This window comes from Anomalospiza imberbis, chromosome Z (assembly GCF_031753505.1).
Source record: "Anomalospiza imberbis isolate Cuckoo-Finch-1a 21T00152 chromosome Z, ASM3175350v1, whole genome shotgun sequence".
Taxonomy (NCBI): domain Eukaryota; kingdom Metazoa; phylum Chordata; class Aves; order Passeriformes; family Viduidae; genus Anomalospiza; species Anomalospiza imberbis.
In genome coordinates, this window is record NC_089721.1 from 3,934,299 (window position 1) to 4,078,477 (window position 144,179).

General features: G+C 39.9%; 1 protein-coding gene and 1 pseudogene across 6 annotated transcripts; one reads left to right on the top strand and one right to left on the bottom strand.

Moving 5' to 3' along the window:
• Positions 1–2,327, top strand: part of LOC137464847 (tyrosyl-DNA phosphodiesterase 2-like) — a 3,524-nt pseudogene extending 1,197 nt beyond the window's left edge.
• A 48,137-nt stretch (positions 2,328–50,464) lies between these two features.
• PIK3C3 (phosphatidylinositol 3-kinase catalytic subunit type 3) lies at positions 50,465–117,877 on the bottom strand. 6 transcript variants are annotated; one of them, XM_068176515.1, is made up of 26 exons: positions 117,711–117,877; positions 115,478–115,666; positions 114,833–114,976; positions 112,404–112,533; positions 108,415–108,501; positions 106,342–106,437; positions 100,383–100,454; positions 99,861–99,950; positions 99,183–99,287; positions 98,626–98,718; positions 98,254–98,439; positions 96,414–96,568; positions 95,088–95,175; positions 93,804–93,871; positions 90,656–90,761; positions 89,634–89,750; positions 87,990–88,121; positions 85,830–85,958; positions 85,426–85,495; positions 84,757–84,821; positions 82,479–82,563; positions 81,323–81,403; positions 73,404–73,566; positions 67,809–67,899; positions 55,115–55,240; positions 50,465–51,195 (listed from the first exon to the last, which is right to left on the bottom strand). In XM_068176515.1, exons 1-26 carry the CDS (start codon positions 117,776–117,778, stop codon positions 51,181–51,183), a joined length of 2,751 nt encoding a protein of 916 aa, XP_068032616.1. In that variant the 5' UTR covers positions 117,779–117,877; the 3' UTR covers positions 50,465–51,180. The 6 variants fall into 6 exon arrangements, 3 of the variants coding, with proteins under 3 accessions (XP_068032616.1, XP_068032615.1, XP_068032617.1); XM_068176514.1 differs by having other exon boundaries at positions 73,404–73,572; positions 81,329–81,403; positions 117,711–117,875; XR_010994490.1 differs by lacking the exons at positions 50,465–51,195; positions 55,115–55,240; positions 67,809–67,899 and adding exons at positions 74,361–74,502; positions 77,180–78,091; positions 80,745–80,917 and having other exon boundaries at positions 73,434–73,572; positions 81,329–81,403.
• Positions 117,878–144,179: the final 26,302 nt, after the last annotated feature.

Genomic DNA, 144,179 nt, shown 5'->3' on the forward strand with positions numbered 1-144,179 from the left:
TCACCTGGAATATTGATGGGCTGGATCTAGGAAGTATGAAAGAGCAAGTTAGAGGAATCTGTACATACCCAGCATTATACAGCCCAGATGTTGTGTTTTTACAGGAGGTCATCCCACCACATTTCTCTCTTCTCCAGATGAAATCAGGCAATTACACTATTATTCCAGGTAACAAAGATGAGTATTTCACTGTCATCATGTTAAAGAAATGAAGAGTGAAATTACTGAAACATGAAATAATACGTTTTCCAAGAACTACTGTGTGGAGAAACCTTTTAGTTTCACATGTGAGCATATCTGGTATTAAACTTTGCCTTATGACCTCTCATCTGGAGAGTACTAAAAACACTCTAAGGAACATATAAAGCAGCTGCAAATAGTGTTAAACTAAATGCAGAAGGAGTCTGAGTCCACCACTCTCATATTTTGAGGGGAAATGTGGTGATTTTAAATAGCTTGTTTTTTGATGAGGACAGAAAAAGCCAGCCATAGAAGTGATTTTTGCTGTGAGGAGCTGCTAGCAGCTTCTTCCATCTTCCATGCCTGGCAAAACCAATCACCGGCTAGTTTTGAGAATAGGCACAACGCTAAGACAATTAGAAAAGCTGCTAACGCCTCTATGAGAACATATTTAAGATAGAGAGAAACCTCGGGAACCTCTCTTTCCTCACTGCCCTTGGAGTGGTGGTGTGGTGGTAGTGGTGGGGGCTGTTGGGCCCTTTCCAGTGCGGCCAGCCAGGCCCCCTTCTCGGAGGTGGCTGCTGGACCCCATGCTGTCACGGCCGCCGGGCCATGCCACTGGGGGCCATCCTGGCGCCACAAGCAACCATGTGGCTGCCACCATCCCAGTCCAGGAGCAGCCACGTGGCCAGGACTATGCAGCTGAAATCGGTGCGACCAGGGTGGTGCCGTGCAGCCACACCTATCTCAGCATGGTTCGCAATGGACTTTATTTGCTTGGCCGCTTTTAGCCAGCTATGTTGCAGACAGCAAGACAAAAGTGGTGGCAGCAGCTTTTCTTTTTTGGCACCCCACATGAAGAAAAGGCGCGGAGTGAAGCCAACAACCGGTGTGCTTTGCTCAGTGCCAGCTGGGACAATGTGATCAACAGCGAGAGGCACAGCGAGCGATTCTCCAATCCGGAGCCTGGATGAGATGAACTTTTCAGTGCTACCAAACTCTAGGAAACCTTTTCAACTGATAGAATTTGAGAGCAGACGAACCTACAGCCGCCAATTCTCTCCCGAATCAGAGAGAAAGAAAAGGTAAAATGTCAACACTAGTATCAGTGCAAAGGAGTGAGGGGGGAAGAAGTGGTCCAAGCCTCAGAGCTGAGATTTTTCTGCAAGCTGTAGTGAGGACTGTAATACAACAAACTATTTCCCTGTAATTCATGAAGTGTGTGAAGGGATGCAGAATTCACCCACAGCCTGTGAGAAAAGGGCGCTCATGCTGGAACATGTGGATGGTGAGAAGCTGTGATTTGGTGAGAGGCTTGAACAGAGAGAAAGAGAACTCTTGCTTTCAGAGATAGAGGAAAAGGACCCTTGCTTTTATACTAGAATAGCTCATCCTTAAAAATTGCACCCCATGAACTAATGGCCCATGGAAAAACAGTTGTGGAGTTGTGGGAACACTGTTTTTTGCCCATGGGGCCTCACATTGCAGCATGTCAGGCGAGGCTGCCATTTGTGAAAATTAAACCACGTTGGAAAAGTTCACAAAGTGCTGTCTCTTGTGGGAAAGACCCCATGGCAGAAGAGAGTCCTCTCCCAGAGCGAACTGAACAAAAATCTTTAGAAGTACCAAACTGACTAAAAATCCCACGTTTTGTTTCCCTGCACTGCCAGTGGGAAGGAAAGAAGGGCTGGGGTGGGGGGAAATGTGTTCTAAAGGTTTATTCTAGTTCTCATTATTCTTTTGTAATTATGTTAATATTTTTCTTTATACCTTTCAAAGTTTTAAGCCTGTTTTGCCCTTAAATTGTTTTCTCCTAATCCTTATCTCACCCCATGAGTTTCCTTCCCCCCTCCTTTGCTTAACTATAGCAGAGGAGAATGAGTGAGTGATTTTTCATGGGTGCACTGGTGTTGGACCAGCATCAACCCCCTACAGGATACAAATCTCAGAGACAGCAAGGTTACTAAACTTGGTGATTTACCTGACAGTATGAAGAAACCTGAACACTGATGCTACACTTGAGACACCCAGTCCAACACCAACCTGCACGCAGCCTACAAGTGCCAGATGAGGTTTGAAGTGTTTACTTTCAGCCTGCAGTAGAAGGGAAGCATTTTGCCCTTTTTCTGTGTGCTGTTTGTGTCTGAGGTTTGCTCTTCTGAGGAGTGCTTTTTCAGGGTCCCTGAGGGTTGGTTTGAAGGTGTGACCGTCCTCGGGAGACTGTTTTGCCCCTTCTCTTTTGCAGTGTCTGTTTTAAAGAAAATCTTTTGTGTACTTTTGGGGGGTGTTTAGTTCAGGCACTTAAAGAATATAAGATTTACGGTGTGACCCTCTCCAAAAATTTTCTGCCTGAGAACAACTAGGAAACGGTAGCAATGAGTGCTTGTGCTGTGACAGGGGAGCGCTACAGAGACCTATCTGCCCCCTTATTGTATTTCTTAGAAGCTTTCAGAGCACGACTCTCTGTGTCTGGAATGGAGTGGGCAAAGGACCATTGGCACAGAGTACTAAGTGTCACAGACTGGGTCTCAGCCCTGTGGGTAAAAACCAAGTCCAAGCCAGGAAAGGAGAAATCTTCCATTTGTGTGGTGTTGGGTGCTGCTCTATCTGCCCCTGTACAAGAGAGGCCTGCTTGGCATTGCCAGGAGACAGTGGCAATCAAGTCCCTGAAAGCACTAGTGCAGGTTGCACAGGTCCGTGTTGCGGACCTGCAGGGGAAGCTGGAGGACAAAAGGGCGCACAATGATAACCTGCAGTGCATTTTAGGGGACATGCTAATGACAGGAGCTGACATGCTGGTCCTGCCGTGATCACACCAAGCCCTACCACAACACTCACTTAAGAGCTCCTATTAGTGAGTTAATATACTACATTGATACTGGAAGAAATAAAGACTGAACAATGCAATGGTCAAGTTGAGGTCATAATTAATATTAAATCAGTGAATCACTAGACGTTATTATTACAATACATAATGAAATCAAATTATGGGCTTGACAGCAGATTGAATTACTAGTCTTTGGCTTCTGCTGAATTTAAGAGAGGTGTTTTCCTTCCAGGAAGGCCCCACTGTGTTATACCGAGTGTTGGCCCAACAGCTAAAGAAAGCAAATATCCTCATATATGGTTCTGGTAGTCTCTTGGTAGATTTCCCTGGGAGAAATCTAACACACACCAATGGAGGCTTAAATTACAAAAAATATAGCTCTTGTTTGATTTTAACAGTCCCTCCCTGTGGGAGTCCGCCAGCCTGAGGTAACAATACACTTAAGGCAATGGGAAAAACCTTAGGGTGAAGAGAAATGGCTGCTAGGAGCTCTTATGTTAATATAATTATTCCATACAAGGTTGTAATTCAAGCTACAATTAATGACTGGTTGATCACGTTTGACATATAAGGTTATGTTTCTAGTTCTCTTTTATGATTGGATCCCTACCCTCAGATGTACCTTATATATCGTTGTGCATTCCCCATTTTCAGGTCCTTTGGAGTTGACCCCAAGCCTTCTGTGCCTTCTACCATTGTTATTTTATCCATTAAAATTCTTTTGTTCTCGGGCAACCCAACCGATCCATCCCTTTTTTTGCCACACTACTCCTGGCTGGCCCAGTTCCGAGGTTGTGGCATCTGAACAGTGACACCTCCTCAGTTCTCACTGCTGTTAACACTTTGCTGCAGTTATTCTTAATTACCACTCTCTGTTTCAGCAATGTAACACAGAATCTCCCTTAGGAATCCACCAGCATTGAATATTTAGACATAGGTAAGTGAAGCTTTTGGGTAACTGCTGTAGTGTGTTTTGGTTAAATTCATGTTTGCCCCCTGTTACCTTCCCTAATCCCTCCTCTCCCCAGTTGTCAATCGTCCAAAGCCCATCCCTAACCACCTCCCTTCCAAGTTGTCAATCCTCCCCATCCCTGCCCCTTTTTCCAGAATTCTCCCTGCCAATCCTCCTTGTCCCAGCCCCTTCTTCCAGAGTGTTCCCTGTCTATTTTGTTATACTCAACACCTATTTGTTACTTTGTGTTATTCCACTCCCTTATTTCACCTGATAGGTTTACAATAGCTTAGTCCCACCTTAGAACCCTCTCCAGCTTTACCCTCACTGGTTAATGTTCCTACACCCCTCCTCCTGGGTTACTGTATAAAGTTTCTGTTCACCCCCCGAGCTTGGTCCTTGGGGTCCTTGGGGCCTTGAGCTTTATCTTGTCCATCCATTAAATACACTCTAGTTTGCCCCAAGACCTGTGTTGTCTTCATCTGTCCCTGCGCCAAACCTACTGATAACTGGGATAGCAGAGCTCGCAGGGGGACGGTGGCATCCCTGCATTCGCTGCCCAGCACGCCCCGATGGTGCATTGCAACAGGTAAGTCTTTCTCTAACACAGAAGAATCCACTCAATAAAGCACTAAAGTTTCTTTTTATTTAGAGAATTATTGAGGCGTCATCAATACTACTTATATTGTGTTATTTTAAACACCTGTGAGTACAGCCCTTCTTTAAATGAATTAAAAATGAGGAATCTAATTTCAGTCATTTGCAATATGAAAGATTACAAGAATTGTGCTGCTTCTGCAAAATACTGCATTTTATAAGGGCTATTTTTGCTTGCTTTGCGTTTGGAGTCAACAGGTGCACAAACTCAAGTGCACTGAATATTCAACACGGTTGAGAACTTCAGTCAATACGTGTTCATTTTAAAGGTTTTGTGCCATAGAAAAAAACTCTCAAGAATCAATTTGTCCATTTCTGTTTGCCACATTAGCTGCAGCAAAGGTAATTGTCCTGAAGAAATGAAAGGTGTTTGATAGAAAGGTTTGGTGACAATATTTCAGCCAACAAGGCAGGCGTGAGATCTTGGAAAGTAAGTAAATAAACATACATTACTCAGACCTATATATTATTTTTCTTAGATAAATATTCAGGAGCAGAAATTAATGGCTGATTCTAAGGGCTTTTGATCTCAAAAAAAAACTTGCAGAAGTTTTTTTATTTTTACCAGCATATGCTCTATATATGATTACAACATTTGGTGTGTTTTCTCTTTGTCCCCAGTTCAATGGACTCTCTACAATACTAATGAAAAAAAAGACAGCGTGTTCCAAACTCAGCACTACTTATCTCATTGTTTCCCTGAGGGCACCTATCTCCATGGACTACAGGAAGATGACTACACTCTAACTTGGCTTTCCCTATTAGTAACCCAAAATTACCACTTAAAATGACATGGTCAAACTGAATCTAAGCTGAGAGGCTTGATGGGCTGTGGTCCTAACTACCATAAATCCTTGACCAGGTAATTTTCTCTCTGTAACCAGTGACAAGGTTTTCACAAGGAATTAAATAGTGCCAAACTGCCATTCCAACATTTGACTGAAGAGATTTACCCTATTTTTAAAAAAGACTTAAGAAAATCTTTTGGTAAAAACACTTAAAAGTATTTAAAATATTATTTTTCTAAGTTATTGATCCCATTAGTTACCCATTTCATCTGCTCTAATAGGTATTTCCTCTTAAAACACTCTCAGAAAATAAACATAATACATTTTTATAAAAATAATAGAGTAATAAATATAAAAATAAAAACTATAGCAAATAAAGAGTATCTTAACACCAGAGGATTAGTGCTCAGATACTATTTCATCAGTTAAGCTACAGGCTTGGTAGCCAATTGTTTAAAGAGAGGAAACATACATTTCTTTGCCTTGTGGTATTACTGAATAGAGCAGATGACTGTGGTCTAGAAATGGGAGCACTGACAATGTCACATTATGGAGCACTGGTTTGGTGCTTTGTTCTGTCTCTAGCAGCACCATGTCCCTTTGCTATATTCATTTAAGAGAAGAAAACTGGATTATCAAGTTTTGTTTTTCAGTGACTGCAATTGTTTGTATTAGAGCAGTTGCATGATTTTGGGATAGATTCCCAGAGAGTCTCCATTTACTGTTATAAACAGGTGGTATGGTACAGATGTGTGTTATAATATTAAAAGAAGCTTTGTTAAGATCTGGAGTTTTTCTAATATGATTATTGTGTTAATGTTAGTTGTAATGCTGATCTCTGACCATTGTGGGGAGTCGAAGCAAGAAGGACTGCACAAGCTCTGGGAAGGTGGGATGGAGGAGCTGTGTTGGAAGAGTGGAATATGTATGAATGTGGGGGTTGGCTTACCAAGAATATATAAAACTTGTTACTGTTGCGGGCAGGGTGCCTTTGGCTGTGCCTCTGCCTGCGGCTAAGCACCCAGCGCTGTTCCTTTTATCTTATTTTGTCCCTTGTTGTAGTTTAATAAACTTTTAAAAATTTTAAGAAGTGAGGTTGTTTCTCATAACTTGGGACTCGTCAAGGATGAAAACCTTGTGTCTGTGGCCCTAGGAGATCTCGGGTGAGAGGCACGCCCCGCCAATTTTAGTGGTTTGATCAACTTCTTCTGTGTCACCAATGATTTGCAGTTGACACCCTGGGGACTAGATGGGATCAAATAAGGCAAAAGAAGAGGGGGAAGAAGGATAGAGGCCCCATGAAAAAAGCATGGAAATAAACCTCTCACCTCTTTGTGCACAAAGATCTGGAGTATTGTGAGTATTCTGCATGGCGGAGGCAAGCAGGCTATGGGGTTATAATTATTAAAGTGGTTAAGGCTTGTGCTCACCAGAAGGCGCTATGGGAAAGGCACAGCTACAGGCTGGATGGTTGGAAGTCACTTGAGGGGTGAGAGGCAGTTAAGAGTGAGGAGAAAGTCAATTGGAAGTGAGATTGTGATTGGCTGGAGGAACGTGCAGACAGTGTATGAGAAGGACGCGGATTGGATGGTAGGACGTGTGGAAGGCAGCATGGCACCTGAACCAGGCAGTGGGTGCCTTCTTTCTATTAAACTCTGTTGAGTCTCAGTTTGGTTTCAATTATTTCAGGTTGAGATTAAAGGCATAAAAAGGGATCAATTTTTACAATAAAGCGATCTCTTTTGGATGCATAAGAGGATCCCTGTTGCAGTGCTCCCCACTTCCACAGAGATAGAAGCAGAATCCAGGAGTGCGACTGGTGTGTGAGTGAGATGCAGACTGGACAGTCCAGATCTGTATGGAGTGTGGAGTCTTTTTAGGCACTGTTCTGTATCTCCATGAGGAGACCAGCCACAGTGAAGAAATAAAATAAAGACAGAGATGAGTAAGCCCTGAAATAGCCTGAGTTAAGTTAGATTGGGTTAGGCTAGGCTAGGACTGAAAGTGGGACTAAGTTGGGAAGAAACTAGAAGGAGTGTGGTAGTTGGTTTCTTACAGTTTGATCTGTTGGTTTATTTTAGGCATTTTAATTTTAAGTTTATAATGGCATGTTCCATTTACCCTGTTCTGTTCCTCAGATGGTTTGTCCCTGCAGTTGTTTACCCCAGTTTTTCCCACCAGTTGAAGTGTCAATCCCCTAGCCAATCTCCCGGTTCCTCCCCTTGTTCCCCTACATGGTTATGTCAATCCCAGTTACACTGCCCACTACCCATGTCAATCAGAGTTTCTACACCCCTTTCTTTCCAGAATATTCCCTGCCAATTGTCCCCTCCTGGGTGGAAGATTGCTTTATGAGGTTTCATCCCTCCCCTGAGTAAACCCTATTGATTGCATTAAGTGGTATACTCCTCCTCTGAGATCCCCTCATTGGTTGTAAATTGTATCCTCTCCTTAATCCTCCCCTCCTTAAAAGCAGCTGTTCTCCCATGAAACCCCTGCCATTTGTCCCTGGATCCTCCTGGAAAATAAAGCCTCTTGGAACCCACACAAATGGCTCCTCTCGCTTCCTTCGTCTCAATCCTTGGTGCGGGATCTTTTCTGCCCCTTTGCACGGAACCCACTGCTGCCACAGGGGGCTGTGGACCCCTGTGTGTACTGCCACCCAGAGAAATCTCAGAAGAGATTTGGGGGCGGCCACTCCTGGTGCGATCCTGAAGTGTGGTGGTTTGATGTTTTATAATTGTTCTTTGTTAGTCAGTTTATAATGGTTTGTTCCATGTACCCCATTCTGTTCCCCTAATGGTTTAGCCCTAAGTTGTTTACTCCAATATTTTCCTGCCAAGTACCTGTCAGTCTCCCCAGTACCTCCTCTGCCTCCTTGTAAGTCCCTGCCAATCCCCAGTGCACTGTCCCCTACCCCTGCCTGCCAAGTTGAACACTCCCTGTCTGTTCTAGAATGTTCCCTCTCTGTCGCCCCTTCCCCAGTATCTTATTGGACTGTTAAACCTGCTCCCTCCCCTGGATTGTCTCCATTGGACTATCCCAGTTGTGTTCTCCTCTCCTAATGCCTCCCCTTATACCCTCCCCTCTTCAAAATTTGCTGCGACCCTCAGTCCTGTGCCTACATGTGTCTGAACCCTCTTTAGCAATAAACTGCCTTGGAATTCATACAAGTGGCCTCTGTTTCTTTGCTTTGGTCCTTCGTACTGTTTGGGAGCTGTGTTACCCATGCCAAAGCCTGCTGCAGGGAGCTGCAACTCCCTGTGTGCCCTGACACCCAAGGAGGTCTCGGAAGAGACCTGGGGTGTTGTATTTTTATGATTCTGTAATTGTTCTGTAATGGTCTGTCCCTTTACCCTCCATTTTTTTCCAATGGTTCTACCCTGAGTTTTCCTGCCTTTTACCTCAATGTCAATCTCTCTGAAAATGCCTAGTCATCCCCCTGTCCCCCCCAGTACCTTGTCCACCACTTGGCACCCCATCCCACACTTACCAGTTTGCGGGCCCCACGTCAGGCATCTCCCTGAGGCTCCCCTGGCAGGGGGAAACCCTCTTGAAGCAGTTCTTTGTTAGGAAAAGCAGACACACAGGACTTTCTCAGTCTTCGGGTTCTTGTTTTATTGTTATCTTATCAAGACTTCAGCACACTCTCTGCACTCAGACCTTACATGCGTGAAAACAGCACAAAATGGCTAACAAACTCATGTTGCAAGGTCTTTTTAAGTGTAACCTAAAAGTAAACTATCCAATTAAGGAGTGACACTTAGATTATTTCTCTTTCTAACCCAATAACTGACCCCTAAAGGTTCGCAATGCGGATTTTTTTTCCCAATTACGAGATACCACCCAAACCCAAGAAGAAGAAGGAAGAAAAATTAAAAAGAAAGGAACTTGAGACAACACCGTGCATCCTCCATATTGTACCTATCTACAATATGTGAAAAATCCTAAAATCTAAATTTCTCACCATGTGACATACTAAATACTCTCTACAATCTATACAAACTATTTTACACTTTTGTGGTCTCTGGTTTACTTTGAGGCTTAGGAGGCCTTCTCCATGAATGAGGGTCAAAGTCAGTGTTTTCCTGGGAGTCAGAGCACCCCAGGGTAGACAGAGGGGTATCCCTCTTCCCGGGGTTTCCACAACACTTCCAGAATCTTCTATCCTGGGAGTTGAGTGATTGGGCGAGGGCCAGGAGTCCCTCCCTTAAACTTCCCGTATTGGTTTTTGTACCCGTCTATCCCTTCACCTCCCACTCCCTCGAATCCCCTCATGGGTTATTGGGCGTTCCCTTCCCCCCATTACCACTCCTGTATTTAAACTGTTGCCGGAGTGTAGAGAGCGCTCTCATCTGCTGGATCCTCTGGTGTTCGGAGCTCCTCAGAGCCTGGATTAAACCTGAGCTTGTTTTCCCAGCCTTGAGTTGGCTCCTTTGTTACCTCCTTGGACGCTGCGTCTCCTCCTTACTAGGCTGACAGCGAAGCGCTCAGTCTAAACCGCTCCCCAACTCTCCTCAAGACACAGGGGAGTGCCCCCTGCAGCTGTCTGTGCCACAGCTGGGCAGGTGAAGCCAGGGGGCTTCAGGTGGGCACGGCACCACTGTGGGGCAGCCACTCCTGTAGTGCCTTCCGGCAACAGGGAGCATGCTAGCCGGGAGACCTCCACACTTTGGTTGCAACTGGGCAGCGACAGTTAGCACAACCAATGTGGGCATCTTCTTTACTGTGAGGGACACTGCACCTGCTTCACATCACTCCTGAAGGAAGGAGCCCACGGAAAGACTGGACTGCTAGGCAACCCTGCCTCGGATTTTATACTCTTGCAGGCCCAACACCTCTGTGTGATTACACCAAGTTTTATTTGGTGGTGCTCCTGGAGGAAGAAAACACAACCTTCCCCCTGGTGTCCGGGAAGATGTCTTTAAGACTAAGGACCTCCTCTGCAGCTTTCATTTCAGGACCCGATGGTTTGGTGAGTGCCCTGGTGGCTGGGGTGGACCTAGCCAGGGACTCGGGTAGTGGGCAGCTACTTGAGAGAGGAGACATGCTGTGCGTGAGTGGTCTGCCCCTGTCGGTTTCCTGGGCCCTTTTTCTTTTACGTTTCTCATTTTCCTGCAGAGGGTGGGTGAAATTAGGCTGAGTGGCCAGGATAAGCACTAAGCTGTTCACTCAGCAAAGAGAGGTTTACGTCCATGTTGGGGATACTCTAAGGGAGGTGGGTGTTTTTCTATGGGAAGTCTTGAAAGGTTTATTAGATGGTTGTTTTTTAGCTTTCCAAACGTTATGCCATCAGAGGTACAAAAAAATTGGATTCTGGAAATTAGTGGGAGTCAAATTAAAGGATGCCACCAAGAGGGGTGACCCTTCAAAGATGGCTTTATGAAATTATTTTTACTAATTTGGGATGTCATCAAAGAAAAAGATCAAGGAGCTAAAAAACCCCAGTGCCCTTGTTGTCGGGGACACCAAGTACACTCCCCCTGACATTGAGATCACTCCAGGGATCCTGTCACTCGATCCTTGGCGATTCAATCTCATGGCACGCTGTGTCCACCACCACCTCTTCCTGCCGAAAGGCCAGGTCATTGCGCTAGCCATTCTAGTGCCTTATGCCATCAGCGATGACCTGGACCTTTCCATTTATTTTACAGAAATGCTGGGAGAGGACAAGCCCCTCGTATGGTGTGGCCTTAAGAGCGGGGGGCATTCCATCCACTTCCAGGGGATTATGGACATGGGGGCAGACATGACAGTCATTCCTCCACACAAATGGCTGTCACAATGGGAGCTGCAAAGCGTGAGCAGCAAGGTTCTCAGTGTTGGGGGTTCCCAATTGGCAAGACGCTCAAAGAGCATTGTACAAACTGAGGGACCAAATGGGCAATTTGCTTCAGTGCATCCATTCATTTTAAATTTCAAGTTCACTCTCTGGAGGAGAGATGCCATGTCTCAATGGCAGGCCAAATTGGAACTTCTGGTCCCTCAGGATTTTTAATGGTGGCCACTGAAGAGCACCCTACCCAAAAGATGAATTGGCTCACAGATACACCAATAGTGGGTAGAACAGTGGCCGCTGAACAAACAAAAATTGAGTGCACTCACTCAAATTGTGGAGGAAGAGTTGGCCGAAGGCCACATTTTTGAGACCAACAGCCCCTGGAACTCCCCAGTATTTGTCATCAAAAAGCCAGGGGAGGACAGGTGGTGTCTCGTCCATGATTTGAGAAAAATCAATGATGTCACTGAGGACATGGGGTCTCTCCAGCCAGGGATGCCGTCCCCTTCAATGCTCCCCCAAAATTGCTCACTGGCACTTACTGACATCAAAGAGTGCTTCTTCCAAATTTCCCTCCACCCAGCTTTGCCTTCTCTGTGCCTTCCATCAACAGAAAATCTCCCATGAAGCGCTACCGCTGGCGAGTTCTCTCACAAGGGATGAAGAACAGTCCCACAGTCTGCCAGTGGTATGTCGCCAGAGTTCTGTCCCTGGTGCGCACCAAAGCGTGAGATTGCATCATATATCATTACATGGACGATGTTCTTGTTTGTGTGCCCGATGACAATGTACTTGCAGGAGTGCTTGAAGACACTATCACTGCCTTGTTGGGGGCTGGATTTGAGTTACAAGAAGATAAAGTACAGAAGCTGCCGCCTTGGAGGTATCTGAGCCTTGAAATTGCAAGTAAGACCATAACACCTCAAAGAGTCCTCATCAATGAGAACACTAAAACCCTATGGGATCTTCAACAACTGTGTGGGTCATTGAACTGGGTCAGGCCCTGGCCGGGGCTCACCATGGGGGATCTATCCCGTCTTCAACTTGTTGATATGGGGAGAGGAGCTGGATTCCCCAGGGGCCTTGACCAGGAGGCCAAGGCTGCGCTCGAGAAGTTACAGTCCACTTTAGCAAACCAGCAAGCCCATCGGTGCTGTAAGGGTCTGCCCTTCTGCTTTATCATCTTGGGTAAGTTGCTACACCTCCATGCGCTCACTTTTCAGTGGGACATGGACCAACAGAACACCTTCTTAATCATAGAGTGGGTGTTCCTTGGTCATCAGTTGTCCAAAACTATCACAAGGCCACAAGAGCCCAGCTGATCGTAAGGGCTAGCGTCCATCTGCGACTATTGGCGGGGTGCGATTTCACATGCATTCGTGTCCCCGTCAAAACATCTACAGGGAAGATGACCATAGAGACCTTGGTGCATTTGCTCCGTGAAAATGAGTGTTTGCAGTTTGGTCTGGACAGCTGTCCAGGCCAAATTTCCATCCACATCTGGCACACAAATTATTTAATGCTGAATTTAATCTGGTACCAAAAGATATCCAAAGTGAGCGTCCACTGAAAGCTCTGACAGTTTTTATATACGTACCTGGAGGGTCCCACAAGTCAGTGATGACTTGGAAGGATCCTCAAACTCAGCACTGGGAAGCTGATGTTAAGATTATAGAGGGCTCTCCTCAAGTCGCTGAGTTGGATGCAGTTGTCAGAGCTTTAGAGAAATTCTCAGGACCAATTAATATTGTTACAGATTCAGCCTATGTAGCTGGAGTGGTGTTCAGGGCAGAACACACGGTTTTGAAAGACGTCTTTAATCCCGTCATCTTTGGCTGGTTCTTGCGACTTGTTTATTTAGTTTCCCACTGAGAGCAACCCTTTTTCATGATGCATGTGAGGTCGCATACTGACCTCCCTGGCTTCATTTCCGAGGGAAACAGTAAAGCAGATGACCTAGCCGCCCCTCTACAGCTGGCTGGCCAGCCTAACATCTTCCAACAGGCCAAGCTCAGCCATCAGCAGTTCCACCAAAATGTTCCTGGTCTGGTCCGCCAGTTCCACCTAAGGCAGGACCAGGCCAAGGCAATAGTGTCCACGTGCCTGAACTGCCAGGAGTCTGCCCTGCCATTGCTGGGTTCTAGGGTGAACCCAAGAGGGCTCTGCCATTGTGAGGTGTGGCAAATGGATGTAATGCATATACCCGAATTTGGAAGGCAAAAATACATTCAAGTATCAATAAACACCTTCTTGGAGGCAGTCTTTGCCTCAGCCCACACAGGAGAAAAAGCCACCGATATCCAAAAACACCTGGTACAGGCTTTCACAACTTTGGGGGTCCCAAGTACCATCAAGACAGAAAATGGCCCAATCTATACCTCCAAGGTGTTTGGTGAGTTCTTGCAAGAATGGGGGTTCAACACTGGACAGGGAAACCTCACTCCCCCACTGGCCAGGCAGTGATAGAAAGGACATATCAAACCCTCAAGAAGATCCTCACACGCCAACGAGGAGATGTCCAGCTGACAACACTGCAGCAGAGGTTGTGCAAAGCCCTTTTTACCCTTAATTTCCTCAACTGTTCCTTTGACAACCTGTCATGGGGTTTGACGCTGGCACCATGCCAGCGCCCCCATGAAAATGCACTTTTCCAAATAATTGCTGTGAGATGTGATCAGGAACAGAGCAGAGTAGGCCCAAGGTTAATAACAAAGAAAAAACCATTAAACTATTACTACTATAAAAACTACAAACATTAAATCCAGGATGAAGACCTCCCAAAACACCCCTCCTCCTCCCACCTAATTTCCAAACAAACCCACAATGAGACACCACCCAGGATCCTGATCAAGTTACCACCCTTCAGATAATCAATACTCAGTCTATCAAGGGAGACAGGAGTCTCTCCTGTGCCACAGACTCCCCAGGAAACACAATTGCCACCCTTGTGTCTCCATGTCACACATGGCAATCACCCGGAGAAAATCTGCCATGGTGACATTCTCCTTTCCATGTCACAGTGCTCTCACCACCGTGCATGGACAGACTGCTCATAGGGCTCCTTTAAGGACGCTTTGCCAAGGAACAAAAGAAACAACAGTTCAGCATTTCATCTTGGGACTACAGTCCCCCCCCTTTCCCCCTGGGGCTGAGGGTCCAAGAACAGAGATCTTCTTCTCTTCTTCTTCTCTGAAGACAGAGGGCCTCTCCACACCCTCCTCAACTTTCCTCTGTTCTCTCCATTCCTCTGTTGGTAGTCACTGACACAGGTCTCTTGGCACACCACTGCATCCCCCTAAGTGCAGCCTCTGTCAGGAGAATTTGGTTCAGTCTATGGCTAACAAGAAAAGTCCAGCCACAAGCCACTCCATCATCTCCTCCCAACTCAAAAATTTCCTCTTCCATCATCTCGGATCCCAGACTGTCTCTCTTCTACTTCAAATCAAGGAGTAATATTTTACAAAGCCTTAGTTTCTCAGGAAAGGGTTAAAAGCTCAGACTCCCTGGACGGCTGAAATCTGCCCAGCAGCTGATTCCCAAGGCCAAGGCTGAGCACCTTCCCCCCACCCCCCACCCCGTCCTTCTCCTCCGCTGGCAAAGTTATAGCTGTCGTCCGGACTGTCTCTTCCCTCTGGGGTGGGGGGGACGACAAAGACATCTCCGCTTCTCTCCACCCTTCCATCCACAGGAGCTGGCTCGGTTCCAGTCCTTCTACCCCTCGGCTCACCTCGACCAGGCCTCATGGCTTCCCCTCCCCACCCAGCCCCATGGCTGGGCAGGGGAGATCTGCACAGCACCCTGACTGGAACCAAAGAGAGCGAGCTCTTGGGAGTTCGTGCTTTTAACCCCCTGTGTTCTCAGAGGCGTATCCATACCTTCAGTGGTCACTCCAGGTGCCAATATCCAAACTTGACCACTGATTGATTTGACCCAACTTCCTGAAAAAATTCACTTCCATGTCAAACGACGACACAACCCTAACCCACCAGTCCTAAGACACTTTCACCGTTTCCTAAGACACCTCCGTTTCCAGCCAGAGGAAAGACCTCCAGTCTTAATACAAGATCAAGACTCTAAGGAGGTTCAGGGCCCCTTTAAGTTAGTGACTTAGGGGCATGGGTACTTGTGTGTGTCCACGCCCTCCAGAGTAAAATGGGTGCCCAGAAAGTGGGTCAAGCAGAAAAAGAACCAGAGCCAGAATATGTTGCCACGAGCCCCCAGAAGGACCTAGCAAACAAGGCGGTGGCATCCAACAGGAGGTGCCACAAAGGAAGAGGGAGACCCTAACCCCTTACCCTAGCATTTGGCACTTTGCTTGTTCTTCAAGAAATGTTACCATTTATTTTAGGACATCCACCTGACCAGACATGGATATGGTACTTCTCTTGCTGACGGCCCTCACCTTCCAACCCGTGGACGCATGGATTGTGCCCCAACCGTGAAAGAACGAGTGGGGGACCCTTGCCCATGCCCTCAATCAGGACCACCTCTCTACCAGTGCAGCAGAAGATCCCATTTCCACCTGCCTGGTGGGGATTCCGTCTAAGTTAGAGGTGTATCCCACCTCACTGTGCACCATTCAGGCTGAGATTAACAGTAAGAAACCCCCAATCAATGGGTGGAAATATACAGGTACTGGGGGCTTGTTAACACCACCAGAACACCCATTGTCAACCCCCTCGTACTCTGGTGCAAATGGGTATATGACCTGTCCTATGCAGACACAGAGCCCCAGGAATTTGAACTACTGGGCTCTGCGAAAGCAGACTTTTGTGTCCAGTTTGAGTATGAACCCAGTTCCCGTTCCAACCTGTGTCAAAATGTCAAACAGCACAAAATCAAATTCCAGGACAAACAACAGTGCCAGTACATCACCAATTTGAGTGCTCCTTCAACTGATGACTTGTATGCCCAAAAATCAGAGAAAGGGATGTTTTTGCTGCTTTGGGTATCCTCCATAACATCAAAACAGAAAACAGCCCTGCATGTGACAGCTTCAGCTGGCTGTAAGCTGCACAGATAATTTTGCCATGACAGACACTTACTTGACCAGCCTAACTTGTTAGAGAATTGAAGTAAACAAGCCCCCAAGCATGTTAAGGATAGGTAGGTTGGCGAAGCCCTTTGAACCAAGAATGCACCTGTATCATTGGTCAATGACCTAGGTGGAATTAAGATTTCTATCCAATCACATACGTAATTGTGGGAAATTTGACACCCCTATAAAAGCGGCGACCCAGTAATAAACTCCAGCTGTGGCTGCATGATCTCAGTGGGTTATTGTTGCATTTCTGTCTTCATCATCAGTGACAACTGGTGACCTGTCAATGTGATCCAACAAGCCACCCAGAGCAGAGCAGGGAGACAGAGGGGTGGAAGGGAATAGCTGCCTGCAGTGTGGAGAGCTGTGAAGAGCAGCATGGAGACCTGTGAGGCAGCATGGTGAGCTGCCTACAGGAGTGGCATGCAGACCCTCAGAACCCCGGTGGGGCAGTGTGAAGAGCTACGAGCAGCATGTAGAGTACCCAGAACAGCATGGAGAGCCGTGCTGTGTTGCATCTCAGTTTGGGGTTTAGGTTAGGGGTTCTGATCTGTCAGCTAGCCATGTTCTGTTTACCCCCATGCACTCTCCGTGTTTCTCTTCCCCCCAGCGGCGGTTCACTCCGGGTCCCTGACTATTAGAGCTTCCGCCATCATGCCCGTGACCACTCCCCGCCCTGCCCAGAGGGTTCGGTGCCCGTCACTGCGATCTCCCAACCCTGTTCGCCCCAGAGCCCGGGGTCTGCCCCGGTCGCGTCCCTGTTGAGCGCTGTGGTCCACGTCATGGCCATGGCGCCTGCCCCCATTGGGCGGGAGGGCCCCTGCTCTCCTCGCCCCATCCCCAGTATAATCCCACGCCTCGGAGTGCCCGCTGCCGTTTTTCTCATGTGCCAGCTGGAAGCGGGTCATGGCACCTCTGTGCAGCTCCCTGTGACAATAAAGGACTTTCAGCCTTCCACGCATGGGGAATAGACGTTCCTTCACTCTTTACTGGTGTCTCTTGCTCATGGTGGCAAGAATCCGTGGCCAACCCTGCCCGGACAGCAGCAGGGAGCCAAGTCCGGAAACATGTGGCAATCCCAGGTCCTGGAGAGAGGCGGTACCGCTCTAGGTGTTGGAGCTGCCCAGGGACCGGGAAAACACCATGAGACACCGCGGTGCTGTGGTCTGGACCCCTTATTAACAGAAGAGGCCGTTGGGAGAAATGGGAGCATGGGCTTGGACACAGGACAACCCCATCCTACAGGTATGGACTCTTTTTTTAAAGAAAAGATGGGAAACACATGATGAATGGGCTTTACTAGCCCTGATAACATGGTGTGACCGCCACAGACTGGACGTTTTCAAAGGGGCTGCCCTGGACTTAGAAATGTAGGAGCAGGCTGGCCAATATATGCTTACAGCAGCCTCTAGAGGTGACAAGACTGCTACTGACAATATAAAATCTTGGAAGCTTGTTATATGTGAGAATGGAACTGGCTGGGATGGAAAGTGGGCCAGCCTTGACTGCTTATGAAGAAGCCATTAATCTTAGGCTGTGTAAAACATCTTTTTAAGTAACAGTAGTAAGAACGGAATCATGAGAGTTATTACTTTAATGTTGTAGTTCCATATTAAGTAACGTCTCTAGTTCTCATAGTTGGTACTAAGCATTTAACATATTTTTTAGTGTTCTTAATTCACATTTGTGATTGGATCCTGTGCCCTCAACCATACCCTATATATTGTCGTGTTTGTGCCATTGTTGGGTTTTTGAGGATCGTCCCCTACCGTATGCAGCTTTGCTTCTTTTGTATTTTCACTCACCATTAAAGTTCTTATTTTTTCAGATATCCTCATCGTTCCTGTCCTTATTTCTTTTGCCACACAACCACCATCTCGTCTGGTCCTGAGGTCGCATCCACCAATGCAACAGTTTTGGACCTGCTGAAACAGCTAAAAAATGAGTGAGATGCAAGGACAGTGGAGGGGACGCAGTGGGCACTGCCCGCTGATGTGCACTGCAAAGATAGGGTGCCAGCAAAGTGGTGGAAAGTGTGTACGCCATGCCGGATGAGCGAGGGGGGAAGATGGGTGGAGCAGTCACACTGAGCCATGAAACCACCCAGGATGGTATCACTGCCCCCTGCAGGGACATCTCCATAGTGGAACATCCTGCAGCTCCCTGGTACCACACTGCCACACCTTGCAGGAACTTCTCAGTGGAATGTACCCTGGTAGCCTGGGACCATGCACAGCCTGGGGTAGGAACATGCTGTCGGCAGAGCATGCTGCCACCGAACCAAATGGCAGAAATACCCTGCATGACTGCACTACAGTAAATGAAGATTTTTGCAGCCCCCCAATGTTCTGCCACGTCTGCCGAGACCATTGAAATCACAACTGGCAGCTTTGCCGCTCTGTGCTCTGCTGCTCTGTGTTCTGCCATGCTGGCTGAAACCCCTGTGACCGCCCAAGACCATACCCCCACCCCAGGAGGGGGTGAACTCTTTGCAGAGTGCCCTGCGGCCTTCCCCGAGCCACAAGGTGTTTCTGCCATGGGACCTTTTATTTGCTGGTGGGGATTAAGAATTCCAGGAGGCTGCATTGGTGAGCGGGGGTCTCTCCAAGGTAATTTCTCAGAGAACAACCTGTAAATAGAATACATCTACAAGAAAAAAATTGTGATAGACTGCAAAATTTAGTATTTGCAAATTTCAATTCACAGATTTATTGCTTCTAGAGTACACAGAGAGACAAATTGTATTTAGTTACATATTCTTTTAGTAAGGATGTTAGAGGGTTTTACTGCTCTCCTTTTCAATTACTTTAAAGACTCGTTATTCTGCAGAGAAAATTACTTGGATCTTTTAACGACCATTATAAAAAGAAGACACAATTGTGTGGTGTTATATTTTAGTTACATGGTATACTCTGTCTCACCCTCAAAAATGTATGGTTTATGCCAAGCCTGTGATCCTGTCCTGAAGTATTATGTATCTCTAATCCCATTGGCCCAATTTGTTCTGTGCCCACTTTGAATCTCCCTGTTAAGTGTGCCAGGGGGGAAGTTTCTCTCACTCTTAGCTGGCTCTCCTGGCAGGGGCTCCCCCAGCCCCTCTCTCCCCCTCCCCTTTCCCCCTGCATTCCCCTTTCCCCCCCTTTCCCTCAGAAACCCTGCTGCCTTCCGGGGATAGGACCCCCAATAAACCCTCATTTAATCAGCTCCCTGAGAAGCCAATAAGCCCCCTGAGAAGCCGTGTGGAGACTCCTTGCCTGCCTGTTGTCAGTAAACTCACAGCCTAGGGGCCCTCCCAGGGACACCTCCAGGGGATCCACGCCCAAAACGCACTGCTACAGTGGGGGAAGGGCAGCGGCAGGAGCGGTCAGCGGCAGGAGGGGATCTGCCATGGAGCGCGATGCGGCGGTGCAGGAGTGGCTCTGGTGCAGCAACGTCTGCTTTGTGGCCTCCTCGCCTCCTGGAACAGTATAACCAACCTTTTGAAGATGACATATTTTTGCCCATGGATACTCTCACTTAAGATACACCAGACGGACCAAAGCAATGGGAGCGAGTGTGAAGGAAGGATGTTACAAAATGGAAAAAAAAAATTTAAGCATAGTAGACAATATCAAAGAATACAGAAATATCAGAGCAAGAGAGCAGTGATTTTTTTTTAATTAAGATGTCTTGCGAGTGTTTGAGCAATTGAACATTGCCATATATCTTTACACTAAATTCACACACATAGAACGAAGACTCTTATTTGTGTGCAAAGGTGAGGGGCGGCCAGCAGCAAGAGCGGTCAGCGGCAGGAGGGGATCTGTGCCATGGAGTGCGATGCAGCGGTGCAGGAGTGGCTTTGGTACAGCAACGTCTGCTTTGTGGCCTCCTCGCCTCCTGGAACAGTATAACCAACCTTTTGAAGGTGACATATTTTTGTCCATAGATACTCTCACTTAAGATACACCAGACGGACCAAAGCAATGGGAGCGAGTGTGAAGGAAGGATGTTACAAAATGGAAAAAAAAAATTTAAGCATAGTAGACAATATCAAAGAATACAGAAATATCAGAGCAAGAGAGCAGTGATTTTTTTTTAATTAAGATGTCTTGCGAGTGTTTGAGCAATTGAACATTGCTATATATCTTTACACTCAATTCACACACACACAGAAAGACAAAGAGTCTTATTTGTGTGCAAAGGTGAGGGGCGGCCGGCAGCAGGAGCGGTCGGCGGCAGGAGTGGCTCTGCCATGGAGCGCGATGCGGCGGTGCAGGAGGGGCTTTGGTACAGCAACGTCCGCTTTGTGGCCTCCATTAGCAGCATCCTGGCGCAGCATAATCAACCCTTTGAAGGTGACGTGTTTTTGTCCATGGATACTCTCACTTAGGATACACCAGACGGACCAAAGCAACGGGAGCAAGTGTGAAGGAAGGATGTTGAAAAATGGAAAAAAAAATATTTAAGCATAGCAGATGAAGTCAAAGGAATACAGAAATATCAGAGCAACAGAGCACTGATTTTTTTCATATGACTTGCACATGTTTGAGCAGTTGAACATTGCTATATATCTTTACACTCAATTCACACACACACAGAACAAAGAGTCTTATTTGTGTGCAAAGGTGAGGGGCGGCTGGCAGCAGGAGCAGTCAGCGGCAGGAGTGGCTCTGTGCCATGGAGCGTGATGCGGCAGTGCAGGAGTGGCTTTGGTACAGCAACATCTACAACCAACCTTTTGAAGATGACATATTTTTGCCCATGGATAGTCTCACTTAGGATACACCAGACAGACCAAAGCGATGGGAGCGAGTGTGAAGGAAGGATGTTACAAAATGGAAAAAAAAAAAAAAAATTAAGCATAGTAGACGACATCAAAGAATACAGAAATATCAGAGCAACAGAGCAGTGATTTTTTTTTTAATTAAGATGTCTTGCGAGTGTTTGAGCAATTGAACATTGCCATATATCTTTACACTCAATTCACACACACACAGAACGAAGAGTCTTATTTGTGTGCAAAGGTGGGGGGCGGCTGGCAGCAGGAGCGGTCGGCGGCAGGAGTGGCTCTGCCATGGAGCGCGATGCGGCGGTGCAGGAGGGGCTTTGGTACAGCAACGTCCGCTTTGTGGCCTCCATTAGCAGCATCCTGGCGCAGCATAATCAACCCTTTGAAGGTGACGTGTTTTTGTCCATGGATACTCTCACTTAGGATACACCAGACGGACCAAAGCGATGGGAGCGAGTGTGAAGGAAGGATGTTGAAAAATGGAGAAAAAAAAAAAATATTTAAGCATAGCAGACGAAGTCAAAGGAATACAGAAATATCAGAGCAACAGAGCAGTGATTTTTTTTTAATTAAGATGTCTTGCGAGCATTTGAGCAATTGAACATTGCTAAATAATTTTACACTCAATTCACACACACACAGAACGAAGAGTCTTATTTGTGTGCAAAGGTGGGGGGTGGCTGGCAGCAGGAGTGGTCGGCGGCAGGAGGGGATCTGTGCCATGGAGCGCGATGCGGCGGTGCAGGAGTGGCTTTGGTACAGCAATGTCTGCTTTGTGGCCTCCTCGCCTCCTAGAACAGTATAACCAACCTTTTGAAGGTGACATATTTTTGTCCATAGATACTCTCACTTAAGATACACCAGACGGACCAAAGCAATGGGAGCGAGTGTGAAGGAAGGATGTTACAAAATGGAAAAAAAAAATTTAAGCATAGTAGACAATATCAAAGAATACAGAAATATCAGAGCAACAGAGCAGTGATTTTTTTTTTAATTAAGATGTCTTGCGAGTGTTTGAGCAATTGAACATTGCCATATATCTTTACACTAAATTCACACACATAGAACGAAGACTCTTATTTGTGTGCAAAGGTGAGGGGCGGCCAGCAGCAAGAGCGGTCAGCGGCAGGAGGGGATCTGTGCCATGGAGTGTGATGCAGCGGTGCAGGAGTGGCTTTGGTACAGCAATGTCTGCTTTGTGGCCTCCTCGCCTCCTAGAACAGTATAACCAACCTTTTGAAGGTGACATATTTTTGCCCATAGATACTCTCACTTAGGATACACCAGACGGACCAAAGCAATGGGAGCGAGTGTGAAGGAAGGATGTTACAAAATGGAAAAAAAAAATTTAAGCATAGTAGACAATATCAAAGGATACAGAAATATCAGAGCAAGAGAGCAGTGATTTTTTTTTAATTAAGATGTCTTGCGAGTGTTTGAGCAATTGAACATTGCTATATATCTTTACACTCAATTCACACACACAGAAAGACAAAGAGTCTTATTTGTGTGCAAAGGTGAGGGGCGGCCGGCAGCAGGAGCGGTCGGCGGCAGGAGTGGCTCTGCCATGGAGCGCGATGCGGCGGTGCAGGAGGGGCTTTGGTACAGCAACGTCCGCTTTGTGGCCTCCATTAGCAGCATCCTGGCACAGCATAATCAACCCTTTGAAGGTGACGTGTTTTTGTCCATGGATACTCTCACTTAGGATACACCAGACGGACCAAAGCAACGGGAGCAAGTGTGAAGGAAGGATGTTGAAAAATGGAAAAAAAAAAATATTTAAGAATAGCAGATGAAGTCAAAGGAATACAGAAATATCAGAGCAACAGAGCACTGATTTTTTTCATATGACTTGCACGTGTTTGAGCAGTTGAACATTGCTATATATCTTTACACTCAATTCACACACACACAGAACAAAGAGTCTTATTTGTGTGCAAAGGTGAGGGGCGGCTGGCAGCAGGAGCGGTCGGCGGCAGGAGTGGCCCTGTGCCATGGAGCGTGATGCGGCAGTGCAGGAGTGGCTTTGGTACAGCAACATCTACAACCAACCTTTTGAAGATGACATATTTTTGCCCATGGATAGTCTCACTTAGGATACACCAGACAGACCAAAGCGATGGGAGCGAGTGTGAAGGAAGGATGTTACAAAATGGAAAAAAAAAAAAAAAATTAAGCATAGTAGACGACATCAAAGAATACAGAAATATCAGAGCAACAGAGCAGTGATTTTTTTTTTTAATTAAGATGTCTTGAGAGCGTTTGAGCAATTGAACATTGCCATATATCTTTACACTCAATTCACACACACACAGAACGAAGAGTCTTATTTGTGTGCAAAGGTGGGGGGCGGCTGGCAGCAGGAGCGGTCGGCGGCAGGAGTGGCTCTGCCATGGAGCGCGATGCGGCGGTGCAGGAGGGGCTTCGGTACAGCTACGTCGGCTTTGTGGCCTCCATTAGCAGCATCCTGGCGCAGCATAATCAACCCTTTGAAGGTGACGTATTTTTGTCCATGGATACTCTCACTTAAGATACACCAGACGGACCAAAGCGATGGGAGCGAGTGTGAAGGAAGGATGTTACAAAATGGAAAAAAAAAATATTTAAGCATAGCAGACGAAGTCAAAGGAATACAGAAATAACAGAGCAAGAGAGCAGTGATTTTTTTTTAATCAGATGACTTGCGTGCGTTTGAGCAGTTGAACATTGCTATATATCTTTACACTCAATTCACACATTTAGAACAAAGAGTCTTTTTCGTGTGCAAAGGTGAGGGGCGGCCGGCAGCAGGAGCGGTCGGCGGCAGGAGTGGCTCTGCCATGGAGCGCGATGCGGCGGTGCAGGAGGGGCTTTGGTGCAGCAACGTCTGCTTAGTGGCCTCCTTGCCTCCTAGAACAGTATAACCAACCTTTTGAAGGTGACATATTTTTGTCCATAGATACTCTCACTTAAGATACACCAGACGGACCAAAGCAATGGGAGCGAGTGTGAAGGAAGGATGTTACAAAATGGAAAAAAAAAAATTAAGCATAGTAGACGACATCAAAGAATACAGAAATATCATCAGAGCAACAGAGCAGTGATTTTTTTTTTAATTAAGATGTCTTGCGAGTGTTTGAGCAATTGAACATTGCCATATATCTTTACACTAAATTCACACACATAGAACGAAGACTCTTATTTGTGTGCAAAGGTGAGGGGCGGCCAGCAGCAAGAGCGGTCAGCGGCAGGAGGGGATCTGTGCCATGGAGTGCGATGTAGCGGTGCAGGAGTGGCTTTGGTACAGCAACGTCTGCTTTGTGGCCTCCTCGCCTCCTAGAACAGTATAACCAACCTTTTGAAGGTGACATATTTTTGTCCATAGATACTCTCACTTAAGATACACCAGACAGACCAAAGCAATGGGAGCGAGTGTGAAGGAAGGATGTTACAAAATGGAAAAAAAAAATTTAAGCATAGTAGACAATATCAAAGAATACAGAAATATCAGAGCAAGAGAGCAGTGATTTTTTTTTAATTAAGATGTCTTGAGAGCGTTTGAGCAATTGAACATTGCTATATATCTTTACACTCAATTCACACACACAGAAAGACAAAGAGTCTTATTTGTGTGCAAAGGTGGGGGGCGGCTGGCAGCAGGAGCGGTCGGCGGCAGGAGTGGCTCTGCCATGGAGCGCGATGCGGCGGTGCAGGAGGGGCTTTGGTACAGCAACGTCCGCTTTGTGGCCTCCATTAGCAGCATCCTGGCGCAGCATAATCAACCCTTTGAAGGTGACGTGTTTTTGTCCATGGATACTCTCACTTAGGATACACCAGACGGACCAAAGCGATGGGAGCGAGTGTGAAGGAAGGATGTTGAAAAATGGAGAAAAAAAAAAAAATATTTAAGCATAGCAGACGAAGTCAAAGGAATACAGAAATATCAGAGCAACAGAGCAGTGATTTTTTTTTTTAATCAGATGACTTGCGTGCGTTTCAGCAGTTGAACATTGCTATATATCTTTACACTAAATTCACACATACAGAATAAAGAGTCTTATTTGTTTTCAAAGATGGGTGGCGGCTGGCAGCACAAGCGGTCAGCGGCAGGAGTGGCTCTGTGCCATGGAGTGCGATGCTGTGGTGCAGGAGTGGCATTGGTACAGCCACGTCCGCTTTGTGGCCTCAACGTGCAGCATCTTGTGTAGAGCAATTTCTGAGAGAACGAGGTCACGATCTGTATGTTCATGATTTATGTGTTTAGAGCAAAGATTGAGCTACCCCAGCCTAGGCCTCAGATGTGGGCCTTGCAGGCCTGAATGCCTGAGGCGCAGTTAAGAATAAGTTTTTGGCGCAGTCAGAAATTATGTTAAGGTATAACCAAATATACTGAGCTATCTAGGTGTGAATTAGTATAGGTGTGTTTTCCCTGCTGCTGGTAGTGTCCTCCCTGGTTCATGATCGTCACTGCAGCCACACCCTGCTTCAGCTGTGATCCCATGGAAAGTCTGAACAGAGAAAGAGAGTAGAGTATTCCTGTGCTTCCCAGAGAAAAAGAAGATTTCTGTTCCCAGGAATGAAGATGGTTTTAGAGATGATAACGAGAACTTTTGCCTTTGAAAAGCTCCTCTTTAAAATAATACCCTGTAAGTCAACATGGCCCATTGACAAGCTGTGGGAAGGCTTGTGGAAATGGGCAGGATTTCACGATGGCAGGGCTCCCCAGGCGGCTGCTATTCGTGACGAAATTGAGAGCCATGAGAGAACTGTTTTTTCCTCTTGTGGAGAAGTCTCCATAACCTTAACAAAAGGGACTTCCCTCCCCAAGTGAACTGAAGGAAAACTATATGAGGGATGGTAAACTGACTGGGAATCTCAGATTTGGTTTTTACATTGTCAGTGAGAAAGAAAAAGTTGTAAGGGGATGAGAAATGTTCTGAAGGGTTTGTTTTGATTCTCACTACCTTTTTCCTTCTAATTACTTTTAATAAAATTTCATTTGTACCCTTTCAAAGGTTTGAGCCTGCTTTGCCTTTCTTCTAATCCTATCTCACCGCAGGCAGTGAGTGTATTAGTGATTAGCCAGCACTGAACCTGCCACATTCTTTGGTGCACTGGCCAGGAAAATTTCAAAATTGGGGAAATCTTAAATTGGCAAACCTAAACCACTACACGAAACTGGTGGTTCCAGCCGGTTTCGAACCGAAACCACCACAGTTGTAAACAATAAATTTTGCTGTTGCCCCATGAACCTTGGAATGTCATGTTGTGTCCGTCTCAACGACACACTCCGTGAACTTGGACCACCTCATTCCACCCCCTGCTATGGGCAGGGACACCTTCCAGTAGACCTGCAAGCTGCTCACAGCCCTATCTAATATCTAGTCCAAGCCACTCAAACAAACTCCTAGTGCTCCTGTCTGGCATGTATTTCAGGACCACAGGCCTGCTTGTCCTCTAAATGACTAACTTTGACTAAATTTCTACCTTGTAAGGTAGGTAGCACGCAGCTGGTTTCCTACCTGAAAAGCAGCCCTGTCTTTTCATGGGCAGTTACACTCCAGACTTGCTCTGGGTAAAAAAAGTCCAGAGGAATTTTTCTCCAGGGAAGAAAAACCACAGTCCAGCAAACACACAGAGAGAACCATTCCCAGACCCAAATATGCATCATGTGACAGAATCGCTACAGCCCTGATGTGTCTCACAGTATCTGTGCAAACCTGTTGAAGAGATTCACTTTTATCTCTACCAGGAGATTAAAAAAAAAAAAAAAAAAAACAAAAAAAAACCAGCAAACTGGGCTGAAGGGGCAGGACAAGCTTAGTTTAATTCCAAACGTAACAAGCACTTTGGATGGCCACCACAGCTGTGACCAGGCAGTTTGAACCCGCAGTTCCTAAACTCTGCATGGCTTCATCAGATGCCAGGAGGGAGATAACAGCTCATGAAGTTCCAAAACAAACATCAAAACAGATTTGAAGGCAAGAAGGCCTTTGCTGCTGTCAAGTGATTAAATTCAGTAAGAACATTGAAGACAGGGAACAAGGAAAATGGATGAGATGCTACTCCTGTGGCAGAGAAAGCAATAGGGGATTTCGCCCACATTAGAACTGCAGCCCTGTGCTCAGAGCTGCCATAACACATTGTAATTGAATTGTATTGCCTTCACATAATTTTGACAAGTAGCAAAACTCACTTTTCTCTGAAACAGCAGGGAATAGCAGGAAATAGAGGCATTTGAGAGAGGTTGGATAATGTTACTGGTCTGGCCTTTCCCACCCCAAAAATGGTGAGATCAAGTTTAATAATCATACCATTTAAGAAAGAAAATCCCTGTGTTGCAATTTGGAGCCTCAGTTTCCTCTTAGGTGGAAACTGTGAATTCTTTGCACTTGAGAGAGAGCAATTTTAACCTTTAAAAAAATAAGCCAAAGATCATTACATATTGCCGCTAAATCCCCATGTCAAGGATTTATATACAAAGGGACATGGGAGCTCATAACACTTCACTCACTTCTGGGGATCCTCCAGGGTCACGAATACTTATAGGAAGATGTCAGAGAGAGAGAGAAAGAGGAATGCTGTCCCTGGGTTAGCATTTCTTTTCATGGACCAGTGAACCTTGGGGTAACAGGAAAAGACCAGCTTTGCAGACCGAAGAACATCTGAACTCCGATTCCAACTTCATACTGAAGTTGGACTTCATATTGAACTTCAGGAAGACCACAGACTTCACTTAAGACTGAAGATCATGGGTGTGTTGACTTTGTGGGGGGTTTTTTTGTGCATATGTGTCTTTTGGTTTGGTTGATTGGTTAGGTTCATAATGGGGATTGTTGTGGAATTTCTTGGCTTTCTCTCATCTGGGGTATTTTTGGGGGATGCAGAGGGTATAGCTTTGCCAGCCAGGCAAGGAGGGGATTGTCCCATTCTGCTCTGCACCGGGGCAGTGTCACCTCGAGGCCTGGGAGCAGTGCTGGATGTTACAATATGAGAAGGCTATTAAGCTATTAGACAGTGCAAAGAAGGGACACGAGGGTGGTGAAGATCCGTGAAAGGAAGCCATGTGAGGAGTGGCTGAGGGCTCCGGGTCTGTTCAGCTAGAAAAGACTGAGGGGAGAACCCCAGTGCAGGTACAACTTCCTCGTGAGGGGTAGAGGAGGGGCAGGCTCTGATCTCTGCTCTGCCGTGACAGGGACAGGTCCCCAGGGAACGGCCTGAAGTTGTGTTTAGGTTGGGTATCAGGAAAAGTTCCTCATAAACTTAGCGGGCAAAGCGCGTGTGCTGCGAACCACGGTGCGTCCGCGTAGCTGCCGTGGCGGGCTGAGCGATTTCCAAGCACCAGCAGGCTGCGTGCCCCTGCCGTCGGCGGGCAACAGGCTGCCGTGCCCACGGGCGCAGTCCTGGAGCAGCTGGAGGTTCCCGGGGGTCGGGGCGCCGCGGCTGCGGGCACGACCGAATGCAGGCGGCGGCGACAGGCTGGTCGCTACGGCAGGCTGGTGCGGCGAGCGGGCTCGGCTGCCTGCAGGCTGGCGGCAGGGATGGCCGTGCCCGGGAAGCACGGCGGGGATGGCCGGCTGCAGCGGCGCCCGCTCCATAGGGGATGCCGCGGAGCGATCGTGGCGATGAGAGGATGGTTGGCGGGAATGATGAAGCAGGAAAAGCCGGACAACAGGGAGAAAAAGTACGGGGGGTGCGGGGGGCGGAAGGAACGGCGGAGCGGATCCTGCAGGCGAGCCGCCGCGTCCTCCGAGACACTCAAACAAAAAGTGCCCTGCGCCGCCGCAGACAGCTGCTTTTCCCTGCTAAGGCTCCTCCCACAGCCCGACTTTTGGCGGGCAGTTTTGGCGGGCAGTTTTGGCGGGCAGTTTTGGCGGGCAGTTTTGGCGGGCAGTTTTGGCGGGCAGTTTGCTGCACCAGCGGGTGGCGGGGTTCACTCGCAGTCCGGTCGTGGAGGCTGTCTCTGCCCTGACCGGCTGCCAGGAGAACTCCTCCCGGGGACAGGGCTGCAAGCACATGTACAGCCCCTGTAAGGATATGCTGAGGCATAAATGAAAATCAGAGTGGTGTCTCTCACTCTGGAACAGGCTCCCCAGGGAATGGTCAGAGCACCAAGGCTGATGGAGTTCCAGACAATGTGCTCAGGCACGTGGTGGAATCCTTGGGCTGCCCTGTGCAGGGCCAGGAGTTGGACTTGGTGGTCCTTGTGAGTCTGTTCCAACTCAGGATATTGAGTGATTCTATGATGCCTAGTGCTCTGGATAAACTCCACCAGCTTAGCCAGGTGGAGTTTGAACTCTCATTCCTGAGTGGCATAACACAGAGTAACAGGTAGAAGAGTAGAAAATTTCATCTCATAAGTTAAAAAAAAAAAAAAAAAAAAAAAATCCCAGAGTTGGATATTTCATGGATGTACAGGCCCACTGCTTTCAGACACATCTCACTTACTGTGGCTTCTCTGCTGCATTTCCTCAGTCAGTGGATTCTCCCAGATGGGAATCCAGGCTACTTAGTACTGAGGGTCCAAAACTCATTTGGACGATAGGGTACAAAATTTGAAAGTATACAATCACCACTTCCTTCTTATAAACAGGATTTAAACTTTCAATACTGTTACACAAATTCTGAGTCTTCAGCAACGTGGGAGTGCCTAGATGACACTGCAGTCTGTCACTGTTTGTATTGACATGTATGTTTTTAAAGGCCTGAGAGCTTTTGAGAGATTACTACAGCTGCAACCAATTTCACATACAGAGGTCTGGGACTTCCCTTCACGTATTCAGTAAAACACAGAGCAAATGGAAACCCAAAACAACTACCAGCAGAGATTCATAGATCTCAAAGGAGAATTGATCATATCCCTCTGCAAGCATGACCTTCTGTTTAACACAGGCCATAGGATTTCACCTGCTGTGGCATAGGGAATTATTTTTTCTTTCTCCTTAACTAAACACTGTCAAGCCCAAAACTTGATGGTGGCTGAACTATTGCTTATCATTAATTAAGACATCCAGTCTTAGTGTAGATGTTCCATTGTGAATTTATTGCCTTCTTTGCCAAGCTTACAAAGTGCTTAAACACCTTGACTGAATTAATTCTTTTCCATTTGAATTTATTTGAACTAACCTTCCTGCTATCCTATTTTATTATGCTTGAGTGGACTGGACTGAATACTCCTCAATATCATTTCCCTGGTTAAGACTGTTAAACAAACTAGTGCACACCAGGGACCAAAGTGGCCACTTTCAGGGTAAAAATCTGCTGTATCAACAGTCTGAGGTAGTTCAAAGGTTTTGCTCCATGGCAGGATAAATTGAACTGGGACTGCCACAGAGAGATACCCTGTCCCACTTGCACCACCCCTGGTGTTCCTGAGCTCTCTGAGTAAATCAGTTCAGTGAGTTCAGCCCTTAGAAATCCAATACTGTAAAAGTGATGGATAAGGATTTTGTTGGTTTGCTGTCTGAACTCTGTGGGCATGGGCCTTACCCAGTGCTGGGACAGGGAATGGCAGCTCTGACAGACTGGGTTAGGCTGTGAAGAATTCTCAGTTTTGGGGAACCACGGTAGATTTGCACCATCTGTGCAGAATGTCCACAAAACACACAGTAGCCAATAGGACAAAGCTGATCTCAGGTTCTGAGAATACAATCATGAACTTAATGTAAAAAAAAAAAAAAAAAAAAAAAAAAAAAAAAAAAAAAAAAAAAATATCAAAACTAAACCAACCCAACTCAAACCTCCTTGTTTCAACTAGTGATTCCTGAATTGATCTTTTAGTGTTGGTCAGGGAATTCAGCAACATGTGTGGGCTTCTGGTAACAAAAGAGTATGAGAGGAGTGACAATTTATAAATAGAGTTTGAAAACCAAGATGGATGATCAATCCCAGAATGCATCTCTCAGGCACTATATCCTGAATAAATGCCACAAAGAGCTGCTGTGTATGAAGTGAACAAATGCAAGACAGATTATTGAACTGACCTGAATAAAGGGAATCCATTTGTCATATTCTTTTAAAATATTATCTTTTCCCCTTTCTAAATAAGCAACTGGAATGTTAAATCAGTTAAGTGCATCAATTTGATAAAAACTATGCAAATCTTTAAATATATAAAGGCACCATCTATAACATTGACAGTTCAGATAAACAGTTTAGTTTTAGTGGAAAATAAAACTTTCCAGTATGGAATGCAAATGCAAACATTTGTTTTATTTTTTTTTTAAGTACTTTGTATTTTATTCTCTGACAGTTACAAATTGCATGGGTAATTTGTTGAAGTTTTCTCTCGTCACAAACACAGTCCTCCCCTCATGAAAAGGCTTGCTAATATTGTAGGAGGCTGGATAGAAATGCAGAATTTGAGGGACAGTGGGAAGGAAGATAATAACCACAGAGAAATGACACAGATTAAAGTAAAACAAATAGCAGGCAGCAGTTCAAATTACAAAATGCTGGGGGTATTAAAAAGAAATTTATCATGTGTGCCAGGAAAATGCATTCACTACACAGCATTCCTCTGCTTCCTTCCTAACTTGGGCCTCACTGTCCACCTTTTTTTCCCCTTGAAAGGTAACTGGCTATTAATGATGTGCCGAGCTAAAACCCTTGCCTATCAAGAAAGAAGAGAGCACTGCAAAAAAGGATGGAGGAAAAGACACTCCTTCAGTTTTCTTCTCTAAAGAAATCTTCCCCTTCCCTTTCCCCTTCCTTTTCCACCCTTCCCCTTCACCTTCCTCTCCCATCTGCTGTACCAGCACAACACAGTCTACAGTGATGTTGAACAAGGCAAAAACATAAAAATGATGCAGTAAATAAGGTTTTGCTGTTTGTTTTAACCCAAATAATTCCACAGACCTGGTTTAAACTGCAGCTGTATCAAGAGGGCTGAAGGGATGGCAGGGAACTTCATGTGCTGTAGAAGAAGAAGTAGGATATAACTACTCCCAGAGGAGCCATTCAGACAAATGGTTTGCTGTGCCCATTCTGCCTGGGGAGAACAAATTCTAGGACAGATTCAGCTCAATGACATTTCGTGGCAGTTAGGACCTTGCTCAGTGCCAAAGTGTTGTGTGGTGGGGTTTTATTTCCCTGAGTTAATGTACATAAGTGGTCTTTTAAAACTAGAGAGTTTAATCTAATTTTGACCTTGCAGAATCTGAATGAGGATAAGAAGAACTTATACAGGTGATGTGGAAATCTGAAGAGTCACCTAAAGACACAAGGCAAGGTGCTATGAAAATTACTGTGAATTAGATAAAAGCTCAGTCAGTTTATTACTGGAAACACTTTTGTGCCTCCCCAAACAACAGAGTAAAGGCAGGCTAGAAATCCTATCCTCTGAAGTCCACTCCTGTATAAAACAGCATAAAACTCACCTTTACAGAGTCTTCTGTAAAAATACGGAGCCCAGCCCAGAGCACTTCATATGTCTGTAATCAGGCAAGCGCCATTTGTGCATATGATGAATGAGAAGCTGGATGTATTTCTTGATATTTAGGTGTTAGAAATAATGTAAAAGGTCCAATTAAAAAAGGCAGTGCCATCATATTCTTTGCAGAACTTTTTTTTTTTTTTAAAGAAATGACTGCTTTTTGAAAACCTCTTCTCCCTGACTTTGGCTATATTTTGTTTTGAAATTTTTCCTTTAAAGAACATAAAGAGCCATAAAAAACCCAGTGCACTGAGGTCTAAACCACTTCATTAGCTTTTTCTAGGGCATTACAGAATAGTTATTACTAAGAAACACATAATCATTAGGCTGGAAAGACCTCTAACACCATCAAATCCAACCATTAACCCACCACTGGAAGGTTCACCATGAAAACACCTCCCCAGGTGTCACATCTAAACAATTTTTGAACATTTCCCAAGACATTCTACCATTGCGCCAGGGCAGCCTGTTCCAGTACTTGACCACCTTTTTGGAGAAGATTTTTTTTTCCTTATTATACAGATTAAACCTTCCCTGTCTGAGCTTCATTTATTTAGGGCTGATTTTCTGCCTCTAAAACAAGACTAAGATTCAACACACATTTTCATCAGTCTGTCAGAAAGCCGAACATCAGAATCGTGGCTTGATAAACTATCAGTCTTTATCTCCTACAGTTTTGAAAGTCAGTAATGTAGACAGATGGTGGCAAAACAATCCAAATTCTATGGAATGCTCAGAACTGACACTGTTTTCACATCATTGTTAAGTTACATCAGAAAACAGAACCACTAAAACAGCTTAATATGCACAAAGCATTTGCTCAGTCTAAAAACAGCTCAAAGATTATAGCTGATAACTCCACGGACCAAAAAAAGTCTCCAGGCAGATGTTGCAACATTCTACAGCAACAGGAGCCTGATCCAGCAAAGCTTTCGGGTGGTTAAATTTTATTTGATTAGAAAGAGATACTACCCCCTGGGTGGGTTGTAGCTCATTTTAAGCTGGTGTCAGAGGTGGGAAGGGCCCAGCTCTCGCAGTGCCCAGCTCTCCACATCCTCCTGGATGGAGGACAAGTGTGTTCTCCAGCAGCAGCTCAGATTAGCCTTCAGTCTGTCTCTAAAATGGAGGAAATGTTAAAATGCCTCAAAACTGGCATGAAAAGAGTTCTTTAGACATCTGCCTCTATCAGAAAGGCAGGACCCATATCCTTGTGCTCAAGGAAGGTTTCAGCTCAGTGCTGGGTCAGTGGTTGGACTCGATGATTTTAGAGGTCTTTGCTAACTTCAGTGACTCAGCAGCAGGGATTGTGGAGCACACACATCCCTGGAGCACCCCAGTCTGTTCCTCCCCTGCCAGACTGCACGCTGGGCTCACATGGAAGGAAGCAAATGCTGCAGCTGAGCACCTGCTGAAGCAGCACCATCATCATCATCAGGAGCAGCAGCAGGAGCACCAGGGAGTCTGGGCAAGGAACAGCTCTCCCTATACGTCATCAGCGGGTTTCCAGCAAATCCCACTGAGTGCCCTCAAAGCCCTGCTCTGAGCCACATACTGCATTTTTTTCAGCACTACCCCCACTCCTTGCTGTACCAAACTCCTTGATTTAATTATTCTTTTCTTTTGCCTTTCCTCCCTCCCAAGCCTGCTGCCTTCCCTGTCAGAGCCTCGTCTTTCCTTCGGTCCCTGATCCAATTTGTTCCCAAAGCACACCTGGGTTCCCCCTGGGTGCCGGGCTGGTGATTTCTGTGATGCTCTGATATCCCACTCAATTGCCTCAATTAGCTCCCACTGTACACCTGGGTTTGGCACTGATGTGGCATCTGTGCAGCTCAGGGAATGTCTGCTCCATTATGGAGCTTTTCCATCACTTCTAGGAGAGCAGGATTACTGTGCCCTTAACTGTATCACTGCCTTAGCTGGAAGGATCATCCTCTGCCTCCTTGGCTTACCTACAGCCACTCAAGCTTCTCTGTAGATGTTGAAACTTGGGGAAAATGGTTTCTCTGTGAGGGAGGTGAAATCAAAGACCATCAAGGCTGTAAAAAGAGTAATTTATTGTAAAGTTTGAAGTGCGAATCACAGAGCTGCACAAGGATGTATAACTGCTGTGCCTTGATTGAACTTTGTGTAATCCCAGCCAAGTGCAGCTCTTTGCCCTCTTTGAGCGGTCTGTAAAGCTGAGGAGCTCTTCAGGCTGCAGGGCAGGACTGTAAAACCCTCATCAGGCTCAGACTGCTCAAGCTGCTTGCAATAAAATGCAGACAGGGATTATCTTGAAGGGGATAGGTCTAGACTTTATCATGGATATTTTCCATTTGAACCCATGAAAGTTCTGCCCAAAGACTGAAGGACAATGGGAAGGGCACACTCAGAAGACAGAAGTACAGACAATGTGCTTTGTTTAAAATATAATAGTAGCAGTAAAGTGTTTAAAAAGTAGGTTATTCAGTAGAGGTGATGAGAAGAGAGGGCTAATGCTTTCTATCAAAGGTGATGGTTTTGCCCCTGGATCTAAGGTGATAAAACAGCATTTTTCAATAAGACACCATGTTGGGTTCAGAATTTTTTTTTAATATAAAATTCAAGCACCTAATATCCCTTATTCTGAGGATTGTTAGAGGAGAAATTGGCTAGCATAATTTTATTTGACAGACATCAAAGATGAGGAGAACATTTTCAGTGCTGGAAGGTGTATGTTATCACTTTTCATCCATCTGAGCTTCCTCACAGTATAACTGCTGGAGCTGCCAGCTGGCTTCAACTACATCTGCTGGACTGGGGAGGTCACAAAGAGATCTTATGAATGTATGTTTTATGGAAATGAATTTATAATCAAGAAAGGAGACCATATTAATTTCTTTGCTGATTAAAACAGCTGCAGTGTGAGAGCAAGAATCATTAAAAAGAGGAGTATCAGAAATTTTTGTAACCCTTCTAGCTTCAAGAGACAAAAACCCAAAACTAAAACAAGAAATGCTGTCACCATTTGAAAATCCGGCTGAATGACCACCCTGTAGCAGACCAGTCTCTTCCATTCTTCGAACTTCGAATGTTCAAAAACCAGTTGTTCCAATGCAGTATTTTGGGTGTCCAGGAGATGCCCCCTTGGATTTGATCTGTACCTAGAAGGAAGCAAAGCCAATGCTGTTTTTTTTTCTCCTTTTGTAACTGATTCTGATTTTGCCTACTTCCCTTCACATGTGCATGTTTTCTAGAAGACAGCTTCAGTTCACCTAATTCAAACTCCACAGCAGTCTCCAATAACTTTGCTGGTGTGCCTGAGGCAAATAAAAAAGCTTGATGACTTTTAATGGCTATTAAACAACTTGTTTCCAAGAATTTTAATCCATCTCATTAAATGTTTGTCTGCCATTCATTTGTCTGCTGATGAATTTTTGCCACTCATTTATCCCACTAGATTATTTGATGATTTAAGGACTAGGTATCAAGATGAACGGGCACCAGACTTCTAAACCACCCCCAGACCACAATGAAATTTTTCCAAAGCATTTCAACCCTTCACAGAAAGCCTTAGAAGGCAGTAAGATCATGGAGACAGAACTGGACTTTGAAAGCTCAGCTGTCTTTCGTCTTTCCAAAATATAGAGATATTCCCCAAGGGCTGGGAAAGAGGGAGCTCTGTGGTCTCTCTTTCCTTCCGTAGTACTGCCCAGCAGGTGCATGCATTCATCAACATGTAGGGAACTTTTTTTCACTCACAGCACAGTTTTTGGGGGTTCTAAGCAGTGCACAGGAATTGATTTATCTTCATTTAAGTGTTAACAAGGCGTATCTTTTTTTGAACTGGAAGTGCTTTAACTACATTGATCACTTCTCTCAATTAAACTTCTTTCATCCAATTTCTTCATTCAGGAGAGCCCTGTATTTGTCACTGTGTTTCATGTTAATTTGTACGATTTCATTGCACACAGTGTCACAGTGTAACACGGAGGCAAGAATGTGCCGTGGAACAATAGAAAGAAAAGTCTGTCCTAAAGTGGGTTTGCTACTAGAGACAATCTCCTGTGGAAACTCACTACGAAAAAGATCTGAAATAGGTATCCTGAGCCACAGCACAGTTGTTCTCTCCTCATCTTTTATGAAGAAACAAAATTAGAGAAGCCCTTTTTCTAAGGGACCTGTGCTGAGCCAGTAAATCATTCCCCACAGAAGCAGCACATCATTTTTCGTGTCTCTTGGATCGTGTCATCTGCAGGCAGTAATTCCCTTTTGATTGGGGTCTTTTTTTACATACTGAGAGACCACAGCACGTGATTAAAGTGGAATCCTAAAATGAGCTCTACTGCCTTCAGGGGAAAACTATTTCTTCCAGAGCAGCCTCTCATGTCCTGCTGTGTCACTCTGAGTCTTTTCCTGTGGCAGACATAATTTCCTTATACTATAGTTAATTCCAGCTAATCAAACAGCTCCACCAGTTGAAAACATTGTGCTGAAAACAAACCTTAACAAAATACACATGTAAAATACATATCTGTAGTTTTTGACTTCTTTTGGGAAAGGGAGAAAAGCTCAATATGCTCAGTTCTGTTTGCCAGCAATGCCAGGGTTTGCATTCATAGTAGGTCCCTCTGTGGAAAACTGATTAAAGAGAACAAAATCAGTGTGTGCTAAGTTTCATAAAAATCTGTCCAAATCATCTGAGAAGCAGTTGACTCACTGGAGTGTAGGCTTGTCTTGACTACTTTGGACTAAAAGTGGTTTTACAAAGCTCTTTGTGTTCATAAATGCTGTCTATAACATCTTTCATGTTGCCTTTTCTGCAAGGTACAATATGAGCTCACACACAGTGAATAATTAACAGCCAATGGGTTAAGAATAGTGGATATGGAAGCAGTTTCCAAGAGGGATTTTTTCCTCTTTTTCTCACTTGACTTTTCAGAAGAGTATTTAAATAGTCAGAGACAGGAGGGCTTATATCCTAGAGGTAATTAATATCAATCAGTCATCAAAACTAGCTTCTTTTATGATCTCTAATGAAAGAGGAGTCCAACAGCTTGGAGGATTATGCTACAGAGAGAAGTTCTGGCCGTGTCCTTGCTCTGGTCCCTGGAGTATGGTGGAACTTTCACTCAGTACATAGATTTCTGAGGGAAATCACAGCCCATAGGAAGAAGCAGTACTCAGAGAAATGATGTCAGCCTGGAGCCCAGGAAGGACACAGGCTTTGGCTCTCCTTCTTCTGGAAAACTTTCCTCAGTAACCGACAACTGTTGTAATATGGCTGGTGAAAATCTGCATGGTCTGATTCTCGAGTTTGTTTAGTATTTCTTCAGATCAAACCCATCAGATTGAGGCTGCCACAAACTGAGAGGCTCACGTGCTCTCAGAGCCCTGATTTAAGTGCTGGTAGTGTTTAAACCCAGCAAAACAGGCATAATACCATGTTCAACCTGAGGCACAAACTTTAAGGTCAGAGAGAGTGACTGAGAGATTTGTCAAAGTGATCTGTCTCAGTGGGTGGTGTCAGCACCACAGACACTCACATTCTGCTTAAAAGCTGTTTTAAGCATGTGGGTTCCTCCTTTTTCTTTTCCTACGATCTCAGCATTTAAATAAAGGAAATTTTTATCCCACTTCCAGCACAGTTACATGTTTCTTTTTTGTACAATGCTTTAAATGTACTTTAATTATCATCACACATAATTGAAGAATATTATCAAAGCAATCAAAGTACAGACAAAGGGACTTGGAACACTTACAGCTGTATTCAGCTCTCCAGATGAAGCTCACAACAGCTTCACGACACAGCATGTATCAGGCTCAGGTGCTGGCCACAGAAGTCAGTACTCACCCAGGGCAGATATGGGAGGGGGGGAAAAAAAGTAAAGAAAGAAAATAAAACCAAAACTCCAAAACCTAAAGCTGGAATATTTGAAACTAATTTAGAGGAAGAAGGAGAAAGGCTATTCCATGGGATTCTTCCTACCCAAACAAAACTATCAGCCTTCCTGAGTTAGTAACTTGAGTTCCTCCTTTTCTACCATCTCATTCCAAAGTGGAGTGAAAGCAACAGCAGGAAAAAAATGCAGCCTTAACGAATACCAAAGCATAATTGATCTGGTTCATAATCACTGCTCCACAGGGACCAGCAGTGCTTTAAAAACAAGATGTATTTAATCACAGTGTCCCACTGACATCAGTTCAAAGGCAGCTTCAGCTGCTCTCATCTTCAAGAGAAAACTTGCTTGCCCAGACTTCAATTAATCCCCACACTGTCCAATTTCTCAACATTTTCAACCTTGTTCAGAATCTTTGCACAAAATCCTGTCACATCCACTTATTCTTCCCTGTTTGAGCTCACAGGTCTTCAGCCAGAAAGGAAATATGAAAACTCTTACCCAGACTTTTTCTTCCCTGCACTGCAAGCCAGTGGTGTAGCTGCTTATTAACTTGGTTTTTTTTGACATAATCAAAGCTAAAGATAAACCCTAGGGTTCAGTCTCCTCAGTTGTAGTCCGTTACAGAGATAGCCAGTCTTCTGGCTTATGCAAATCAAATTCTTCCCTATTTTGCCTAAAAATCAATTATGATAAAACATTTATTCATCATATGCTTCAGATTTTCTTAAAACTGTAAGATTTGCTTTTTTAAACAGGAAAATCTTCAGTCTCCTAATATACTGTTGTGTTTTGCAAAAATCACAGACTTCCTAATTCCCATCGGACATTGTCATTTAAGTATTTTTTTTTAAACTTCTATAATTTAGAAGTAGACCAAGCCTCTGAAAAGCATATTAAATATTCACGTATGCTTGAATAGTTTTCAGTATGGAATTTCCTGTATTATATATGAAATATCAATTTTTAAAATAGCCTTGGCAGTCACCAAAAGCAGATATGAGAATGGAACTGTCTTGCTGAACAAACCTGATCTCTATGCAAATAATTTATTTCTCTTCTTAAGGCACATTTTCTTCTTCTTAGACAAACTGGTGGGGTTTTTTTTTGGGTTTTTGTTTGTTTGTTTTTTTTTCCCCCCAGAGCATTTGCAGTGAAATTTATTACAAAATGCACATGCATTGTACTTCTACACATAGAACCAGCTATGCAAGGTCAGCTGTATCATGTCATGTCCTCAACTGTGACAGGTAACAAAAGTCAACAGAAGAGTGAGATTACGTTGGTAAGAATATATTAATATTTTTCTGTTTATTCTTGGCTTCCAATAACTTGTAGATTTAGGAAATCCATGAATCGTGGGTAATACTGTATTTAACTGACCTTGATGAATGTTTCTTCCATGCATTTATCTAATTGCTAGTTAGCATCCACAAACTCTATGATAAAGAGCTCCATAGTTCATTATGGACTGTGTAAAAAGCTTTTTTATTTGTTTCCAACCTTTGTTTTGTTAATTTCCTTTTGATACCATCTGTTCACTAAGAAAAGTACAGCAATTTCTTCTTTACTGCTTACTTACAACTCAGGATTTTCAGGGTAGTTTATGATAGAGGGACCTTCTTGAGACCACCTGGTCCAACTCTTTTGCTCAAACAGAGCCACTTGGAGCAGATGTCCAGTTGGGTTTTGTGCACATCCACTGATGGAGATTTCAACACTTCTCTGGGCAGCCTGTCCCCAAATTTGACCACCTCCACACCTCTTATCATGCTGCTGGGCACTATGTGGAGCAGTCTGAGCCTCCTCTTCATTCCTTCCCACTGGCCATTTATACACATGGATAAGATAACCCTGTGTAGTCTCTTCTCTAGGCTGAGCAGCCCCAGCTCTCTCAGCCTCTCCTTACAGTGAAGTCCCTTCCTCAGCAAGTTTTAATTTTTCTTGTACTGGACACGGCACTGCAGATTTTAAAGATCTCTTTCATATCATTCTTCATTCATCTCCTTCCTAGACTGAAGCTTCCTGGTCCAGCTATTGGTCCTGTGTTAGGAGGCATTTTCTTCCCTTGCTTATGTTTTTTTACTCATCTTCCTATTCTCTAGGCCCAATCCATTTTGGAATCCATTTTGGAATCTATTTTGGAATGGGACACCCATTTTTCTTTCCTTGCATTCAGTGTGTGGAAGCACGTGCTGACATGCAGCCGCTTGACAAGGTTCTCTGTACATTCTCTAATTCTAACAAATCCTAATGTTGAACTGCTCTGTGAAAAGATTTTTCCTTAAAATGTTATGGGTATTTGAAATCTCTGAATAAGCATTTCAACAGCTGGACCTGCATAATGCCAGTTTTTCCTTGTGGTGCTGGTGGTGCTCCACTGAGCAGACTTTCAAAACTTACAGAGTGCTTGTAGGAAATATGGGGGCAGACTTTTTATTAGACCTCTAGCAAATAGAAAAGGGACTGTGCTTTTAAGCTAAAAGAAGGTAAATTTAGACTCAATATTAGGAAGAAATTTTTTACAATGAGAGTGGTGAGGCCCTGGCACAGGTCAACCAGAGCAGCTGTGGCTGCCCCATCCCTGGGAGTGTCCCAGGCCAGGCTGGATGGGGCTCTGAGCAACCTGATCTGGTGGAAGGTGTCCCTGCCCACGGCAGGGGATGTGGAACTGGATGGTCTGTAAAAATCCATTTAAACACAAATTATTCTATCATTCTATCATTTTGTTACAAATAAACCTTGGAAAACTGTTTTTGCAATCCAGCACATGCCTTCATGGTGAGGAGTCAGTCAAAAGGAGGGCATTATTGCCCCCTTAACAATAACATTTTTCAGGCTTAACTTTTGGATGTCTCTTTCTGGCTCTATCTTGTGTAATCCTAAGCTCTCTGAATATATTACCTGTTTTGTTCTCCACCAGAAGTCATTCAGCACAGTGTAGAAATCTGACTAAAAAGATTTTACTGTGTGCTTACACATTTTGGTTTAAAACCAATAGTTGACAGTTCCTCTCACTGCGAATTAGAAAACAAGACCTTAATTTCTGTTTTTTGGTATTCTCAGGATGATAAAAATGAAAATGTGCAAGTACACATTTTCTTCACAGGCTTTTGTGCAGCTCTCCAGTGTTCCTTCTAATTTTGCAGTTAATTTAACTATCAGGATCTAGCCATGCTATTTACAAATGCCTTGTCATTTGGGCTTAGATTGTTAGTTTCTTCCATAACTATTATATTATGGGAACACTCATTGATTCCAGACCTTTGGCAATAATCACTATGCAAAATCCTTGCTCAGAAGAGATTGCAGATTTAAAAGGTCAAGAGAAGACAACACAGATGGATGCAACAGATGAAATAAGAACCACTTGGATACTTGATACCTGATGCCAGATATATAAGATTTAAAGGAGACTGGCAAAACTCTTCATATATGTGAAATGGAAAACAGCTGGGGTGATAGTGTGATAGCTGTGGAGCACTGGGATGAAGTCTGTCCTTTCTTGTGCCAGCAGGAATTCACCGAAATTATTTCAAATTCAAGTAAACCTCATTTCTTCAATTATTCAAATAAATATTAATAAGGAAAAAAATCCTCCTTCTTATCCTCAGTCATGCTGGATTTTATAGAATTAAAGAAAATACGAAGGGAATAACCAATAAAATCCTCAAGAGACATTTGAAAACTGCAGTATGAGTAGAAATTCATGTTTAATTTCACATAATTAATGCAAATCTCTACCTTAGAAAAGTTAATCATTTATGCCTCGTCTGGCATCTTTCCACTACCAGGAACTGAACATATTTGCTATTTTAAACTTCACAAAACACCTGAAAGCAGGTAAATAAGAGAGATCAGAGAAAGCCCATCTGAAGCCTAGCTATCATGGCAACTGCATGCAATGGGAAGATTCAGAGCCCAAGCTGGGTGTAAGAGAACAGCTGCTTGATTTTCTGGGGCCATGTAATTATCTCCTCTGTGATTTAAGCTTGGTTGATGTGCCCACTTGTGTGAAGTACACTTGACTCTACTCCCGCTTCTGAGAATTTGGCATTTCTAGAATGTGGTGCTCTCTGCTGCAACATCATCCATTAATAAATCTAGGGGAAAGCAGCCTGTCTTCTTGGGACACCACCATCTACTATGATTCTGGGGGAAGACTGCTCATTATAGCTCTCACAGAATCACAGAATGCTTTGGGTTGGAAGGAATCTTAAGGACCATCTCTTTTCAAACCCCTGCCATGGGCAGGGACATCTTTCACTAGCCCAAGTTGCTCCAAGCCCTCCATGGGCATTTGAGTATGGGAAGAGTATCACAGTGCTCAGTGATGGGGCTTGTACTCCTTATACTTTATTGTATGTGAACGTCTCAGTTTCTGGTGAAGATGGGCCCATGGAGAGATCTTTCAGGCTCATGGAAACACAGGTAACAAGCTGGATAAAAATGTGATAAGGATTAACCCTTTCCCTGAACATTCCTGTACCTATGACTCCTCTTGGAAAGCACGTGTGTGACTACAGAGTCAAACAAATTAAAGCCTGGATGCACACCTAATCCACACCTCACAGTGAATTCCCCTGCTCAGAGTCTGCGTGCCCACGGCTATGACCTCCTTTAGAGATGGAGATGGCCCAGTGCCTTGAACCTCTCTGCTGACAACTAGGAGGACCTGACTCTTAAAATTGTCGAAACCTGCCATGGCTGGGACATCCAGTTAGGAATACCCTCCTTTTGGCTCTTGAAATGAAGATGCCAGTACTGGAAAGCAGAACTGTCACGTGTATTTCGGCTTCATACAAATACCTGCATCAAGTTCCCCGCATGGTCCACGTAAATCTATTCAGCATTGTCTGTGGAATTTAGTAATTTCAGGATCAGCCCATATTAAGCAGGCATATGGGCCTTGATCCAATTTGGCTAAAATGAAGAACACAGTGCCATTTGTAATGGCGTGAGGTAGCCAAGACTGCCATGGCAGGGTGACAAAGACAAAATGGAAAACATGGGTATATCCATGCTCCCATAGAGCAATACCTAGAGTCCAGGAAGGATAGTGGTTAAATTGAGGATGTACCTTGAATAAATCTCCTTTAGAAATCCTAATCCATGATCCAAATGAAAAGTTAAGGATGGTGATCCTTAGATCCTTACCTGCTAGTCTGGCAAGGCAAATGGAAGATGAGATTCTTGAGCAGCTATCCAAGGGTAGTAAAGAATTGAACAGGATCCTGTAGATACTGGAACATACAGGATCACAACATGCATGCAGCTGGCAGCTTTAATCTAGTATAATTAAAATAGGGGTAATTGCTCCAAATCTGTGTCAATGTGGTAGCAACTGCAATGGCCCCAGATTCCTCCTCAATGGTCCTCCATTTCAGTATTTTGTGCAACTGAATTCAAGCATTCAGTGACTGCATCTTCAGAGAGAGTCTAATTCAAGACTGACACTGCAGTCACAAAACTCAGGACAGCTGGTAACCTGACCACCACAGCTGTGCCTGCCTTTGCCCCAGTACCAACCCCAGGGCTAAAAAATGGCAATGGCTACAACAGAACTTAGTATGAGCAACAAAACCAACAACCTTTATGACTGAACAGAAGGCTCAACACTAAAACTGTTGAGGAACGTTAGTAGGTACATGACCAGGGACATAAACATGGACAACCAAATAATGAAATAGTGGAAAAGCATATGCTAAGCAAGCCTTTTGTATACACATAATAGAGATGTAAGACTGAGCTGTAGGCATCCTGATTTATGCTGATTTCTGAGTTTGAAATGAGTTGTTCTTGCTCATTTATACATCTGAAACTGTAAACAAGAAAATAATCCTTGGGACGTGTAATTCTCAGTTGTTCTTGTATAGCCCCATTTGCATTCCATGTAGTGATAAATGAGGAAAAAAATCATACAGCTTTTAGCTGTCCTTCTGGCTGTATCTCTTCACTGAATGAAATAATTTATCTGTTACAACATGTAACATCAGTATCAGGTACACACTAAGCTGGACAACATGCATGCAGGAAACATGGACACTGATAAAAAGGCCTAACAATGTGTCTTGTAGCTATTGCTTGCTTAAGCTGAAAACCTGCTGTATTTCAGTTCAGTTTTGCTTGTGTATGTACAGAACTGTAGGATTGACTAATTATTTAATGAAAGCACAGAAACATATCCATTTTCCTTATTTTTTCTAGAGCTTTCTAAGGCAGAAGGGTGACGAGAACTGCCAGAACAGTGTTTGACAGGATCAGGAATTCCAGCAAATTTCTTCAGGCACCTTTGAGCTTTAAGGTATGGAACAAACAAAAGCCAATGAACCAAGTCTGATCACAAAGTGCAATCAAAACACACTGCTATTTGGCAAGTTATAATGGCACTGCTTTTGGCAAGTTATAATGGCACTTCCCAGATCCATCTCAAATTAAAGCCCCAAGCTGTGGTACTTTCTGTGTGAGACAAGTTAAAAATGGGTTCTGCACCACTGAGTTTACAGAGCTGGGAGGGAAATGGAAGTTCAAGAAGCGAAAAATCTTCAAGGCAAATGGACAACATGCCATACTTGTAGCACAGAGCCTGTCAGCTTGGGTTTCAAAAGTAGCATTTGTCAAGTTAGAAGGAGAACAGGAGCTGAGACCTGTTATCTCCTGTTTGGAGTAAGTTGCCATAGAGCACCTTGTTACTGGCATGCTGCAACTTGGAAAAGATAAATGCAATATTGCCCAATATCCTTGAAAATGTACCACCTACAGGTTTTAGTAAATTTTGTGGATTAACTATGCAAAACATCTCTGAACTATATAACCACATTCCCCCATATTCAGGATTTCAACAAGTACAGGTCTTACAGGTCTCCACAGCCAGGTTTCTACCATGCAGTTTGCTTTTAAGACTTCATTCACTGGTCCAAGATTTGCAGCTGTGCTCTCCCTTGGAAAAGTAGAACCTGACCAGAGACCTCAGCTGAATCATTCATTCAAAGAATGAGTTTCCTGCCATGCCAGGGATGTCCTCATCCCTGAGGTTAGTGAATAACTCAGACAACCATAACTGCACCAACATCTCCCCTTCACCACCCTGGGGTCAGAAAAGTCAGCATCTGAGTATGTCACTGCAGGATCAGGGAAGTTATCTACATAAGAATGGCTCCCAGCAGGGACAGACAAAGAGGGAAAAATTCCAAGTTTAAGCTGAAATGGAAGCTGCCTACTTCAGGGAATAGAGATTGCTACTAGACCAGCTGCGCTTTCATCAGAAATCTCTCACTTGTATGTCAGTTAGTGAAAATACAGCATTAGAAAAATGATAGGACAGCTGAAAGCATTGAATGAGTATAACTAGTGTCACTAGGTAAAGAGAAAAAAAAAAAACAATCCAGTATTTACTAGAAAATAAAAAAAGCTCTGTCCTTGCCCTGAGGACACAGGACAAGATGCTACACCACCAGGTAGGCAAGATGCACAGCCATCTCTCTATACATGCACCCAGACATGGGACTTAGGTTACCCCACCTGAAGTTCAATGGGAAGAAATTTGTGGATGATTTGTTAAAAGCAGAGATTCCACCGAATTAAACTGCTCATATACATCTGTGCAAGAAAATAAACTTATTTAAAAAAGAAAAAACACACATTTTTTTGTGAGTTTTTCAGTCTGTAATCAGTGAGGGATGTTAAATTAGATTTGAGAAAGAAAACCCTTTGATGCCCAGTGAAAGAAGACACACCAAAAAAAGGGCTGTGGCAAATTATCTTGCCACTAATAGATGAAGTAAAGACAAAGTAGTTTGTTTGTCACTTTGGGATATGTATCTGTATGATTTGATTTACCTGTTAGATAATCCAGTCAATAGTGAAACACAGAGCAAGAGAAGGAAAGTGGAATTATCTGTCACTGTGAGAACAGCAGGCTGGACCAGAGTGAATTGCCTGACCATGGAAGAAAGGATTCCAAAGCTACCCAGACTGCCCACACTGGTTCAGCCACACCTTCACATATTTTCCTACACTGCAGGTTATGAACATTGACCTTTGTGATCAAACTGCCACCTTGTGATCCCTCACCACTGATGAAGATGACACTCTTCTATCACGGGAAGGAATTCCATATGGTTGAGTTTTGCACAGCTTCTAATTGCAGAGATGTTTTATTTGGAATTGAAGTACCTCCCTGGGGTATAGCTTAATTCTCTTTGGAAAGGACTGTCCCACATGCAGCTGAAGTGATTAATGCCTGTGTGTAGATGAGCTATGAATTCTTCCCCAAGCAGTGTTCTCCCTGTTTCAGGTTTAAACCCAGGCAGGTGAACCACTTCACTGTTAATACCCAGGAAGCAATAGGAGTTGGGCATTTTATCCTCCAAAATGAAATTTCTTTCCCCCTTGAAGGGTCCAATCTAAATGACAGAAGGACAGGAGGGCACCAATATCACACTTTGAGTAGCCTCACGATTACGAAGAATCATCACATCAGCTGAAGAGGTTACAAAAATCTATTTTAACACAGTCCACCTTCAATCTGTTTTCAATGACTCCCTTAAGACTCCTTAAATGTAGGCGCTTCAGATACCTCATAATAACCACAGTATTTTACCATCTGCTGATGATACCAGGTCTTGTGAGTAAAACCTCTCCTGACTACAAAAGGCAGGCCATTTAGACTATCTCTCTTTCTGCTATCCCCACTCTGCAAGGGGGTGTTATAATTCCCATTCGCTGTTCTTTCTTCCCTTTTCCAAAGTCATTATTCTTGTAAAGCCTTCCAAAAGGCTTTTCACTTTAAATTGCACACAAGAACAACAAAACCAGGTAACTGCCTGTAAGAACAGGGATGTTTCTTGCCAAAAGTAGAGGCCTTTTATATTAAAAACACAGAGCACATTCACATCTTTCTCATTCCCCTACCCTGCCTTCCCCAAAAATCCTACTTTGGCAATAATTGCTTCTTCGGCCCCAAAAGAAAAGCCTACTGTGGCACTTTTTGCTCCTGAGGCACTGGCAGTTGAAAACAACAAAGGACAGTCTACAGTAGGGAAGGAAAAATCAAATTATTTCATTTGCTTCTCCCACCCTCAATCCCAAAGAACCTCTACAGATTCTGTAAGAAAAAAGACCAGTATGAGACCAAGATGAATGCTGAAAGGCAAACAAAGCACCTACAAGGCAGTTTTATTGTACTTTTTATCTCAAGTTATATGAAATACAACTGCTGGTCAAAATAAGTCCATGGCAAAATCACTGATTGTTTTATTTCCTTTGTTCTGTAATGCTTCCTGGAGAGACTTAAGAGGGTGACTTTTGACAGGTTACTCTGTGGCACTGTCTTGGTTTGGAAAGACACGTGTCTGCTAAGGCAGGCAGGAGCCTCCCCTGAAATGGGGGAAAAAAAAAAAAAAAAGTAGACCCTCTCCCTCCAAATTGTTATAAACTTGAAATTAAGGGGGGCTCTCAGGCAAAAATAAGGGAGCAGGAATAACAGTTCTTTATTAGTGAGGAAAAAAAAAAGATAAAGTAAACAATGCTAACAAAGATACAATAAACAAAAGATAAACAATAAAACAAAACACTGACAGAGTCAGAATACAACCTGACACCCTGTTAGTCAGGGTGTTGGCAGCAGTCCAGTTGGGAATTATGGCTGCAGTCCTCCTGGAGTGTCAGGTGTGGTTCTGTTGGAGCAGTGCTCCTGTAGAAAAGGGTGTAGTCTTCCTCTGAAGAGGCAGCTGTTCCTCTGGGAAATCCAGGGCAGAAAAAGCCGTGCTGGTGTTCCAGAAACTCAAGATTATATCCAGATAGAAATGCTTGGCTCCGCCCTCTGGGCAGAGCATCTCACAATGGCATGCTGCAACTTTGATCAGTCATGCAGTGACATTCAATAGGCCATTAACAGCAGATGTCTCCCTGGGGAAGAGGATTGGTTTGTGGAAGATATAAAGAAAACTGCCCAATTAAGAGAAGATAACTGCCACACCTCTCACAGATGGCAACTGAATACATCTTGCCTTGCAATCTAGGACAGACACACCTGGTACAGCCTGGTTTCCTACCACCACCATGCTCCAGGACACATGATGGAGCTCACTGTCTCACTCCACAGAGCTGTGTGGCTGTGTTTGCCCCGTTTATGCACTCACACAAGTAGAAGTGCAGGGTAAAACTCCTGTCTGACATTCCCATGGGTACCATCGTCTGTCTGGGGTTGTACCTTTGTGAAATGTACAAGGATTTCACCTTATAAAATTGTACTCCTCAAGACAGACTTTCATGTAGTTATTCAAGGGATTCAGAATTTATTAGAGACAACAGACACATAATACACTCATGGTATCATACAGCAATATCAAGCCATAACAGATAACCTATTATATATATTAACTCCAGTAAGTCAAAGGTTTTGGTAACGTACCAAAAAAAAAAGAAAATTCTTTCATTTAAAACAAAGTAATTTATTTCCCCTCAGCAACCCAGCTTGTTTGGTTTTCTGTTTTTCAACTGTCTGTTTTACTTCAAATAAATTATGCCACATGAAGCGCTAAGAGCCATCCGATTTTACAAAACAAAGTCAGAACTTCGTATAAGACTATTAGAAAAATAAAACTATTGATGTTTTTCAATTTTCAACAATACTTGATATTTAGAAGGTAAGGCCTAAAGTATAAATCTACTTGTATCTAGTATGTTGTAGAAGCCTCAGTGCTGTCCTGTTCTTCATTCTATATTCTGTTCCTATGAGCTAGGAACAGAATAGACGTATCAGCCTAAAAAAAGCCACTAGCTGGATGAGAGACATATCCAGCTGGTTTGTCAGCGCTCACTGTTGTACAAAATTCTTTGGAAAATACACTGAAAATATATGCAGAGTCGCTTCACATGCAGAAACACAGATGAACACACTGGTTGGACTATTTTCCATTGATTCAGGCAAACTTTTCTGCTTCTGTGCCTGATATTCTCCATTTAAAAAGTGGACAGTGAACTACAGTGAAGTCTGGCTCTATTCCTAAGCCTTACCTACTGTAATGACATTCCACTTAGGTTCACATGCTGACATTTATAACTTAAGACTACAGTTTTTATAGGCTGTTGCATAGTCCAGCATATGAACAGGTTAATTCTAAAACACAGGACACAGTGAACAACCGTGCACTTATAAAGGTCAATATTTAACAATTCATAAACATCTCTGCAAAGTGAAATGTGTTGTAGGATCGAGTTGATGATGTCTTTTGGGTTCTAATAAGGAGGCAACCTTGACCTGTCTGGTCAGCTGGTACACAGCGGGTCATTCCCATATCCTTCATAATTAGACTTGAGCAGGAATAACAGGAAGTTTTCTTCAAAAGAAATAGATGAAAAATCCTACAATATGTACAGTTGAAAGGGCTGAGGTCAGAGACAAGAACTCAAGTCAAATGAAGTGTGGCTGCTTTATAAAGATCAGAAGTTGTCTGAGCACATAGGATGCACATTCAAAACATATTAAAAGAATGAAAAAGACTTTTTTTGCAGAATTCTCTCTGAACATCTGAGAAATCCAGGCTCTCAGGATTATACTTGGAAGATGCCACAAAGCACTGTACACAGAACAAGTTCATGCAAAACAGAGGCAGTAGAGGAATATATAAGTCTAACAGAAAAAAAAAAAACCCAAAAAAAAACAATGATCATTACTACTTCTCCAAAGAAAAGTGGGCTAAAGATAAGAGGGGCTAAAGATACTGTGGCTCCTCTGTGGCACAGTGTATTCCTAGACAACATGAGCACCAAGCAACTAGGGTAATGCTGTTCTTAAGTCACACATACAGGGCAAAAAAGGAACAAAAGCACGAAGCAAAAATGACTCACAAATACCAGTCAGATTCACATTCAAATCAGTCCCTCTTATCTTTATAATTGAGAAGGATTTCTTCCCGACTTAAAGTGTTATTTAAAAAATACAGGACTATTAGAGCACCCTTTGAAGAGAGCCACACATTTATGAAGAGCTAATTACATTATTGATCATACAAACTAGATTCATTATGAACTCAACATGTGGCACAAAAGTCATTTCACGAGTGGCTTATTCCAGCATCAAGTAAATTGAGAAGTGAAAATCCTTGCAAAAAGACAGTAGTTACAAACATAATCCTCTAGTGTGCCATGTCTCAGCAGATAAGATTAAAAAGACAAAACAGAACACCTCAAGACTGCATCAACAAAGGTTTTTATTAGAGTGAAGAATATATAATCACTGTACAGAAAACATTTAAAGTGTGAAATACTGAACTGTTCACTGTGCATTCTCGTTGCTGAGCCTGTTAGTGATCATTTAATTTACTGCCTACAGCTGGGATAACTTATCAGCACTTAAAAACACTTTGTAAGCAGGCAAGAAATGATTGTCCATTCTAAACAACACCATTGCCTAAGGCAGGAAATAAGGGATCATGTGAATTACCTTAAAAATTTATTCAAAGTACAAAGTGGGTGGGGAGGGATGAGAGGGGGTGAGAGGGAATTACCATAGTTTTGTGAGGGGTTTTTCTACACTGAGAAACTACAGTCTACCTGCTTTAGCTTTCTATCTACTTCTATTTTAAAATAAGAAAATATATTAACACGTACAAGAATTCACCATTAAATCCAACCTCTTCCAGTTATCTTTGGCTTGAGAGGAAGTTGCTTACTTCAACCTTTGAGGCTCCCAAGGATGGTAAAAGAATAATCTTCCTTTAAAAATTGTTCGTTTTAAACCTTTAATGAACAGAGATTAAAAAAGCTTCTCTACGTTCTGAGTTCTTGGTTCTTCACCCTATTAAATCTGCAGCTTTTGCCTTCCAAAACTGTTTGGTGAAGTCTACAAGGGCTTGAGAAGGTCTCTGTTTTGAGCATTTGCTTGTTTCCACTAAGAGCAGGCAAAAAGCTTATTTTCTCCAATACTGAAAGAAAAGGAAAAAACACAACAGCACAGAGATTACTCAATCTGCTTTACTCTCAAAGAACACCTGCTATGCACATATTGAACTCTGTGTTGAAAAACATGGTGAAATGTGTAAGGGTAGATAATTTTCACAACCTTTTAAGGGAAAAAGCAGAAGCCAACTCTATATGCCCCTTGACCAATTATTTTATCCAACATACACAGTCCTGCTGGTAGACATTCCCTATCTTATTTTGACATCCAGTAGGAAGAAAAACAGAAGCCCTGTGCTGAGGTGCCTGCATTCCCTGATGCAGAAGCACTGGGATTACAGCCTGGAGATATTCTAAATCCATGCAACTTCTACAGCTGAAACTGAGTTTGCTCCTTAACAGGTATCAGCCAACCATTAATAAACCCCCAAAACTTCAGTTACAGTTTAGGTGAGACACCCTGTATCTCACAAGCTTTAACTTTTCTAATTACTGCTTACTATGTCAGCCCTGAATACAACTGACTTGATTTGTAAATTTAGAAGGGAAATAAAATGTGAAACTAGACACTTCAACTGTAGATTGTTTCCTTCCTCTGCAGAAATAAATAATGCTGCTAAAATGAAGTGACTCTCCCGGGAGAAATGGCTATCCAGTCTTCATTACTATCAACTAAAATTAGTAAGCACCTTTTCCTCCTCTTGAGAACTATTGTACAACACCATTAGCCTATTCAAAATGCTGAATTTATTTACTTTTAAGACAACTTTTTTTTTATAACCATTAAGGAGACAGGCAGTGCATGAAAAGGTCTGTAAAATATCTGATAAAATAACAGATTAGAGACACATTAGAAATTAAACTAATGGTTTCATAACACAGCTGTAAATGGAACACAATTTAGAATATTGTTATACAAGAACAATACTGAGCTGATTCCAAAACATCCAGAGTACTTTATCCAAGAGTTTTACTTAATGCAGGGTGACACATACAACACTGAAACACCATGGTTACTGTAATAACCAGCCTTGTTAAAAAGCTCTTAAATGCTGCAGTAGACTGCACAAATTCCTCACAGGCCTATTTTGAAGGCATTAAAAGAATAAATATCTACTGATAAACAAAAAATGTGTTGAATGAATGTGAATGAATGTATTTCATTTGAAATGAAATATTGTGTGGCATTAGGCCAAATCTGCTGTTTACACTTGTGTCATAACACCTGTGTAGCATTGGGGATTTTTCCAGACAACTTATAATACTATGATGAGCAAGGCTATTGGCAATTCAATGCAGAATTACAGATGAACAAACTGAAAGCTTCAATTGGCCATTGAGTAAGATGACCCCTTCACAGCAAATTCATGACCCATTAATTGTTCATTTGTTTAACGATTTGCAGACTCCACAAAGACTACAGCAGCAAATTCTTAAGACTGTCTTAGACAAAAAGGAAAGATAATGATTTTGACTGATGAAGTAATAAATATCGCTAAGAAGCATCCCATTTCACCCATAATATAGAGAATAGTCATTAATTACACTTACTTTTCATTGGTTTTTTTGGAAGTATTTTTTAAAAAAATACATTAATAAAGCACAGATTCTTAAGACTTGTCAGCTGCTGATTAATCTTTGTCTATTCTTTTTGCATCCTCCTCACACCTGCAATCCAGTATCTTTGCAGGAAAAAGCCTGCAAGCCTAAATTTTTTAGAGTATGAATAAAGGCAGTAACTGGAACTCCAAAACTAGCATCACATGGAGTCATGAGATGCCTTTAGCACTTACAAATTGAGACACTTGTTTTTCATTCTAGGCACCAGATGCCCAAAGCAGAAAGGAAAGCTAAAAGCACCTAGGTTGCACACTCTGCAACAGTGCACAAAGATTGCACAGAGCCTCAGGAAAATATCTCTGTGATGAAATTCGGCACAGGCCAGCTAGAGAGGTAAAAACGACAAAGTAAGATAACTGTATTAGGCCTACATTAGTGGCTGTCAAATCTGCTTATTTGGTATCCGAAGTGTAATACACCAGTGGGCTTGCATATTAACTCCCAAAAATATGAATGGAAGATGCAATCAGTGCCTGCTGGAATATGTATCAGGTTTTTGCTTAGAACACCATTCCTGGAAGCCAGAATCACAGAATGGTTTGGTTGGAAGGGACCTTAAGATCAGTTAATCCCAGCCCCTCTGCCATAGGCAGGGACACCCTCCACTAAACCAGGTTGCTCAGAAACCCCATCCCACAGAAACCTGGAATAACATTCTTGGGTACTTTTAAATATTCTGAACAAATCTGTCCTGTAATTTTAAAAGCAGAGTTAAGAACTGAAGAAAGATCAAGCGAAAACAAGCCTGAATGGAAAAAGAAAAGGTCACCTGAATCAAACCTGTAATACACTTTCACAAATGCAGTAACAATTATCTGGGAGAGTGTGGCAGTCACCTAAGGCCAATGAAGTAAAAAGACATGTCTTAAAAAAAAAAACAGTGACTGTCAGTATGTAATGAAAAGAAAGGCCTACACACATATTGGACAAACTTAAAACTTCAATCTTGAATATTTCTAATACTTTTTTTTTTTAATTTGAACCCTAAGGCTGATGCCAGGCATTTTTCACTTTGTCTTATGGAATTACCATCCTACATCCAAAGTTCAAAGTAATCCATAATGAATGACAACAAATTTTGTCATATCCAAATAATTTCCATATAATTACACTTCCTTTTTTCAAATCTCATAAAACATCACCTTTATTAAATATATACGTAGATGGAAATGACATTATTTCTTCTCATCCTGCACTACAGTGCAATTCTTCAAAATAAAAACTAAGTTTGAAGAAAAGAAGATATGCTTTTTAGTAAAATGGATAGCCATAACAATAGTTCTCCTCAGTTCATATCAGAATTTGACTAGCCTTTTGAAGAAAGAATCAATTAAAAACCAGGATAATGACTGGCTTTTCAGAGCAGTTTAATTTTCCTCCTTCATTCATTTCTTGTCATGGTCTAATACTTAAGGCAAACAGTGTAATATCTTAAATCCCCTATAAACACAAACTAAATGTCAGATGGTTTTAAGGAAAAAAAAGAATTGGAAATTCAAAGCAGAAATGCTTTTGTAAACACAGTTTTATTTAACATGGGAATCAAGTATTTTATTGTCTTTAGTGTATATTGTAGTAATACAGCACAGAGTATAAGATGTTGGGTTAAACACTTCATTCTTCATACAGGGTATATTGCAATAACAAAAGTAACAGAGGTAAAAATCTATTGTCAACCCAGATCATCAGCAAAAAGACTGCTGTAAGGTCCTCCTAGAGCCTTCTCTTCTCCAGTCTGAAAAATCCCAGCTCTCTCAGACTGTCTCCCTAGCAGAGGTGCTCCAGCCCTGTGATAATGTTTGAAGCCCTCTGGACCTTCTCCAGGTCCCTGTCCCTCCTGTGCTGGGAGCCCAGAGCTGAATGCAGTGCTCCAGGTGGGTCAGAGCAGAGCAGAGCAGAAGGGCAGAATCCCCTCCCTGCCCTGCTGCCCACGGGGCTCTGGATGCAGCCAGGACACATTTGGCTCTCTGGGCTGTGAGTGCCATGGCCAGGGCATGTGCAGCCTCTCATCCAAAGCACTCCCAAGCCCTTCTGGGCAGGGCTGCTCTGGCTGCTCTGGGTCTGTTCACTCCCCAGCCTGGATGGGCATCAGAAGTTGCCTTGTCCCAGATGTCAGGCCTTGCATGATTGCTAACATGCTTAAAAAAATTTTATAGGATCTCTACAAGCTTGCTCTCCAGTCCTAAGACCTCTACAACCTTGTTCTCCAGTCCTTATAACTCAAAACAGTTTCATCTTGTAGTAAAATGAACTAAAACTTATCACTCGCAACCTCTCACCTTACTCAGCTACCACAGAGACCAGCAGCTGAGAAGAATACCTCACCTGTGCAAACTTGTGTATCTGCTCCACGACAGCTGCGAAGAGTGCATGGACACTCTCATCAATTAGACTCTGCATATAATGGACAGCTTCTTCATCAGACAGGTCCAAACGAAACTTGTCCTGCACCTGGAATGGGAGTAGAAATGGCTAAAATTAGTTCAATGGTTAAACACATGCTTTATCCTGTCAATGTATACAGAAGAAGACACGATGATTTTGGCTGTTTAGTGGAGGATCTCTCTCTTACTTCTAAGCTACAGCAGACTGTTGGAAATGTACAATGGTATTTAAAACACCTATTTAAAATCCTTTAATAAAAAAATAGTGTTAAAATAAGCTAGAAACAATCCCCTAATTCAAACTAGTAATTTCAAAGCTCAAGGTCAAAAAGTCAAGAGAAGCACTTGGAAATACAAGTTTAAGTGGGACTGAAATACTATGAGAAAAAGAGGTAACATTCAACATTTCACTAGAGAATTGAAAAAACCAGAGAACTTCACATATTAAATATGAATTTGCAAGAGTCTGGATGATCCTATTAATTTTAGATAGGATGCAACACTTTGTTACTCTAAACCTACTTTCAGAAACTTTCAGAAACTGTAGGGCAGTTAAGTAAAGAATACAGAATGAGAGGAAAGTGTGAGCAAATCACCTCTGTCAAAACTGACCTTTGTATGGTAAGTGTGAATTTCATTAACTGTATCCACTGGCCATGAACAGTTCATTGGAGATACTGCTACCCCTTACATGTTTTTTTCTTTTGACAGCAGCATTGCACCAGTAACACATTCTGCTTAGTACTTGCAACTTGTACATGAGTTAAAAGCTGAATGCACAGTAATTAAGAATACAGCAATACCTGTATTTTCCAATTTCCACCTTGGCAATGCCAAGAACATCTGTGAAGGTGCAGTAGAGGCCTTTCTGTTACTTCCAGCTAATTCCAACAAAATAGTTCAGAACTGATCCAAAATTCCCTAACATACTGGAGCCCAGCCCTAACTCCACTGAGCCTGGTTTTACCCTCTTTCTCCTTGAAATCTCATCTGATTAACCTAGATTCCAGCACTGCCTAAGCAATACTATGGCCATCATTTAAAGTACTAGTTACCTTGCAAAGTAGTGCTGGTAACAGTATGTAAATTGTCCAGCAAATTCACATTGTAGAAGATTTATTGTTGCCATGTTGTCACATGCTTTATTCTCATAAAGATAAATCTCAAACCATTCAAGCTCTTGTGGAGACGATCATATTGAAGTATTTCAGCCTCCTGCATAATGAACTAGGTAAAATGGTATCAAACAATCTCTTTTACCCTATCTTTATGCCAAGTCAGAATGTTTCACATCCTAGGTAAATTGTTTCAATGATTAATTGTCCTGTTTAACAACTGTGACTTATTTGCTATCTGAATTTGTCCAATTTCCATCTCAAACAGCTGAGCTCATTAAAACTTTTTATATTAAAGAGCTGTCAATCAGGAATCTCTCATGTAGGAAAATATCAAATTATTTAAATTGGTTCTTAACCTTCTCATGGCTGTGACTGTAAGACAGAATCAAGTCTTGCCTGAACATTTTCTAGGAATTCACTGTTTGTTAGCCATTGACAAAATGTAAGCTAAGTTATTTCAACAATTTTCATAATAAGGCTGAATTTGTGAGGTGATACTACCTTCATGTCCTATTTTTATGCTTTCTATGCACCAAGGATACCACATACTCAACCACTCTCTTTATGAGAGCAAAAATGCTCCAAGATTTCAGCTGAGTGTTAACTGATTTAGTATAACTCTGTGTTCCTTTCAAAGGCAATATATTCCAAAATAGTGCCCTTCAGCACTGTAATAAAAAGCCTAAGCTAGCCAGCACAGTATGGAAAGATTACAGAATCCTTTAGTTTGGAAAAGTTTTCTCATTCAAAATAACCTTTATAACTCTGTTGCTGATAGATGTGAAATAAGTATAAAGTGAGTTTTTCCTCAACTTCCTCGCAAAAAGACGTTTGATCAATATGAAAGAATGGATTAAGCCAAAAAAGTTCAAACTTTTAATTAAGCATGTTACCAGTGAGAGATTCAGCAGATTATTCCAAGAAGTTCTTGTTATGAAGAACTTTCATCTTCATAACAAACAAGAGGAGAAGGAAGTTTATTAACTCTCACATCAGAAGTTTTCAACAGTAAATGACGCACACAGTAGAGTCCAACAGAATTTAATGGACTACTCACATGCTTGCAATTATGCAAAAGCTTAAATACATCCCCAAATTACAGCAGAGATTTCTTTCAGATCTAGTTTAGTGCTCACAGAAAAGATGATGTTAATGAGAAAACATCAAAATCACTAAATCCAGTTTCAAGAAAAATAGAAAAAAGTCACCGTAACACTCTTTTACACAACTTAAGTAATCAAATATTTTGGCAATCTTCTAATTTGTTCATAGAAGACCTTCTCAGAATTTCTGCAGTTAGTTATATTAAGATGCAGCTTCATTCTATGCATTTAATGACTAATTAAACCCATTTCCCACAAAAAACACTGGGCACACTGATATATCTGCAAAGAAATTAATCCATGGTTAGATCTTACAATCAGTTTGCAATTAACAGAAGGCTCAAATGATGCCCAGTACTGAATCTTTGCTTGAAAGTTTTTCAGCCCTGCATCAAAACTGATTGCTGAAACCTAGATGAGAAGAAACAAGACAAAATTACAAATAACCTCTTGAGCTGCAACAGCAGCAACAAGATTAATACGCACTAAATTATAGTTCCTGTACGAAAGCAACAGTAATCCTTATTTGAAATCTCTCAAGTTTCAGTGTGGGATGAGATCTAAAAGCTGACAGTTTCTCACAGATGAGGTCAACAGGAAGAGATTTTTTTCATGGTGTTAAAAATACAGGTAAACTTGGGCGGTGAAATACTGATGAGATATACAATTATCTCAATTCTACACATCTATGAATGATGACCACCACAAAGGCATCAAAGACATCCCACCTGAAGACTCAGAGCTTCCCACTTTGATACTTAAATCAAGTGCGTTGTTATAGTTCAGGATTTGTAAATTAGAGAAAAAAATAAGCTTGATGAATCTAGTTGAACTTTCACTTTGTTTCCAGAAAAAGAAACATTAAACTCCATTTGATATATAAATACTGTTTTGAAACATTAAATCTCAACAGCAGAATTTGAATGTTCCAAGGATGAATAGGCTGAATAAGTAAGAATAGTCTATATTAAGGCAGTGACTTTCAACTTGAAACTAAATTAAAGTTGTCCACTTCCTATCCCCCTGAAAAGAGGGCAGTTTAGTATCAAAGTCTACAACAAGAGGATTGAAGAGTTGTAAGAAACTGTTTGACTAGAAATTTTGCTAGACTTCAGTTAAATTTGAAACAGTTTATAAGGAAATTCTGTCAGTTACCCTAATACTGCTTCTGTTTTTCAAATGACAAAAATTAAAAGGAGAAAAGAATATCAAGAACAATTCAGAAGAAAATATGGGGGAGAGAGGGCGAGGGGACAAGCATTTAAGTGTAATTTACTTGTGGCTTAATTTTTGATGATGAAGAAAGAAGAGGATCGTCACTTGCAGCAGAATCAAACAGAAGATGGGAACTTAGCAAAGTAACAAGTCAAAGAAGGGGAAAAAATATTTTACAGTAATAAAAAAGAAAGAAACACTACTTCACACCACTATTATCCCAAAAATCTAACTCACAGGGGAAGAACACATCTACCAGAATAACAGGCAATGTTAACTGATTGTAAACTCAGACTCCGTTCTTTTCCTTGAAGTGTCTTCAAGGAAAACTAAAATGCATATTGTTTGGAAAATGGCATCAAAGATGTCCTATGAAGCTGAAAACTTAGAAAACTCACAGTAAGCCCCACAGAGCTGTGTAAAATAGGAAAAAAAGGATGACAGAAGGAAGAGAAGAAATATTCAAGAAAACACTGATCATCTTATTAAGAATGGTAGTTAAAGATCTGAGAAAATGGGTAGGTCAGGGCCTTCAATCAGTTGAATGAATCTCCAAGTTCAACCTTCTTTCTTTGGCCATTTGGAATGTGATGGGCTTATGACTGAGAAATCATATGAAAACACAGTTGGGAGTACAACTACTGTGGGTAAGTGCACTTCCCTGCAGAGTTCCAAGACTTTCGCTTGTGCCTTTTGTTCTCGAAGCACAAGACTGACCTCTCCCTTCCACCAAAGAGCAGATTTCTATGGACTTTTTTTGTCCTCACATCAGACTTACTGTCCAATACGGACCACAGTTGCCATATTAAACTCAGGATTTTTCACTAGCAAGCATCTTCTTACTCGTAAAACATTACCCGAAATGGATTAGTTACTTAATGCTCAAGGTTAAGACAAACTTTGGAAATTCTGTGGAAACTTTTATAATCTTTAGGGCAGTCCCCAAATCCATATTTCATGGGTATTCATAGCTATGTTTTTCAGAATTACTGATGGCATTTTAAGGTGACATATAAGACGTACATATGAGAACCCTTTGTTAATCCTATCTAGCTTTCAGACAAATTGCAAGTCAGACATTCTGAAGACTGGTGGGGGCTTTAGTATTTATTGTTCCTGCAACATTAAGCAACACTGATTATGTTTTATACAATTTTATCGCACTAGTATGGGATTGCTCATTGCAACTTCAGCTGCCTTAAAAAAAATCTTCAGTGTCCTTTCCTTGTGGGCCACAATATACATTGGCTGTAAGCACTAATAAAATGAGACAAAGATAAATTAACAGCAAAAAAAAAAAAAAAAAGAAAAAAAAGGGTTTATTGTGATTATTTTTACTGTTTTGTCTTATTACAGTATTCAGCATCAGTATTCAGTATTCTGCCATACTACAATATTCATGTGGCAAAAACTGGCACTAAGTGCTTGGCTTAATCGTTATCACATTTCATCTTTTTCAGTAAATACTTTTCTGCTATTCCTGTTGCTTACAGTCAAACAACTCACACCACAAACTATTCAGATGCTTCATTTGCATGAACTTCATTTGAGAATTTGAGAGACTATTCTGACAACAGCCCTTGTTTCCATGGGCTCAATTTGAACAAAATGTGCTTTGTAAACAAGCCCATGCAGGCTTCTCTAATTATTATTATTTTTTTTAATAGAAGACAACGAAGATGTTAGTGAACATGTCTAAACTGAACTTCTGTGAGAACTGGGGTTTCAGCCACTACGGCACTCAAAGATGACACTGTATCTGCTCAGTACTGGCCAAAAACTTATAATCAACTAGAGGCTGATATAAAGCAACAGGAGCAAAAGAGTATTCTCACACTTGGTTCATGTTTTGGTGTTTACGCCAACTTCTGTCTTTTTTCAATATTTTGAAATTAATTAATATGCATGAAAAATCAACAGCCTAGAAACAAAAAAGCTGGGTGTGCAGCTGCAGCATCATTACCCAAATGGACAGAGAGACGAATGTCTGCCTAAGCAAAATAAGCTCAGTGGCAATGTGACACTTTTACAAAGCATAAACCTTCATGGAGCAGCAAGAAAATACTACTGAAACAAACATAATCTAATCAAGTAAAAGTGACTTTACTTCTCCTGTAAATTTCCTACTGGCATTAATAAATCTCAGGAAGATTTCCTAGCACCACCTTTTAAAAAATACTGCTCTTTTTGGTCACGTTAAAAGGGACAGATATCTACTGCCTAAAAAGGCTTATCAAGCTCCAACGTAGAAAGTGCTTTCCATTTCACTAACTTGAGAACTCAACTCTCAGCTACCCTTTGGCTGATTGGGGAGCACAGGGGAGGGGGAAAGCAGTGAGTTTCACAAGCCAGGTGAAAAAAACTGGAACAATTAGCTCAGGTTTAGAAACAAGGTAGCTCAGAAGCTTTCTGTACCTCCAGTCACATCTCTGCTTCAGCTTTTATACTTGTAGAATAAAAATAATTTTACTTAGACATATTTAATGTTAAAGGAAAAAAACAAGTCTGCTCTCTCTTTTTGCTAGTTTCCAAACAATCAGACTGATCACTTTCTTATCAAGGGGGGTGAGCCCCCATCAGTGTTCACACAGCCTTGGAAACATGGAGAGTGCTCTCAGTATTACAGCCCACAGACAGACAACTTTCCTCTCTTTTGATCTTATCCTTTTTTGTGTCTATCCAAAGGTGGCACCAAAATGAATGGGGCTACTTTCACAAACAGCAGTTAAGCTCCTGCTTATGGGAGCCTGGTATTTGTGCTTTCTGTGCTCACAATAACCTTGCCTATAATGCAGCATCTTTGCAGCACCTTCTTTAATCAATGGACATCTAAAACAGAGCTTAGTCAATTAGGACCCTCTCCTTTAATACCTCTGAATCCTTTGTCTGACAATGAATCATTGGTCCCTGATGATTTCTCATTTAAAGGTCAAATTTGCTATGAAGGACAGATAGAAACCATCTGGCTTTTCTGTAGAAGAATAAAAAGCTTTTTTTGTTAGGAGGTGACAATGCTGAATCCATTAGCTACATCTGAAGTGTGATGGTGCACCTCTTCCTTACGCAAAACTGGCTAGATAATTGACTCCAGATTTTAGTCATTACTACTTAGAATTTATAGCACTGACTAATTTTACAATGCCCAACAATTAGCAATTAGCACTGCAGCTGTGCTAGAAATGGAAAAGCACGGAGCAATGGCAGGAAAAAAAGTGAGTGTAGAGATATCTTCATTGTATTATTAGTTATGCATTGACAAGTCAATATAATGATTTCAGCCCAGTCTTTTTCCTGAAATCTGAGAAATGGAAAAGCATATGTGAAGAGTGGAAAATTTAAAGGCAATTATCTCAGAGGCCAAAGAAAAGGAGACACAAATTGAGGAGAATTCTCTGTGACTTTTCAATTTAATTCCATTTTGTGACATTTTTGAGCCAGGTTTTCAGAAAAGCCTAAATCAGAGTGGCAGTGGGAGACGGTGCCATGAACCATGAGATGAAGCACACTACACCGACAGCTTTCCTTATAAATAATATGGAGAGGACAAAAGGAGATGAAAGGATCAAAAAGACAACTAATTTTAGGCTTGGCAGTTACTTTTTCTTGGTCAAAATCTGACAAGCTTTTTACTATGAAACTAAACACCAAGAATCTGAAAAGCGTTTCTCCAGGTTTGAGGGTAGAGACAATTTTGTGTAGTGGGTAATCCCTGTTTTCCACATTTTCCTATGGGGAAACTAGTGATCAAAACTTAAGTGAGGAAAGTGAGTCAGTACAACAAGCTTTTCTTCCAACTGGGAAGTCCTAGCCTATTTTTCTATAAATACTGGGTAAACTTACTGAGTGATACTGTGTATACCCACTGCAAGCAGACAGCTGGTTCATAAACCAGTTTTCCATACGCTCTTCAAGAATAGTTGTGAAACTTCAAACAGAGCTTTGTTTATTTTCAGGTCAATGCTGACTAACTTATTTTCAGTCCAATTTCAGCTGTGAAAATGCACAATTAAGGTTAGCACTGATTTAATTTCTGAAAACAAATGCTATGCAAAGCAAGTAAGAATGTACTGCCAAATTCTCATGTGCTCTAAATCTGTATCTTCAGGTGAAGCCATAGGGAGTTTCAGTTTCTTTTCATGCTAACAGGAAAAAAGTATCACTATTGCCATCTTTTTCTGGTAAGTAAATCAGTTTGTGTAGTCTGCTCTCTTTCGTACAAGAAGATTGTTGAAGTTCCTTCAGGGAGGACAGGAACAGAGCACCCAGATGTGCTTAGACCATCCTGTGCCAATAAACCATATAAAAGGTTTATAGGTGCAGTCTATACTTACTTTACAGAATGTTGTATATGACATAAGCTACTGTTCCAATTTTGCCTTCACTCAATCTGAGTTTCTCCCAAGATATTTTGTAGCTTTTGGACAGAAACAACACTTGGACAATATGCCTACTGTTAGACTTTAAGCTTGATTATAAAATTTCATTCTGTCCGTGAGCTGCCTCCAATGTCCCACTGTTATTAGATGGTAGAGGATAATTTGGAAAAAAAAGCCCAAAATCCCTGTCTTTGTTCCTCAGATTAGTAGTTATAGTCTTTAAGAATATTTTCTGCACTCAGATTTTTCTAGAAGTTCTCATTCAACATATCAGTATGAAATTCTTAAAAAAAAAGTAATCACAACCCAAATCATCCAAGGCCTCACAGAGAAGGACATGTTTCCTTCTGTGACTAAAAGTAAGAAAGTCCTTGCAACATCTCCTCTTAGCTACTCTCACTAATGAGCATCCCATTATTAAACACCTATACACTGCAGGAAATGACAAGAGACAATATCAAGACATGGAATATCAAAGTAGTGTTCTTTATTTTATTCTAGCCATCACTACCATATGGTAGGTGCACATTCTATTTTTATTTAGAATATGTGTATGATTACTAAAATCAAACCTTCATTCTGGCTCTAAGACCACATAGATTATCTGCTCAAAGTTTAGAAAAGGGGAACACAAAATTTATTTCTGAATGCAGTTTTTACACCTTTCTGTAAACCAGCAGGCAGACACTTCCTGCAAAGCACCTTCTTACCCACTGGTGGGACAGGATGTCCCTTTGTGAAGACAAAGATTAGATTTGGAGTTCAGCTAACATCTAACATTGCAATGCTTTCACTTTGAGGAAGCAAAATTGTGGCCATTAAAGAAAAGTCTTTCTTTAGCAATAACCTTTAGAATGATTCATGCCTACTTCATAACAGCAGTTCAGCTACACCTACTGAAAACACTGAGTATCAAAGTTCCTTATGCCAAACAAATTGTTTGACAAAATAACTGCAGTGTAATATTTCAATAAGCATTATAAGATACATAATATATATATATATACTACTTCAGTAAGCATTACTTTGTTTTACAAAAAAGGAAATTACTCTGCTTGCAGTTTAATCATCAAACAGGTATTCTGATTAATCCAAACTGAAATACAGGTAATGTATCTTGTTGCCTGTAAGCCCAGAGCCTGAATAGCTCCAGGCCCCTAAATCAAAAGAAGGGCTCTACAGAAAAGTGAGCATGAGTGCTGCCACTACAGCACCAATGAGGAAACTGGCTGTGAACTTCACCTCTACTCTTCACCAGGACACCTTCTTAAATACAAAAACATTGGTAAATCTCCACCTTTGTCTTCTGTGAAAGTGATACCCTGGTTGAAATGGCTATTGACTTGTCTCACACATCAAAGGTAATTCAATTTTGCAGGTCAGTCCAAAATGGATCTTTACCTAATTTGAGTCTGTTGAAATATATATAGATTTTTTGTTAAAGCTTTAAGGAAAAAAATAAAAATCAATTGAGATGCTGAAAGCATTTATTCAATTTTTCTACAACAAGGTACAGTATTACCTTGTTAAATGACTGAATCAACTTGCCACTCACCCCAAGAGAGGCAAGGCACCTTGTTCCTTTTTTTATTAATTTTAACAAAGCTTATAACTGATTTCAGATGGGCTAATGGGTATTTAATACCCCAAACAAGTTTTCTAGCACATTATTTTAAAAAAACTCCAAACAACAATGACTATTCAGTGTCATACAAAATGTTAAGATGATTCTGATCCTAGCCCATTTAAAGCTATTTTTTGGTTTATGTTTTTAAAGTAAAATAGTAAAATGAAAAATTGAGAACTAAAGAAGACAATTACTTTCACAGGAGCTTTGAACATTGTTAGCATCCAGCAGATTGTACTATCAACACCTGCTTAATGGAAGGCTCCTCTGCTTACCCACTCTTTAGGGATCCTGGGATGATGTATTATTTTTGTACAAATCTAAGCAGTATATTTAAAGGACAACTTTGAAACAAAAAGACCAAACTGTCAACAGTGTTCAGAGACAGCTGAGCTGTCAGAAAAAAAAAAAAAGTTTATATCAGATAACAAAACTTGAGAGAGCTGAAAAATTTGGCTATCATCCTGACAAATACCTTACTGTGCTTTTTTGGGGTTTTTTTAAAGGAACAAGCACACTCTACCTTAACTTAAAAGAACCTGGGAAAGTAGGATCTTTCCCTCTCAAAGTGATTTGCATTCCTTATCAGAACCACTTTCCTTACTGCTTCAGTTCTATCTGCTTTCATATGTTAAAGCCTCTGTGAATGGACAGCCTTGAATCTCCCATGAGGATAAAAGACACAGTTCACCAAGCTGCAACACTGTCAGAGCACAGGATCCTAATAACTAATTGCTGCATTTGATCCAATAGTGATCAGTCATGTAACAACTAAGGTCGTTGTGTTCTTTTCATGCAACGAAAACACTGTTATTTCTACTTTGTAATGGAATTTAGAGTAACCACATGGATCTAATTCAGAGTTCAGGTGGTCAGAGTGTGTGCTGGTAATGCCACAGCCATGGGTTTGATCCCACATGGACCACTCATTTGAGAGCTGGACTTGATGATATTTGTGGCTCCTTTCCAACTCACAATACTCTGTGATTCTGAATTTCCTTTTAGATTCTGCTGCCTTTGGTGATCTTCAAATGTATGCAATACTGTTATGCTTTACATAATCTTGATTTTTAATTATTGTACAAAAGTGAACTGTAACATACTTCTCAGCTGTAGAAAAGACTTTCTGGCTTTCAATTCTGTACCTTGATTTGTTAAGTCAATAAAATTACATTGGAAATTCACAGAGAATAAAATAGTTTTAGAAGAGTCTAAAATACTCAACTATTGTTATATTAAAACCCTCCTTTACAAGTATTTTACAGAGCCCAACATCCTATTATCATAAATTACTGTAAGCATATACCCTTGGTCAGCATTTCTAGAGAGTTTTCCACCATAAAATGAATGCCAATATATTAATAAGAAATACGGGTATTGCATGTTGATTAGCAGCAAGTATCACAAGACTCTTGCTAAAAAATATCACAACTCACAAGAACACATTCAAGGCAAGGATGAACAACACTGTCACACGAGCAACCTGTCCTAGTGGAAGTGGCCCATGGCAGGGGGATGGAATGAGATAATCTTTAAAATCCCTTCCAGCCCAAGCCATTCTGGGATTCTGTGATTAAATGACAGAAACCCTGGACCAGTAATGAGTAAGATTAAAATGCACCATAAGTCTCAAACTTATTGGTGCAAACATTAAAGAACCAGCACTTCTGAAGTTCAATTAAACCACTGGTTGGAGCCCCTGATGACTCTTTCAGTCAAGCACAAACTTATCCCAAATTAGCCCCACTCTACCTTTTGATGCATACTTCAAATTTTACTAGGATTTATGGGGAATTTATTAGTAGACTTTGCAATACAAAAGATCTTCCCCCTCCTTACTGTATTCACTCATGTTTCCAATGGGTAGGCAGAGCCAAATGCGTCTTCTTTATAAAGATGAAATTCTTAAGACAGGACTTGCATACTGTTGGGAAGGTCTCTTCCTCGAAAAGAAGATATCTCTACAAAAGTATAGTTATTTCCAGAACTTGGCAAGTATTGAACCATTTCAGTTGCCTACTTTAGGCTTTTATCTCCCATGTTCTATGTAAATAATCTACTCAATCTGTAGGGCATTTAGGTACAGAGGTGAGGTTCAAGTATTGATAAGAAGAAATAATTTGCTGTCATTTTCTCAGGAAAACAGCTGAATGGAGGGAAGATTGTCATCTTTACCACAAAACACAGCACTTGTGACTAGCTTAGTTTCCTGGATATGAAACTGAACAGCTGCAAGAACTCTTTGTATTGATTTGAAACCAAGAAACTCTAAATAGAAATGCCTGGATCCTTGAAGAGAAAAGGAAAAATCTGTGCAAGTCACAATTTAGTTTTCTTCAAGGAAATTGTATTAAAACATGAAATATTTATTTGAAGATTACAAATCACTGCTATCATAGCTTATTGAAAACAGTGAAGAACAGCCTATCTGAAAGACAATCCACCTTGAATAAAATTTACAGTGAACTAATTTCCATTGGATACACAGGCTCCACAAAGTCTTTTGGAGAATTAAAACAGATAGCCCTTCACTATTAATCAGGTTATAAAAACCCTCAACATTTGTCTAAAATGTAAGTGTAATGAAATCTAGATGGAGATGTATCCAGTATTTTTCATGTCAACTATTGCTCAAACACCAAATGGAGAAGAATGACATAGGCTGGTATAAAGGACAAAGTTAGAATCATGGGACACAAGTCTGCCTTCCCAATAACCAAAAATTTATTGTTGATGAAGATAATACCAGCCTACTGGTTTTAAATCTTCAGTAGACTGGTTTTATAACTAGAAGAAGACTGGTTTTATAAAACCATCCATGTCTCAAAGGGTTCTAGACTAGATGAGACACATGTTTCGTGATACAGTCAGTACTGACTGCTTCACTTCTAAGTTTGATAAGGTGAAAACACTATTTTTAGCTAAAGTACCTGTTGGAAAAGAGTGCTAGAGCAGAGTGCGCAGCATTACATGGATGATGAAAAGCCCATTCTGTATTCATAGGCACATGTGCTTAGTGTTCTCCAAGTACATTCTCCTATCTTTAACTTCAATGAAGAAATAAATTGCTCAAAGCTTATAAAACCAGAGCAAGTATTTTCAGGTGAGAGACAAATATGTCATCATCACAAGTGACTGAAATTTTTGTAATGAGATGCCCTGGATCACTGAAAGACAATGAAAACTGTACAATTACCTTTTTTACAGTCTTGTCAGGTTCAAGAGCAATATCTGGAATGTTGGCATCCACCATGAGGGAAAATAAATTCAAGATCAAGTTGGAATACCTAAGCAGAAGAGCAAATTAGATAAAACATGTTGTAAACTGTACAAAAGACATTTTGTAAACAACTTAATTTAAGAATTCATCATCATCTTACAAAGAACTGTTAATGCTTCAGAGATCCATTTTTAATACTAATTGAAAGTATTTATGTTAAAGAACACAATATACTGACATACACTGTCAAAGTTTAACCTTCAAAATCTCTCAAACTTCCAGAATTGAATAAAATTCTGATCTTGCTATAGTTTTCTAAAATTGTCTGAACATCTACTCAGAGACACATCACATATAAATTGTGATTTCATATATTTTAGGTTTTAATGCCATTTACTACCTCTGTTAGGATACACATATGCTAGAATACTGATGCAAAGGTTATTTTTTATTATGAAGTGATACAGCAGCATGATATATATTCAAAGAGATGAAGTCTTCATAAGTACAAAAAATTATTTTTCCTATCACTGTGAGGGCTTTTGACATAATGAGTTAAATATTTAACCAGATCCAAGTCTTCAGTTGCTCAGTTAAGTTCCAGTAATAGTGGTAGCACAGTACATTTAGGAAGTACAAATGTCATCCATAACCATTAAAAGTGACAAATCAGAAAACAGTTTTCAGCTTTAAAATGGTGTTGGAAACACTCCTAACTATCTTTTAAAGAGCACCATTTTGCCCTTGCAGAAAATTAGCTGTCAGTTTCTTTTTGAGAGGATAACTTTCAAGTTGTTCAACACAAACTGAAACTCCCCTTTCTCTTCAAAATATCTAGTTTCCTTTAAGACACAAAATATGTTACTGACTTCACCATTTGAAATACTGCTTTGCTAAGAGAACCAGGAGCTTCAGAGATGGGAGAAAATTAATTCTTAGCAGCAAAACTTGTTTATTAGGAAGCTGCTGAATATATATCAGCTGACAATTGCAAGGAGTGCAAAGTATTTCAACTAAACAAAAGGTCTGCTTCATAGCTGCATTTTACAAAGTAAACACTGCTCACAAAAGACACCTCTCTAGAAAAACTTAATTCCAAAAAAATACTCTTGACACTTTATTATTATCTGGAACTAACATTACCTAACACATTCCAATATAAGTTTTAAGACATTAAAAGAAAAGCATTAAAATCAACTATTTGGCTAGAAATCTTCAGTGCCCTACTTCCTTCGGCAGTTTTATTTCACTTCCTCAAGGGCAGGGAGCTGGAGCCAGGAAAATTACTTTTATGACAAATGAAAAGAAACAAAAGAAAGTTAACTCTACCATTTTGTTTGAGGTCTGGCTAAGAAATCTGGAAGTCAGGTTGCTCTGCTGCTAGGAACAGACACCACAGATTTTAATCAATTTTTCTTCTACTTGCCTGAAACTAGCAGATTTCTTTTTAAACATGCTTAAATGTTACAGGTACATGCTCTGAAGTCTCTTCCTAGATAACCAGTACCTTCTATCAGTAGTTTTCCCTTCAAACTGACACAGAATCCAAAGTCTCAGAGTCCCTTTTGCTCTTCAACCACATAGAGGATAAAAGCTTAAAAGCACTACAGGTTATTGGAGTTATTTATGTGATGGAGGCTTGTAAAAAAGGATTTTAAAGGTCTAGGCATCATTGTTAGATGCCAGTTAAGAGACAGTTCTGTTCCATACAATGAAATCTGATTCTTGAAGAATAAGATAATCTGAAGAAACTCATTTGGTGGGGGGGGGAGATCAAGAAAAGGTAATATGGGGGGGGGGGGGGGGGGGAGTATGGAGTGGAAAAAACCCTAAAAATTAAGGAAGAATTGCTCACTATACTCTCTGCAGATCTGTCCTCTGCCCCTCACCCCAACATTTCTACAACTCAGTAATCAATTGCGATACTTCCTACAGGCAACATCTTTGGCACACATGCCATAAGGTTTAGAGCTAGGGAATTGACAGCTCAAACTCTAGAGGAGAGATTTTGCTGAATCACCTGAGTTAGGAGCCTGACTCATCTTTGACACCTACATTACAAAGGCCTCTGGAATGGCTGACATCTATCCACAGCCAGAACAAACTCTGAGCCAGATTTTCCTAGTTGTAAGGAGGCTTAATGAACTACATAAACTGAAACCTAAATCCTTCTCACATTATTCTTTGCCTTCTTCAAACTCAGTACAAATTAACTGACAAAATAAATGAGGACTCAGCTGCACTGAAAGTTGATTATCTTTTGGTTTGAACATGAAGTATTGTTGAAGAAATTCAACAAAAAAACTCTACCTTCTACATAGAAGAGGTCTCAGAGACCTTTCTCTCACAGGTGGAAAGAAACCCATATCAGGCAAAAGGTCAAATTCTCATTACTATGTTTTCTGAGAATAGCAACTTTTGTTTTCAAGTTGGTATCTCAAACAGCTGTTTGATCCTAAGCATTCCTTCATTTATTTTTTCAATATTTACCAGACCCTTTGCATATAGATGTCCTAAACCAGTAAAATATGTAGGATGTTGACTTTGCAATACTCTACCAAATGTGAAGCTACAAACATCCACTATAAAGACAAGGACAGGAAGGTATACAGTTATCTACAGTCCCAAACTAAGGCCCTGCTTACCTGGTCTAAGTCAAAATTCCTACATTTAAAATGTCTTAAGGATACTACCTTTCTTTCCCCCACAACGAAATAATCTTCTCAAGAGCATGCATACTGCCTAATCATTATCATGTCACAGTTAGCTGTAATAAATTACGGCATTTATTCTTCCCAAAGTATTTCCTTGCAGTCTAAACTCAGTGAATATGGACCTGATCCCACGCAGATTCACTTTTGCTCTTCTCTCTTCACCATCTAATCCCAGCTTTTAGAATATCATCCAGACCCTGCACTACAACCTTTCCAAAGGAGCAGCACTTCCCAAGGGCCATCACACTTTCCACTTTTTGTGCAGTGTTTCCGTTCAGATCTTGACAGTACCCTCAGTCACTAAACTGGGAATAGACTGGGGAAAAACTGCTCCAGCCAACTGGACAAACCCACCCACAGAGAGAAAAAATCTCTGCCCAAACTACAGCTTCTGTCCCTACTCCCAACTTACCTCCTACTCCTCTGCCCTCACCTATGCCCACGAACTCAAACTGAACAGCAAGCTTCTCACAGGACTAATGCAGGGGAAAACCTTACTTGGAAGGAACAAAACAATCTAGAGCCTCACTCTGGAAAAAAATTCTGAAATGCTCTCACTGGATTCTTTGCTGCCACAGATTGCCCAGAGAGGGTGCAGAGTCTCCTTCAGAGGAGATATTCCAGAACATTCAGAAGCTAACCCTCTGCCATGTGCTCTGGGATGACCCTCCTTGAGCAGGGAGGTGGGACAAACGATCCGTTTTGTCACACAATGGAACCTGCTGAAGATGTGTAAGCAGGAAATTCTTGATGGAAAGGAAATGCTGACGTGTAGCAGGATTTAAACATCTTTAAACAGGCTCAACATGTATAACGAAAGCATAAGAGGCTGCTACAGCCCAAGTCCTGCTGACAGCCACAATTTCCCCTGCAACACATTCAGAACGCAGCAGCTGCTCCTTCACTACAGCACTGCTGACAAAGACACTCAACTGATTACTGTTGCTCAAGCAGAAAGCATCTCCTTATTCCTACTCCCCAGGAAAATCCCCCAAACTAACTAAAGAACATACAATAATGATCGTATGCCAAACTGCTTACAACCAGAAACAACAGACACAACTATTCTTTCACTTGTAACTTTAAAATTCCTTACTTTTTTTTCACTATGCAACATCCATTCCACCAGGAATCCTGATACACCAAGATACAGTACTTAAAATATGTAGAGAACTGGTTATTCCTCAGGGAAATAAAGAACTAAAATAAAGCACAATCTGATGGAGATAATAGAGTTTGCATTTTGTCTTAGCTATCAGAGGTTATGATTTCACATTACTTGGCCAGAATATCTTTCTGTAAGTGGGTTTCTGTTAATATGCAAAACTGTTAGAACTAAAGTGTTCCAGAACCAATTATTCTTTTTAACAAATAATCTTAATTATTTTTATTTCTAGCTGCTTAACATAATAGTTACAGTAATTTTAATATTATCATACATAGTAATGATGTACATACAATGTAATATAATAGATATCATCATAGTATTGTTGTTGAAAGCCTTAAGGGTATTTATCCAGAACCATGTAAAAATATTTTCCAATAAAATGAGCAAATATTGGCAATGCTATAATTACAGTGACAATTCCAGACATTAAAAATGAAACCATCTTGATTTACAGTTTATTTGTGTACCCAAATTACCACTATCCTACAAATTTAATGATGATCTTTGTAGCAAATCATTACATAAATTAATTCAATGAATAATCTTTCATTGACACAACAGAACTTTTCGATGAAACAGCTAGGTTTAAACAAAAACAAGTCAAGTATATGACAAATAAGAAATACAGCATTACAACACAGCTTTAAGCAAAGTTTAGAAGTTGGGACTATTCTCTGATGCCACAAATATTGCTTGTTGATAACATGCCACTGTTTTTTCAAATTGTTGACTGGTTTTTAACCCATTAACAACTTCGGTTCCTAGACCAACTCCCTGGTTTTCCTCCTTTTATCAACTGAAGAACTACATGCAGCATTTTATTTTTTATCACTGGCTGCTTTCCATATTCCAGGTACTTTTCACATAGGCTTGCCATATTACCAATTTCTTACACATATTTGAAAGTTTCCATTAGGTGATCTTTGATATTAAAATGAAAATCTTTCCTCTTCATTGAAGACATGCTAAATCAAATCCCTGGATAGACCAGGATTGCTTACCTGTGCTCTGTCCAAACAGAACACAAATGAGCTACTTGGCTCAGAAAGTTAATGTGTAAGTAATATAGTCAATGCAAAAGAATGAAGCTGATTCTAAATTTAAAAGAAAGATCTGTTGGTTCATAGACACCAGAGTCTAAAGAGTTTTTAACTGCCACAATTCTGGGTATTTAAAGAAATTTCTAGCATGCTTGTCACTACAAGTTGCTAATTTTTTGTCCCACAGGAGCTGAACTGAACTAAGCATATGTGTGTGTGTCATCTTCAAGCCAAAGAATTTGATCATCACTAATTTAAACTGGAGGAGGATAAAGCAGCAAATGAGTAATGACTTAAATTAAAATGACAGTTCCTTGATCATCAATAATCGGAGGAAAAGAAGCTTAAGGGCAAAAACATACCCAAAGAGAAATATAATTTAATATCCCACTTAAGTTATTAAATGAAGCTATTTAAGTTATTAAACAAGAAAAACTGAGGCATTTAACTTGAACAATTACATTCACCATCCACATAACACCAACACTCTGATGTTTTCATCCCTTTGTTTCATACAGAATCTTGTGTTCACATTTAAACAAACTTTGAATTTTCAACAGAAACACTTCAGCAATTCATTTACTGGTCTACTCTCCTGCTTTAGAGTGGCTCTCATGAGTTCTGGCATACATAAAGCCAGTGCTGTTACCTGCGGAGGTGGAGAAAGGCTGTATAGCACTGCTTACGGAACTCCTGGTACTGCTCACTCTGAGTGCCTCCCATGCCTTCCACCATCTCTTTGTTCAGCTTCATCGGCGGAGGAAGGGGCTTGGGGTCCCGGCCCAAAATATAACCAAAGTCAATGTGAAACAGTTTACCTGTAGAAAAAGCAAACACTGCACATAATAAAAGTTCTTGGTGCAAAACTTAGAAAAATAGAATCATTAAGAAGATAGCAAGCAGCTCTCAGAAAGTTTTCTGTAAGGTTTATAACAGTATATTTTTATCTTAGGCCGTTAACTGGGAATTATGGTTTTAAAGAAGCAAAGCTGATTTAAAAATCAAGGTTTTTTAATTTTTAAACATGTGGAGTATATTCACAAAGACTGAAACAATACTGAAACTGGTCAGTAGATATTTAATTCACAGTTTACATAATAGATACTACTAATGCTTTGCACTTTCTTTATAAGTTCTTAGCAAGTTTAAACATCAATACTTAAAGCAGTGTAATGTGTTTCGCATTTGGTTGCTGCAGCAAGAAATATGGTAAATTTAACATAAAAATAATATAACAAAGAGAAAGTAAGATTCATAATCCCATAAACAACCTTTCAAAGCCACTGAACACCAAAGATGAGTTCAATGCTGCTTCAAAAGTCTTTTGAGTTGTTCAAGTTGGGTCAAAAATTATCAGTGGTTCTGAAATACACTGAAGAAACATCACTACAATTTCAAATTTGAAAATGGATTTCAAATCCACCAAGAAGTTTGTCATACTCTTTTTCAGTACTAAAATGAATTCCTTCACTTGATCACTAAGTTTCCATTCTCATTTCTACTGATTGCATTTAGAACACTTCTGCAGCATTAACAAAAACTTATATATGCATCCTCTCCTCAAATGCACAAGGTAATTGCATCAACAGCCTGCCATGCTGCTCACCATAATGCTCACACTTTAACTGGGGAGAATTCAGAGTGCTCCTTTCCAATATTACTGAACTACACATGAGATGTTATCGGTGGCAAAATGAACAACTGAACTTCCCTTGGTAAACTTCAGTTTACCAGCAACTTCAAAAAACCTAAAATATTTAGATTAACTGAGGAATAAATATATTATAAATACACAAAAAAATTATGTTACTAGAAATAAAACAATTCATAATTCTTAGGTAGCAATTTTTTTAGGAATAATCTTGACTCAGTTAAATACTGTCCATATTAATCAGAAAAAATGTCTCTTAATGTGTTCTGCAAATGTATTTTCAGTTTGGAATGTGGAATTTAAGCAATGACTCGAGCCATACCACAGCTATATTACAAAAAGATGGTGAGACTGCAGATATGCATGCAGAGACAAGATAGAAGATCTTTTAAACAAGAAGGTAGAAAATCATTAGCATGATTGTTATCTAGACAAACACAGCATAGAAGATAGTCTTGCTTCAGAATTATGGAACTGAGCAGCATTACAGACAGGGATGTATTTGCTATGGGGTATTTTAACCTGCAGCATGTGTATTCATTTTAAGATTTGATAAGATTAGGTTCTCAGTGCTTTTGGGAAAAAAATGCAGCAGTCATATTTTACAATTAATCATGCCTCTTTGATTGTTTCATTGAATAATAATGTACTATCAATAGAAAAGGCTTTTTGAGATCTGTCGTAAGCATTCTTCAATCCAAAAAACAAATTCCATGACAGTCCAATTTGAAAGAGAGATCACAAGTATGCTCAACAAGAGGCAAAGCCACAACCATTACATTTTGCATAACTAATTGTTCTATAATAAAAAGCATTTTTTCAGTACATTCTTTCTGGGCTGGCAAAGGAGATTCTTTTAGTGCTCATTTTTGCACACCAAATTTTGGAAGCAATCACATACAGAAACCTTTCATCATGAAGCTAAAAAAATGTTTAACTAAAAAGTTTTGGGGACTTGCTTTCTGCTCACTTATTCAAACCTGTCACCTTGAAGAGTCAAGAGACAACATTTTAAATAAAACAGTAACCCTTGCAGCAGAAAATAATTTTTTTCCGTTTGCTCTGGAGATAAGGAATAAAAAATGATAATTAATAATTTACACTTGTAACAAAGACATCTAAAACATTCAAAAATATTTCAATAATTGAGTGATAGACATTTAGAAAGTGAGGTGAGGCCATCCTGCATTAACTTTATAAGTTTCCTAGCTGTACTGCAAAATTCAGCTGTTTTTTAGGCTGATTTAAAATGCATGTAAAAGCTCACATTTAAATAAGTATATTAAAAACCTTTCAAACCTGTCTACTAAATACAGACTTGATTAACTTTAATTCAGCTCCTGAAAGATCAATTAAACCAGCACACCATGCTACAGAACATGGACAAAAGGCTCTTCCTGGTGCTTGCACAAAGCTGCTACCTCAGGAGCAGCCTGAGGGAGCACTGAAGGTCTAGAGATTTCTAGAGTGGAACCTGACTCGTGTTACCCTCCAGGACTTAACAACTGAACATGTGAAGAACAAGCCTGCTTTGGACAAATTAAATTGGATATATATTTAATACTGAAAATAGGCGATATTTATATTCTTATTTATGTTAATATATTAATAAATTTATCAAGATAATAAACTCAATGATTTTGAATCTTTAATACCAAGATAAAAAGGCTGCAAGTATCTCAATTGATCTTTCCAAGTGCCATTTGTATCAGGGCATTACACTGAATACTCCACTTTCATTATATTAATGAATATGACAATTTTCACTCAGAATAACTCCAACTGCAAGAATAAAGAGACCTCTGGAGGACATCTAGTCCAACTCCCTGGCTGAGCAGAGACACCTAGAGCCAGGTGCCTTAGCCAGGACCATGTCCAGACAGTTTCTGATTATCCCCAGGAATGGTCTATCTACAACTTTTATCAGTCCCTTCCCTACTCATATAATGATATTTATATACAGTAATCATCTATCCTCCCAGTAGTCCAGCCTTCATGTGAACTTTGTGCAACATTACTTTTTCTAAAGCATGTAATTGTTTGTTTAACAATCAATTACATGTCCTTTCTTCAATATACAGTGTGAGTGTCATAACACACACATGTCCATCTGTTAGACCATCATGTTTTACCATGATCCAACTTCTTCTGATTTATTATGTCTTAATTTAAAGGGCTCCTAATCTTTAGACATGCCTATAAATTACAGACAAAATTGGGCCTCTACTTTGGTTTACTACTGTTCTAAAAGGAGTGCTAAATCATAAAGGTGAGGGTTTTTTTGTTTGTTTCAGTCATGATTTAAACTAAAACCAGGAGTTACTTAAGACAACATGTGAAACAGATCTCATCTTTAAAACTAGTGCACTGGAAATCACCCTGCCCTCCCCATTTATTTTACTGTAGAAAAAAAAAAAAAAAGACCTAAGGCATTTACTGAATGGAAGATGAGAAGCTTCCAGGAGTAAGCAGCATGCATATATAAAATTTTTTAATTCCAAATCTAAAAGTTGATACTATTGGGTACTTTTGAGCTTTTGTTTTTTTAAATTATTTTATTCTATGAGTTTGACTACCTTTTTCCATTCAACACCTGGTTTTCTAACAAATGGAACAAAGAGGAAAGGCCACTAGAGACTTCAAGGATATGGCAAAAACATGGAAGTTACCCTGACTACTACTCAGGGCATCAGGGATTTCCAGGTCCATGTGACTTTCTTTCAGCAATCTTTTATTAAGTGAAGCGTAGACCTGCAGAGAATAAAAACTGGTACCTGGTGTTTGCAATAGCCAGTAACACCTGACTGCAGCTGGAGAGGGTGATCTGCCCTTTACTTTCATTGTAATACCTAGATTTTAATACAGGAGAAAGTGCCTATAGAGCAGCACAGAAATTGTTTCATTTTGCCAGGAAAAAAACCATGAAAACCAGACAGAACTCTGAAAACCTTAAACAAAATGCAGAGGACAGAGCAAATTAGATGCATTTACTAAAATAAAGTAAGTCTGATGGCAATTGTCTCTTAACAGTAAAAAAAGCCAATGATTTCAAACTACTCTGTTCGCATTGTTGGGGCGTAACAAAAAAACCACTAAACCAAAACACAATTTGCAAACCAAATCAAAAATTTCATTATTTCTCATTACTTCTTTGTAACCCCCAAGCACCACCATTATTTTAACTTGGCCCATATAAAAATATACAATTTACTTATTATTTTAACTGAATTCCTATTTTAAATTTGAAGCAATAGGATGAAAAGTCCTCGATGAAAATGACTGGATGGATGAAGTGTTTTTCCGGCTTTCCCATCAAATTCTAATGTTACTGTAAAAATTTATCTTTTGCTAACAGACCATTGGCATGATGAAAAAATCTGAATGCCTAAACTACTTTCATTAGCAGTATCTTACAACTTTTCTAAGACTACACAACAATGAAAGCAATATGAATTTTTAAGAACTTATTCAGGATACAGGTTTTGAAGTCAGTATGCAGCAACAGATGGAGGTAAAGTTTAACATTGTCACCCATTTAACTGGTAAGAGCCCAGCTTGTCTTAAGCATTATAACTCACCTCCCTCCCCCAAGCTGTCCATTCTCAAAATACATACTATTCAGGCATATTATAAGAAAAAAACAGGTCTGATATTTATAACTAGATGACAAATGCTGTTCAAGGTACCTAGAAGAAAGAGTGTTCTAATAGATCAAAAGCTAAAAGGTTATATTCTTTTTAATAATAAGCATCACAGAAAATGGAATTCCAGAGAGAAATCTAAAGGACAAAAGTATGCATTAGTTTTAATTTTTTTAAAAAATAAGGATGTCCCTCTATCAAGACCAGTAACATTTAAAAACATCATTAAAAACTGTATTTTACATATTACAGTATTTTGCAACATTAATAAATGTATTTAACAATGTACTTTTCTAAGTACTGATATAGAGTGAATGTTTGAATCTTGCAGGTTTTCCATTTCTACCATGTCAGACCTGTTCTGGGATAGATTTTTTTTTTGACTGAAAAACTCAGGAAGTACAAACACATGGTGTCATTTCATATATGAATCTGTTCAGGTCCTTGCTGTCTTTCCCAGTTACCCTTTCTAACTGAGACTGAAGAATAAATGTGGTGTCAGTTGGTGACCACAATTCTACCTCTAAGCATTAAATGAGAAGACAGTCCAGTTCTTTCATCTATTTACTTGTGATGCCAAAAGCAAATGTGGTTTTCAAGTTCTGAGCACCCAGTCTCTGACCTGCTCTTAGATATTAATAACATAATTTTATCCACATAGCAATTTCTCCTCTGTATACAGAGCAATGTCAAGTGTAAGTATTTGGGAACTCATACTGGGAATGTGCATTTTCATGCAGGTTACTGAGGTTACTGAAAGATAAGCTGGTCATCACTACAGTGAGAGTAAGTTGGTCAGAAACACACATAAGCAGTGCTGTCAAGAAAGCCATTTGAATGTCTAGGATATCCTACATTATCTACACAGTCTGGACCTTTGTGAAACCTCTGCATGTCTATAAAGCAAGCTGGAGTTACTAAGATACCTCTAATGGGACAGGAGACTTGTCTATGAAAGCTGAAATACTTTCTAACTCTCCTTATGAATGTACTGACTGTCCTGCAAATATGAAGACATCCTTATCTGGATATTTTATTAGTACCTAGATCCTGACTCTACAATCAAATCAGAGAGTGTAAGAACTGCAGAACTGTAATGTTCTGAGGTGAAGGCATGACATAACTGCAATATAATAGCCTAGTGCATATTCCATGAAAGTTAACTGAACATGCTGCACCTCGTATATCACAATCCAGCTTCACAACCACCCAGATCTTCCTTCCAAGGCAACAAAAGCAATGTTAGCTGTTAAATCAGATGCCAGCTTCAATATATAAATCAGGTTGTAATCCTAAAAGGAGGCACTGTTGTTGCCTAAATCTGCGCATACAGCTGAAAAACAGTGTCTTGTTATCTACAAATCACAGTAATATCTGCTACAGATTTAGAAACAAGATGATAAAATACACACCAATTGAAAATGCTTTTTGTCTCAATGAGAAGAAAAGAGTTCAAAGTTTTCAGAGAAAATAAATATCCCTGGAATACTGAGTATATAATGTGACTTTTGGGTTACCAGCCAAGACACATTTATGAAACTGATGCAAGTATTTTTGTAATTTTTAAGATTACTGACAGATAAGGATGTTTTGACTAAAGGTTCCCCACATCTCCTTCCAAACACACTACAATTGTCCTTGAAGTATAATGATACAGCACTTAAAAACCTGAAAATCCAGATGACTTTTTCAAGACCATTACTACAAAAAAGCCGCTCAATTTCTAGAACTATAGGCATAAAAGAGTCGTGAAAGACAACAGAAATTATGTCATTAGATAACTGACATCTCCTGCAAAAAAACACATTTCTAATGTGTAGAAAACAATATGTTTCTATGAACTTCTGTATCTAGTGCTTAATATTTAAATTATACTGTATCTATTATAAGCATGGACACCTGTATATTACAAGATGATGCACCAATTCTATTGGAAAGAGTCTAACAGATGTGGCTACATTCACCAAACTGAAAGGTTGAGCCAAAAAAACAGGTAATGAAATATAAGAAATATGTGAACCCACAGCTGGTACCCAGTATTCTTTACTCTACTGGAAAACTTCAATTCATTAAATGAGTATCATCAAGAAGGATGCATATAGAGATGTATGATTTTGAAGGAGGTACCTGGAGCATGCATTCTTCAAGAGAAGAATGAAATTAGCTTCATTGAACTTAAGGCTAAGGGATTCTCAGTAGCAAGAAACAAGCCTTGTTAGCAAGTCTTTATTGTACTTGTAACATGTGGAACATAAGGATTTCTCTTGATAGCTCACAAAAGCCCTCAGTTTGTGGCACACTGTGGATTTTCAGACTTGGAATGTACGACGGATGTGCACTGCCCTCTGCTGTACTCTCCAAATTCTTCCAGTAAAGCCACCGTGCTGTACTTCTTAACACAGAGAGGTAAGATGCACTTTATCCCAAATCAAAACACTGAACTATTACTACTCTCAGCATGCAAGCAGAGCATGCTATGAAAGATTTATACCCACCACCACAGATAAATGAGAGACCTCTCAAGATAGATCTTTAAATGACTGTATCTTTTCAAACACATAAGGTAAAATACACTTGTTTTAGTTGCTTCCCCATGAGCTTAGACCAAGACCTTTTATGCTAATCAAGGCCAATTGTTAATTTTCTACTCTTTCAGACAGACTATCATGGTTAAAAGCAGTATATGCTTCAGCCTGACCTGTAACTAACAAGCCTTCCACGTGGATGGGTCTCTTTTTCCAAATAACATTTTTTATTTAAACGTTTCTCATTCAATAAACGTTTCACTTCATAATAAACACTTAACCACAACTATTAATTCTCCACCACTATGTAATGAAGGTATTCAAGCAATCAGAACTCCTAGGGAAGCTGTAGTTCAGAAGTAAGCAAGCAAGTAAAAATAAGCCAAACAAAAATTCAAGAAGACGTTCCTCTGTAAGAAATGTTATTTGTCAAAACTTTGTGAAGCACATGCAGCTACACATTAACTCATTTTCAATGAAAACAACTGAAATTGCCTCTATCCTACAGCAGTGATTATAGTAGTTAAAGTGGTTTTATTTTCAAATCCTTCATTTCCTCTAGTTAAGAAATCATCTTCTTATTACACACTGGAGCAAATATTACCTTAGATTGGACAATATAACTTACATTTTAAAATATAATCTAGTCTGCAATACTCAGTGGGTTATATTCACAAGGAAAATGCAACAAAAAAGTACCAACACATTAGAAATTAAACAACTGTTGCTATAAAATTATACTGCTAAAAAGAATTACCTGTTTTTGTTAGCAACAGATTATCCAGATGTCTATCTCCAACTCCAAGGATGTAAGTAATCACACAATAACCAGCTGTAAAAAGCAAATTGTAAACATCAGTATGAGTACCTTTCCTCGAGAGAAACAAGTTCCACACAATTAACAACAGCATATTACATTATCCTAGCTCTAGTTCACTAACAATAAATATACCACAGAGACTTGGGGCAGGAGTGGTGCTGGTGAAGAATAATCAAGATTGTCAGCACTATGAAGAACATTTGAAGTACTACAACTCTGGAACTTTTTCAGTACTGTCGGGATTTTAATTTCTTATGATAGAATTACATGCCTAACCCTTAAAGACTAAATTAGTTCAATATTGGGAAAAAGGTACTTCAAAAGAAGCTGAAATATTTTGAACTTAGTGAATGTACATGTTTTGAACTGAAGCTATTTTAAGGCCACTGTAAACAAGTATTAGGCATGGATATGAGCCTGGATATCCATGTCAGCAGCATTCACAAGATCAGCAGTGATAAAAAGCACCTTGTTTCAATTGCTGCTTTCACCCACTAACCACAACAGTTTGAAGCAATTCTAAAGACTGCACCATCAGAAAGAGAAGGGCAAAGGAGAAGATACTGTGGAGTCACACCTGAATGCTCTTTTTTTTTTCTTTTGTTAGAATTGAGGTTTTTTTTAATTTTATGGACAGCAAACGTGGTATTTTAACACGGTCATCAGTTTATTGAACATGAAATACACTACCACTTTCTCTTTTCATACAAATGCAACCACAGACCCCAAAAGGCCTTATGTTTTCCAAACCAATTAGAATTCTGATACAGATGATTTATCATTATATAAATGCTTTAGGTGTCCCTGCATTATGAAGACCCCAACTCACAATACAGAGAGGGCAGAGATAAGATTACTGCTGGAAAGCAAAAAGTATTTAACTCATATTCTCCTTTAAGAACCACCAAGAGTGGTCTTGTGCATGACATGCCAGGCTTAAAATTATTCTTTTCACTGCGTTTCTGACAGCAAATACATGTACAGTGCCCTGTTTGCAGCCACCTAATCTGAAACAACTTAATATTTTATCCACCATACCCTTCAGACTTCCCCTAAGAAGTTACCAGCTGTTAAGACTGTAACTCACCACAGCTCTTAACATACGTGTCCATCACGTCTGCACTGATTCCATGAGGGCCAGTCTCACTAGGGGCATGTTTTCTGAAGAAGTTCTGGAGAGAATGCCATGAAGATATTTAGTTATTCCACATAATATGAAACTGGTCTTTAGGGAAAAAATATTTAAATCAAGACAACATATGGCCATTATTAAAATCAGTTAAACTAACAACTACCCCCAAAACACCTCATAAGATCTAGCTTAATATAACTTTATTTATATCCTGTCTCAATCATCATATTCTTATACTCAACACAGAAAATGAAAAGCAGTTTCCTTTATTAAATGTTTCAGAAAATTAACAATGCAATCAAAAGTTACTAATCAGTGATTATGAGTGACATTACTTCCACGGCAAATTATTTAGGTCATATCAACAAAAACTAAAACAGGATTAACAGTCCTGCTTTATAACTGCATTTGGGGAGCATGCTGTTTAAGGGTTTAGCATCCTTATATGTCTCCATATTCCTCAATAAAACCAACTGCTGCTATTAAGTTTTAAAAGAAAATAAGCCTAAGTCATCAAATGGAAAATCTGAATTTCCTGTGAAATGTGGACAGGGCCAAACAATCCTCTTAACCTTCTTGAGTAAGAGAAAACTCAGTTATATCTAAGCCTAAGTGAAGTGTCTTCCAGTAAGGTCAATCTAAGGAAGCACTGTAAGAAGAATGCAGAAGTCCCCTGGACGGCATGTACGTTACCAAAATCAGAATGAAAAACTAAGACACTTACGTAAATGAACTTCTAAAACATGCAATTTTAAGGTTGTTGATAGAAGGTAACACTAAAACACCCAAACACCTTTTCTGTCCTGGAGATCTGTGTTTCACCAGGCAGCACTGGTTTACTGGCTTTAAATCTTTTCAGTAGTTAATACAGTAGTTTCATAGAGTGCTCATCTTTACTAGAACTGCTGTGAAATCCAAAATGACTATTTCCAAAAAGAGTAAACCAAACTTCCACAATATCTCAAAGTGCTCAATTACTTTTCATTTCCTTGGCCTACAATGCCCAGCTATTTTATCATGTTTCAGCAAAGGAATCTCACTCTTTTGCTGCACTGACTCTTTAGAATAAAAATTCTTCACAGGAATAATTGCTCCTTATGTCTGCATAGCAACTGAAACAATAGGGCACCTATTTCCAGTCACATAATGTTGTAAGGAATTGAAAAATAACAGTTTCACCGATATTTCTAAACACATTAATTTATAAAAACATGTAATGGAATTAATCATGAATAGTACACTTCCAAATTAGAAAGGATTGTCAAGAAAGCACTTTATAAGCACTGTAAAATTACTGACTGTGCAGATGTACCTTATCACAACCAATATGGAATGGAAAGCTAAAAAAATCCCAACTTATGTAACTAGATGCTGGTCATTGATTAGTGATAAGCATTTTTTATATGTGATAATTATTTGGTAAGCTTATTTGTTAAGCAAATGATAACAATTTAGATCTTCATATTTTCAACATAGGTAGTTTATAGGAGCTGAAAGCTAGTTTGCTTTGGCTCACAGTTACTGAGCTATAAAAAAATGCAAACTTCAGTATCATCTACACAAAAGGAAAAAAGCACCGTGACAAATCAAATCCAAATAAATATGTTCTATTTTCATTAAAAAATCTATTGGCTGCTCATCTCTTATAGCAATTTGGTATGATTTTATGCAGCTATATTTATCTCAGCCAGCTGAGCTCTGCTATCTCACTTATATGCTGGGCTTGAAAGCTTTGTGTGCTACTATTCAATTATGTGTCTCCACTCAAATCCATGAGAATTAAGAAAATTGCTAACAAAACCAAGTTACAGTACCTATACATCCACTATTGAGGGGAAACAGGCTTCAAAGATCATATGAACAAATTATTTAGTTGCTTCATTGAACAATGAAAAGAACTAATCATATTTTGACAAGGTCAAATCAATGAAATACAAACACTGAAACAAAACATGCAGCAAGAAGTGTCCGGTATCTGCCATTTGTCATTACAGCAAAGTTGGGATTTCAATATCATAACTGAACTCCACAGTAATTTATTTAAAAAGTGTTACTTTTAGAACATGAAATACTCATGTATATCTTTTTAAACAAACCCCAAATGTTTCCAGCTGTAATTTGTCTTCTAACAGATCAAAAAATTAGCTGAGAGACTAAGAATTTTGCACATGATCTAAGCTTTCAGGTTACACTGTTTGATCAGAAAACAATTTACAACTCCCCCATCACATACCTGTATAGTTTCCTCAGTAGCAAGAACTTCTGCAACTGGTACTGATGGAATAAACTGCATGAAGCCTATGACAGAAAACAGCCAGAAGAGAAAATCTCCAATGCACAGACCTTTCAAACTACTCTGTAATACATGTTTATGAATGGACAGAACTAATACACAGTCATTCAACTGCTTCTCATGGGAAAAAAAACAACACTTTTTGGGTCCCATTTTCCAATCTCCTGTCTTCAATACTTTTAAAACAACTTGTCACTAACACCAAATTAACCTGCAAAAGGTGTGTTTTCACAAGTTTTCAAGATGAGAGAAAGTATGTTGATGGCCTTCTAAATGTTTATCCAGAATGTATCTAAAAGTAGTCAAGTTTGATTTTTTGTTTTTCTCCTCCACTTCATGCAAAGATCTCTAAATAGAAGTGTTAAGTTATTTATTCATGATCACACTGCAAGCCAGCAGCAAAGATTGGTAACTGCTGATTGTCATTTTCCCCTAAATCCTGACCAGGCTCCTTTTATGAAGATATCTGAGTCACCTGTGGAACACTGTGGTGACTCAGATTGTTTACTTCCATGGCTTAAACTCTTAACAAGACTTTCTTACACACTAAGAACACAGGGAGGAGATTGTTCTCCATACTGTATTTTTAGGAAATAGATGTATTTATACCATGTTTCGTACTAGTTGCCAGCACTTTATAGGGTGTCAGCTTCAAATCCAGATTCTCTTTTCTTAACAGCTGGAAAAAACAATATAAAAAAGCAAAGATGAATGCAATAGAAAGGCAGATTTTATTACTAAAAGGATGTGTATTGGACATTGATCTCCACTGTTCTTCACTGAAACTGATAATGAGTGAGAGCCTGTTTGGCAATTCTGGTTTTTTTTTTTTTTCCTTAATCTACATAGGGCAATTGCACATCTATACAGAAAAGAAAAAAAGGCCACCTAGAGATCTGAGAACTCTGGAATTATCAGCAATATACACTGCATTAACAGTGTTTAACAGTCTTGCTTTTGACAAGGAAAATCAAGTAAACAGAAAGACAAGGATATAGATTAATAATTTTCACCTTATCCATAAGTGAAATAATCTGAAGAATAAGTTGATCTTGACGTAAATCATCGCCATGCTTAAAAATTACAGGATATTTGCCTCCATCTTCTGACTTGAAGAATAACTGAGCAGGCATTAAGGCACTCTGCAAAAGGAAATGTACTACTAAGCTGGTTCACAGCAGTGCTCATATTAACACTTTGTTACAATGGTGCTTAGAAATAAAATCTTTGCATTGTATTTGCATTGCCTCAATAGTTTAGAGTGTACCACTTCCTATTACCAAAAGTGTAACTGTATTTTAATAAGAAAAATACATTAATGCTTTCCTTCCTTTCTTATCAAGGATACATTCTCCCTCCCTGCACCCCACAGCAGCAGGAGAGGAAAGGGCAGAAGTATTCAATTTTTTTTCTGTGTGCTTGTAACTCCAATCAACAAGGAAGCACTATGCAAAAGGTCACATCAAAACTAATTTTAAGTGATCAGATGAAAAAGCAACACAATTATAGGATAAGCAAGAAAGAACTCCTAGGGGCAAGTCATCTTAAACAATTAATTGCTTCCTTAATCTCTTTAGCAAAAGCAAAAGTGCCTTTTTACATTATTGTTTGAGAAAGTCCATTTAATTGTTTGCAATTTTTCCAAGTAAAATGGGTCAAAGGGGATCAATTATCTACATGAATGTTACAGTCTATTGTAACTGACCAAGTCACTCCTCTTCACAGCAAACCAAACAAAATAATCAAGGTACAGAGTTTAATCTTGACCAGTTAGATTACATTTTTAAATTAATACCACAAAGGCAAAATTATTCTTTACATAGTCCTAAAAATGTAATGTGATGTCCAAGGGCACCTAAAATTAGTAATTATTTCCTTTTTAATTCCATTTGGATTTTTATCCCATAGCCCAGAATGAGATATTAAATGGAAAAATGTAAGCTATCAGACTTAGGAGAAGAAAAAAAATTCTCTGATTTTAAAACAAGTTACATCTCACATTTTTGGTCCTACATTTTTTGCACAGCTACAGAAGACCAATATGTAAAAGACTGCCTTGAGTTTGTCCTGGAGAACTTCAGCTATTATTACTGATAGGAAACAGTCGCTGTTCCAGCAATCTGTTTCTCCACATTCTTTCCCTAACTCTTAAGTCATACTCCCACAAAATGATGATTTGAGTTTGCAAAAGTTTGTTTTCATAACAAAATCTTTTCAATGTTGCCTCCAACCAAAGGTGCAAGAGCATGCCACTGCAGAAGCCTATGATTCAAAGGAACTAACTTGATACAGAAAGAAGCAAGACAAAACTGGTAGAAAGCTATGCACAAATTATCTCTGATTTTAAACAAATTCAAATTACAACAAAATCAACAAGGCATCTGATGAAACTACTGTGCATAATAAATCTCAGACCTATTAGAGATGACAGATTTAACACTCTGCTCTCACAGCCTACATGAATTCTTTAACTGGCAAACAGAGGGCTCCGGGACATAGGCCCAACCTGTACAGCAACCTTTGGTCATCCTAAAATTAGATTGCAGTTACCTATAGGAATTGAATGCAAATTTATAAAATGTTCCAATACCACTGAGCACAGGTAATAAATTATACTGCAAGAATTAACTTATATTTCAAGCAGTAAAATAAACAAAATAACCCCAGCCCTTTCAATGGCACATGGGCTGTTTTTTGGTCACAAGCAACAGCTACAGTTTGGTTTAAGGAATTACCAAACATAGGGATATAGTATTTACCTGTCAGCTGACTGCAACTACATGATATGGACCAGCACAGTACTTTCTACTTTCTGTGAACTTAAGCTTTATTAAGCAGTGGAACAGACCCACAGATCTAAATGAAACACAGCACACCAGCTTTCATTTACATGATTTTGATCTTAAAATGCTTCTCCTGTTGAACACATGAACAAAATTCTGGGAAATTCTGAATTCATCATCTGTGTCATTCTTATAAAAGCTGCTTTAAAATTGAAAAATATAAATTGAAAAACAAAAGAAAATAAGGAATTGTTTAACCACTTAAAGAACATGCTACAATTGTCTTTTGCCTGGACTATGTATGTCCCTTTAAATCTTTCAACTGATGTTTCTAAACTTAGGATTCACAAGACTTGTTTGTATTTCAGCTATTCAGAAGCTCTTATTTACCTTGAAGAGTGTGGCTTTTTCGGGGATTATTCCTTTAATTTTCACCTGAGGTTCCAGAGGAAGTGGAATAAGTTCCATATCTGCTAAATTCATCTTTTCATTATCAGCTAACAATGCCTGAAGCCTCTCATTCTAAAAGAATGAAAATTTGTTTCAGAAAAAGCCCCACAAAACATAAAACACACATCAGGTATACATGAAGTCCCTAAACAAAGGATGCATTACTAACAAATATTCAATTTATTCAATTCTTTATCCATACAAAGAATCAAGGTTTCACTCATACAATCCAGGAAAATAAAAACTCTCTAATGGCAATAATTTGAATAACAAAGGAGATACTCCACCTAGTGTTAGTATAGTCAAGCAAATTTCTAAGTTCCAGATATAATAGCCTTAAAAAATCTTGTTTCTAAATTGCCCACACAAAGCACAGGATGATTTGTTTTTCGTACCAAAATTAAATGTTAGTTGTGTTTCAGAAATTGATTCAAATCCGTCTCAGAAACTTTATATCCCTCAATTCCACCAAGCAATTTCCTACCACCAAGGAACCAAACAGCCAATAGTTTGCATTGATCTGATTTCCAGACTTGCTTGACATTCCTACATCTGTAGTTATCAGAAATACAAAACTCATCAATTTTTGAGTACTTTACACTTGGTGTCATACATAGTAACGGTTGAATACATTGAAGTCCCTAGCCTTTTCCCTTGCTGAATATAACAGACACAGACACCAAGGAGGCCCACAACTGTTACGAATAGTTCTAGTGCTTAATTGCTGCTAGCTAGATAAAGTAAAAGCCATGAATTCCTTAGTTTTACAGAAATTTCTTAAAAGAATATACAAATGGACACTATCAATGCACAAGAAGGAAAGAGAATCTTACAAACTGTTTTAGTCTTTGTTACTGATACACAGAACAAGTTGCCTCACTTTTTGTTAATAAGTGCTTTATTTTTCTGCATAAATATACCCCATACATTTTAAGAAACCATCACACTGAAAAATTCATGTTCATCCGTTTTAAAAATACTGATGTGTGTCAAAGGAAAAGGTTATACAGAAACAGAAATTCCTCCACCATTTCCACTTTCTTTCCCAGACCTGCCTGTCAGGTGCACTTAAAACACTTTAGCTAACAAGGACAAAGCTTCTTGAAACATGTAATAGAAAGTCTTTTCCTCAAGACCCAACAGAAAACAGAGTTCTGATAAACACATACCTTATAGAAGAACAGTTTTGTTGCTCTTGGAACAAATGAAACCTTGCTGCTAACTGATTTTCACTATCTATCCTGGCATATCACTCACATAACAATAACCTGATACTCTCCCATATCCCCCCCAACATGTTCAATTATATCATCAACTATTTAATTATTCTGATATCTTTCTTTAGCTGAAACACCCCAGGAGTGCTCATAAGGGCCTCTTCTGTTTTCTATCTACAAACTTTGAACACACTTTGGAACTTTGAACTATCAAAACCTTTCCAAAGTTTGTTCACAGTTAAGCAAAATTATTACAGAAGGATGGACATCTGTTACAGATCTCAGTGCTAAGGAACTTTAATGAAAGGCCAACATTCCTAACCATTGTCAAATTTAAGCCAGACAGGCTTTCCAATCCTTTAGTTACCTTTTTCTTACGATTCCCACTTTCACGCTGCACTGCCTTCATTACATGAACCAACCGATCTACAAACGTCTGCTGGGCTGCCAAAAGCGAGCGCATAACTCTGACAGACTTATCACCCTAAGAGAATGAAAAGAAACAGAATTAATTCCTCGTTCTGTAATTATTTTATCTAGAAATCATTCCTTTCTTCTTAGACCTTTGGGCTTTTAAGAGGTTAAGTGAATAATGATCAATTTCCCGTCAATTCAAAAGGTATTTTCTGTAAAACACAATCACAGCCACTGTAGCTGGCAATAAATTATCTGACCTAACACTGCACTTCAATTTGCTTCAGCAATTTCAGTGGTGAACAGTCATGCATGACAAACCAATTCACGCAATCAAAATAAGTTAGTATGGATAACTGTGAAATATTCTTATGAAGCACAAGAGTCAGATTCAAGTAACCCCCCTAAAACTGGAAATAATATTAAATGTGAGATACATGAAAATCTGTAAAGAGTGTATATCTGCTATACAGTAAAACTTCCAATTCACAGATGTTTTTCCAGCTGCTTTAGGTTTTTTTTTTTTTCCTCGCTGCTTCAGCACCCTCTGCTGCTGACACACAGAACAGCAAGTGCTGTTTCTAAGTTCCAGATCAGTCTCTCCACTTGGACCTCAAGGACAAGAGTTTACAATCAATAGATAGATAGATAGATAATAAATCACATTAATTACACAAGGCTTTTAGAAGGTTTTAGACCCTGTGTAAGGCAGAGTATTTTAGAATCAGTATGCTACTAACAGGAACAAACAACAAAAGAGAAGAAAGAGTTCTCAATATATATTCTTTTCCTTTTTGGCAGTTTCTTCAGCTTACTACAAATTATAAATTCAAGCAGAACTGGAAGCTTTTATAAAATTTCAATGCATGTGACATACATACACAAAAAGCCCCAACTCATCCTCTTAGACATCTGAACCTTTCTAAGGAAGGACTATCTCAAAGCGTTATGGACTTCCTTACACAGAAGCATTACCTTCAGCAAAGCCTGACTGAATCTTCTCATCACATTTAAGTACATTTCGTGAGTCTTTGGGTCCCTCTGCTGAGTATCTTGGTCTTCACACTCCACTATAACATACCTGCAGCATAAAAACAACCCAAGTTACACCATACTCTTGGAGCTACACAATTTGAGAGAAACACAGTATCCCTGTATTATAGACCTGGAACTAAAAATGAATATGATCTTTGAGATCTTTAGCTCAACCAACAGCTGAACTCTTAAAATTGCATAGTCCCCAATTCCATTTGTATCAGGAGAGTCTATCAAGGTGTCTGTGGTTTTTCACATACAGTGAAGCGTCATGACCAAAGAGGACACACCTGAAGTCCAAATCATATGAACACTACAGCGCAGAAGTACAGCTGAGCATGTTTTCCATTGTGATACCATCTGCTACATAATTTAGTGGCTGCAAACTTGTTATTCAAGAGCACCTACAATACAAGGATAATCTCACCCAACCTGCTCCCTATTTTACCATTAGAAATGGTAGACTGAAAGATATTGGTCCTACAGCAGCTCCACAGAGTCTACATGCCAAAGTTTCCATTTCTAAACTATGAATTGGAAACAAACCTCAATAACACAATCTGAAATACTTACACTGAAAATTTATTTTGATGTTAAGCAGTCATTTGGAATGCTTTTGTCTAAATTTCTACTTGCAGCACTGACAAGAAAAAACTAGCTATTTATTGAAAGCTACATGCATGTCTTCTTTCTGCTGGTCAATGTACAACCCAGCAAAAACATGCAATAAAAATATAATAAAGTAAAAATATATAATAAAAACTATTAAAAAAGAAAGAAATTAGCATCTCAGTAAATTTTCAAACACTGCATTTGGATTCAAAAGTGACTTATTCAACACAGTCTCCTGAATAATACATGTCAGCAAGAATTAGACCTTCCTTATGTACTTGTGCAGAATCTCTTAATGAGAGAATAACTGTGAGACAAGACTAGAGGTCTGTCATTTGCAGCTGATCAGAATTGAGCAGTCTTATTTATAAATACACAACATATTACATCCACTAGAATTATGCATATGTAACTTATTCCGTGTGCACAACCCCAATGAAATCTCTAACTAAAGATTCTTCATGGGGCCTTACTAATGCAGCATTAAAGACTGTTCTCTCACAAATGTGTGCATAAAAATAAGTCCAAAGTCTGCACATAAACTTGAAGGAAAAGGGAAAGTAATGAATTGAAACATGCTATTTTCATTTTCATTTGTTAATATCCCTGGACAGTTTCTCAAAGCCATCTTGAAACAAGGAGTGAGAGTAATGCTTCATACTTGAGTAGGTGTCTCATATGTCCAAAGAGGAGACAGAAAAAGTAGTAGCACTGACTTCTGAGGCCACTGTTAAAGGACAAGATAGCTTTACAATGACAAGTGACTAAGCAGAAGGTTTAATTTTCAAGGGTTATTGTACTTTTTCCATTGATTATTTTAGTTGCATGCTGTGTCTGGATAGTTGAAACATACAATTGATCAGCAGCCATGAGGATTTATGGCTACGTCAGCTCATACAGTTGCTGCAACGTTTGTATTTTGTCACTGAGAAATTGAGATGTCTGGAAAGAAAGCAAAGAACAAATTGACTTTGGCTTGGTGGACTTTTCTTATTTGTTTTGTTGAATTTATTTTTTTTTAAGTCATAAGTCAAAAACTTCACAGAGTTATGGACATTTGAACTTTCTGTAGACGGAGTGTCTGAGATGTTGCTGAAATGTAAGAGAACAGTTTCTAGCAAGCTGATAGAAGTAAGTTAAGCTACCAACATCTTAATGAAGAATATTTGATTAGGTCAAGCACTTGGTTTCTACTCACACCAATTCAGATTGCAATTATTTTAATAATTTATATTTAATAGTAATTTTTAATGAAGCCAAACAATATCTTTGGCCACTGCAACAGAAATAACTACTGTTTGCAAATGTATATAAGTCATTCAATTAAGTATCTTAAAATTCAACCTACTAAAAATAATTACACAAAAAAACTTAGAAAGTTATAAATTAAATCTCTCAGCATAGTTTACAGGTTTCTTGCAAGAATTTTATAAAAATGGCCTGTTAGGTTTCACATCACATATCACACTTAGTTCCCAATTCACAACTTATCTGTGATTAATGCTTTTAGCACACTAAAATATGATCATTTGCATTAGCATTTTTAGTTTTTTGATGTAGCTACCAAGGCTACAAATGAGAATCATATGACATAGGTCTAGCTATGTAAAAGGCACCAAAAGTCTTCCTTATAAAATACTTGAGTATATGCAAGTAAATAGCTATGAATGTTGTGCATATGCAGATGTTTGTACACTAATACACACATAGACTCACACTTCCACATAGTATAGCTCTACTCATCTGAGCTTGCTTCAAATGAGAAAATTCCTACATGCAAATGCTTGTTCAGAAGGCTTTCAGATTACTACTTTAGACATCTAATTTTACTCTTAATACACTGAACTAAGACAAGATCCTAAATTTAGCAATCATACCTCTCTACGGTATAGATGAACTAATATTTACAACAGAAGTTCCCCCTTAAGATTGCATGCATCTGCAATGACATTTTGCTTGTGCTCATAACCATAAATGGAATAAAACTAAAATTAGGTTACAACAATAATAACAAAAATTGCTTCATGAATCTTCCTACCATACACCTTTGATTGATATTTAAGTGTATAACTTCAGTATTCCAGCCAACACTGTCAAACATTGTAAGCACAAAAAATTACAACCACACAGACAGCAAAGCAGAGCAAAGGTGAACTTAATCTCCTCCTCAACACCATAAATAACTTGAATGACAACTTTTAAGATAGTTAGGCTGCCTTTTGTGACATTGTACGTAATGTTCTAGACATCACCTTCTTTCGTGTAACAGTAATGCATATCACTGCATTTTATACACCTCCATTTATAAATTACTGTGCTCAAAGGCATATTCTTTTAAATCTACTACTTTACCCTGAGAAAATCTGAGACTCTGAAGCTCTCAAGACAGGTCATCATTTGATGAGCATCCTTCTGGACATTATAGCTTTGATTTAAATTACATGTTGATACTGTATAAACAAAGTTTCTAACATACCAGTACAAGTAGTTTGCCAACGTGGAATTTTTGCATGCCCGCGATATCAAGAAAGTGCAAAGGTCTTGCTGGAAGGGATTTAAGAAGAACAAAAAAAAAAAAAATAAAATTACAAAGAAATCTAAGCATCTGAGAGAGAGACAAAGTTAAGGAAAAACACCAAGTTTTAAGCACAAGAGCTGTGAGAGATATAAAAAAATCTTCTAAAATCGGAATCAAATCCCACCTAATATTTAAACCACAATAATTTAAATATTCCTTTAAATCCAGCAATACTACTGAAAGTTAAAGGTCTGCTACTCCAGAAATGTATTTACCAACATATAAAAAGCACATGATGTTCTACAAAAATAAACCTTTAATGTAATTTCTACTTATAATACGTTAGTCTTTCCTCCTATGCAATTGCATCTTGCTGGAAATGCCGTAACATTCAACTTCCAAAGAGATTTCCCACTCTGTTTTGTATCCAGAGCATCTAACAATCATGACGATGTTCTACATTTCAAGAAGACAAATTTGTATAAGATATACAGCATTTAGCTGCTTCTTTCAGATTTAATAGTCCAGGTAGCAAGAAATCTGTGTATCTTTACTGATATGTTCAATTTGAGGCTTATTTTCTATGCAGTATTAAGACTCAAATAGGACAACTTGCAACAGGGAATGGATCATTAGTTCAAAGACCAATTAATATGCATATCAGATTAAAATCAGATTCCTTCAAAACATCTTCACCTTCTATCTTTCCCTTCCTCCCGTCCCATTCTTATTACTCGTCTACTTCTAGCATAAACTGAATATAGTCCTTGGCAGAAGTAAATCAACACAGTGTCTTACTTAGGTTCAAAAAAGATAACATGTCAAAGAATATGGCTACAGAAAGAACACATTGCAGAGACTGAAATATTTGGATAACTGTTTTCTATTAAAAGACTGTTTCAGAGCACCAAGAATACATGCAGTTTTCAGTGTCTAATCAGTATGTGATAGGATTTGCTATCATATAATAATTTTCTCCTTTACAGAAGAATACTTTAATTTCAATTTCCAGTACCCTAGCTTTGGATACTGTCATCATGGACATAAAGAGACACTCTCTAAAAAAAATTCAGTTAAGCTATTGCTATTTCCTTAGAATTTACTTTAAATCTATATTCTTTGGGCACTTTAAATATTCAGTAAGATTCACACAAAAGATCCAAATATTCACACACAAAAGCAAGAAACAATACCAGGTCACTAGAAAAGTACAACAAATACAAAGTAAATTGTGTGACTTACATCAAGGTTTTCATTTTCTGCAAGCTCTTTTGTCTTAGAAGTAAGAGGTGGAGAGGAAACAGGTGGAATAGGACTCATAATCTGGGAACTACAAAAAGGAAAGCACGTAATTGGTGTGATTCAAAATTCTAGCTTAGAGGCCAGGGAGCATGCATGGAAATCACAATGAATTTCACTTCCACAGCATAATAAATTCAGAAAACCAGAAGAGTTTCTTTGCTACCTCTCTTTGAAGGTAGCATCCCAACCCTGTTTCAGAACAAACTGCATGAACAGCAACTTTGACAGCTGCAGTTCCTGAAAACAGCAAAAATCTGTGCCCAGAGAGCTATACAGTTTATGCTTGTGAAGGACATTCACTTAAACAAACTTTGCATTTTATTACATCTTCCATTCAAAACAAGCAGACATAGATAGGAATTCAACAAATCTGCATTTTCAGGAGCTTTCTCAAATATTCTAAGATGAAACTGCTAATACACAACCACCTGCAAGCACTAGTCTTTGGAATGTAACTACACAGAGTAGACAAACACTTATCTGCAAGGCAAAGTTTTCAGATGGCAAATTTACCTGAAAGGAAGTAATTAAATAGCTCTCCTAAGATCTAAGTATCATTGCAGCATCAAAATACACCACCCTTCCCACAACACCCACTTGTATGGCTTTGCAGAAAGATCAATGAAAAGCTATAGAACTGTAATACAAAAAATATACCCTCATGTTACAAGTCATTAGAAGCTTAAGACTGAAAATACTGGAAATCTGTAACAAATGTTCACAGAAGACTTTGGTTACCAAGTTTGTTTGCACTTTGCTTAATATTTTATTAGCTAACTCAGTCTTTCTTTTGGATTCCTGCAAATATAAGAAGTATGCTTCCACAAATCTCCCCTTACACCTTCTTTCACAGAAGCAGGATTAAATTTCTTTTCACTTCAAATTGACTGGACTTTTAGTTCCACATTCAGGGATGAAAGCGGGAAGTGGAACCTCATATGACTTCCGTGAAGACATCTTAACTTTTGCAAATACAGAAGGAAGCAACAGCAGTGTTTTTCCTGCTCTACAGAAGTTTTCTTCGTTTTGTGTAGTAAGATCAAAGGCCACAACTTTAACATTGCTCTGTAAACTATGTGTAATCAGGAAACACATTTCATGAATGGTCAGGATTTGTTAGGTTTGCTTTTATTCTTGGGTTTTTTTAATGTTCAGATTATAAAATAACATGATGAATATGCAAAGCTCCCCTAAAAAGAAGAAACAATTTGATGTCTTAGAATATTACATGTTTCTGCCTTTCTGCTGGAAGTCTGAGCTTCTTACCTGTCTATTTCTGGAGCATTAGATGCAGATGTTGTCATAGTTTCTGACATGGAACCTTGACTGTCCCTCTTACTAGGCTCCAGGCCATTCTTTATGTCATCAAAGTTTTCATATTTCAATGCTTGGACTAACTGTAGCAGGTACATCAGCAAATCCTTATGGAGGAAAAAATTCCAAGTGAAATAAGGGTGTCAATCAAAGCAAACTAGAACTCCTTCTGTTTACAAAATTCTAATTTACAGATAAACTTAGGATTGCTTCCAGCATCCACAGAATAAAGCTTTCAATTTGTGTCTCAAAAGAAGAAAACTGAAAATTCAAGCATAAATTGGACTATGGTAACAAGAATGGAGACTCTCTCTTCTCTTATGGACTATTTTTTTTTATCCTTTGCATTATGAACAAAAATAAAATTTAAACCTTTGGGGAACGTAGTTAACAATGGTTAAATGTTGTTACAAAGTTAAATGTTTTAACACAAGTAACAAATTGTGATTAGTTAGATTAAAACCCAGTACTGTTGTTCATGTATAAAAGGGGAGTGGAACTGGGGAGGAGATGGGGTGCCAATCTTCGTGGAGGGGCAGAGAAACTTTCAGGAGTATTACATCATAGAACACAACCACAATTTAAATCAAGATTGGAAGAGAGACCAACCAATGGGAGGCGAGAATTCCAAAATGATTGGCCAAGACTGCTCCAACTTATAAGCCCACCAGCAACGGAGAAATAGAGCTATCACAGCACGGACCCTGAGCGCCCCAATCAGGAGACAAGAGAGACTTTAAGAGGCTGGCGTATCTGACACCCGGGTCTTTCTTTGGAACCGGTTTCCCTGGAAACACCCTTACAATTACTAAGTTGTTCAAACACTCTCAGGACTAGCCAGAGGCTCTTGCTTCCACTTGTTCCTGTTGTAATAAACAGGCTTACCTTTTTAATTAACCTGCCTCCTTTTTGTTACTCTAAAGTTTCTTTCTAAGCCTGTTCACAACATTTGTGTAGCTAGGGATGGAAGAGAAAAAACGCATATCTAATCTATTTTAGATTAAAGAATGGATTTTAAACTATTTGCTGTTTAAAATAATTTTGTTGTCTTTACTGTTCTTCTGTTTACTTACCTTCCAGTACTTTGTAAAGGGTATATTTTTAATGTCAAAGCAGTACGACCTAGGCTATTGAAGTAAGCTTGAAAAAATATTATATATTTATGCTCCCTATTTTAAACTCTATTGATTGCTAAAGATTCAAGAGTTATGGTAATACATTCAAACCTGGGTTTGTTTTTTTTTTTTTAATTGTCAAAATAAAAATATATAAATCACTGATATTTAACATATTAGATTGTTTTTAGTGGGCTCTATTCAAAATCACGGCTCATCACATTCTAATCAGTATACAATTACAAAGACCTCATTTCCACAGATAATCTTCTACTCATTTTCTTTAGCAAAAGAGTATGATTATATACTGAATTCACCAGATGGATCTGCTGAAAATCCTTCCATTGACTATAAGTTCAGAGCACTTCCTCAGGTTAACACTCAAAATTTATCACTGGTTTTTGGTGAGAGGGTACTGCTGTTTTACCTTGTTTAACAAAACCAGCTACTACTGGCAGTTCATTCTAAGACAATTTTCAATGTGTGACACTTAATAATGCAAAGACTGCTCCCCAAAAACCTTACAATAAATAGCAACACAATGAATCATCTTTTGCTTTCCTTTACCATCATTCACTAAAATGATGGTAAGAAGTAGCAAACATTTCAAGGACTCAATGAGATCAAAAATCCTGAGACCAGCTGACTTTTCCATGTACCAACAGACCAGGGAATACCTCATCGTCAGCCTGCTGAAGCCTGGCAACAGCATAGCGCCGCACTGTTGGGTTGGTGAAGTGAGATGACAAAAGCTCCAGAGAGTCTTCCACATCCATGGGCTTCCATTTGCCCAGCAGCTCCAGTGCTTGCTTTGCCTCCTGTGGTAGATCCCAGTTTACACACTTCAGGAACTTTGTTAAGGCCTAAATAGGAGATTGGACAATTCATCAGTAGAAATCTAGCCAAAGGAAATTATTTCAAAAATTAATGTCTCACACAAAGGTAGAACTAGATTCAGATTATATTTACATAAGCAGAGACCTGGAAAAGCTTACTGATATAAGTGGCAAGGTCCCTTCCAGCCCAAACCATTTAACAACTCAACTCACCTTCTCCTGATGAGTAAGGTAATATCTGAATTTCCACACCAAATCCTGTTCCTCATAGGTTAGTTGCTTTGTTGGTGGGTAACTCACTATGATCTATTTGATACATAGTCAGAAAGTGAGTTAAAAAACATGGAATAGGCATAATCAACAAGTTAACAAAGTATACTGTGAGAAAGCACAACACTGACAACACAAAATAGCTAGGGAAAAAAAAAAAAAAAGCTTTCCAACAACACAAAGCTATGGTATCATGGTGATGCTTCCAGTAACAAGTTGATTGAATTGACAGTGCAGGCAAACAGTTGCTTTAAGTGTACCACTCACACCTACATGACATGCACAGAATACACATTCTTAACCCCTCTAAATGGTTAAAAAAAAGGAACAAGCACCTTGTGTTCCTTTCTGAGTTGCGCTCTTCTATCTAAATACTCTGATACATTTCATTCATGATTTTCTATAAACTAAAATGAACTGTATTTTCCTTAAACTGTCACCATATATTATTACCAACCTACTGACTAAAATTGAACTTAGCTATCATATGGCTGACTTACATTCAGCTGGTCTCGTGTAGTTGCATTAGGCTTCAGGTCATGATCAGAGGGTCCACTTCTTAAACTTCGAGCAAGTTTGTGATGTTTGCTTTCTACTAAGTTCTCCTAAATGCAGAGGGTAAGTCAGTATTTATAAATACTAAATTTAGGAGAAAATTGCTAATGAAACAAAACCATCTAGAGAAGAGTCACCAGTCTTTTGAAAAATGCATGAAAAGGAAAATTCAAATCTGAAAGTACAGCATCTTCTGGTTTTTTTTGTTTATATTAGAAAAAAACTCCTTTAATAATACGTGGAGTGTTGTTGGGAGTTTTGAGGGTCTGTTCCAGTTTATGACTTAGCATTAACAAACCATACCTCGCCTTTTGGTGAATTGCTGCAAAACATAAGCATTTCAGTCAACACATCCATGATTGACAGCACTCAAATGTGCTAGACACTTCATAAACATTTTCTTTAGGATGATGTTTGCAGCATAAAGCTTTGTATGCAAGAAAAAACATGTCAAAAACTGGTCCCACTGTTAATACCATGTTAGCAACAGTAGGAGCCACAATAGGAGCCACAGTGCCAACGAGTTTTCAGCAGCCAAGGCAGTTTCCAGCATTGTCAGACTTGCTATTGCAGTGTTAGATTACACGGTGCTCAAACAGTGTTGCCAGTACAAGCCCACTTACATTAGGGTTCCCAAAGCTGCCAATACCAGTCCCACTGAATTGGCATCCACAATAATGGAAATCTTTTCTAGAACTGTACTTAGGCACTGTCTACATGAAAGACAACATACAAGAGAGTGTAGGGAGAAAATAATTTAACAGAGGAAGTGACCAAGAGTTATTGCACCAGTCTCTAAATTCTACATTCCTCTTCTTCAGCTCCCTCTTATCTTCCCACCCTCTGACCTCTTTTGCCAACAATCCCCCTCCTCTGCTTTCTTACACCTCAGAAGCAAGCACATTATGCATGGAAAGGGGAGATGAACATAAGCATTAAATCAATCCTTGTATTTTAGTCTAGAAGCAGCAGAAATAGAAAAAAAAATAAATACAAAATTCAAACCCACTGGTATTTCTCAACTGGTTAAATATATCTTGCCACTGGAATTTAGAAATATTTAAGATGGCAAGTTTTTATCTACATTTATGAAAAGTTCAACAGTATCTCTGTAATACAGATGGCACCACATGTAGCATGCTTACCATAGACATCTGGGGATCTGGAATCTTAACAATTTCAGGACTTGTTAAAATTGGAGATGATTCATCGCCATCCTGAATGACAAAAAGTTGAAGGCATATTAAACATCTCAAGTTTTAGGGAGAAAATGTATCACATTAATGCATTGTGAACTCTACTACAGTAGAAGAATGATTCAACTGCTGACAGTTTTAAAGCGAAAAAATAAAATAATAAACAGATTATTTTTCTTGTCTGTCTTTTTCCCAGATGAAAAATGATTTGGCAAGACAGATAGAAGTTCACCAGAGGAGATGCAGCTTGACAACTCACTACTATGATGCCACACAGGTGAATGGAGAAATTTGCCACCATTTGTCATGTGTCCTCTGGAAGCATGAAGAGAAACAAAACCAGGCTCTGTATTTCCACAAAATCCACAGTTTTCTAGAAAAACCCACCACATTGCAGAAAACATCTCCTAAAAGTTCAACACTTTAAAAATTCAACAGAAAGATCTATGTAACCTTGTCTATCAGACGTTCTACATGCTCAGAGTCTAAGGTGTGCTACCTAAATAAGACATGGAGAAGCTAAAAGATTCCTGTTTGAACCAGACACAAGGAAAAAAAACATAAAAGCCTGCCACCACATTACAAAAGTAGCAACTCTGTCTTATAGACACACAGCAATGTGGTTTTCTGCTTCATAACACAAGGGTAGCCAACATTAATAAAAGCTATGAAGAGACATTTCATTTAAAATACAGAATAAAACAGTCAAACTTGGAACAAAACAAGCTCAGCATAACATGTGTTCTGCTATGTTTTTACTGAGTCTGTTATAATTTATTTTGCTGTAAATTTGAGATCAGAATAAAATTTTTTGACATACCAACATTTCCCACAGTAACTAAGTTTTGAGCTAACTTGCTCAGGTTTCTTTCTGACCCAATCCTCTTTTTTTTCCTACTTTTCCAATCACATATGCCCTTTGGGATAGCTTTACTTTTATACTTTTCAGAAGTAACTTTCAAATGAGAGGTTGTTTCAGGGGGAGAATAATTCATCGCTAATAAGATACATGAGTTTAAAATTGCCATTAACCTCCCAGGAGAAACATCTTTTTTTCCTACTACATAAATTTTGTGTTGCTGGCTACAGTAAAATCTCTTATTATTAAAATGCTTCTTTAGAAAGACACTTTTAATTGCATTTACTAGTGTCCTACGCATTTCTGAAGTAACAATTTTGACAAAAGTCAAAGTAAAAGCAGTAAGAATATACATATCCTTCCTAGTTAAGGGAAATAAACACACAACACACAGTCTGCCTGTGGCTGATGATGATCTCAGAATATGAGCAGGTTGCTTTTCTCATTAGTCTTTAAAAAAAAGCATGCACTTAAACACTGAAGAGGCAAAGATGACATTTGCTTACAGTACTCCTGCTCTAAAAGCATACTGACTAAATAATGAACTTAGCTCTGACCTCAATGGACAGAAATAATAGCATCTAAGTATTTCCATAATAACAAAATATGCTGTATCACTAAAAGCAGACTGAACTGGGTTGGACTCACAGTGACACATCAGCATTCCAATTGTAATAAGCCTCTGCCATCTCACCAGGCAGAATGCTCAGATCATGTCACAGTAGTTTCATAAAGTCAAATTATATAAAAAACAATTAAATTGTTGCAGGTGGGATGAATCCTTCTCATAAACACATCTGATAACAGACCAATTTGTATCTACCAATACCTTATCTTCCAATTCTAAAATCTAAGGCTGCAATCTGACTTTGCCTTTATAGAAACAAAAGATTCCAATCTCCCAGTGACAAGTCTCCACTCTGTTTAGAACCTTCATGCAAAAACCTTGCATGAAAAACTTGACACAGGAGGGGATTCAGTAGCAACAAGCTACTAACTTGCTACTAACAAGCATTCAAACTCTTTAGAGTATCCAGGTTCCATGAGGATTCCCCAGGGATAAGCAATAGTAACACCCATTGTTGTATCTTTCCCTCAGTAAAAAAAATGATAAAATCAGATATATTAACTGAAAAAGGAAAGGTTTCAGACTGCTAAAAGTGGAACATTTACCCCACAATTAGAAGTCTGTGGCGGACATTAAAAATTCAAAACTCACCAGGATGAGAATGCCAAAAGCACTATTGTCTAAAATTTGCTTACTTACAAAACAAACAAACAAACAAAAAAAAAAAGAGCAAAGCCTTCCAGTGTGTCATGTCAAAATGTTTATAAATGAAGGTTAAGGAGTTTTTTTTTCCAAGACTAATGTTAAAAGAATGATTTGTACACTCATTGCTGGCAACTCTTTTTGGAACCTTTCAAAAGAAATGAAAATGACTGTTTATTTTAAACTCTTTGAATGTAGTCAGATCATGCTGCAGAATGAAGCTGACAAGTTCTAGCTATTCAGTTCAAGAACCAGGAAAACCATCCCAGTGTTTCACTGCATGACAGAACAAAGCCTTAAGCTCAACCAAAACTTGCCATGAAATCAAGTTTTTCCAAGCATCCATGGGACAAGTTACAGTGTCAGGAGCAAACATTTTGAAACAGACTGTTTAATGAAATACTCAAGAAGGCACAATGACATTATCTGTCCTGTGGACGATGTCAGCTGTTTAACTACCCTTTTGTAATTCTCCATTATACCTTGAGAGCAACATGTGCAGCACCACAACCCTGACCATACAAACCTACTAAACCAAACCAGTGCCTAAATTAGCACTTGAATTTGGCCAAGTGTATCCTTTTGTAGTGTCTTTCCTGGTCATGCCCATATAGACAGCTTTAGCTCACATCATGGAAATCTCAGAAATCCCTGACACCCTCTAACTGCCAACAACCAAGTGGGATGTGATTCAAAACAGACCAGAGCACAAGAACATGGTGCAGACACTGGGTTTTCAGCAGCCTCTTCCCTCAGTGAATCTGCTCCTCTTGGCTGCAACACTTCCTAGCACAGGCAGAGCCTGAAATGACCCTGCTATTTTGCCACCAGGAAACAAAAGCAACATCAGCATCAAACAGCACTGACCTGCTTTGAACTGCTGTGTTACAGAACTCTGAGGATATTTCACTACAATAAGATCAGTGTGTGTGACTTTATATTAGAGTCCATTTAAGTCAGCCCACAGAATTTGCAAAATTTTCCAAACCAGAAACATTCCTCTGTATTTGCCTGAAAATCAGTTTCATAGCATAAATAAATAAGGAGGTTCTATTTATCTTAATTTTTAACCAAAACACCATTTAAAGTAACACCAATGTAAACCAACATCTCCTCTAAAAAAAAAAAAAAAAAAGAAAAAGGACAACCAGTGGTGTAGACACTACTACTTCTACTTCTACTTTAAATCCATGAAAAGATATATGATAATCAAATTAATTTATCTTTTTTAATAAACTGGATGCAGCAGTGCAATCATTTACCCAAAATGTGACATGTTTCACTTGAAACCTGCACAAAAACACATTAGTGATAAATGCTGGTGTTATGTTGGTAAGTTACACAGAACTTCGGCCTAAATGGAGACTCAAAAGTGACGCTCTCATTACTAGCAGACCCTATTCCTCACGTCTCGAACACTGTATTTAAATGAAGTTAACACACAACATGGAAAGAGACACTGCCACCTCACTTCATAGTAATTGAATGTTGAGTCAAAGAACCCCATATCCTATCAGTCGCTGTTTAACAGGCTAGTTCTTCCTAAACACTTGAAAACAAATATATCAACAAAACTGTGACAAGTAATCTCCACTTTGACTATCGGTCACAGGCAGGTGACAACACAACCTTCTTTCATTATGCTCGGTGCACTGGATTGGCGATGCCTGATACACAGACTGCAGACTGTAATTGGAAGCATGACAAAACTGAGAAAACAGGCATTAATTTATGTACCATTTTCTACTGCTGTCACAAAAGGGTCAAGAACTTGTTGGAAAGCTACTTTGTAACAACAAATCCTTCAAACTGCAGTTAGTTGCAGCTCTAACATGTACTATTACACATTCAATTACTTTATTTCCGCAAGAGCAGCCAATTCATAGTTATTCTGCTCCATGCACTTTTAATATGCTTCAGAAACATCTGTTAAAAGAAAGATACATGCTTGCAGTCGGAATCTTCTGTCCTATATCGTGCACATCTGTAAAACCACAATGATGGAAAAACAAGAAGTCATGTGTGTAAATCAGGAATAATTAATCTATAATGGCAGGTTGCTGGAGGTAACTGAGAGAAGTCATATTTAGGAACGCCATGTTCATTTATAAAAAGAAAAGAGCCAAGAGGACACAATGCCACATGCTCATATCTTTGCACCTGTGAAAGGTATAACATGTTCTCATGTAAAGAGCTAGCTGTTAGTAAACTGTTGCAATATTTTGATAATATTCTGTTACGCTCTCCAGACAAGTATTTCCTTTATTTCCACAGAAGTAAGTAATGTTATTTTGTTCCTGGGGAAATCTGACACATTGTAGGTTGCATTGTGATTTGTAACACAAGATAGTTTTGCAACAGCACAGTCCTTTATAATTGCTAGTTCTAGGATAAGTATACAGAAGCACTGTGAAAAAAGCTATTCTAAAGGCAAAAAGGTTTGAAACGTGCGGAGAGGTCTCACTGTCAACTACAGTCCCCAAAAAGAAATGCTAAACAGCTAACCTAGACAGCTGCGTAAGACCCACTTTCATCCATTTTACCAAAATTCACCAAGAAACTAAAGTAAAAGAAAAACAAAGTCACAAAAAGAAAATCAAATCAACTGTCCCCTACCACAAAACCCACCAAAAATCTCCAACCAAACACTGCCCTCAGAAAATACTCCTGAAAGCCAAAACACTCCAAGTCTTAACTGTCACTGTATCAAATAGTTGAAGCAGATTCTGACCGGTTTTCTCTTTTTTTTTTTTCCCTAATCCTGCTTTTTGCTATCTATTACTGTATTTTTCACTGCCTTCTTCAAGAATTTTAAGTTAGATCACAGCTCTTTCAAGCCAGGCCAACCAGTAATAGCCACATACACCAAAATACTCGTAAGCCATTTTCCATTATGTTAACATTTTGTGTAATGAATTAAGCTTTTCAAAATTCTCAGAATAAATTCTGCTTAAAGTTAGTGCCGCTGGTCTCAAGAGCACTACAGGCTTTTTTCCTATCTTCTATCTCTTTCCAACAAAGCTGAATTATTCAGTAACTTTCTGACTTCTTAGGAATCTAAACACGGTGAAAAATCTAAGAGACAATTTTATTTGAAACCAGATTGCAGAAACACTGCTTTTTCCATCTCAGTGGGTCTTTCCACAATACATAGAGTGATAATGCCTTCCAATACCACACTGATGTCTGATAAGCTCACTGTCAATGCTTCATCCCATTAAATTTTGACTTTAGAAAAATACTGAAGGCATTGCTTTGCAGATCTGTTTCATAAACAGCAAGGAAAGATGCAAGAACTTCCAATCTAGAAGTCTTTTACTTAATTACACCACAGCATTTTCAGTACCGAAGACTGAACTTCTATATTTGTTCATTTTACAGAAAATATTCACCAGCAGAGCTCCTGTGCAAAATTTTAATAACTCAACTTCTATAAAGTTACCACTCAATACAGGTATATATCCTCCAGATCTAAGTCATAATTTTACATACAGCTACTCGAAAAGTACTGCTGGATGACTTAAAGAACTATAAATCAGAAAGTTTTTAATCACTCACACTTGTTAAATTCTGTAATCTTGAACTCTATTACACAAATGACTGACATCTGCAATCATGTTGCATCTATACTATTTGATTTGTATGTACATAAACAGTTGCACTGACAGCTGTCTGCTGCTCTACTGCAGCAGAATATTTCATCTCAGCAGAAAAACCCATTCATTTTAGGTGCATATGCTGCTTTTTAAAGACAACCATAAAGCCTGCAGGGCACATACCTTTTCGTAGTAAACTATTCCATATTCTTTATCATCGCACTTGACGCAACGGAATTCAATCATCAGGTACATAAAATTGGAGCTTCGTTTCTCCCTCTGAGGAAAAAGCCACCACAGATGTGTATCATTTTTTGCAGGGCATCAATTTTCAGCATTCTCAGTACAGCAATTACCCTACTTCCTTTGTGCTGTAACTGATTAATTAGGTTATCAGCTGTTGCAGCAATTATTTAGTTAATCATTTCATAGAACTACTTGAGACCATATCACCTCCTTCCTGACATTCTTACTACTTCACATTCCCACTTCATGATATATATATTCACACTTAACAGATGAAAACCTGTTTTCAACAGCAGCTTCCAGCTGTGGGCTAAAGGTATAAAAAATGCAAGGCAGAATAATCAGATGACCAGTGGGTAGTTGCTGTTTGCTTTTTTTGTCTAAATCATTACCCATAATTATGCACATCAAAGGAAAAAACAGAAGATATAGAAAAAGCAAATAATTTTTTAAACCAACACCATAAAAAAGACAGAATAAACTTGGACTACAAGATTAGATTTGCAGCTTACTCATCTTCAGTGGAAGATTTGCTCATGTGTGCATTTTTTAAATGCTTTACCTAGAGAAAGTGCCTAGAACTATAAAATCTGGGTGAGAAACAAGAAAGAAGTTTAACAATGAGTAATTTCAGTTCATTTAATGCATTCATAATGGCTTCACTTTCCACCACAGACAAAGTGGTTCTCTGTTTAAAGCACAGGTCTAAAAACTTTTATTTCACTGTACTTTCACTGCCATCAAAGAAGAAAAAAACTAAAGGAAAAAAATGGGATAAAAAAAAGGTAGGCTAATTTCTAAAAAACACTGATATATTTATAAAACCACAGATTTTAGGTGAAAAACGAATCTGACTTCCAAAGCTCCATTTATCAATAAGATAACAAAAATCTCAGGACACAGGAAAAAACAGAGTTCTTTGGTGCAAGACAAGTATAACAAATTAAACAGTTTGAGCTGATTTTGATCAATGAGGGTTAAAATCTCATTTAGGAATTAAACTACCAGATTATTTTATTTTTTAAAAATATTCCTTCAAAACTACAAATGCATTATCTGCATCCAAAGTTTAAAAAAAAATAAAGTTGAACAGGTCTGAAGCCAAGGAACAGGTCAAATGTCTAAAAAGCTCCCCATCACAACCTAAAATCCTAGAGCTAAGTTAGTCACGCCTAAGTGTTTGTTCCAAGCTGTTCCAAATTATTAACAAAGCCTGTCTTCTGTGATCAAGTTCACTTGAAGCTGAAAACAGCTAAGACAGCTGTGTACTGTGATGGATGAAGTGCTGGACATAAGCTGGCCATGTGCACTGGCTGCCCCAAAACCACCTCTGTGCTGAGGTGCTCCTCAGCAGGGTGGGCAGCAGGTCACGGGAGGGGACTCTGCCCCTCTGTGCTGTGAGACTCCACCTGCAGAGCTGCATCCACCTGAAGACAAAAAAGATATGGACCTGATGGAGGGAGTCCAGGAGGCCACTAAGATGCCCCAAGGGCTGGAGTACCTTTGCTTTTGAGACAGGATGGGAGAACTGGGGTTCTTCAGCCTGGAGGAGGCTCCAGGGCCGAGGCCCTTCTAGTGCCTAAAGGAGACCTGGAGAGGGACTTTAGACAAGGGCATGGATTGAGAAGACTACTGTGAGAGTGCTGAGGCCCTGGCACAGGTTGTCCAGAGAGACGGTAGAAACCTCATCCCCAAAAACATTCAAGGTCAGCCTGGACAGGGCCCAGAGTATCCGGATCCAATTGAAGATGTCCCTGCTCATTGCAGAGGGGTTGGACTAGATGGCCTTTAAAGGTCCCTTCCAAACCAATCTATTCTGTGATTCTCATTATTGCTAAAGTAAAATCAACTTTAAGCTTCCAAATAATTACTTTTTCCTTTACCATTTGCACTGGCAGTTGAAGGAAATAAAACCAAGCAGTTAAAAGCTAAGTCTCCTAAAGAAGTGAAGAATCATATTAGCATGATAAAACCCCCCAAAATTCCAAACCTGACCCTACAATGACTTACCTCATTGATCATTTCTATTTCTCTAAAGGTGAGTCTGTCCAGCCAATCCACTTTCACCATGTGACCTTGCCGATGAGACTTGGTGAGCTGCATGAAAAAACCACAATGATAACATTTAAATTGCTCAGAGCAAGAAAAAGAACAACAAAGTTATAACAGAGATACTAATGTGAAATCAGATGAAAGAAATACAGGACCTGAAAAAACTGTATTCACCTTGTATAGCATACACATAGTGACATAGTACACACCTTGTAAACAGCCAAACCATACCATAAAAATAAGTCTACTATCTAAAATACCAATCCCAGCAAAGACCATAATAATTATCCAAACATATCACCTTTGCATTTTTAACACAGCAAAACCAGGAACTTGTTTCTTAACTAAAGTCACGTAAAAAAGACATCCCATTTTTTGTATTAGTATGTTTCATATACTAAAACTCACCAAGCCAAACAAAAAGAAAGTGTTTATTAAAACTATCCATACTGAATAATTTTGGCCATGTCAGCCTTTCCTAAACAGGAAAGGCTCTTTCCATACTGGGACTATAACTGGGTCAACTGAAGATCTTAGAGGAAGTCATAGACAGCTTGCTTTCTCCTTTAGTCATCTGATAACTAGCACAAGTTTTATTACTATGTTTACAAACTGCTGTAGCAATAGCAAGAAAGTTGTTTAAAGGACTCCTTAAGAATGGAAGACAAGATGAGAGCATACTACTTGTAGTTTTAGATACACCAACACAATTTTTTATGAAACATCCAGAGAAGACCACTCAAATATGAAGATTGTCTTTTCAGCTGCTAAGAAATAACAACTGTTCTTCAAAAAATTCAGTAATTATTGCAGAATGCAAGAGGTGCAAAGGGACTAGAAGACATGAACTTCCTTCATCTCTCAAAGAAATTAGTATCTGTCTAGAAAATGGCTAGCAAATAGACCCCTCAAAATTATTCTTATTAGGGGAAAGGTTATAACCATTATTTCATTAACTTTGTTCTGTGGTCAGCCAGCCCGCCCATGAGCATCTGGATGTCAACAGGCCATACAGTGGCACAGACTGTCATTTCTTGCCCTAAGGGACAGGTAATACAGAGACCTAGGACAACAGGAATGAAGGTGCTGGATGCAGGAGAACACAACAGCAGCCTGCTACTTCCACATAGAACTGGAGATGGTATTAGTACAGAAAAGCACCACAGAAGATTTAAGACTTGGGATACACTGGGAGATGTCCAGGTTGCACAATCTGTCAGATATGTGCACTAGACCTTCCATAGCTCAACACTAGAGGGACACTAAAAGTAAAAGTCACTATGAAGATAGAGAAGTGAAGAGTGCACCGATTTTACTATTTCATTATTCTCTCTCAAATCCTCACTAAACTGATGTCTTAACAGTACAGGCACAAGTATGTTGGGCTAAAGCTTCTGTAATCAAAGTCTTGGAGAAAAAAAAAATTTTCACAAATTCTTAGTTCATTTTGTTGTTCACTTCACTAGAGAATAAAGAAAATGAAAGTTATTTTGTGTGTTTCAGAAGAAAATGATTAATATTTTAAACCTTAAAACCTTCCTTATAGAGGAAAAAAGTTGTAATACAACAATTAATTAGGTCTGCATACAAGACCTGGAAGATCTGTGAGCATATAGATATACAAGAAGAACTGTTGTCTTTAATTAATATTCACAGTTTAAATAAGAGAGAAGCTAGTATCCCCTTCAGGGAAAGAAGCATTCATTATTTGCCACTAAGTAAGATACATCCCTTTAGATAGTATCTCAATATTATTATTATCTAATTTCATTCAGCCAGCAGAAGGTGTGAGAGAAATTAATGGATCAAAAATAATTTAAGAGTACTTTAAGTAGAATAAATTAACACACCACTCATGGGAGAAACCTCTTGATGTCCACTCATGTTTGTGAATGCTAAAATACTCTTCCCATTAATATTCCTTAGAACACAAAAAAGCTGCATTCACAATGCCTCCGGAATGCAATGCCATGTTTTTTTTTTCATCAGTAGCAGTTTTACTAGCAACATTCATGTGTTTTGTGAGAGCACAACCATATGGCACCTCAACATGAAAGGGGAGACTTGCCACAGTATCTATTATTTAAAGTAACGTAAAACTCCTTGACCACCTAGTCACTGGTTTTATACAAATTCCATGTGACAAGAAAAAACACATACAGACAAACTCAGAAGCATGTGAAGAAAGGAGCTATCTTCTAGATGGAGAAAAGATCCTTCATAAGCTCTCCAAAGTTAGCTGTTATCTGGAAGATTCTAGTTTGGGCTCTGGTACCAGATATCAATCAATAGCACAATACTGGACAAGTCTGTTCAATAAACAGAAAAAAAAAACAAACCAAGAACAACAAAGCCCACACAAACTTGCCATGTGTGTACCTGAGTCCTAGGCCTTTTACCTATATTTAAATATACCTTCACACAAAGTAGCATGAGAAGGCATTCAGAAACTGATGAATAAGTCACAGAAGAACTGAAGCTGAGTATGTTTGAACAATGGCTATTTAGGAGTGACACATCACAAGAACCTCCTCTGCTATGTAAACAGCTGTGCAAATGAAAGCTTCCATATACACACTACCCAGAAACCCTAATTTCCCTAGCAACTGATGGAAAAATTGTTTTATAAAAAGGACTACAACAAAATATCTGTGAAAACGCTCCTCTTTCAGAAATTAGCATCTCCCAACACAGCTATCAGAAGAAAAGAATGGGGGCAGTGATGTTATTAGCTTTCTATTAGCCATTAACTACAACTCTCATATAGGATGTGAAGAATTCCCTCCTATTCCTCAGAGGCTGTGGGCCATCATCTTCCAAATGCCAAAACAACAGGATAAAACAGAATGAGCTATTTAAGACTGAAGTATGCTACTTTATTTGTGCTTTTTGAGCTAGAGAGAGTGAATGGTAATATCTGCACAACAGAACTAACATGAAAGGCATGGCCTACACTCTCAAAGCCTTTCTCAGAAACCCACGGAATCCAGTACATAACCATGTGATGAACTGGCAATTAGACTCGGTATTTAGTGCCTCTCTACAGAGATTCCTTAGGCCAGAGGGCATTTATTCTACTATGATTAAGAAATGGGGCACCACTGGCTTTAATGAGCTTTCCATTATAAATTCAGTGCAAACTACACTAATAAAACAGAGACCCTTAAATGAAAGCTAGTTTATCACTGTCATAATCTCTAGATGAGAAAATGGTTCTATCTTTCATTGGGAGTCCCACAAAGGTCTGCATAAAACCTAGGAGACCAAGATTAAGAAGAAAACTCACTGAATAAGCGGACTGAGCAGTTTGGAAGGCTTGGGGTAAGCTTACCTGAATAGTCAGAGATTATCTAGTAAAATAGCCCAGTAACTAACACACTCTGACCAATTGCAGTAGTTTTGATGGCAAGAATATACTCTGCCATCAAAAACTGGCAGGTAAAAATACTAAAATACATATTTGTGAGCTAAAATTAAAGAAACTTTGGTTAATTTCTGCAGTTCTATTCAAGTTCTTTCTAATGTACAGGCATGACACACACTTCTGAACACTGCGCCAGACAGTCTCAAAGATAATGGATGCCTTTTGAAAGAAACCTGACTGTCCTCAGGAGTCACTGTTAGGAGAGGCTCCTATTAAACCTGTTAGAATGTTGACTTTAAGCATCTTCAAGGCATATTCATGTTTCCATTCTTTACCGAAAAATTCAGCTCTTAAGTTGTTCCAACAGAATGCTATGTGTAATAGAAGGTTTTTTAAAAAAACACTTCAGAAGCAATTAAACATGATCTGCTTTACTCCTTTGTATAAATCCTGTGGAACACCTAAATAACCAAAGGAAGAAAGCTATCACGTGAGAAAACAGCACTGGAAGCTGTCTTCATTTCTCTCCAGTGAAGTGCATGCTTGTCACATACATTTTAAAGGTTACTTGCTATTCCATTACCTTTGCCAAGCGGCTCATTTGATCTTCAGAGACTGTACTGCTGGTTCTCCCAGGAGTTTTGGTGGGCTCGGAGCCATCAGCTTCTACATTGGGCCAGACTTTCAAGTCATGCATTCCTTGTCGAAACATACTGCATGGAGAAATGAAGAATCACTTCAGTAAATTCAAAATAATACAGCTGTCAGGAATCAAAGTTGAGCAGCAGCTGCAAGAAAATGAACTTGCTTCCTTTGCCAAAACTACAAAATTGCATAATTGAACTCTACTGCCTAAGTGCCTTGCACCTTGTGTTCCCTACAACCTTTATTTTACTGGCACATGGAGTTTAGAAGAAAATCGTGAAGTCAGAGATAACTTATTTGGAAAGTGGAAGAAAAATGGGTAATTCCCAAAGCCAGTCGGGTGGTACAAACACAAACTGAGGAGAAAGCTCAACTTTCATAGTTTTATTATTTGTAATTAAGCAGAAAGTATTCCTCTTGACTTGCAAATTATAACAGTAACCCTAGGTCGGCCAGTATGAAAAAAATCAACTAAAAAACTACCTAAGTTGCATTTGAAGGTCAACGGCTATAAAGCAGAATCCTGAGCTGCCAAAAAAAAAAAAAAAAACAAAAAACAAAACAAAACCCAAAACAAAAAAAAAAAAAAAAAAAAAAAAAAAAAAAAAAAAAACCCACCATGAAAAAAATGCCACAACTCTCCACACACCACTTTCTCCACCAATGCTTGAAATTGAATTAGTAATTGAAAGTGTGCAGTGAACAGAACTTTGCAGGGTAACTGACCACATCTTTTCCCTGCAAAACCCTGCTTACCTTGCACATTTGTGCTGATCCACCCATAAAAAATACCCCAAGAAATCAAGTGTATTCATTACCTTTGCAAATAAGAGCTGATCATTTAACTCTAAAAACTTCAGGTAAATACAACTGACAAGAACATTTTAAAAAGCGGACCATTAAAAATGAGAAATAACAACTAGAAAGACCATCTGACCTTTAATTTACACATCACTTCATGAAGTATTATTACAAGTGTTTTCTTTTAAAAGCTACAAAACTCAAAAATATTTTGTTGGTTTATCTCAATCTACTTCATCCAAGTTCCACATGCTGGAAGTAAGACTTATAAATGAAATTTATTTTTATCTTTTTCCAGGTACTGTGCTTTAATGCCTTAACAGCTACCAGCCGTCTTTGGGGCACAGTCCAATTGATCAGGTTCAATTTTTTGCCTTAAGGCAATGTCATCCTTTTTTGTTAAAGCAGTATCCTCAATGAGAGAGATACAATCTCTCTCTACAGTCCCTTTGTGCATTCTAGCATCATTAGAGCAGCTTTCCTAACGATAATCTAAACTTTTCCTGCACTTCAGTCTAACCTTATTACTTCTCATCCACTGGCAAGACAAAACAGGCTATTTCTCCTCATTTACCAGCAGTATATACATACTAGAAAAATGTTCCTACATTCTTTTTTTTCAGCCTGACTAGGCATAACGCTTCCTCTATCACACCTATTTGCTATACATTCAATGATACAGACTCCCAGTAGTCTGAAATTTGACTGAAGCTGGTTAGAAAGAACAGAATACACCCCATCTGAGTGGAAAAGGAAAGGATAAGAAAAGAAAATGGTGCAGAAGTGTCTCTTATGCATATATTTGTAAACCATTTATATAGTCAATGTTGTTCGCACATTTTACAAGAGCACCGTGATGCTGAACCACACAAAATTTAAGATTCACTCTAAAATACAAGTCTGTTCCTCTCTTTTCCTGGGCAGCTGCTCCCCACTCTGTATGCGATAATAATCAATTGCAAAAAAGTACCTGTGCCTCTTAATCTTCCTTAGACCACAACCTGTTTTTTCAGTCTCCTTTTCACTTAGGCAAGATTCTTTCGAAGTATTATTCACCACATAGATTATTATTGTAATCCTTCCCACCTTAGTCTTACCATCCACAAATTTACTGAACATACCTTCTATTGGATCATAGCATATTAACTTTGAAGAGTGCTGCTTTACTGAGTGACATTTTACTCCCTAAAAATAACAGTGCATTCACAGCCTAATTGCAAGCCAATTAAACAATTTTTTTTAAGTAATCAGTAATGGCATCCATGCAGTATAAGGCTGTAGACGTGATTTCAGCACTTGCCATCTTAAAATCCAAGCTTGCAGATCATAAAAAAAAAGAAAAAAGGTATCATACAGAAGACTTCTTTTATACAATACTGCAGCAAATGTGAAATTATACTCACTCAGAAATAATCAGGAGCAAATCACCTTTGTGTCTGATTTTTCAAACATGGAACTGTTAACCTAGTTTAGAAAATATTTAAAAACTTCTCTCTCATAACCCATCCTGCATTACTATTCACAGGTGGGTTTTAAATGTGCACCAAAGAATAAAAAGCAGTATACCCATATTTTCCAAAGAGCGAGACCGTTGTTCCTCCCACAGGAACGGCTTTACCAGGTCCATACACATCCCAGATGGTCAGAGCCACCTGAGCATTTCGAGGCAAGTCTGGATACTTCACAGGCAGCTTCAGCCACTCATTCCAGCTGAAGAGAAACACAATTTATTAGTCATAAAGCTTTACAATTCAAGTTACTCTCTATTAGAGAGAGTAATACAACCCAGATTCTCCTCAGAATAAAAATTTCTTAGGGCAAATGGACTATTTTCCTGTGGGCTTTGACCATTCAAACACCTGACTGGAACATGACTAAAAGGCTACAGAACAAAAGAAAAGTATTCTGGCTTGATGACTGAGTAGCAAGGATCAGGCTGTCAGCCAGCAGCATGAAAATGTATCATTTCAGGCCCCAAAAGTTACTTAAAGTAGCAATACATGCCCAAGCACACATGTAGCATTTTATCACTTACCCTTTACACAAAAAAGCTTGCTTTTGAGCTGGATGGATAACACTAACTACATGGACACTTGAAGAAACATAAGCCATTTTGTAGAAGAGAACAGAAAACAAATCTTTCTGACAGAAACAAACACTTGATGGCCCCACTAACTAGGAAGAATATGAAATAAAAGGCAAGACACTTACTTCCATCTAGTGCTAAAAGCCTTGTAGGAAGTTCTAACTGGAAGAGCAAGCGGCTTCCCCTCTGCAAACACCTGACAAGTTACATACAAGTCAGAGCAAGTCTCTTGGTACAGTCCTGAGAACTTCAGCATTGGATCTTCTAGGACAGCTTTGTAGCTTTTCTGTTCTCTTTTCCCTTCCAGACTTCCTCTAAGGAGGAGAGGGCAGAGGAGGAGGAAAAGAAGAAAACATAAGTAAAGTGTAACTTATTCCATCCATAGTAAAATCCTATCGCATTTCCAAAGCTTATATTTAGATCACCCAGTATTGAGGCTATTTTCACTTTGCATTACTGCTTGTAGTGAAATCCAAACACCAGAGAGGAACTCAGGATGTGAAATGCCGAGCAAACACGGAATGTACTGCTGTACTGATTTAGGCAGGGATAAGGGGAAGAGCAGGGAAGGCAAGAATTACTTGTTTGTCTTTTAAACTGAGGTAACTTCTAGTACAACCCGTGGATTATCATACAGACCTTAAGTAGGGCAACAACAAATGAGAAGACATATGCTGCTGTTATTGAAACAGACAAAACAAACATGAGATTGCATGTGCTCCAAACACTATTGGAAAACTAAAACCCAAAACAACTATGGTAAGTAAATTTTTAAGATCTATGAAACGTAGGACTGGTTTTGGAAGTCAAGCATCTCTCAAATCCACAAAAAACAAAGTTCACTTCAAATAAAATTTGGTGAAAGCCTTGCAGCACTTTGCACAATGTTACTATTAATAGGAAATCTCAGACTCCAGCTATACCACAATTAAAACAGTCATGCACATTAAATATGCACATGCATATTAGATATCTGTCTGTGGATGTACAAGTTAAAACAAAAAAAAAAAAAAAAATGAGGTGATGGTGATGGGAAAACATGTAAGATCAATCCTCCACCAAACAAAAATCTATTTGTTTCCACAAAACCATTTCAGAGTAAATTAACAAGTTACTTGCATGGAACTGGCACTGCACATTCTAAGGATGACACACACTTCTATGTGCTAAAACAAAAACAAAAAAAAAAAAACTGCCAGTTTTAATTTTGTTTGGTGGAATGAACTATCAAAGAGGTCACATGAATCTGACTCCCAATGGCACAGAACAGTGTGGGCTGGCAGGGACCTTAAAGATCATCCAGTACCAATCCCTGTCATGAGCAGGGCCACATTCCACTATCATAACCTGTTCAGAAATTAAACAACCCTTAACAAGCTTCTCCAAGTTAGTTTGCCAGAAAAGTGCAAGATACTCTAATATTCCACCGTTGGGTACATTGCATTTGAAAGTCAGCCACATCTCTCCTACTTCTAAAACTTCTCATTGCTGTGATGAAGAAAAGTAACTTAAAAAACAAACCAAAAATTACATCACTGTGTGGAAACTCCAGCTTCAACAAAAGTGCTTCCATGTGCTCAGGTAGGAATATATTTACATGCTGCAGTACCTGGATCTTGCTACAGTAAAACACCCCACTAAGACCACCATGCTTTCACAGGAGCATGGAAACAAGCAGCAAGAGCATCACCAGTTTATCTCCTTCCCTTAACACTCAGGAGTGAGCTGTGACACACTGGTGGCCCTCCAAATCCTGAAGGGAACTTACAGGAAAGAACAGGCAAGACTATTTACAGAAGCATGTAGCGACAGGGCAGGGGAGACGGCTTCAGACAGAGCAGATTTAGACTAATTAGAAACTAATTCTTTACTGTGACAGTGGTAATGCCCTGGCACAGGTTGCTCAGAGCAGCTGTAGCTGCCCCATCCCTGGGAGCATCAAAGGCCAGGCTGGACGGGGCTGGGACCAACCTGGGAGAGTGGAACGTGTCCCTGTCTACGGCAGGCGGTGTTACAGGATATGCTTTAAAGGTCCCTTGCAACGCAAACCAATCTGTGATTCTATGACAGGTGAGAGGCCATGGGAGCCTGCACAGACAATCGCTGCCTTGGAGCACCTGAGGACACGGCACATCTGACACGCGTTCGCAGCACGGCTCCAGCCCGACCCGTCGCCTCCCCGCGGGCCGGGACGCTGGCAGGGAGCTGAGCCAGCACCCGGAGCTGAGCCAGCACTGCCTGTGCCCGGGCACCGCCGGGCTGCGGCACCAGCGCACCCCGCGGAGCTGCGGGCGGCCCGGTACCCCCCCCAAGGCGGCAGCCACCGCTTCCCTCTGAGTCCCGACGCCGCTCACTCACATCTTCAGCTGCACGTTGATGTCCAGGTCGCAGCTGTAAACATAATAAAGCCTCTCGGTCTTGCCCATGGCCGCCGCTGCCGCCTCTGCCGATCCCCGCCTGCCCCCTCAGCGCCCGCGGGCAGCAGCACCGGCCTCCCCGGCCGCTCTCCGGGCATGCGCCGCCGCCGCCATCTTGAGTAAGGGAGGAAGGAGCGGTGCCGGCCCTTGACTAAAATGGCCGCCGGCCCGCGGCCGCCCCCGCCCCCCCCGCCCCGCCCCGCCCAGCGCCGTGTGCGCGCGGCGCGCGACATGGCGGCGGCGGCGCGGGGGGCGGGGTGCCGCTGGAGGGCGGAGAGGGCTGGAGCGCGGCGGCAGCCTCACAGAATCACGGAGTATCCTGAAGGGACCCACGGGGATCATCGAGTCCAGCTCCTGGCCCTGCACAGGATGCCCTAACTACATGGTAGGAGCCGCGTGTCTGAGGGCTGCCCATGGGCTTCTTAAACTCACACAGGTTTGGTGTTGTAACCACATCCCTGGGCGGTCTGATCCAGTGCCTAGCCACCCTCTGGGATAAAAACCTGTTCCTGAAATCCAACCTCACCTGAGTCAGCCTCAGGCCATTCCTTCAGATCCTATTGCTGGTCGCAAGAATGAAGAGATCAGTACTCGCCCCTCCTCTTCCCCTCGTGAGGATCTCGAAGACCGCAATGAGGTGTCCCCTCAATCTCCTCCAGGCCTGACAAACCAAGTGATCTCTGCTACTGCTCTTAAGGCTTCACTTCCAGACCTTTCACGATCCTCATAGCCTCCTTTGGACCCTTATAGAATGGTCTGGCTTAGAAGGGGAATTAAAGCTCCTTTATTTCCAACCTCCTGCCATGGGCAGGGACACCTTCCCAGGTGTCCGTCCCCTAGACCAGGGCTGCCCCCGGAGCTCAGAGCTCCATCCAACTATGCCATTATTTATACATAGAAGTTCAGAGTTAATAACTTTTCCAGCAAAGCCCCTCCATTATGGTTAATTAAGTAGTTTTCATAAAAGTTAAATAATCTCAGCTCAAGGAAAGGGTCTTCCCCAGGGCAGGGGTCACACAATGATCCTACATCTGGCACAGGCATCCAGAAACTGCCCACAACATAAAGAGTGTAAAATAATATAGGACTTTAAAAAAAAATAGTGTTTTGAGAATTAATACAGATTGTTAGCACCTTTAAGTGACAAAAATACAGATACTATGTGCATATAATTACTATTTTCCTACACTTATTCTCTCTATGTAGGTAAAGCAGCCAGCACTCACAAACAGAATTTTTGTGTTTTATGATCCACCACAACTGCTGAACTTCTCAGGACTGCTGAACAAAAGTATAAAAAGTGCTATTTTGCTCTAGCTTGCTGTACTTAAAACACTTTTGGTCCTGAGGAAGCATCCAGACAGGTGCTCTCCCACAGCACAGCTCAGACTAAAAAAAAATGTAATTGTCACCTGAAAACAGTGTTTTCTCTTCCATTTTCACAGGAGGACAGGGTTAACAGGTGGACGTGGAAGGACATCTCAGCTAGTCCTTTTCTCCTGCAAATCAGCAGCTAGGAGGGAAGAGGCCAAAGCAGGGAAGCAACGCTTCTTTAAAGAGAAGGACTTTTCCACCTCAACAATTTTTTTTCCCTCCTCAGGTGCTGTGACCAGAAAGTATTCCCTTCCTATTTCTCCAAGACAAATAGGAAACTGGAGAAGTCCATAACCCAGAACCTGTATCACTAAAATTAAGTCTTTGCTTTCCAGCACCACCATGCTGGCATGTATCATGAGTGCAAAACATAAGTATAATTAAATTAACACATTCCTCTGCACAATAAAGGTGATTTTTTTATCCATCTTTTCTATCTTAATTCTTCACTTTCTGGTCACATTTACAGTTTCAGCAGTCTTGGCAGCTGCCATTCATTTGTTGCCTGCCTCATAATTTTTGATGTCTTCTGTTTGTTTGTTACTTTGGTTCCATATCTGTTTTTTTTAGGTAAAATCTCTGCTTTCCGTAACAGGAATAAACAAGCATATTTTTCTCCTTGGATATGAAGAAAAAGTAAAACATAAACCTGCAAAAGATTAAAAGACAAATCTCACTGTTTTAAGGCTAAGCAATGTATGTCTCTGTGTTCAAATAATAAGTACATTCATATGTGTGTATCTGTTTTGCTATGTTTTTTTTTTTTGTCAGGAAAAATTAGATTCTTTCTCAGTTAATAAAATTAGTGGTATCAGTTTAATAATCTTGCACTCTCTTGTACCACTATAGACACTTTCAGATAATTATTGAAGCTTTGTTTAAAGAGAAAAAAGAAAAGGAAAAAGCTAAGGGAAAAAATTACAGAAGGCCTCTGAAAAATGCATTAAAAAAGTTGTTTTTTTTTTTTTTTCAGATTCCAGTGTGTCTAACTATATAACTAAATTGGGTGAGGCAAAAGAAGAGAAAAATGTTTAGGAGAGACGTTTTTGACAATAAAATTGAAGAAAGATGCTATTTCAATCAGAAATGTCACTTTATACCACTTTCTGGTATTAATAATCTTAGATTTCTAAGTTCTCATATACTGCCACAGAGGCAGATAGGAAGAGTATTTTTCACCTTGAAGGGTCCTGAAGCACTTGGAAGAGGCAGTGATGAACATCCAGGGCCATTGCTTGTGCTGTGACACAGTTCTGGCTGGAGGTGATGGGCATGTGTACTGCCACAAACCTACAGCCAGTGAAGCTAAATGGGGCTTTTCCCTGTGGAGCAGATGCAGAGCTGGATGAGGACATTTTCCTGTTTTACTCTCTGCTGTCACTTCTGTGTGTCCTTCACTTGCCATTTGTAGCAACATCGGTACTAAATGATGAAAGTATCCACCATGGGCTGTTGCCCCTGAGTCACGTAGTTCATGTGACTCACAGCTGCCCTCCCTTCATCTAGCCTCTGCAGAGTGGTCTATCCATATCCCAGCTGGTCAATCTCTTCTGTCTTCTAAGCTTAAGTGACCACTCCTGTGGCCAAAATATATTTATTTAAATTATTTATGTGTGTGTTTTCAAGCTCTAAATGCCTGGTGTAGTAGCAGACTGTGCTGGCTCAGGTTTCCCAGATAAGTTTTGGTTGCCCTGTCCCTAGAAATTTTCAAGGCCAGGTTGGATGGAGCTTGAAGCAACCTGGTGCTTCAGCCAGGGAAGGTATCCCTGCCCATGGCAGAGGAGGAGGAGGTGGGAACTAGAGGATCCTTAAGATCCCCTCCAATCCAAACCATTCTGTGGTTCTATGATCATACAATATAAGGATTGTTTTACTGCCTGTGGGAAGGTTTTGTAATGTAACACCTAAGGCACGTCATGAGAGCACTTTGTGGTGGCCTCTTGTTTTTGGTTTTGGCCTCTTGAAGTAGGGCAGGATAAATGTTGCATTTCATATGAAGCACATCTGTTCTCCTGTTGCTGATCTGTAGCAAACCCATAAGCAAACTCCAAACTCTCCTGGCAACTCTGCTTGGGTTTCTTCCTTAAGGAGACTAATATATGCCACAACGGAGCCCAGGAGTGAACTAGTGTGCAACTAAATATATGTTCATAGCAGGAACATGTTATGGAAGCAAACCAGAGTGTCAAGATTTCTGATGCTCCAAGTGCATTGTGAAGCAAATTCTGACCTTCATTGTGCCAACAGAAGAAGGAGCATCTGTCCCTTCTAGCTTGGGGTGAAGCTGAGAGTGACATGAGGGACTATAGGAGTTACTGGTGGCCAGTCCCTCCTGCTTATGGCCCATGACCCCATTTCAGGGAGTTCTGTGTCCAAGCAATGCCATAGAAATCAGTCTCCTGCTCTACCACAGCCCTGCCTGACCCAGCCATGGACTTCGCTGATTCAATTCCCACTCTCAGACTAATGTCCCATCCCCACAGAGATGCCTGATGCCCCGGTCTGGACTTGCTCTGGCAGCACTGCAAATCTTCCCTTCTTTCTCGTGGATGCAGTGGGAAAGCCCCCAGCTTTCTTTCCTGGGACAGACCATTAACATGTTCTTGTAGTTCTCTAACATTTACCTGAGTGTTTAGTCTTGAAACACCAGTTTAACTCAGAATATGTGAGTGTTTAAATTTTCTTTGGAAAAAAGTACACCAAGAGGAATCTATTTTTTTCTCATGTAATCTCTAAGTAACTGGCTAGCTACACCTAGATTTAGTTACTTGCTGATATTATGCCATTCTTGTCATTGGAAAAAATATAGCAAGCGTGAGATTGACTCTCTTCATCGCTCCGCTTATGCATTAGAATCTCTGCTACCCCTGTTCCGTTTTTCAGTCTGATAGTTTGTCAGCTCCCAGAAGTCTGATGAGGTGAAGCATTGAGAAGACAGTGGGAGCAATAGAGAGGTCTGCTGCTGACACAATTCTCTTTGGAGGGAATGGAGCTATTTTTCTTGTTTTGAAGCAGAAGTGTCACTTGCAGTTCACATTCGACTGATAGCCACAGAGAAATATGTAACCTTTCAATCCCACCAAGAAATATATGCCATCTTCCAGAGGACAACACTGATTCCTCATATAACATCTATTTTCTGCTGGTGGGACTACCATGATATGGAAGAGGACTGATCAGATGTCCAGCCATGCCCCACATTGCTTATAAAGACTTTTAGCAAAGTTGTTGTAAGTAGCTATGTTGTCAGACTTGTTTTATCTTTCCTGCATATGGACATATGTCCACTAAAAACTGGACTGAGACAACTAGGAACTGTACATAACCCTTAGTGCATCTGTCAGACAATAATGACTTTCACTCACTAATGAACTGGAACAAAACTGCCTTGGCAACTGCCTTTCTCCCTCTAGTAATATCCTGAGAAAAACTTTACATGCTGGGTGTACAGCAGAGAGCATTTCTGGTATTCAAATACCACAGCGGTGATCAGGTTTTCAAAACCACAGTGGAGGGGTGGTTAGCACATTGTATTTCCTTTAAAATGGATAAGAATGGAATTTTAGAAGAGAGCACCCCTTACCTTCCCTTGATTTGTGGAATTTTACCTAATAAGCTTCACTTTCCGCCTGATTTTATATTTTTCTATTATTCCATGGCTAAGTAGTATCGTCTAGCATATGCCCAGCCTGTTCTCATTAAGTGACCCTATGAGTAAACAAACTCTCGTTTCCCCATCCTTCTGTCCAAAATCATTCCTTGTGCTCAAACGAACCCAGGGCTGGCCAGCATCTCTTATCTCCTCACCCACTCAGTCCCACCCTTTCCTGTGACCAGCACCAGCTGTTGACTCTGTCTCAGCAAGCTCCACTTTACAAGCTCCACTAAGACCACAAGATGGGTGTGCTAACTCTGGTAAGAAACAACCTTTTAAATTTTGACACAACCATAGCGTCTGTTTTCTCTGAGCCCAATCCAGATTAGTGCATTTTAGGTAATTTTAGGAGCCCAATCCTCACAGTTTTATCTTGCTCCTGAGATATTTGTCATACCAGTCAGTCAGCCCTGCCCTCAGTTGCCACTGATAGAATTTAAAATTCATAGAATCATTCAGGTTGGGAAAGTCCTTTGATATCATCAAGTCCAACCAGAACCCAGAAGTGCCCAACTTTCTCCTAACCCGTGTCTGCATATACCACATCTCCATGTCTTTTAAAGTCTCTCCACATATGATGAAATGATGGAGAAGACGGGCGTAAGTGTAATGGTAAGTTACACTTAAAACTTGGGTTCTTCAGGGAATAGGTAGACATAAACAAGAGTATTATTAAATGAATTTTTGAAAATAGTGAAATATTTGTTCTAATCCATTAAAACAAGGTATGATTTTAGGTTTTCTCAGTACCCTCAGGTTTCATCACATTAGCTGAATATGAAGCACTGGACTTCTTTAAACATTTAATTTCTATTGAAATTACAGCAAAGCTCTGGACTTCCTTTTGTTATAGAATAAGTCTCTGAAATAACTCTCTTTGGAGGAGTCCCTGAACTCATTCATCTCTATATAACTTGAACTCAATATATTAAGTTGCACTAGGGAAGAGTTTGGCCCATTAACTTTAGTTTTCTAATGCTGTTTAGTCAATAAGCCATATAATTCCCAAAACAAAGAAGGGGAAGGAATAATAATAATAGGAAACATGAAATGTCAACACCGCCAATTCAGAAGGGGGAAAAAAATCTAAACACAAACCGGAATACTGAGTCAGGTCGTCACCTAGAGAAAATCTGTGTAAGTTAAATTCACTGAAATCAAGTAAATTGTATTCAATTACCTCAGATCAAGTCCTGTCATGTAGTTATGTAATTTTAGGGTTTTCAGTTCTTTCTCCCCTGCCCCCATCATGAAATTTATTTTTAAAAATCCCCAGTCTGCTCGATTTTGCAAGTTCAGTAGTCTGTTAACTGAGTAAGTAAGGATATAATGAAAACAATAAGTGCTGAAACATCACGCATGCAGTACGTATCTCCAGCCAGTCCAATTTTATGCCTAAGAAGACTGGCAGAGTTCCTGCTGCGATTCAAATCTTATGTCAAATTTATAAACTTGTTTTCTCCATTCTCCTCTTCTATCCCTGTGCCCCATCAATCAGAGCTTATACCTACACAAAAGGCTGATCCATCATTAAGGAGGCAGGTTGCAGCCAAATGTAAATTTGCATTTAAAAAAAAAAAGAAGGAATAATACTCGTGCTGCAGGGCAGGGTCACCCTCTGACCCTAGGCAATCTGCCTCTCAATCTGCAGAACACAGGCTAAAATAATGTGTCCGTCGAACAAGCAGTAAACTTTTCTGCTTCTGCCTTTTTGAAGATTCTTGGAGTTGCTGCGTCTGCCAGCTGACACTCTGTCTGACTTTTAAAATATGAAAATCTCCTCCATATGCATTGAGCTCAGTTTTCTACTTAGCATTTCAAGAGCCCTAAGGACCTTCAGGGGAAAAAAAAAACATATTCTGAATTTTCAATTTTGATGACAATTTGCTTTCCCTGCAGGATGTGCAGAAACACCTTGAAAAACTTGTCAGCTGCTAAAGGAAACGTTCTTTGCCATGGGAATGAGGGCACATCACTTTCAACTAACTTAGGGAAAACAAGTTTGACTCTGCACCCCATGCTTCCCCAAAGTAGCTGAACATCTCTTTTAGGTTGTTCTAAATAAGAAGCAACAATAATAACAACTTTTAAAAAATAATAGACATAGAATCCCACAAATACAGGTTTTGACCACACAGTAAAGAAAATTAAGTCCGTCCATCCATCCATCCATCCATCCATCCATCCATCCAGTTGCAGAAGATTCCCATTTTCATAGCATCCAAATCCAAATAAGGATTCAGGCCATAAACAAGAGATTATTGTTTTCTTTAAAATTAAATTGTTATGTTGGGATACATAACTTTCCCTAGTCTGGGCTCGTCTCCCCTTGGATTAGAGGCAAGGGAAGGAGACAGTAATATTCAAAAGCAGTACAATCACGCTCACCTTCAGTAATTTTGTGAGGTCAGGATGTTCCTCTATTTGCAGTCCTGTTTTTGTCAGAGAGCTTGTAAAGGGAACCTAGATTATCTACTTGTATTAAACCCAATGTTTGTAAGCTAATGTTAAATGGGGTGTATCCCCTCCTTTAGCTGAGGATTATGTATTTTCTCTGTAACTTCCACATCACTAAAGGGCACACTGGAAGTGTTAATTCTCCAAGCACCAGACCTGTACAAATTTTTCAGGGTATGTTGGATTCTGCATCTTCTGTGCTGTAGAGGAAAGGTGCTCAGGAGCTAAGAATATGAAGCTCAATATTTTCTTCCCCAACCAACATTAAGGACAAAACCATAGCTGAGCCTAAAATGTTCAGGTACAAGTTGTGGGGGTCCCTGCTCAGAAAACCCAAGGTTACAGAATTCACTGGATTTCATTAGTCGGGATGCTCAGTATTCAGCCTTCATTAGTGATCTCCAGCCAGATGAATCACAAGCTGAGCTAGGAACAGCAGTGGTAAGTTTTGATTTCAGGGCTTGTGTTCCAGCATTAGACAGAACATATCTTTAAACTAGTTTTAGACACTGGACTGATGACAATTGGGGTATTTGTTTGTTGGTTGGTTTTTTTTTTTTTGTTTGTTTGACATTACAGTATTTTCATGTTTTACATAGGCTAGATGAAGTGTATGAATTCTAGCATAATTTAGCATTTCTGCTGCTAATCCTTGTTTAGCTGTGACACAGACAAATCTGGAATTAAGCAAAGAAGTGGTTGCATAAACACAGCAAATGCTGCCTCTTTTCCTTTCAGTGGACTCAGAAAATCACACCAGAGCAGTCAGTTAGAATATTCAATTTATACTGCAGACTATTTAGATGTTTCAAAATGGGAGCATTCATTACAAATGCCTTCTCTAACCTTTTTTTCAGGGTGAGACGCAAATAAAGCAGTGACTGATAAAGGGAAACATGAAAATGAATATGTATGTTTGCATAGCTGTATTTCTTTGCTGCTGTGGAACAAATTCTGCTCTTAGTTCCATTTAAGCATCCGCTGCTGATTTCAGTGTAGTTATGAGCATGCAGCTGAGGCCAGGATAAATCCTTCTGTCCATCTATTGAATGATCAAACCATATTTATTACGGATCCCATTTCTATGTGGAAGTGAAACAGCCCTTGATCTCAAGGGCAGGCACTGCAGCGTTGCCTCTGCAGCCCTGTGGCATGATATGGGTATAAGCCTCACTCCAGTGAGTGCTCATGTTGGCTACAAAAGGAAAAAAAGTACCACAGGCCTCTGCAAAATTCTGGGGAACAGTCAGACACCAGCAATTAGAAACCTGTTATTTTCTTTTAAAAAGTATTTAGTAATAAATAGAAGCTCAAAAAACCAAGTTGAAAATCCATAATCAATTTTGTCATTGCCTTTCTTTCTTATTGGTAGGAAAAAATTACTCAGTTTTCTCCCACCCTCAGATAAGACTAGGCTTTTGCACTCTATTAACCCCAGTGACTAAAAGATAGACTGTTTTCTAACAGGTGAATTAGTGCTAGATAGCATTAACACAAATGCCAAGTCATTAAACATGTAATTGGATTTTTTTTTTTTTTGCTATCTTAACTTTTCTACATTATAAAGGATCTTTACAAATTAATGACAGAATATGAAGCTGCCCTGAGAGCTATTTGCCCATTAAAAACAGGCATGAAAAACTCCTATCCCCATCACATAGAGAACTATCCCACCAATTTCCAATTACTTCTGCCACTGACAGTTCACTGGACTGTTAAGTTATATTCTGCACCATGCTGCTTAATGTGGTTAAGTCAGGGAGGTATTTTCTGCTTTTCTTTTTTCTTTCTTCTTGTTATTTCTAATTTTTTGTCCCCTGATTGTGAAGCAATTAAGCAATTTCAATAATGAAAAAGCAGAATTCTATATAGACACAGTTAATTTAAAGATGGATTCCTAGAAATCACTGAACAAATGCTCCTAGCACCCTGGTCCAAAAATGTTCCTCTAAGTTTATTCAGGACCTCCAGTTAAAGCCTGTCCTATGTCATTCACAGACACAGAAGCAAGAAGCCTTAGTAAAAAGCTAAAGAACTCACTTTTGTATATGATAATGACAATGATAATATTAGAGTTAATAGTAATAAGGAAAAGGATTCACATGTCTTTTTTTCCTTCCATTTTATGAGAACCTTCAATTGAAAATGCAGTAAAATATTGAAAAATGCCACTTATGTGAAGAGTTGGAAACAAAAAAAAGTAAGGCTTTAGAAGCTCTTTGATGGGAAAAACTAAGTGATGGTTGTGTTAGTTTTACTATTAGGTGATCTAGTCTTTAAGAAGAGATGTTAATGGTGTCACTGAAGTTGGATATGGAAGTGAAGCACCCTTTGTCCATGGATACCCCCCTACAAGGAAGAGCTACTGGGGCAGTTGTGTTCTGTGTGTTGTGTGTGGTTTCACTTCACAAACCTCACCTCCTTGATTTGCTTGTGATATATCCAATGAGGCATTTGCTCTTTGTAGGTTGGTGATTAAGTGCCACACAATTCAGAAGATTGTTAAATTAAATTTCTATGATTTAAGTGGTATTTAAGGGAACATTTAACAAATAAAAAATAATCCATCTCAGCATGGCCAAGGGTGAGATAGCCAGAATGTAAATGGACTTAATAAAAACATTGTGTCAAATGTGGACTTTCCTTCAGGTTGCTGGTAGGATTCCTTTTGAACCAGTTGATACCAGGGCTATCATTCATGAGCTTAGGAGGAATTGTAACTTAGCCATTTCAGATTTAAAAAGAGAGATAATCAGTTATTACTGAGGAAGACGAAAAACCTATGGTTCATAGAAGTTGTGTGATGTCTGTGAGTCATTTCAGTGATACAGCTAGAGGAAAGGCAAGTACAAGAAAAATATAACAGAAACTTACTGGCACTAATAGCTACAAAAAGACAAATCCAAGATGGAGTGGCTAGAGAGAAGGAGTATTAAAATTAACAGGGGAATATAGAACCTATTTTATATGGAGACTTTAAAAGAGACAGGACTTCAAAATAAAAGGGGCAAGAGCAAGGCAGGGGAGTAATATTAATACCGTATAATTGCTTTTCATGATGGGAACAAATTCAAGTTAAAGAAAAACAATGAAAAATGCAGATAGGTGCTGATAAGTTGCATATCTGGGTACAGCTGTCCTCTGGACAGGGAGTGCTGGGAACACCCACTTGCCACTTTTAAGCATCCTCTTTGAGCATCACTGTGTATTTAAAGTATCTCTTTTATCACATACACTCCATGTATATTTTTCAGTGCATCCTAAGAGATGTCTTTTTTTAAAGTCTGAACTCCAGCAGGTAGATCTCTCAAGTAGATTAATGCTGAGAAATTGCTGGATAACATGGTGTTTGTACTGGAAACAGCAACTCATTCCACGCTTGCCAGATTTACAGGATGTTTAATTTGCCAGACTTTTTCTTTTTCCATCTTCAACTCTCTCACTGAAGTCTGGTTTGATATTATCAAAATTTATCTTGGCTCTCTGATTTGGAGAATTTAGTTTGGCCTACCCAACTAAGTAGAAGAAAATAACTGATGCTTTAAGATGGTAAAATGTGTTTTCGCCTCTTGATGCTTTTCCTTTCCTTGTATGCTGTTCTCACTCCTTTGGCTTCAAAGATTTCCAGTCAGATGTTAGAGTTCAGTTATTCCTCCATTTTTTAGCCTTGTACTTATTTACACTAGTGTGATTACAAGGTGGAATGTAATGTATTACTAAACCAATGGAAGATAATTTAACACCCCTTTTCAGGGTGTTTACCAAGGCCAATAATTTCAGAGAATTACTGTTTTAAATGTTCATGCTTGGTTCAAGCACTCCACTGCTACTCTGCAGCACCATATACAAATAATATAATTTAATAATGAGTGGCAAACCTCCTGCTCCAGCCAGTAAATTAATTGTTGAAATTTACTCTTGAATGGACAGCTGATGTCTGGGCCAGTTCACACCTGGTATCACTTCAGGGCTAGTGTGAAATTCAGGCAGGCCATGGGCTTTGTGCTGGGTTTTTCAGCAAGGTTATTTTCACTCTGCAGCGAGCAAGTGCAGTCATATGTTTCAATAAGGGACTTATCCGTTAGCATGTGAAAATGTTACTGCTAATTTTACACCTTGAAAACAAATCAGGGTTTCACAGTTCGAAAGCAGAAACCAACCAGCTATAAACCGTCAGATTGACTGTGATCTCAGAATTGAATAGGTCTATTTGTTCTAACAAACAGTTAGGCCATTAAATTGCAAAGCCTTTTCAGTGTTTGTCCAGGTAAATAAGGACACATCCAAATTGATTATCTGTTGTTTGGAGGTAATGATACATAATAAACTATTTGCTCTGGATAACGTAACAGAAATGTGCTAGCCCACAGATGTGCTGTATATTCCCCTGTAAAAGCAGGATTTCTCCACTAGCTGCCATCCAGGTCTCCACATTCCACCTTCATGCCCTCCCCAGCCCTGCAGGCAAGATGCATTTGTCTGATGAAACAAATGTGCACATTCTTCTTGCTCCTATAACCCTATGTGATGCCCCTGCTTCTGATGGAGATTCCTCAAAAATCTGCATGCAGGTACATCTGCAACTCACAGAAAAATACTTCAGAACATTAAATTTGATCCCGTTCTTTGCAGTGTCATTATACTCATTTGAAAAAAGAATATCTGTCATCACAGATGTCAGATCTACTGGCTGCCCAGGAATAAATCTTGTGCTCTTGTCAAAATGTCTCCAGCAGAACTTCTAGGATGAAAATTCACAGCTCAACATTAGGCAGCAATTTATGATGTATGATACAAGCAGCATGAGCAGTATTCTATCAGGAAGAGGGGGGATCTCTAAATTTTGTCAAATGGAAAGTAGTTAAATGGTGCTTTTCTCACTTAAGAACTTAACTGACTTTTTAAACTGTCATATAAGAATTCTCTCTGTGCACATATTCTTGGTAGCTCCAGTTAGACTATTGCTATATGCAAATATGGCTGGAAATTTACATTGTAGAGGAGAAGGCATAAGCAGCTGATACTGAGAACCAGGGACAGAAACATTTTCCATCAGCAGCAGGACCTTCTTTATGGAATCCTGCTCCATCACTTGTGACAAACACAAAATTGAATGTTTGTGGGGACAAACTCAGAGAGGGTAATAACCCGTGCTGAGGCAGGGTGAGAATGATAAATGTTTTATTGTCTTTATTTTTCTCACATCACTTGCCAGTTAGACTTACAAGGTGAAATTAGTAACCTTCTGTGGTGGAGTTTGTCTTGCCAAATTTTAGCTGACTGAAGTATTGAGTGGAATATTGTCTGTAAATAAAACACTGGAATTTAGACACCTATAGATGTTTATGCCCAGGTTGGTGTTTAGGCTGCCCTTACAGCACTGCCTGTGTCTCCTGTGAAGCTATTGGAGCGGTCCTGGAGCCTGAAACAGCATCATCCCCTCACTCCATGAGCTGCACTGACTGATGGCTCTTACAGCACATCAGCAGAGTTGAAGCATATGTGGACTCAGCTCATCCTTCCTGATTTCAGGCCCTTTGAGCTGCTGTGGCACCCTCCTGCTCTGGACTGCCAGTCTCCTGAAGGCTCTGTTTTGAGGAGCTTGACTATCACTAGAGTTTGATGGCAAGGAACCTGACCTGTATCAATAAGCAACTTCTGTAATCAGGAAGAAGACAGGTGTCTTAAATATTTTAATTTAACCTGTCATAAATATCTATTTTGGAGTGAGAAAAAATCAAATTTCTCCCAAGCCATTGTTTAAATGGGACTGAATCTGATTACTTAACAGACATTTGGAGCCTTGTGCTGGAAGAGAATAACATAGATTTGGTGAAAAAGAGGAGGTCACCTCTCCCTGTTTACGGTATAATTTTGCTGATATCGGGAGAGCAACACAATGGGTACATTTAACCAATATCCACTGACTTAGAAAGCAAGACAACTAATCCAACAAGTGAACCAGGCTTATCTCTCAGTGATCATGTAACAGATGGCAGGCAATATGGAAAGGAGAACACACAAAGAGAGATATTAATATAAGATAGGCAGATAGATGGAGCAGTACTTTCAAAAATAATAAATGGCTCAAACTGAAGGCCAGTTCTCAAATGCATATTCAGAGGCATATGTGTTGAACTCTTAATGGAAAAATGGTTAAAAAAATAAAAGGTAATGCAGGATCATATGCTGACATTTATTTTCTCTCTGTAAAAGAAAAAAAAACCCCACATTTACATTTTTCTTGACCCCTCTTTTCTCCGAAGTTGCTAAATATTGCAGTGGAACTGAGATGATGTAAGTAAAAAGACATGAAGATTTTCTTTCAAAAAAGGGAAAGAATAAATAGAAGAGTGTTTATTTTATTTCAGAAAATGGTAAGGCTAGTTAATCCCTTAAAAGATGCAGAAATCTGAATCCAAAAACCCTCCAACAACAGAAATGCAAATATGTTTGTAACCACTAGATGGTACTTAAAGCACAGGATTGGAATGAGTTGCTCTGCTGCGAGATGTGTAGTGAGGGTATCTGTGTCAGAGGCTTAGCAAAGTCGTGGTTGGTTTTATTTTTTCCATATCCAGGAGGAAGGGGGGGGGACGGGGTGGTGGGGGAAGAAAACCCAAAACTAAATCTCTTCTGTGCCTTTTTTTGACTTAAAAAAGAAAAATGGACGTGGCAAAAGTGTTTCTGATTAGATTGGTACAAAAAGATGATGCATTCTTTCTGGATGAATCAGGAGATATGAGGTTCTGTCACTCTTTAGATATAGACCTGAAATACTAAGCTTAAATTTATAGCCTCTTGAATGAGCCACAGGACTCTGTTTACTCATAGAGTAGAATTGGGTGCAGTTCCAGCAGTTCTTCTCTGTGATCAGTTACTTTATCACCTTGATCAGTTCAGAAGATACAATAACTCTCTTTTTTAATACACCCTACTACAGTAGATCCTTTATCAACCTGCTTTGGATTTAATCACACTTCTGGGTCAGGAATCCTCTCCCCATCTGTCTCTTTCACATACATGCAAACACATGCCTGCACAGCCATAAATGTCTGCATGTTACTTTTTGATTGTTTTTTTGCAATTTTTATGTTTTCTGGAGGAATGGCTGGAAGAGATAGGGAGCAGGTCTAAAGAAGCAACAGCCCAATTGCAGCAGCTCTCTTTTCCCCATTATAGTTTCCAGAAACAACAATCTGTTTCCAAAAGTAACATATAGAGGAATTTCCAATTATAGGAATGATATTGCAGGGAAATTTAAGGGTGTACTTGGCTGCAGATTTTGGACTTTCAGTCTGACTTTTTAGCATGAATTCAAACCTGTTGTCTATTTGTTCTGGGTAACCTCTCCCATTCGGACCCAGGCTCAATAGTTTAATCTGGTGCTTTGGCTTGGCTTCATTCCTCACATAAATTTTTTACAGCAAAGAGTAGCACAGGAGAGGTCAGTGAGATTTTCCAGGAAATCGTGAATAACAAATGTCTCTCCGTGGTTCCTCCCGATGAACACCCTGCTATGCAGCGGGGAGCATTTCTTCCTGACCTCTTCTGCCTATAAGCTGTCCCTGGAGGTTTGTGGATCGATACTGTTGCTCAATGTACATGAAAAGGTTAGGCTGATTCTTATTCTCTAAAAAAAAAACCAAAACACCACTAGGTCTTTTCTAAGAGTATCTAAAACGACTTGTTTCTAAGGTATTTTGTGTCATTGAGCTCTAAACCCTCCAAATATTTGTTTGGTGTTTCTGATTATCCAACAACAAAAACAAAAACCATACCAAACCGAAAAAAAACACTCCAACAACAACCAAAGCAAACTCAAACACTCCTGTGATATCTTTATGTAAACAACTGTGAATGACATTAAGGTTGGAAATATGCATCTAAAAATGTTACAAAGTGTTAAATGATCCAGATAGTTCGTAGGAAATTACTTAGTTACCTAGGCCTAATTCTTCCTTAGGAAAGGTCAGTCTCTGCTGCTTCATATTTCTTTGCTTTTCCACGGCAAGCTTCCTCACAGAAAACCAACAGCTTTGGGCCTGATCTAAAGCTTCTAAAGCACAGGACAAGTTCTCCTGGAGGACAAAGTCCATTCATTAGTTTCGTGGCAGCTGCTGTGAGAAGAAGCATTTTTCAGAAAAACCAAAGTTTCAGGAGTAACTCTAGCATTGATCTCATCACTGAGATTTGCTCTTGCATAATAGCTTTGCACCAAAAGGTTTGGCTTTGGTAATGAGACCATGCGCAAAACTCTTGAATGTGAGCTTTACTCTACAGTTCTTGATTTTGTCCAGCCCTTGTCTGGGAATTACTTATTTTTTAGGATGAAGGTTGCTCTGAAGTAAACTTCTGGTTAGTTTTTATTCTGTGGCGTTGTATAACGATGCACCCCACCATCTTCAGAAGTCACACACTGGCTGTATCTCTTGGCTAGTTGTGCTCTATAGCATCAAAAGGAGTCAAGGAGCTGAACCTGGCACAAGTACACCTAAGAACACTTTCCTCTTTCTTGCAGTTGGCAACATCTTTTTTTGTAGTTGCAACTTGCCTCCAAGCCCCTGAATTTCCTTTCAAATATGTGGTCCAAAGCTACACTGCTCTGAACTCAGTCATGGAAGTATTTGCCATTTCTTTTTCTGAGAGAAAATACTGTCTGTTCCTGTCTGCCTGCTGCTCCATCTGTCTGCTTGATCTGCTGCTTCATAATCTGGAAGAGAATACCTTTTGGGTTGTTTCATATATATTTTGCAACCACTACAGGACTTTTCTTGAAGGAGCCAAACTCATCTGTGATGGTGAAACTTCACTGACTTCAGGTAGTTGTACAAGGTGAATCAGATCTTCCCTTGGGACCACTCCAGACAGAAAATGTGTAGATGTGTGTATGAACAGGCAGAGGATTAGAGAGTAATCAGAAGTAAGGTTTTTGCAAGATTATTCTAGGACAATAGTAAATCATACACTCACTGCTGCACTGAACAGAATTCACTAAAGGAGAGCAACAAAAATGAAGGAATATGCAATTCTGCTCACTTCAGCAGTTAAACTTTTGTTAGAATACTCTTAAGCAATTACAAAGCTGCCAGGACTGTCTTTAATTAAATATGTAAGTATCAGTACAAAAATAAAACCCAAACAACACTTACATCATGCCTACAAGGTGTTATTGTTCTGCTTATTTTTTACAGATGGACATTTTTTCAGGAGTAAACTTGCCAAGTGTTGTGAGAGAGAGAAGGAACGAAAGAGGGAAGGATGTAGAGGGAAGTAGTGAAAAGAAATATGGATGCTACAGGAAAAATAGCAGTGGTTATATTTCAGAGAGGCAAACAAAATGCAGTGCATCTGTGACAAGGAAGTATGACTCGATTTCCCTACTTAAGCCTTCACTGAAATTGCCCAGTACTTGAGAGAAAACAGATGACAGAATAATTAGAGATGGTGCATATAATTTATCAGTCACAGTCTTGAACTTCCTGTAGTTGATTGAAATGACCAGATGATTTCTTACTAATAGTCCATCTCTTTGGAGGGGATGGGGAGGAAGGAGGAATATAGCTAAGCACAAATAATGACTCTTTATTTGCCTAGACTCATAGAATGGTTTGGGTTGGAAAGGATGTCACAGAGTATCTAGTCTCAATTCCCTACCATAAACAAGGGCGCTACTCAGTAGATCTGGTTGCTCATTCAATGAAATCTGAATCTTTAACTCATGAGAAAACTTGCCTGCAGATGTTCAGGGGAGAGGTGACACAGCTATCCAGCACCTTTGACTCTGCTGCTCTTTATGGTAGAGGCTTTGCACACCCAGGAAAGAGTGGGGCTGCTTTTGCTCCTGGTGGAAGAGGGGTTCAGTTGTCTACAGTGTCCTGAGTACACTAAGGCTTTACTTACAGACGAGGCAGGTTCCAGGAGGGCTGCGTCCTCACAGGGTCTTACAGGCTTGACTTTTGCCTAGAGGAAAAGCTGGCACAAGACTTCATCCTGGGCTTCTTTTTCTTGGCATTTGTGAGATTAGTAACAGATTTGCATATAATCCATATTTTAAACTGCAACTAGTCTGAAGTAGGAGAATGCAGGGACAAAGTGATACAGTATATATAATCTTGGTTAAATTTTGTCAGAAATACAGGTGCACCCTTTTCTGAACACCAATATTTTCTGAAATGTTGGTGTGCTAGATGAGGCAGCCACGGCATGTTTCCTTCCCAGCTACCAGTAGTGCAAATTATTTTGACCGCGCTGGCAAAACAATTTATAATTGGTCTCAAAAACATCAGGTACTTTCTGGAAACCATAATTGTGCCATTGCTGTGGGAGTTTTCTTTTTCCCGAGAAGGGGATCAATTCTGCACTGCAACTTACTTCTCACAGCCTTGAGAGATGTACCTACAGGTGCCGGAGTTCTGTGATGACTCCCAGGCACAGGACTTGGGTTAAGTAAGAGAGTCATTTTGGTCTAAATGCTGGAGTGCTGGCTTGAGTGTTATTTCAAAGGAAGATGATCACCACAAACTCATATGGTCTGTATGTGAGGTTCTCCCATAATTTTTTTGTGAGCTTCATTTGTCCCCATTGCCTGGAAGAGTGTTTACCAACAAAGAAACGGGGTATTCTTATACCAGAGGAAAATGTCCACATTGTTACTTGGGCATGAGCCTATTCAGTCTCCAGGAGGGGTAAATAAAAAGAGGTTAATATGAAGTAACAGTTGGATTTGTCTTTCACTCCCTGAAAGCTGTGGCTATCATTTTCAGAGAGGATAAAGGAATTAAGTATGTATTTATTTTTCAACTCAAAAGTCCAAATCTCTGACATAAGCCTAGAAAGTAAATGTTTTGCTTGCTATATTTTAGCCTCAGAACTGATCATATTTTGAGTTTATCCATGTTCCTTTGTTATGTGAACAATCGCATAGCATTTATTATGCTAGTAGCAGACTCTTATGTTAATTTACAAAGAGAAACAATTGGAGGCATTCATAAGCTCCCACACAGAAACACTGATGAGGAAACAGCTTGATGTTGGGTGCACTTTCTGTATTTTCCTCAGACTGCATCAGGAGGAGGGTGCAGAATGAAAATGCTCCAGTGATAAACACTTGTGAATGGTGGGGAAAGACACTATAATTTCAGGTGCAAATCCGATAACTTACCCTGTGGATTGAGGGAGAGGATTAGCTCCCTTCACTACCCTCTTCTCATACCTCCACCCACCCCCTATCTTCAGTAACTATATCCGAACCCTCCATCTAAACCAAAAAGCTTTATCTGCCCCTTAGTGAAACATCTTTTATTTGCCAACTTGTTTTTCCCACTGACTCCTGCTCCCTTTTGTGTTTGCGCTAATGTTCGAATGTCTACACTGCGTAGCCGATGATTATTTGTGAGACAGAGTGAGTTAATGCAGATTTGCAAGCTGTTCCCATTTGTTAAATGTCAGAAAAACACATGCAAGTCACTGGCTTTAGCACTTAGCTGCCAGCTGGCTCTTCTGAAAGGAGGGGACAAATGACAGTCTATCAAACAGCATGCTTTCAAAGAAAGAGGAGACCTGTTCCAGAACTGCAGCTTCAGAGGCTCTTTTTAACAACATAAGCAAAACTGGGAGCCAACCTCATTTTTTCCCCCTGGCTGTAATGAATACATAGCTTAGCGACAGCATTCCCCCACCACCAGTAAAAACAACATGGAATTACAAAGCTTATGAGGAAAAAAATTGTCATTTTCCCCCCTACTCTCTCTTTCACTTCAAATTTTATTTATTTTTATTTATTTTTTTTAAATTTTGGCTCAAAAGTAAGACCAAAAATGCCAAAAGGGAAAGGAGTGGGGTTCTGAGATCAGTCACAAATCTCAGAAGATTGCAGCAAACTGTGCCAAATGGAAGTGTTTATCCATGGGTAAGTGCCCAGTGTAGATTAACATATTTTAATTATGGTCTCCTGGTTTGCTGCACTCCCTGAGGAATACATGGTTTAGGCCTCACTGGTGAGCCAAAGTTGTCGGGGAGGGGTGGAGGGATTATATTTGGTTGTGCATGCTGATGGGGTGCTGCGTCCTCGCCGTGCTTGGAGTGCCGGGACATGCCTTTCTCCTGGAGCAGATGCCGCAGGATGGTGGCGGCACCAGTTTCTTTGTGCCACCCGACATGCTCTGACCCTGACCCAGAGGCCAGGGCTCCTCCGCTGTGGCTGCCAGCACGGGGGCCAGGGCACAGCTCTGCTTCCCGGGGTGATGTCCGCCGGGACCTCCAACATCACCCGCTCATTAGGATGTCTCTGAACAGCTGTCATGTGGTGCTGACTTTTTGTCAAGGTTGACAGTGGTGAGATTAAAGCAGGTAGCCGGAGGCTGAAAAACTCTGTGTTTTGTTACAAAGCCCTGAGTCATCTAACCCCCTGTTATAAATACTAGGTGTCAGATTTGGATTCACAGAGTCACTTGTAGCCTTGGGTAGATCCCATTACACAAATGGTCCAATTTATTACAGCAGGACTATTTGTATACAAGATTGCCATCATTGTCAAGATGTCAAAATCTGGCCTGGTATGTTTAATGCTTCATAATTAACAATCTGCATCATGCTAGTGAGCATCTTCCAATTATAGAATAAGATTTGGGATGAGTGGTCATTTCCCAGAGTTTTCTCTGGCTTAAACTCAGTGAAAGTTAGGACAGAGCTTTGGGAAGAAAGAGTGTGGTGCTAGGAAAGGTCCATCTTTTCTTTCCAGTTCTTATTTTAAGATGAATATCCAATTTCCTTCTTACAGGAGAAAGGGAGAGACAGAGCCATGAAGAAGGTAATTCATGCTGCATAGCTTGCAGAAGAAGGAGTCCCTTCTGCTTACCTCTGTCACTGGAAGGACCCCAGGTTCAGTGCTACCTGATGGAATGGGATAAACTAGGTGAGATTAAATGTTTTCCAATTGCAAACAGTGCCTGCAAAGCCCATTGCTCTCTTGCTCATAAATTCATTTCAGGAATACTCTTAAACAAGGAATTTGGTGCCAAACACGCTCTCAAATTGTCATTTAAACCATACCACCTTTCAGTTGTTTAATCCATGGGAATAATAAATCTCTTGGTCTCTATGCTTTTACCCTGGAAACATACCCTGGGCACCCCTAAATTTGAACAGTGGGTTGGCTAACTCCTGCCTGAATCCCAGTGAGATCCAGGAATTAGGCAAAGTTAAGACTCTGAATCTGATAGGTATATAACTTGAACCATCCCTGATGTCTTCAAGTTCAGTACAAGGCCTTACTTTACTCAAGGCCCCTTTCATAGATAAAAAAGGTCTAGCTATTTAAACGAAAAAGTGAGATATCCCAGGTTCCAGGCTGTCCTCATTCAGATGAATATGAAATAAGAGACTTCAATTGCTCTAAACTTCTCATTATAGTCTCAAACTCTAGGCTTTGAGACTGTCTGGGGAAAAGGGCTATAAAAGTTATTGTTCTGCAGCTGGAGGAATCTAACCCCATTTTGAATTTTGAATGCTCAGGGTCTTCAGAGCTATGTCCATAGAGATATTCAGAGATATTTAGGCACCCAACTGCTCTTTGTCTCAGTGCCTTCATCAAGAGAGATCACAGTCTGCTTGGATGTAAAGTGCAACAGAAAATGAAAGCATCAAGCAATATCAGCCTGTGGAGAGAGTGAGAAGACAGTTGTTAATCTGAAAATTTCCTCCACATTATATTCTTATTATCTTTCCTTTTGCACCATAAACTGTTCCCTGCAATTGTACTTGGGATCATTCAACTGAAAAGAAAAGCTCCCCTGTCCATCTGCCTGGCAGGACTGTCCAAAGGTACCTCTTTTTCTCCTTCCTTTCCTTAGATCTGGCTGGCAAAGCTTATCAAACAGAGCATTATGATATAGTAACCTCTCCAAGCCTCCAAAGTCTGACTCTGAATACTGAGATTGCTGAATTTGTTGCATAGGGCACACCTGCATTTCTAGTGGCTTGAAAATATTGCTAGGGAAACACCAAATTCAGCAGCCTAGGAGAGCTGAGACTGCTACAGATCCACACCAGAGGTCCCACGAGTACGGAGACAGAGTGTGTATTCCCTGCAGGCACACAGGCACAGAAACATATATGTATTTACATAGAGATGCATCCAGATCCACACTCCTCAAAAACACTCCACACACACAGTCAGCACCCACAGCCCATCATGTCCCCTCTCTGGCTGGTCAGGGTGAAAGTCTCTGCAAAATATACACACATGGATAAAATATGGATCCACCAGCAGCTGGGCTCAGACACTCAGTCTGACCAGTAGCTACCTGTGTATCCCAATCTCCCTCATGTTGCTGGCATCTGCACATAGGAGGCTGCAGTCCAGAGTGGTACAGACCTTGCACACACCATCACAAACACACACACACACACAGAGGATCCAGACAAGAGCACTAGACAATAGCATTTACACACAACGGACTGGTTTATTCCCTTTTCCTTCACTTTCCCCATATTTGGCTGTCCCAAACCACTTTGATCCCCTCTTTCTCATTTTTTTAGTTTTCTTACTTCTCCCAAATTTTCCATACGTTCCATCCTCTTCCGAAACATTCTTCTGGTGCACCTCATAATGTGCCCCTGGGTACTGACCCCTCTTTGTCCCTGAGGTGCTCCAGAGAGCAGCTCCTCTGGTTCACCCAGGTGGGGTGATGACACCCCTGGAAGGAGTCGTAACAGGGGCTCATTTCTTCCCTGAAGTTATCTGGGTGCTCTTCCTTCAACATTTTTATGCTCTGGGCTTCTCTGTGTGTGTGGAGATTAGCCTTTTATTTCACAGCCTGACAAATACCTGGTTTCTGACAGAATTTTCTTATTGCCTGGGTAGATCCTTCTTTGTCTCTGAGGCATATAAGCTCTGTCATACTTGTTACATGAAGAGCATTGAGGTGAGTAAGCCCTTTCCCTTCATTTCCTTGAGGAATGTCAGGCTCAGACTTAAGCAGTAAATGCTGGTAACAGCAGCGTGTGGTTCATGTAAGCAAGTGGCAAAACAAGACCAGTCTACTAAGTAGAGTAGGATGTATCTGTGGAGACTAGTCATCAGCTCATGGATTTCTGACCATGTGAAAGTCAGCAAAAAGAGTAAAAAGGGTTGTTATTAGTGCTAGATTTTTCTTGGGGCATCACTGTCTATAAGTGATGGCAGCAAAATACTTCAACAGTTAAGGGTGTCAGATATGCACAGACACTTCATTTTTAAGTGCACACAAGACACAGATTTTTAAGTATGCTTAGATTAAAGATCTTCCTTATGTTCATGTGAAACTTCCTGTGCATCAGTTTGTGCCCATTGTCCCTTGTCCCATTGCTGAACATCACTGAGCAAGGTCTGGTCCATCCTCTGACACCTCCTTCCAGACACTGAATGACATTGATGAGGTCCCGTCTCAGATGTCTCTCATAAACTAGAATTTTAGACCTGCTAAGAGACTCAATAAATACAGCAGAATACATGAGAGCAGGCAAATCTGAAAACAATGTTCTTATTTTCTATTCATCCTGAACGCTGTTTTGTCAGCATGGCAGATACACTTTGAGACAGAATGGTGGTACAGTACTTAATATGATTGAAAACATTATTTTCTCATTTTACTGCTTCCTGTGCTAGTTTAGGGAGGTTATCCTGGGCATTTATGTTTGATACAGCCTGGAGTGCTGTACATTGAGCCAGCTGTTACTGAGTAGGCTGAAGGACCTCAGTTTACCAGCACCAAGCTGGGATGACCAGTCTGCTTGAGCAGCCAGAACTAGCCTCTCTTCAGGTGGCGATGCTGCAGTGCAGACGTTCAACCATTTCAGAGCCAATTTAAATCTCTGTCTCACAGTGATGTTCTGTACAGAGCAGGCTTGTGCTTAGGGCCTGATACACAGCCCACAGAAATGGATAGGGTGCTTTTGACTGTGCTTCAGCAAACCCCAACTAAATCATTAAATTCTCCCCACCTCATTTCCCTTCCTTGGAACAGGGGTAACCACCTTTTCTTGACACAGTGCCCATCTTGCTCAACATCACAGATCCCTAATCATTGCAGGAGGAAGAGAAGAGAGAGGAAGGAAGGGCAGATGGTATCATCTTAATGCAAATAATAAATAATCAGATTAATCACTGCATCATGACAAGAGTTTCATTAGGTTCAGAACTAGGGAAAAACACTGCTGTGTTCCCCGGGAGCAACTCAGAGGGGAACGTGATAAAAAGTGCTCCCAAGCTTGCTTTTTCCTTTTTTTTTTTTTTAATTTCTTTCTTTTCTTTTTTTTCTCCTCATTTGTTTTATACTAGGGACAGATCAATGTAGAAGAGCAAAGACAAAAAATTAGTGTTTGAAGTAAGCTTCTGTGTTTAAGAGATTTTTGTCAGCATCTGACGAGCAGGGTGACCAAATGCTCACATTGTAGGGGTCTTGTTTTCGTGATCTGCATCCATATGTCACTTTATGAGAGAAGCATGATCATGGACTAAAGCAGGCAGACCTGAAATGTCAGTGGAGGAAAGGTAGGAGGAAAGCCCTCTTTTCTCTGAATTTTTTTAGCTGAAATGTTGAACTCTTTGCACTACTGTTGCTGCTTCTTGGTTGGATTGTTTCTATTTCCGCAGTGTCCTCATGCCTGTCATTGCCTGGACCTGGTTCAATAAACACATTAGCCATATCTGAGAGTACAAATATTTCTTCAGAGGCTTAAATGTCTATTTGAACATGTGATTGCAGTAACTGCACGTGCAGTCAGAGCCAGCCCAGTATGCATTATCAGTACTAACATGTCCAAATTTAGGGAGATCCCACACAGGGGGAGCTACACCGGTGTGAGATGACAGGGAGCACACGCTGGCTGCATCAATGGGTCTGTAAGTCTGAAGTGGTCCTGTAAGTCACATCAGAGGTGGGGTGGGATTGGCAGTTACTGGAAACCCTCTGTGTGGAGGATGCACATCATATCCAACATTGGCTGTGCTTCTCCTGGGCATGGCTTTCCATCTGCTTGCTCCTAACCACCAGCTGGGAATGTCACCTCTTAACCTTGTTGATGTAGCAGTGGCACTGGGATACCATGCGCCAAAAGACCCATGGTGGCATTTGTTCCCATACTGTAACCCAAAAAGTGAGCATGGAGATTTCTCATTGGCAGACACAAGATGAGAGGAAACTCATCTGCCCTCTTCCCAAAAACAGTCCCTTCTTTTGCAATTCTAAAGTAGTGGGTTTTTTCCAGTGCAATGGCAGCTAGTCAATACACACTTTCACAAACAGCATGAACTGAGCAAAGTGAGTGTTTAATATCTGAAGAATGATTTATAAGGTGCTTTACAGAAAAGTTTTCAACAAGTCTGAATTCTCTATTAAAAGCTGCTTGCTTCATTACAGACTTACCAAAATAGGCAAAGAAAATATTCTCTGCTTATCCCAAGACTCCTTAACTCCTGACAATTTTAATAAATCAAGGAACATTTGTAAGTACTAAATGTTAAATGTGTATTCACAGTTAATTTTTAATCAACTAACAACGGTGATGTGTTAATTGAATGCCATTAAGAAACCATAACTTGATGCATTAGCTATTTTCCTATGCACAGGAACTTTTCCCAAGGCTTTCAGTTGTTGCCCAGGCTGCTTTTGAAAAAAAGAAAAAGTATTTTAAATGTGTTTAGACTGAGACTGTTCAAACCCTAAAACTGAGCCAAGTTCACAGGGTTAACTGAGGTTTGTAGTTCTATGAACCTGAGCTGAATATTAAACAAGCCTGGGCTAAGTTTCAAGTTACCTTGTGCCTTAAGCTATGACTTGCAACCTACAGTGTGATCATGTAGGCTTCGCGTGTAGTCTTCTGACTTCAATATAAATTGCTTAATTTTTGAGATGTCAAACAAAAGATAAAACACACAGGGGTGACATACACCCATCTCTGCAACTTGTGGAACTTGCTGGTTTTGCATCCAACTTATCTGCTGACTTCTCTTAGGTGTGAACTAAGTAGAGCTATGGCTTTTTCATTCTGAATGAGAATTTGCGCTAATGTCTTGATCACTCATCTACTGGATGTAGTGCAACTCGCTGAGGAAGATGGTGATTTCTGTCTTCCCCATCTATTCTGCTCTGCTCCTGCTGGATGTTGTCTGCTTCACTTTTTTTTTTTTTTTTTTTTTTTTGTGTGTGTGTGTGTGTGTGTGTGTGTGTGTGTGTGAAAGCAAACTAGGTTTGTTTAACTGGTCTAATTAGGAACTCTTTGCTAACCTGGCTAGATCTAAATGTCAATAGGCACTGTTCATATAAGCAGCTGAGAGAAAAAAGTCTCAAGGGACAACACTGGGCACAGCAAATGGGAATAAGCTGAACCTACCCCTTTGGCCAGCTATGGTACAGATAAAAAAGAAGGTGCTGATGTTCCCAGATTCCTCTCCGTACATAGTCATCGCATGGATGTTTCACATATTTCTGAAATAAGTCAGATCAGAAATGCAAGGAGGAAAGGGGGAGGAGAACTGTGACACAAAACCAGCTAAGTTATAAATATCTCTATTTTTAGATACTCAGATGAAATTTGCTATGGGGGTTTTTAGTGATGGTAATCAGGAGAAGAATGAACAGCATCAGTAAAGATGATTGAAACCTATCCAACAAAAATAATCTATTGCAGTTGGCTCATTTTCTTTCTGATGTTGTGCTCAATGAAATGAATTTAAACTGTTTATTTTACAATTAACATGCAATGTGCATTTCTGAAGTAATTGATGAGAAACAATTTTCTTTTTATGTGGGGCTGAAACAGACAGAGATCAGAGCTTCAGTTCACAACGTCAAGGTGAAGCTCCAGGGAGGGAGAAGGTGCTTTCTCATATATGAATTTTGCCAATTCCCATAAAACTTGTGTGCCCTTTCATGTGTCTTG

Coding starts and splice junctions, on each gene's coding strand:
- PIK3C3 (XM_068176515.1), bottom strand. CDS start 117,778: ATGGGCAAGACCGAGAGGCTTTATTATGTTTACAGCTGCGACCTGGAC. Junction 85,496..85,829: donor TTATTTCACTTATGGATAAG/GTGAAAATTATT, acceptor TGTTTTTTCCAG/CTGTTAAGAAAAGAGAATCT. Junction 73,567..81,322: donor GCTAACAAAAACAGGTAATT/CTTTTTAGCAGT, acceptor CTACAGGTAAAC/TGTTTCACATTGACTTTGGT.